Genomic DNA, 142,890 nt, shown 5'->3' on the forward strand with positions numbered 1-142,890 from the left:
TTTTGTTGTTGGTCAGAGAGAGTCTTGGTATGTCCTGTGTTTTGTTGTTGGTCAGAGAGAGTCTTGGTATGTCCTGTGTTTTGTTGTTGGTCAGAGAGAGTCTTGGTATGTCCTGTGTTTTGTTGTTGGTCAGAGAGAGTCTTGGTATGTCCTGTGTTTTGTTGTTGGTCAGAGAGAGTCTTGGTATGTCCTGTGTTTTGTTGTTGGTCAGAGAGAGTCTTGGTATGTCCTGTGTTTTGTTGTTGGTCAGAGAGAGTCTTGGTATGTCCTGTGTTTTGTTGTTGGTCAGAGAGAGTCTTGGTATGTCCTGTGTTTTGTTGTTGGTCAGAGAGAGTCTTGGTATGTCCTGTGTTTTGTTGTTGGTCAGAGAGAGTCTTGGTATGTCCTGTGTTTTGTTGTTGGTCAGAGAGAGTCTTGGTATGTCCTGTGTTTTGTTGTTGCTCAGAGAGAGTCTTGGTATGTCCTGTGTTTTGTTGTTGGTCAGAGAGAGTCTTGGTATGTCCTGTGTTTTGTTGTTGTCAGAGAGAGTCTTGGTATGTCCTGTGTTTTGTTGTTGGTCAGAGAGAGTCTTGGTATGTCCTGTGTTTTGTTGTTGCTCAGAGAGAGTCTTGGTATGTCCTGTGTTTTGTTGTTGGTCAGAGAGAGTCTTGGTATGTCCTGTGTTTTGTTGTTGGTCAGAGAGAGTCTTGGTATGTCCTGTGTTTTGTTGTTGGTCAGAGAGAGAGTCTTGGTATGTCCTGTGTTTTGTTGTTTCAGAGAGAGTCTTGGTATGTCCTGTGTTTTGTTGTTGGTCAGAGAGAGAGTCTTGGTATGTCCTGTGTTTTGTTGTTGGTCAGAGAGAGTCTTGGTATGTCCTGTGTTTTGTTGTTGTCAGAGAGAGTCTTGGTATGTCCTGTGTTTTGTTGTTGGTCAGAGAGAGTCTTGGTATGTCCTGTGTTTTGTTGTTGGTCAGAGAGAGAGTCTTGGTATGTCCTGTGTTTTGTTGTTGCTCAGAGAGAGTCTTGGTATGTCCTGTGTTTTGTTGTTGGTCAGAGAGAGTCTTGGTATGTCCTGTGTTTTGTTGTTGGTCAGAGAGAGAGTCTTGGTATGTCCTGTGTTTTGTTGTTGCTCAGAGAGAGAGTCTTGGTATGTCCTGTGTTTTGTTGTTGGTCAGAGAGAGAGTCTTGGTATGTCCTGTGTTTTGTTGTTGCTCAGAGAGAGAGTCTTGGTATGTCCTGTGTTTGTTGTTGGTCAGAGAGAGTCTTGGTATGTCCTGTGTTTTGTTGTTGGTCAGAGAGAGTCTTGGTATGTCCTGTGTTTTGTTGTTGGTCAGAGAGAGTCTTGGTATGTCCTGTGTTTTGTTGTTGGTCAGAGAGAGTCTTGGTATGTCCTGTGTTTTGTTGTTGGTCAGAGAGAGTCTTGGTATGTCCTGTGTTTTGTTGTTGGTCAGAGAGAGTCTTGGTATGTCCTGTGTTTTGTTGTTGGTCAGAGAGAGTCTTGGTATGTCCTGTGTTTTGTTGTTGGTCAGAGAGAGAGTCTTGGTATGTCCTGTGTTTTGTTGTTGGTCAGAGAGTCTTGGTATGTCCTGTGTTTTGTTGTTGGTCAGAGAGAGTCTTGGTATGTCCTGTGTTTTGTTGTTGCTCAGAGAGAGTCTTGGTATGTCCTGTGTTTTGTTGTTGGTCAGAGAGAGAGTCTTGGTATGTCCTGTGTTTTGTTGTTGGTCAGAGAGAGTCTTGGTATGTCCTGTGTTTTGTTGTTGGTCAGAGAGAGTCTTGGTATGTCCTGTGTTTTGTTGTTGCTCAGAGAGAGTCTTGGTATGTCCTGTGTTTTGTTGTTGCTCAGAGAGAGTCTTGGTATGTCCTGTGTTTTGTTGTTGGTCAGAGAGAGTCTTGGTATGTCCTGTGTTTTGTTGTTGGTCAGAGAGAGTCTTGGTATGTCCTGTGTTTTGTTGTTGCTCAGAGAGAGTCTTGGTATGTCCTGTGTTTTGTTGTTGCTCAGAGAGAGTCTTGGTATGTCCTGTGTTTTGTTGTTGCTCAGAGAGAGTCTTGGTATGTCCTGTGTTTTGTTGTTGGTCAGAGAGAGTCTTGGTATGTCCTGTGTTTTGTTGTTGGTCAGAGAGAGTCTTGGTATGTCCTGTGTTTTGTTGTTGGTCAGAGAGTCTTGGTATGTCCTGTGTTTTGTTGTTGCTCAGAGAGAGTCTTGGTATGTCCTGTGTTTTGTTGTTGCTCAGAGAGAGTCTTGGTATGTCCTGTGTTTTGTTGTTGCTCAGAGAGAGAGTCTTGGTATGTCCTGTGTTTTGTTGTTGGTCAGAGAGAGTCTTGGTATGTCCTGTGTTTTGTTGTTGGTCAGAGAGAGTCTTGGTATGTCCTGTGTTTTGTTGTTGGTCAGAGAGAGTCTTGGTATGTCCTGTGTTTCGTTGTTGGTCAGAGAGAGAGTCTTGGTATGTCCTGTGTTTTGTTGTTGGTCAGAGAGAGTCTTGGTATGTCCTGTGTTTTGTTGTTGGTCAGAGAGAGTCTTGGTATGTCCTGTGTTTTGTTGTTGGTCAGAGAGAGTCTTGGTATGTCCTGTGTTTTGTTGTTGGTCAGAGAGAGTCTTGGTATGTCCTGTGTTTTGTTGTTGGTCAGAGAGAGAGTCTTGGTATGTCCTGTGTTTTGTTGTTGTTCAGAGAGAGAGTCTTGGTATGTCCTGTGTTTTGTTGTTGGTCAGAGAGAGAGTCTTGGTATGTCCTGTGTTTTGTTGTTGGTCAGAGAGAGTCTTGGTATGTCCTGTGTTTTGTTGTTGGTCAGAGAGTCTTGGATGTCTTGGTATGTCCTGTGTTTTGTTGTTGGTCAGAGAGAGTCTTGGTATGTCCTGTGTTTTGTTGTTGGTCAGAGAGAGTCTTGGTATGTCCTGTGTTTTGTTGTTGCTCAGAGAGAGTCTTGGTATGTCCTGTGTTTTGTTGTTGGTCAGAGAGAGTCTTGGTATGTCCTGTGTTTTGTTGTTGGTCAGAGAGAGTCTTGGTATGTCCTGTGTTTTGTTGTTGGTCAGAGAGAGTCTTGGTATGTCCTGTGTTTTGTTGTTGGTCAGAGAGAGTCTTGGTATGTCCTGTGTTTTGTTGTTGGTCAGAGAGAGTCTTGGTATGTCCTGTGTTTTGTTGTTGCTCAGAGAGAGTCTTGGTATGTCCTGTGTTTTGTTGTTGGTCAGAGAGAGAGTCTTGGTATGTCCTGTGTTTTGTTGTTGGTCAGAGAGAGAGTCTTGGTATGTCCTGTGTTTTGTTGTTGGTCAGAGAGAGTCTTGGTATGTCCTGTGTTTTGTTGTTGCTCAGAGAGAGAGTCTTGGTATGTCCTGTGTTTTGTTGTTGGTCAGAGAGAGAGTCTTGGTATGTCCTGTGTTTTGTTGTTGCTCAGAGAGAGAGTCTTGGTATGTCCTGTGTTTTGTTGTTGGTCAGAGAGAGTCTTGGTATGTCCTGTGTTTTGTTGTTGCTCAGAGAGAGTCTTGGTATGTCCTGTGTTTTGTTGTTGCTCAGAGAGAGTCTTGGTATGTCCTGTGTTTTGTTGTTGCTCAGAGAGAGTCTTGGTATGTCCTGTTTTGTTGTTTTTGTTGTTGGTCAGAGAGAGTCTTGGTATGTCCTGTGTTTTGTTGTTGGTCAGAGAGAGTATGTCTTGCTCAGAGAGAGTCTTGGTATGTCCTGTGTTTTGTTGTTGCTCAGAGAGAGTCTTGGTATGTCCTGTGTTTTGTTGTTGCTCAGAGAGAGTCTTGGTATGTCCTGTGTTTTGTTGTTGGTCAGAGAGAGAGTCTTGGTATGTCCTGTGTTTTGTTGTTGGTCAGAGAGAGTCTTGGTATGTCCTGTGTTTTGTTGTTGGTCAGAGAGAGTCTTGGTATGTCCTGTGTTTTGTTGTTGCTCAGAGAGAGAGTCTTGGTATGTCCTGTGTTTTGTTGTTGGTCAGAGAGAGTCTTGGTATGTCCTGTGTTTTGTTGTTGCTCAGAGAGAGTCTTGGTATGTCCTGTGTTGGTTGTTGGTCAGAGAGAGAGTCTTGGTATGTCCTGTGTTTTGTTGTTGCTCAGAGAGAGTCTTGGTATGTCCTGTGTTTTGTTGTTGGTCAGAGAGAGTCTTGGTATGTCCTGTGTTTTGTTGTTGGTCAGAGAGAGTCTTGGTATGTCCTGTGTTTTGTTGTTGGTCAGAGAGAGTCTTGGTATGTCCTGTGTTTTGTTGTTGGTCAGAGAGAGTCTTGGTATGTCCTGTGTTTTGTTGTTGCTCAGAGAGAGTCTTGGTATGTCCTGTGTTTTGTTGTTGGTCAGAGAGAGTCTTGGTATGTCCTGTGTTTTGTTGTTGCTCAGAGAGAGTCTTGGTATGTCCTGTGTTTTGTTGTTGGTCAGAGAGAGTCTTGGTATGTCCTGTGTTTTGTTGTTGGTCAGAGAGAGTCTTGGTATGTCCTGTGTTTTGTTGTTGGTCAGAGAGAGTCTTGGTATGTCCTGTGTTTTGTTGTTGGTCAGAGAGAGTCTTGGTATGTCCTGTGTTTTGTTGTTGGTCAGAGAGAGTCTTGGTATGTCCTGTGTTTTGTTGTTGCTCAGAGAGAGTCTTGGTATGTCCTGTGTTTTGTTGTTGGTCAGAGAGAGTCTTGGTATGTCCTGTGTTTTGTTGTTGGTCAGAGAGAGTCTTGGTATGTCCTGTGTTTTGTTGTTGGTCAGAGAGAGTCTTGGTATGTCCTGTGTTTTGTTGTTGGTCAGAGAGAGTCTTGGTATGTCCTGTGTTTTGTTGTTGGTCAGAGAGAGTCTTGGTATGTCCTGTGTTTTGTTGTTGGTCAGAGAGAGTCTTGGTATGTCCTGTGTTTTGTTGTTGCTCAGAGAGAGTCTTGGTATGTCCTGTGTTTTGTTGTTGCTCAGAGAGAGTCTTGGTATGTCCTGTGTTTTGTTGTTGCTCAGAGAGAGTCTTGGTATGTCCTGTGTTTTGTTGTTGCTCAGAGAGAGAGTCTTGGTATGTCCTGTGTTTTGTTGTTGCTCAGAGAGAGTCTTGGTATGTCCTGTGTTTTGTTGTTGCTCAGAGAGAGTCTTGGTATGTCCTGTGTTTTGTTGTTGCTCAGAGAGAGTCTTGGTATGTCCTGTGTTTGTTGTTGGTCAGAGAGAGTCTTGGTATGTCCTGTGTTTTGTTGTTGGTCAGAGAGAGTCTTGGTATGTCCTGTGTTTTGTTGTTGCTCAGAGAGAGTCTTGGTATGTCCTGTGTTTTGTTGTTGCTCAGAGAGAGTCTTGGTATGTCCTGTGTTTTGTTGTTGGTCAGAGAGAGTCTTGGTATGTCCTGTGTTTTGTTGTTGGTCAGAGAGAGAGTCTTGGTATGTCCTGTGTTTTGTTGTTGCTCAGAGAGAGTCTTGGTATGTCCTGTGTTTTGTTGTTGGTCAGAGAGAGTCTTGGTATGTCCTGTGTTTTGTTGTTGGTCAGAGAGAGTCTTGGTATGTCCTGTGTTTTGTTGTTGGTCAGAGAGAGTCTTGGTATGTCCTGTGTTTTGTTGTTTCAGAGAGAGTCTTGGTATGTCCTGTGTTTTGTTGTTGGTCAGAGAGAGTCTTGGTATGTCCTGTGTTTTGTTGTTGCTCAGAGAGAGTCTTGGTATGTCCTGTGTTTTGTTGTTGGTCAGAGAGAGTCTTGGTATGTCCTGTGTTTTGTTGTTGCTCAGAGAGAGTCTTGGTATGTCCTGTGTTTTGTTGTTGGTCAGAGAGAGTCTTGGTATGTCCTGTGTTTTGTTGTTGGTCAGAGAGAGTCTTGGTATGTCCTGTGTTTTGTTGTTGGTCAGAGAGAGTCTTGGTATGTCCTGTGTTTTGTTGTTGGTCAGAGAGAGTCTTGGTATGTCCTGTGTTTTGTTGTTGCTCAGAGAGAGAGTCTTGGTATGTCCTGTGTTTTGTTGTTGGTCAGAGAGAGTCTTGGTATGTCCTGTGTTTTGTTGTTGGTCAGAGAGAGTCTTGGTATGTCCTGTGTTTTGTTGTTGGTCAGAGAGAGTCTTGGTATGTCCTGTGTTTTGTTGTTGGTCAGAGAGAGAGTCTTGGTATGTCCTGTGTTTTGTTGTTGCTCAGAGAGAGTCTTGGTATGTCCTGTGTTTTGTTGTTGGTCAGAGAGAGTCTTGGTATGTCCTGTGTTTTGTTGTTGCTCAGAGAGAGAGTCTTGGTATGTCCTGTGTTTTGTTGTTGGTCAGAGAGAGTCTTGGTATGTCCCTCAGAGAGAGTCTTGGTATGTCCTGTGTTTTGTTGTTGGTCAGAGAGAGTCTTGGTATGTTGTTGTTGTCTTGTGTGTTTGTTTTGTTGGTCAGAGAGAGTCTTGGTATGTCCTGTGTTTTGTTGTTGGTCAGAGAGAGTCTTGGTATGTCCTGTGTTTTGTTGTTGGTCAGAGAGAGTCTTGGTATGTCCTGTGTTTTGTTGTTGGTCAGAGAGAGTCTTGGTATGTCCTGTGTTTTGTTGTTGGTCAGAGAGAGTCTTGGTATGTCCTGTGTTTTGTTGTTGGTCAGAGAGAGTCTTGGTATGTCCTGTGTTTTGTTGTTGGTCAGAGAGAGTCTTGGTATGTCCTGTGTTTTGTTGTTGGTCAGAGAGAGTCTTGGTATGTCCTGTGTTTTGTTGTTGGTCAGAGAGAGAGTCTTGGTATGTCCTGTGTTTTGTTGTTGGTCAGAGAGAGTCTTGGTATGTCCTGTGTTTGTTGTTGGTCAGAGAGAGAGTCTTGGTATGTCCTGTGTTTTGTTGTTGCTCAGAGAGAGTCTTGGTATGTCCTGTGTTGGTTGTTGGTCAGAGAGAGTCTTGGTATGTCCTGTGTTTTGTTGTTGGTCAGAGAGAGTCTTGGTATGTCCTGTGTTTTGTTGTTGGTCAGAGAGAGTCTTGGTATGTCCTGTGTTTTGTTGTTGGTCAGAGAGAGTCTTGGTATGTCCTGTGTTTTGTTGTTGGTCAGAGAGAGTCTTGGTATGTCCTGTGTTTTGTTTCAGAGAGAGTCTTGGTATGTCCTGTGTTTTGTTGTTGTCAGAGAGAGAGTCTTGGTATGTCCTGTGTTTTGTTGTTGGTCAGAGAGAGTCTTGGTATGTCCTGTGTTTTGTTGTTTCAGAGAGAGTCTTGGTATGTCCTGTGTTTTGTTGTTGGTCAGAGAGAGTCTTGGTATGTCCTGTGTTTTGTTGTTGCTCAGAGAGAGTCTTGGTATGTCCTGTGTTTTGTTGTTGGTCAGAGAGAGAGTCTTGGTATGTCCTGTGTTTTGTTGTTGCTCAGAGAGAGAGTCTTGGTATGTCCTGTGTTTTGTTGTTGGTCAGAGAGAGTCTTGGTATGTCCTGTGTTTTGTTGTTGCTCAGAGAGAGTCTTGGTATGTCCTGTGTTTTGTTGTTGCTCAGAGAGAGTCTTGGTATGTCCTGTGTTTTGTTGTTGCTCAGAGAGAGTCTTGGTATGTCCTGTGTTTTGTTGTTGCTCAGAGAGAGAGTCTTGGTATGTCCTGTGTTTTGTTGTTGCTCAGAGAGAGTCTTGGTATGTCCTGTGTTTTGTTGTTGCTCAGAGAGAGTCTTGGTATGTCCTGTGTTTTGTTGTTGCTCAGAGAGAGAGTCTTGGTATGTCCTGTGTTTTGTTGTTGGTCAGAGAGAGTCTTGGTATGTCCTGTGTTTTGTTGTTGGTCAGAGAGAGTCTTGGTATGTCCTGTGTTTTGTTGTTGCTCAGAGAGAGTCTTGGTATGTCCTGTGTTTTGTTGTTGCTCAGAGAGAGTCTTGGTATGTCCTGTGTTTTGTTGTTGGTCAGAGAGAGTCTTGGTATGTCCTGTGTTTTGTTGTTGGTCAGAGAGAGAGTCTTGGTATGTCCTGTGTTTTGTTGTTGCTCAGAGAGAGTCTTGGTATGTCCTGTGTTTTGTTGTTGGTCAGAGAGAGTCTTGGTATGTCCTGTGTTTTGTTGTTGGTCAGAGAGAGTCTTGGTATGTCCTGTGTTTTGTTGTTGGTCAGAGAGAGTCTTGGTATGTCCTGTGTTTTGTTGTTGCTCAGAGAGAGTCTTGGTATGTCCTGTGTTTTGTTGTTGGTCAGAGAGAGTCTTGGTATGTCCTGTGTTTTGTTGTTGGTCAGAGAGAGTCTTGGTATGTCCTGTGTTTTGTTGTTGGTCAGAGAGAGTCTTGGTATGTCCTGTGTTTTGTTGTTGGTCAGAGAGAGTCTTGGTATGTCCTGTGTTTTGTTGTTGGTCAGAGAGAGTCTTGGTATGTCCTGTGTTTTGTTGTTGGTCAGAGAGAGTCTTGGTATGTCCTGTGTTTTGTTGTTGGTCAGAGAGAGTCTTGGTATGTCCTGTGTTTTGTTGTTGCTCAGAGAGAGTCTTGGTATGTCCTGTGTTTTGTTGTTGGTCAGAGAGAGTCTTGGTATGTCCTGTGTTTTGTTGTTGCTCAGAGAGAGAGTCTTGGTATGTCCTGTGTTTTGTTGTTGGTCAGAGAGAGTCTTGGTATGTCCTGTGTTTTGTTGTTGCTCAGAGAGAGTCTTGGTATGTCCTGTGTTTTGTTGTTGGTCAGAGAGAGTCTTGGTATGTCCTGTGTTTTGTTGTTGCTCAGAGAGAGTCTTGGTATGTCCTGTGTTTTGTTGTTGGTCAGAGAGAGTCTTGGTATGTCCTGTGTTTGTTGTTGGTCAGAGAGAGTCTTGGTATGTCCTGTGTTTTGTTGTTGGTCAGAGAGAGTCTTGGTATGTCCTGTGTTTTGTTGTTGCTCAGAGAGAGTCTTGGTATGTCCTGTGTTTTGTTGTTGGTCAGAGAGAGTCTTGGTATGTCCTGTGTTTGTTGTTGGTCAGAGAGAGTCTTGGTATGTCCTGTGTTTTGTTGTTGCTCAGAGAGAGAGTCTTGGTATGTCCTGTGTTTTGTTGTTGGTCAGAGAGAGTCTTGGTATGTCCTGTGTTTTGTTGTTGGTCAGAGAGAGTCTTGGTATGTCCTGTGTTTTGTTGTTGGTCAGAGAGAGTCTTGGTATGTCCTGTGTTTTGTTGTTGGTCAGAGAGAGTCTTGGTATGTCCTGTGTTTTGTTGTTGCTCAGAGAGAGTCTTGGTATGTCCTGTGTTTTGTTGTTGCTCAGAGAGAGAGTCTTGGTATGTCCTGTGTTTTGTTGTTGGTCAGAGAGAGTCTTGGTATGTCCTGTGTTTTGTTGTTGGTCAGAGAGAGTCTTGGTATGTCCTGTGTTTTGTTGTTGGTCAGAGAGAGTCTTGGTATGTCCTGTGTTTTGTTGTTGGTCAGAGAGAGTCTTGGTATGTCCTGTGTTTTGTTGTTGGTCAGAGAGAGTCTTGGTATGTCCTGTGTTTTGTTGTTGGTCAGAGAGAGAGTCTTGGTATGTCCTGTGTTTTGTTGTTGCTCAGAGAGAGTCTTGGTATGTCCTGTGTTTTGTTGTTGGTCAGAGAGAGTCTTGGTATGTCCTGTGTTTTGTTGTTGCTCAGAGAGAGTCTTGGTATGTCCTGTGTTTTGTTGTTGGTCAGAGAGAGAGTCTTGGTATGTCCTGTGTTTTGTTGTTGCTCAGAGAGAGTCTTGGTATGTCCTGTGTTTTGTTGTTGGTCAGAGAGAGTCTTGGTATGTCCTGTGTTTTGTTGTTGCTCAGAGAGAGTCTTGGTATGTCCTGTGTTGGTTGTTGGTCAGAGAGAGTCTTGGTATGTCCTGTGTTTGTTGTTGGTCAGAGAGAGTCTTGGTATGTCCTGTGTTTTGTTGTTGGTCAGAGAGAGTCTTGGTATGTCCTGTGTTTTGTTGTTGCTCAGAGAGAGTCTTGGTATGTCCTGTGTTTTGTTGTTGGTCAGAGAGAGTCTTGGTATGTCCTGTGTTTGTTGTTGGTCAGAGAGAGAGTCTTGGTATGTCCTGTGTTTTGTTGTTGCTCAGAGAGAGTCTTGGTATGTCCTGTGTTTTGTTGTTGGTCAGAGAGAGAGTCTTGGTATGTCCTGTGTTTTGTTGTTGCTCAGAGAGAGTCTTGGTATGTCCTGTGTTTTGTTGTTGGTCAGAGAGAGTCTTGGTATGTCCTGTGTTTTGTTGTTGCTCAGAGAGAGTCTTGGTATGTCCTGTGTTTTGTTGTTGTCAGAGAGAGTCTTGGTATGTCCTGTGTTTTGTTGTTGCTCAGAGAGAGTCTTGGTATGTCCTGTGTTTTGTTGTTGCTCAGAGAGAGAGTCTTGGTATGTCCTGTGTTTTGTTGTTGCTCAGAGAGAGTCTTGGTATGTCCTGTGTTTTGTTGTTGCTCAGAGAGAGAGTCTTGGTATGTCCTGTGTTTTGTTGTTGCTCAGAGAGAGAGTCTTGCTATGTCCTGTGTTGGTTGTTGGTCAGAGAGAGAGTCTTGGTATGTCCTGTGTTTTGTTGTTGGTCAGAGAGAGTCTTGGTATGTCCTGTGTTTTGTTGTTGCTCAGAGAGAGTCTTGGTATGTCCTGTGTTTTGTTGTTGGTCAGAGAGAGTCTTGGTATGTCCTGTGTTTTGTTGTTGCTCAGAGAGAGTCTTGGTATGTCCTGTGTTTGTTGTTGGTCAGAGAGAGAGTCTTGGTATGTCCTGTGTTTTGTTGTTGGTCAGAGAGAGTCTTGGTATGTCCTGTGTTTTGTTGTTGGTCAGAGAGAGTCTTGGTATGTCCTGTGTTTTGTTGTTGGTCAGAGAGAGTCTTGGTATGTCCTGTGTTTTGTTGTTGGTCAGAGAGAGTCTTGGTATGTCCTGTGTTTTGTTGTTGCTCAGAGAGAGTCTTGGTATGTCCTGTGTTGGTTGTTGGTCAGAGAGAGAGTCTTGGTATGTCCTGTGTTTTGTTGTTGCTCAGAGAGTCTTGGTATGTCCTGTGTTTTGTTGTTGGTCAGAGAGAGTCTTGGTATGTCCTGTGTTTTGTTGTTTCAGAGAGAGTCTTGGTATGTCCTGTGTTTTGTTGTTGGTCAGAGAGAGTCTTGGTATGTCCTGTGTTTTGTTGTTGGTCAGAGAGAGTCTTGGTATGTCCTGTGTTTTGTTGTTGCTCAGAGAGAGAGTCTTGGTATGTCCTGTGTTTTGTTGTTGGTCAGAGAGAGTCTTGGTATGTCCTGTGTTTTGTTGTTGCTCAGAGAGAGTCTTGGTATGTCCTGTGTTTTGTTGTTGTCAGAGAGAGTCTTGGTATGTCCTGTGTTTTGTTGTTGGTCAGAGAGAGTCTTGGTATGTCCTTGTTTTGTTGTTGTCAGAGAGAGTCTTGTATGTCCTGTGTTTTGTTGTTGGTCAGAGAGAGTCTTGGTATGTCCTGTGTTTTGTTGTTGGTCAGAGAGAGTCTTGGTATGTCCTGTGTTTTGTTGTTGGTCAGAGAGAGTCTTGGTATGTCCTGTGTTTTGTTGTTGCTCAGAGAGAGAGTCTTGGTATGTCCTGTGTTTTGTTGTTGGTCAGAGAGAGTCTTGGTATGTCCTGTGTTTTGTTGTTGGTCAGAGAGAGTCTTGGTATGTCCTGTGTTTTGTTGTTGGTCAGAGAGAGTCTTGGTATGTCCTGTGTTTTGTTGTTGCTCAGAGAGAGTCTTGGTATGTCCTGTGTTTTGTTGTTGGTCAGAGAGAGTCTTGGTATGTCCTGTGTTTTGTTGTTGGTCAGAGAGAGTCTTGGTATGTCCTGTGTTTTGTTGTTGGTCAGAGAGAGTCTTGGTATGTCCTGTGTTTTGTTGTTGGTCAGAGAGAGTCTTGGTATGTCCTGTGTTTTGTTGTTGGTCAGAGAGAGTCTTGGTATGTCCTGTGTTTTGTTGTTGGTCAGAGAGAGTCTTGGTATGTCCTGTGTTTTGTTGTTGGTCAGAGAGAGTCTTGGTATGTCCTGTGTTTTGTTGTTGCTCAGAGAGAGTCTTGGTATGTCCTGTGTTTTGTTGTTGGTCAGAGAGAGTCTTGGTATGTCCTGTGTTTTGTTGTTGGTCAGAGAGAGTCTTGGTATGTCCTGTGTTTTGTTGTTGGTCAGAGAGAGTCTTGGTATGTCCTGTGTTTTGTTGTTGGTCAGAGAGAGTCTTGGTATGTCCTGTGTTTTGTTGTTGGTCAGAGAGAGAGTCTTGGTATGTCCTGTGTTTTGTTGTTGGTCAGAGAGAGTCTTGGTATGTCCTGTGTTTTGTTGTTGGTCAGAGAGAGTCTTGGTATGTCCTGTGTTTTGTTGTTGCTCAGAGAGAGTCTTGGTATGTCCTGTGTTTTGTTGTTGGTCAGAGAGAGAGTCTTGGTATGTCCTGTGTTTTGTTGTTGCTCAGAGAGAGAGTCTTGGTATGTCCTGTGTTTTGTTGTTGGTCAGAGAGAGAGTCTTGGTATGTCCTGTGTTTTGTTGTTGCTCAGAGAGAGAGTCTTGGTATGTCCTGTGTTTGTTGTTGGTCAGAGAGAGAGTCTTGGTATGTCCTGTGTTTTGTTGTTGCTCAGAGTCTTGGTATGTCCTGTGTTTTGTTGGTTGTTGGTCAGAGAGAGTCTTGGTATGTCCTGTGTTTGTTGTTGGTCAGAGAGAGTCTTGGTATGTCCTGTGTTTTGTTGTTGGTCAGAGAGAGAGTCTTGGTATGTCCTGTGTTTTGTTGTTGCTCAGAGAGAGTCTTGGTATGTCCTGTGTTTTGTTGTTGCTCAGAGAGAGTCTTGGTATGTCCTGTGTTTTGTTGTTGCTCAGAGAGAGAGTCTTGGTATGTCCTGTGTTTTGTTGTTGCTCAGAGAGAGAGTCTTGGTATGTCCTGTGTTTTGTTGTTGGTCAGAGAGAGTCTTGGTATGTCCTGTGTTTTGTTGTTGGTCAGAGAGAGTCTTGGTATGTCCTGTGTTTTGTTGTTGGTCAGAGAGAGTCTTGGTATGTCCTGTTTTGTTGTTGGTCAGAGAGAGTCTTGGTATGTCCTGTGTTTTGTTGTTGCTCAGAGAGAGAGTCTTGGTATGTCCTGTGTTTTGTTGTTGCTCAGAGAGAGAGTCTTGGTATGTCCTGTGTTTTGTTGTTGGTCAGAGAGAGTCTTGGTATGTCCTGTGTTTTGTTGTTGGTCAGAGAGAGTCTTGGTATGTCCTGTGTTTTGTTGTTGGTCAGAGAGAGTCTTGGTATGTCCTGTGTTTGTTGTTGGTCAGAGAGAGTCTTGGTATGTCCTGTGTTTTGTTGTTGGTCAGAGAGAGTCTTGGTATGTCCTGTGTTTTGTTGTTGGTCAGAGAGAGTCTTGGTATGTCCTGTGTTTTGTTGTTGCTCAGAGAGAGTCTTGGTATGTCCTGTGTTTTGTTGTTGGTCAGAGAGAGTCTTGGTATGTCCTGTGTTTTGTTGTTGCTCAGAGAGAGTCTTGGTATGTCCTGTGTTTTGTTGTTGGTCAGAGAGAGTTGGTAAGTTGGTATGTCCTGTGTTTTGTTGTTGCTCAGAGAGAGAGTCTTGGTATGTCCTGTGTTGGTTGTTGGTCAGAGAGAGAGTCTTGGTATGTCCTGTGTTTTGTTGTTGCTCAGAGAGAGAGTCTTGGTATGTCCTGTGTTGGTTGTTGGTCAGAGAGAGTCTTGGTATGTCCTGTGTTGGTTGTTGGTCAGAGAGAGTCTTGGTATGTCCTGTGTTTTGTTGTTGGTCAGAGAGAGAGTCTTGGTATGTCCTGTGTTTTGTTGTTGCTCAGAGAGAGTCTTGGTATGTCCTGTGTTTTGTTGTTGGTCAGAGAGAGTCTTGGTATGTCCTGTGTTGGTTGTTGGTCAGAGAGAGAGTCTTGGTATGTCCTGTGTTTTGTTGTTGCTCAGAGAGAGTCTTGGTATGTCCTGTGTTTTGGTTGTTGGTCAGAGAGAGTCTTGGTATGTCCTGTGTTTTGTTGTTGCTCAGAGAGAGTCTTGGTATGTCCTGTGTTGGTTGTTGGTCAGAGAGAGTCTTGGTATGTCCTGTGTTTTGTTGTTGCTCAGAGAGAGAGTCTTGGTATGTCCTGTGTTTTGTTGTTGCTCAGAGAGAGTCTTGGTATGTCCTGTGTTTTGTTGTTGCTCAGAGAGAGTCTTGGTATGTCCTGTGTTTTGTTGTTGCTCAGAGAGAGTCTTGGTATGTCCTGTGTTTTGTTGTTGCTCAGAGAGAGTCTTGGTATGTCCTGTGTTTTGTTGTTGCTCAGAGAGAGAGTCTTGGTATGTCCTGTGTTTTGTTGTTGCTCAGAGAGAGTCTTGGTATGTCCTGTGTTGGTTGTTGGTCAGAGAGAGTCTTGGTATGTCCTGTGTTTTGTTGTTGGTCAGAGAGAGTCTTGGTATGTCCTGTGTTTTGTTGTTGCTCAGAGAGAGTCTTGGTATGTCCTGTGTTTTGTTGTTGGTCAGAGAGAGTCTTGGTATGTCCTGTGTTTTGTTGTTGCTCAGAGAGAGTCTTGGTATGTCCTGTGTTTTGTTGTTGGTCAGAGAGAGTCTTGGTATGTCCTGTGTTTTGTTGTTGGTCAGAGAGAGTCTTGGTATGTCCTGTGTTTTGTTGTTGGTCAGAGAGAGTCTTGGTATGTCCTGTGTTTTGTTGTTGGTCAGAGAGAGTCTTGGTATGTCCTGTGTTTTGTTGTTGGTCAGAGAGAGTCTTGGTATGTCCTGTGTTTTGTTGTTGCTCAGAGAGAGTCTTGGTATGTCCTGTGTTTTGTTGTTGGTCAGAGAGAGTCTTGGTATGTCCTGTGTTTTGTTGTTGGTCAGAGAGAGTCTTGGTATGTCCTGTGTTTTGTTGTTGGTCAGAGAGAGTCTTGGTATGTCCTGTGTTTTGTTGTTGGTCAGAGAGAGTCTTGGTATGTCCTGTGTTTTGTTGTTGGTCAGAGAGAGTCTTGGTATGTCCTGTGTTTTGTTGTTGGTCAGAGAGAGTCTTGGTATGTCCTGTGTTTTGTTGTTGGTCAGAGAGAGTCTTGGTATGTCCTGTGTTTTGTTGTTGGTCAGAGAGAGTCTTGGTATGTCCTGTGTTTTGTTGTTGGTCAGAGAGAGTCTTGGTATGTCCTGTGTTTTGTTGTTGGTCAGAGAGAGTCTTGGTATGTCCTGTGTTTTGTTGTTGGTCAGAGAGAGTCTTGGTATGTCCTGTGTTTTGTTGTTGGTCAGAGAGAGTCTTGGTATGTCCTGTGTTTTGTTGTTGGTCAGAGAGAGTCTTGGTATGTCCTGTGTTTTGTTGTTGGTCAGAGAGAGTCTTGGTATGTCCTGTGTTTTGTTGTTGCTCAGAGAGAGAGTCTTGGTATGTCCTGTGTTTTGTTGTTGGTCAGAGAGAGAGTCTTGGTATGTCCTGTGTTTTGTTGTTGGTCAGAGAGTCTTGGTATGTCCTGTGTTTTGTTGTTGGTCAGAGAGAGTCTTGGTATGTCCTGTGTTTTGTTGTTGGTCAGAGAGAGTCTTGGTATGTCCTGTGTTTTGTTGTTGGTCAGAGAGAGTCTTGGTATGTCCTGTGTTTTGTTGTTGGTCAGAGAGAGTCTTGGTATGTCCTGTGTTTTGTTGTTGGTCAGAGAGAGTCTTGGTATGTCCTGTGTTTTGTTGTTGGTCAGAGAGAGTCTTGGTATGTCCTGTGTTTTGTTGTTGGTCAGAGAGAGTCTTGGTATGTCCTGTGTTTTGTTGTTGGTCAGAGAGAGTCTTGGTATGTCCTGTGTTTTGTTGTTGGTCAGAGAGAGTCTTGGTATGTCCTGTGTTTTGTTGTTGGTCAGAGAGAGAGTCTTGGTATGTCCTGTGTTTTGTTGTTGGTCAGAGAGAGTCTTGGTATGTCCTGTGTTTTGTTGTTGCTCAGAGAGAGTCTTGGTATGTCCTGTGTTTTGTTGTTGCTCAGAGAGAGTCTTGGTATGTCCTGTGTTTTGTTGTTGGTCAGAGAGAGAGTCTTGGTATGTCCTGTGTTTTGTTGTTGCTCAGAGAGAGTCTTGGTATGTCCTGTGTTTTGTTGTTGGTCAGAGAGAGAGTCTTGGTATGTCCTGTGTTTTGTTGTTGTCAGAGAGAGTCTTGGTATGTCCTGTGTTGGTTGTTGGTCAGAGAGAGAGTCTTGGTATGTCCTGTGTTTTGTTGTTGTCAGAGAGAGTCTTGGTATGTCCTGTGTTTTGTTGTTGGTCAGAGAGAGTCTTGGTATGTCCTGTGTTTTGTTGTTGGTCAGAGAGAGTCTTGGTATGTCCTGTGTTTTGTTGTTGGTCAGAGAGAGAGTCTTGGTATGTCCTGTGTTTTGTTGTTGCTCAGAGAGAGTCTTGGTATGTCCTGTGTTTTGTTGTTGGTCAGAGAGAGTCTTGGTATGTCCTGTGTTTGTTGTTGGTCAGAGAGAGTCTTGGTATGTCCTGTGTTTTGTTGTTGCTCAGAGAGAGTCTTGGTATGTCCTGTGTTGGTTGTTGGTCAGAGAGAGTCTTGGTATGTCCTGTGTTTTGTTGTTGCTCAGAGAGAGTCTTGGTATGTCCTGTGTCTTGGTTGTCCTGTGTCAGAGAGAGTCTTGGTATGTCCTGTGTTTTGTTGTTGGTCAGAGAGAGTCTTGGTATGTCCTGTGTTTTGTTGTTGCTCAGAGAGAGTCTTGGTATGTCCTGTGTTTTGTTGTTGCTCAGAGAGAGTCTTGGTATGTCCTGTGTTTTGTTGTTGCTCAGAGAGAGTCTTGGTATGTCCTGTGTTTTGTTGTTGCTCAGAGAGAGAGTCTTGGTATGTCCTGTGTTTTGTTGTTGCTCAGAGAGAGTCTTGGTATGTCCTGTGTTTGTTGTTGGTCAGAGAGAGAGTCTTGGTATGTCCTGTGTTTTGTTGTTGGTCAGAGAGAGTCTTGGTATGTCCTGTGTTTTGTTGTTGTCAGAGAGAGTCTTGGTATGTCCTGTGTTTTGTTGTTGGTCAGAGAGAGTCTTGGTATGTCCTGTGTTTTGTTGTTGGTCAGAGAGAGAGTCTTGGTATGTCCTGTGTTTTGTTGTTGCTCAGAGAGAGAGTCTTGGTATGTCCTGTGTTTTGTTGTTGGTCAGAGAGAGTCTTGGTATGTCCTGTGTTTTGTTGTTGGTCAGAGAGAGTCTTGGTATGTCCTGTGTTTTGTTGTTGGTCAGAGAGAGAGTCTTGGTATGTCCTGTGTTTTGTTGTTGGTCAGAGAGAGTCTTGGTATGTCCTGTGTTTTGTTGTTGCTCAGAGAGAGAGTCTTGGTATGTCCTGTGTTTTGTTGTTGCTCAGAGAGAGAGTCTTGGTATGTCCTGTGTTTTGTTGTTGGTCAGAGAGAGTCTTGGTATGTCCTGTGTTTTGTTGTTGGTCAGAGAGAGTCTTGGTATGTCCTGTGTTTTGTTGTTGGTCAGAGAGAGTCTTGGTATGTCCTGTGTTTTGTTGTTGGTCAGAGAGAGTCTTGGTATGTCCTGTGTTTTGTTGTTGGTCAGAGAGAGTCTTGGTATGTCCTGTGTTTTGTTGTTGCTCAGAGAGAGTCTTGGTATGTCCTGTGTTTTGTTGTTGGTCAGAGAGAGTCTTGGTATGTCCTGTGTTTTGTTGTTGGTCAGAGAGAGTCTTGGTATGTCCTGTGTTTTGTTGTTGGTCAGAGAGAGTCTTGGTATGTCCTGTGTTTTGTTGTTGCTCAGAGAGAGTCTTGGTATGTCCTGTGTTTTGTTGTTGGTCAGAGAGAGTCTTGGTATGTCCTGTGTTTTGTTGTTGCTCAGAGAGAGTCTTGGTATGTCCTGTGTTTTGTTGTTGGTCAGAGAGAGTCTTGGTATGTCCTGTGTTTTGTTGTTGGTCAGAGAGAGTCTTGGTATGTCCTGTGTTTTGTTGTTGGTCAGAGAGAGTCTTGGTATGTCCTGTGTTTTGTTGTTGCTCAGAGAGAGTCTTGGTATGTCCTGTGTTTTGTTGTTGGTCAGAGAGAGAGTCTTGGTATGTCCTGTGTTTTGTTGTTGGTCAGAGAGAGTCTTGGTATGTCCTGTGTTTTGTTGTTGGTCAGAGAGAGTCTTGGTATGTCCTGTGTTTTGTTGTTGCTCAGAGAGAGAGTCTTGGTATGTCCTGTGTTTTGTTGTTGGTCAGAGAGAGTCTTGGTATGTCCTGTGTTTTGTTGTTGCTCAGAGAGAGTCTTGGTATGTCCTGTGTTGGTTGTTGGTCAGAGAGAGTCTTGGTATGTCCTGTGTTTTGTTGTTGGTCAGAGAGAGTCTTGGTATGTCCTGTGTTTTGTTGTTGGTCAGAGAGAGTCTTGGTATGTCCTGTGTTTGTTGTTGGTCAGAGAGAGTCTTGGTATGTCCTGTGTTTTGTTGTTGGTCAGAGAGAGAGTCTTGGTATGTCCTGTGTTTTGTTGTTGCTCAGAGAGAGAGTCTTGGTATGTCCTGTGTTTTGTTGTTGGTCAGAGAGAGTCTTGGTATGTCCTGTGTTTTGTTGTTGGTCAGAGAGAGAGTCTTGGTATGTCCTGTGTTTTGTTGTTGGTCAGAGAGAGTCTTGGTATGTCCTGTGTTTTGTTGTTGGTCAGAGAGAGTCTTGGTATGTCCTGTGTTTTGTTGTTGGTCAGAGAGAGTCTTTGTATGTCCTGTGTTTTGTTGTTGGTCAGAGAGAGAGTCTTGGTATGTCCTGTGTTTTGTTGTTGCTCAGAGAGAGTCTTGGTATGTCCTGTGTTTTGTTGTTGGTCAGAGAGAGAGTCTTGGTATGTCCTGTGTTTTGTTGTTGGTCAGAGAGAGTCTTGGTATGTCCTGTGTTTTGTTGTTGGTCAGAGAGAGTCTTGGTATGTCCTGTGTTTTGTTGTTGCTCAGAGAGAGAGTCTTGGTATGTCCTGTGTTTTGTTGTTGGTCAGAGAGAGAGTCTTGGTATGTCCTGTGTTTTGTTGTTGCTCAGAGAGAGTCTTGGTATGTCCTGTGTTTTGTTGTTGGTCAGAGAGAGTCTTGGTATGTCCTGTGTTTTGTTGTTGGTCAGAGAGAGAGTCTTGGTATGTCCTGTGTTTTGTTGTTGGTCAGAGAGAGAGTCTTGGTATGTCCTGTGTTTTGTTGTTGCTCAGAGAGAGTCTTGGTATGTCCTGTGTTTTGTTGTTGGTCAGAGAGAGTCTTGGTATGTCCTGTTTTGTTGTTGGTCAGAGAGAGTCTTGGTATGTCCTGTGTTTTGTTGTTGCTCAGAGAGAGAGTCTTGGTATGTCCTGTGTTTTGTTGTTGGTCAGAGAGAGTCTTGGTATGTCCTGTGTTTTGTTGTTGGTCAGAGAGAGTCTTGGTATGTCCTGTGTTTTGTTGTTGGTCAGAGAGAGTCTTGGTATGTCCTGTGTTTTGTTGTTGGTCAGAGAGAGTCTTGGTATGTCCTGTGTTTTGTTGTTGCTCAGAGAGAGAGTCTTGGTATGTCCTGTGTTTTGTTGTTGCTCAGAGAGAGTCTTGGTATGTCCTGTGTTTTGTTGTTGGTCAGAGAGAGTCTTGGTATGTCCTGTGTTTTGTTGTTGGTCAGAGAGAGTCTTGGTATGTCCTGTGTTTTGTTGTTGGTCAGAGAGAGTCTTGGTATGTCCTGTGTTTTGTTGTTGGTCAGAGAGAGAGTCTTGGTATGTCCTGTGTTTTGTTGTTGGTCAGAGAGAGTCTTGGTATGTCCTGTGTTTTGTTGTTGGTCAGAGAGAGAGTCTTGGTATGTCCTGTGTTTTGTTGTTGCTCAGAGAGAGTCTTGGTATGTCCTGTGTTTTGTTGTTGGTCAGAGAGAGAGTCTTGGTATGTCCTGTGTTTTGTTGTTGCTCAGAGAGAGAGTCTTGGTATGTCCTGTGTTTTGTTGTTGGTCAGAGAGAGTCTTGGTATGTCCTGTGTTTTGTTGTTGCTCAGAGAGAGTCTTGGTATGTCCTGTGTTGGTTGTTGGTCAGAGAGAGTCTTGGTATGTCCTGTGTTTTGTTGTTGCTCAGAGAGAGTCTTGGTATGTCCTGTGTTGGTTGTTGGTCAGAGAGAGTCTTGGTAATGTCCTGTGTTTTGGTTGTTGGTCAGAGAGAGTCTTGGTATGTCCTGTGTTTTGTTGTTGGTCAGAGAGAGAGTCTTGGTATGTCCTGTGTTTTGTTGTTGCTCAGAGAGAGTCTTGGTATGTCCTGTGTTTTGTTGTTGGTCAGAGAGAGTCTTGGTATGTCCTGTGTTGGTTGTTGGTCAGAGAGAGTCTTGGTATGTCCTGTGTTTTGTTGTTGCTCAGAGAGAGTCTTGGTATGTCCTGTGTTTTGGTTGTTGGTCAGAGAGAGAGTCTTGGTATGTCCTGTGTTTTGTTGTTGCTCAGAGAGAGTCTTGGTATGTCCTGTGTTGGTTGTTGGTCAGAGAGAGTCTTGGTATGTCCTGTGTTTTGTTGTTGCTCAGAGAGAGTCTTGGTATGTCCTGTGTTTTGTTGTTGCTCAGAGAGAGTCTTGGTATGTCCTGTGTTTTGTTGTTGCTCAGAGAGAGTCTTGGTATGTCCTGTGTTTTGTTGTTGCTCAGAGAGAGAGTCTTGGTATGTCCTGTGTTTTGTTGTTGCTCAGAGAGAGTCTTGGTATGTCCTGTGTTTTGTTGTTGCTCAGAGAGAGTCTTGGTATGTCCTGTGTTTTGTTGTTGCTCAGAGAGAGTCTTGGTATGTCCTGTGTTTTGTTGTTGGTCAGAGAGAGAGTCTTGGTATGTCCTGTGTTTTGTTGTTGGTCAGAGAGAGTCTTGGTATGTCCTGTGTTTTGTTGTTGCTCAGAGAGAGTCTTGGTATGTCCTGTGTTTTGTTGTTGGTCAGAGAGAGTCTTGGTATGTCCTGTGTTTTGTTGTTGCTCAGAGAGAGTCTTGGTATGTCCTGTGTTGGTTGTTGGTCAGAGAGAGTCTTGGTATGTCCTGTGTTTTGTTGTTGGTCAGAGAGAGTCTTGGTATGTCCTGTGTTTTGTTGTTGGTCAGAGAGAGTCTTGGTATGTCCTGTGTTTTGTTGTTGGTCAGAGAGAGAGTCTTGGTATGTCCTGTGTTTTGTTGTTGGTCAGAGAGAGTCTTGGTATGTCCTGTGTTTTGTTGTTGCTCAGAGAGAGTCTTGGTATGTCCTGTGTTTGTTGTTGGTCAGAGAGAGAGTCTTGGTATGTCCTGTGTTTTGTTGTTGCTCAGAGAGAGTCTTGGTATGTCCTGTGTTTTGTTGTTGGTCAGAGAGAGTCTTGGTATGTCCTGTGTTTTGTTGTTGGTCAGAGAGAGTCTTGGTATGTCCTGTGTTTTGTTGTTGGTCAGAGAGAGTCTTGGTATGTCCTGTGTTTTGTTGTTGGTCAGAGAGAGTCTTGGTATGTCCTGTGTTTTGTTGTTGGTCAGAGAGAGTCTTGGTATGTCCTGTGTTTTGTTGTTGGTCAGAGAGAGTCTTGGTATGTCCTGTGTTTTGTTGTTGGTCAGAGAGAGTCTTGGTATGTCCTGTGTTTTGTTGTTGGTCAGAGAGAGTCTTGGTATGTCCTGTGTTTTGTTGTTGGTCAGAGAGAGAGTCTTGTCAGAGAGAGAGTCTTGGTGTATGTCCTGTGTTTTGTTGTTGGTCAGAGAGAGTCTTGGTATGTCCTGTGTTTTGTTGTTGGTCAGAGAGAGTCTTGGTATGTCCTGTGTTTTGTTGTTGGTCAGAGAGAGTCTTGGTATGTCCTGTGTTTTGTTGTTGCTCAGAGAGAGTCTTGGTATGTCCTGTGTTTTGTTGTTGGTCAGAGAGAGTCTTGGTATGTCCTGTGTTTTGTTGTTGGTCAGAGAGAGTCTTTGTATGTCCTGTGTTTTGTTGTTGGTCAGAGAGAGAGTCTTGGTATGTCCTGTGTTTTGTTGTTGCTCAGAGAGAGTCTTGGTATGTCCTGTGTTTTGTTGTTGGTCAGAGAGAGTCTTGGTATGTCCTGTGTTTTGTTGTTGGTCAGAGAGAGTCTTGGTATGTCCTGTGTTTTGTTGTTGGTCAGAGAGAGTCTTGGTATGTCCTGTGTTTTGTTGTTGCTCAGAGAGAGTCTTGGTATGTCCTGTGTTTTGTTGTTGCTCAGAGAGAGTCTTGGTATGTCCTGTGTTTTGTTGTTGGTCAGAGAGTCTTGGTATGTCCTGTGTTTTGTTGTTGCTCAGAGAGAGTCTTGGTATGTCCTGTGTTTTGTTGTTGGTCAGAGAGAGTCTTGGTATGTCCTGTGTTTTGTTGTTGGTCAGAGAGAGTCTTGGTATGTCCTGTGTTTTGTTGTTGGTCAGAGAGAGTCTTGGTATGTCCTGTGTTTTGTTGTTGCTCAGAGAGAGTCTTGGTATGTCCTGTGTTTTGTTGTTGGTCAGAGAGAGTCTTGGTATGTCCTGTGTTTTGTTGTTGGTCAGAGAGAGAGTCTTGGTATGTCCTGTGTTTTGTTGTTGGTCAGAGAGAGTCTTTGTATGTCCTGTGTTTTGTTGTTGCTCAGAGAGAGAGTCTTGGTATGTCCTGTGTTTTGTTGTTGGTCAGAGAGAGTCTTGGTATGTCCTGTGTTTTGTTGTTGCTCAGAGAGAGAGTCTTGGTATGTCCTGTGTTGGTTGTTGGTCAGAGAGAGAGTCTTGGTATGTCCTGTGTTTTGTTGTTGCTCAGAGAGAGAGTCTTGGTATGTCCTGTGTTGGTTGTTGGTCAGAGAGAGTCTTGGTATGTCCTGTGTTGGTTGTTGGTCAGAGAGAGTCTTGGTATGTCCTGTGTTTTGTTGTTGGTCAGAGAGAGTCTTGGTATGTCCTGTGTTTTGTTGTTGCTCAGAGAGAGTCTTGGTATGTCCTGTGTTTTGTTGTTGGTCAGAGAGAGTCTTGGTATGTCCTGTGTTGGTTGTTGGTCAGAGAGAGTCTTGGTATGTCCTGTGTTTTGTTGTTGCTCAGAGAGAGTCTTGGTATGTCCTGTGTTGGTTGTTGGTCAGAGAGAGAGTCTTGGTATGTCCTGTGTTTTGTTGTTGGTCAGAGAGAGTCTTGGTATGTCCTGTGTTTTGTTGTTGGTCAGAGAGAGTCTTGGTATGTCCTGTGTTTTGTTGTTGGTCAGAGAGAGTCTTGGTATGTCCTGTGTTTTGTTGTTGGTCAGAGAGAGTCTTGGTATGTCCTGTGTTTTGTTGTTGGTCAGAGAGAGTCTTGGTATGTCCTGTGTTTTGTTGTTGGTCAGAGAGAGTCTTGGTATGTCCTGTGTTTTGTTGTTGCTCAGAGAGAGTCTTGGTATGTCCTGTGTTTTGTTGTTGGTCAGAGAGAGTCTTGGTATGTCCTGTGTTTTGTTGTTGCTCAGAGAGAGAGTCTTGGTATGTCCTGTGTTTTGTTGTTGCTCAGAGAGAGTCTTGGTATGTCCTGTGTTTTGTTGTTGGTCAGAGAGAGTCTTGGTATGTCCTGTGTTTTGTTGTTGCTCAGAGAGAGTCTTGGTATGTCCTGTGTTTTGTTGTTGCTCAGAGAGAGTCTTGGTATGTCCTGTGTTTTGTTGTTGCTCAGAGAGAGTCTTGGTATGTCCTGTGTTTTGTTGTTGCTCAGAGAGAGTCTTGGTATGTCCTGTGTTTTGTTGTTGCTCAGAGAGAGTCTTGGTATGTCCTGTGTTTTGTTGTTGCTCAGAGAGAGTCTTGGTATGTCCTGTGTTTTGTTGTTGCTCAGAGAGAGTCTTGGTATGTCCTGTGTTTTGTTGTTGCTCAGAGAGAGAGTCTTGCTATGTCCTGTGTTTTGGTTGTTGGTCAGAGAGAGTCTTGGTATGTCCTGTGTTTTGTTGTTGGTCAGAGAGAGTCTTGGTATGTCCTGTGTTTTGTTGTTGCTCAGAGAGAGTCTTGGTATGTCCTGTGTTTTGTTGTTGGTCAGAGAGAGTCTTGGTATGTCCTGTGTTTTGTTGTTGCTCAGAGAGAGTCTTGGTATGTCCTGTGTTGGTTGTTGGTCAGAGAGAGTCTTGGTATGTCCTGTGTTTTGTTGTTGGTCAGAGAGAGTCTTGGTATGTCCTGTGTTTTGTTGTTGGTCAGAGAGAGTCTTGGTATGTCCTGTGTTGGTTGTTGGTCAGAGAGAGAGTCTTGGTATGTACTGTGTTTTGTTGTTGGTCAGAGAGAGTCTTGGTATGTCCTGTGTTTTGTTGTTGCTCAGAGAGAGAGTCTTGCTATGTCCTGTGTTGGTTGTTGGTCAGAGAGAGAGTCTTGGTATGTCCTGTGTTTTGTTGTTGCTCAGAGAGAGTCTTTGTATGTCCTGTGTTTTGTTGTTGGTCAGAGAGAGTCTTGGTATGTCCTGTGTTTTGTTGTTGGTCAGAGAGAGTCTTGGTATGTCCTGTGTTTTGTTGTTGGTCAGAGAGAGTCTTGGTATGTCCTGTGTTTTGTTGTTGGTCAGAGAGAGTCTTGGTATGTCCTGTGTTTTGTTGTTGCTCAGAGAGAGTCTTGGTATGTCCTGTGTTTTGTTGTTGGTCAGAGAGAGTCTTGGTATGTCCTGTGTTTTGTTGTTGGTCAGAGAGAGTCTTGGTATGTCCTGTGTTTTGTTGTTGGTCAGAGAGAGTCTTGGTATGTCCTGTGTTTTGTTGTTGGTCAGAGAGAGAGTCTTGGTATGTCCTGTGTTGGTTGTTGGTCAGAGAGAGAGTCTTGGTATGTCCTGTGTTTTGTTGTTGGTCAGAGAGAGTCTTGGTATGTCCTGTGTTTTGTTGTTGGTCAGAGAGAGTCTTGGTATGTCCTGTGTTTTGTTGTTGCTCAGAGAGAGTCTTGGTATGTCCTGTGTTTTGTTGTTGGTCAGAGAGAGTCTTGGTATGTCCTGTGTTTTGTTGTTGGTCAGAGAGAGTCTTTGTATGTCCTGTGTTTTGTTGTTGGTCAGAGAGAGAGTCTTGGTATGTCCTGTGTTTTGTTGTTGCTCAGAGAGAGTCTTGGTATGTCCTGTGTTTTGTTGTTGGTCAGAGAGAGTCTTGGTATGTCCTGTGTTTTGTTGTTGGTCAGAGAGAGTCTTGGTATGTCCTGTGTTTTGTTGTTGGTCAGAGAGAGTCTTGGTATGTCCTGTGTTTTGTTGTTGCTCAGAGAGAGTCTTGGTATGTCCTGTGTTTTGTTGTTGCTCAGAGAGAGTCTTGGTATGTCCTGTGTTTTGTTGTTGGTCAGAGAGAGTCTTGGTATGTCCTGTGTTTTGTTGTTGCTCAGAGAGAGTCTTGGTATGTCCTGTGTTTTGTTGTTGGTCAGAGAGAGAGTCTTGGTATGTCCTGTGTTTTGTTGTTGGTCAGAGAGAGTCTTGGTATGTCCTGTGTTTTGTTGTTGCTCAGAGAGAGAGTCTTTGTATGTCCTGTGTTTTGTTGTTGGTCAGAGAGAGAGTCTTGGTATGTCCTGTGTTTTGTTGTTGGTCAGAGAGAGAGTCTTGGTATGTCCTGTGTTTTGTTGTTGGTCAGAGAGAGAGTCTTGGTATGTCCTGTGTTTTGTTGTTGGTCAGAGAGAGTCTTGGTATGTCCTGTGTTTTGTTGTTGGTCAGAGAGAGAGTCTTGGTATGTCCTGTGTTTTGTTGTTGGTCAGAGAGAGAGTCTTGGTATGTCCTGTGTTTTGTTGTTGGTCAGAGAGAGTCTTGGTATGTCCTGTGTTTTGTTGTTGGTCAGAGAGAGTCTTGGTATGTCCTGTGTTTTGTTGTTGCTCAGAGAGAGTCTTTGTATGTCCTGTGTTTCGTTGTTGGTCAGAGAGAGAGTCTTGGTATGTCCTGTGTTTTGTTGTTGGTCAGAGAGAGAGTCTTGGTATGTCCTGTGTTTTGTTGTTGGTCAGAGAGAGTCTTGGTATGTCCTGTGTTTTGTTGTTGGTCAGAGAGAGTCTTGGTATGTCCTGTGTTTTGTTGTTGCTCAGAGAGAGTCTTGGTATGTCCTGTGTTTTGTTGTTGGTCAGAGAGAGTCTTGGTATGTCCTGTGTTTTGTTGTTGGTCAGAGAGAGAGTCTTGGTATGTCCTGTGTTTTGTTGTTGGTCAGAGAGAGTCTTGGTATGTCCTGTGTTTTGTTGTTGGTCAGAGAGAGTCTTGGTATGTCCTGTGTTTCGTTGTTGGTCAGAGAGAGAGTCTTGGTATGTCCTGTGTTTTGTTGTTGGTCAGAGAGAGAGTCTTGGTATGTCCTGTGTTTTGTTGTTGGTCAGAGAGAGTCTTGGTATGTCCTGTGTTTTGTTGTTGGTCAGAGAGAGTCTTGGTATGTCCTGTGTTTCGTTGTTGGTCAGAGAGAGAGTCTTGGTATGTCCTGTGTTTTGTTGTTGGTCAGAGAGAGAGTCTTGGTATGTCCTGTGTTTTGTTGTTGGTCAGAGAGAGTCTTGGTATGTCCTGTGTTTTGTTGTTGGTCAGAGAGAGAGTCTTTGGTATGTCCTGTGTTTTGTTGTTGGTCAGAGAGAGTCTTGGTATGTCCTGTGTTTTGTTGTTGGTCAGAGAGAGTCTTGGTATGTCCTGTGTTTTGTTGTTGGTCAGAGAGAGTCTTGGTATGTCCTGTGTTTTGTTGTTGCTCAGAGAGAGTCTTTGTATGTCCTGTGTTTTGTTGTTGCTCAGAGAGAGTCTTTGTATGTCCTGTGTTTTGTTGTTGGTCAGAGAGAGTCTTGGTATGTCCTGTGTTTTGTTGTTGGTCAGAGAGAGAGTCTTGGTATGTCCTGTGTTTTGTTGTTGGTCAGAGAGAGTCTTTGTATGTCCTGTGTTTTGTTGTTGGTCAGAGAGAGAGTCTTTGTATGTCCTGTGTTTTGTTGTTGCTCAGAGAGAGTCTTTGTATGTCCTGTGTTTTGTTGTTGGTCAGAGAGAGAGTCTTTGTATGTCCTGTGTTTTGTTGTTGGTCAGAGAGAGAGTCTTTGTATGTCCTGTGTTTTGTTGTTGGTCAGAGAGAGAGTCTTTGTATGTCCTGTGTTTTGTTGTTGGTCAGAGAGAGAGTCTTTGTATGTCCTGTGTTTTGTTGTTGGTCAGAGAGAGAGTCTTTGTATGTCCTGTGTTTTGTTGTTGGTCAGAGAGAGAGTCTTGGTATGTCCTGTGTTTTGTTGTTGGTCAGAGAGAGAGTCTTGGTATGTCCTGTGTTTTGTTGTTGGTCAGAGAGAGTCTTGGTATGTCCTGTGTTTTGTTGTTGGTCAGAGAGAGTCTTTGTATGTCCTGTGTTTTGTTGTTGGTCAGAGAGAGAGTCTTGGTATGTCCTGTGTTTTGTTGTTGGTCAGAGAGAGAGTCTTGGTATGTCCTGTGTTTTGTTGTTGGTCAGAGAGAGAGTCTTTGTATGTCCTGTGTTTCGTTGTTTGTCTGTATGAATTTTTGTGAAGTATTTTGTAGCTGTCCTGCTGATGTGTAGCTGTCCTGCTGATGTGTAGCTGTCCTGCTGATGTGTAGCTGTCCTGCTGATGTGTCTGCCGTAGGACTGTGTTTTTGATTAGTGAAATTGTTCACTTTAAGCCCATGATGGCACCCGTAGACCAGTTGATGAGTGGGTTGTGTCGCTGGAGCCAGGAGAATCCCAACACCATGGGAATCTGGGGGTACTTGATGAGCAGGAACTGAATGGTCTCGCTTTAATTCCCTGACACACGTAGGTTGATGGGAGTGGTGTTATGGGTAACCGGACCTATAGAGCGCCCGTCCAATGCTCTAACATACACGGGAATGGAGAGGGGCTGAGTGGGGATGTTCAGCCCAGAAGCCAGCATGGCGTCCAAAAGTTCTCATCAGAGTCAATGAGGCTCCAGAGAGATTTGGACTGGTTTCCCCTCAGCAGAATGACATGAAAAGGGGTGTGAGTCAGGGAAGCAGAAATGTTCTCCATATGGCCCACCAGATTACTCACTCCTACCGGTGAGCCTGGTCTTTTACCGGGCACAAGGACACAAAATGACCAAAAGTCCCACAATACAGACAGCTCCTTGTGCTGATCCTGTGTTGCCGTTCCGCTGGCGACAGCCCAGCTCTGCCTTGTTGCATGGGCTCGGGAAACCTCGGGTGCCCACGGCCATGGGACCATCGGGGACTTCTAGAATGGCTCGGAGGCGAGGTTGAATCCGTGGATGTGCGAGTGGCATCAAATTCCTTCTCCGTCCATCGCTCCCACAATCGCCCACCGATGCGGATGGTCAAAGCAATGAGGGAGTCAAGATCCGTGGAGCCGCAAGCTCGTCCTTAACCTCCTCCGAGATGCTGTGCAGGAACATGTAGAACAATGCTTCCAGGTTTCACATACTCTCCGCTGCCAACGTGCGGAAATCCACTGCACGGTCGGCAACCGCGCGGGCGTCCTGCCGAGCTGGATTAGCTTCCGGGAAGCTTCTCTGCCGGAAAGTGGGGCATCAAAATCCTTCCTCACCTGAACCCCTCCAGGCTCAGGCATATGGTTGGCTGCTGTTCCTCTACAGTCATTTATTTTCCCTTTTGTACTTTAATTATTTGCACATGATTACCACACTGTGTATTGACAAAATATGACATTTAAAATGTATTTTTTACTTTGTAACTTCTGTTAGTGTTTACTGTTTATTTTTTTATTGTTTATTTCACTTTTGTTTATTATCTACTTCACTTGAAGAGAGAGAGCTCCCACATGGTGGTGAGAATCCAGTCCCACAGACAAAGATTTCTCCTCTCCTCTCCTCTCCCAGCCAGAACAAGCAACATGATGCAGAATTAGGAGAGGAGGAGGAGGAGGTTCACTCTCTCACTATGAGTCACTCAGTGGGTAGGCGGCTTCCTTCGTTGACATTTCTAAAACACAGTGATCATTCAAACATACAAATGAAAGAGGACACCCACCCTACATAAATGTGGGCTGAGTGGAAGCCGAGCGGTTAAGAGGTTGGGCCAGTAACCAACAGCTTGTTGGTACAAATCCTGAGCTGACTAGGTGAAATCTGTCTTTGTGCATCTAACTGTGATTGCTCCTGTAAATTGCTTTGGATAAGAGGGTCTGATGAATGACAAAATGAACCAAGGAATTACATTTATTTATAAGTCTGAGGTAGGATAGTGTGTGTGTGTATAGCCTACTTGGTGTGTTTGTGTAGTCTACCTGGTGTGTGTGTGTGTAGCCTACTTGGTATGTTTGTGTAGTCTACCTGGTGTGTGTGTGTGTGTGTGTGTGTAGCCAACTTGGTGTGTGTGTGTGTGTGTGTGTGTGTGTGTGGTGTGTAGAGCAGTCGTCCCTCCACCAGGTCAATATCTTCATGGTGGAGCCTGTTATAACATGTAGAGAGGTATAGGAACAGCCTTAAGGTTTTTCTCACCTCAGGTCAATAGCTACATAAGCCTGCTCGTATTCTGTCAACAGTTGCAGCGCCCCATCTGGTGGTTGATGAGCGCTATTACAACAGAAGTCCGGTCTGTCTGCCACCCACTGCAGGCTTTCACTGAAACTCCTCAGAGTCAAATCATTGACAGTGATACAACACTCCAAAATCACAGTTATTCAGATGTGAGGCACACACCTGGATCTGACTGTAAACCTGATCATACTGTAAACATGGATCGAACTATAAACATTGGTCAGACTGTAAACCTGGATCGGACTGTAAACCTGGATCGGACTGTAAATGTCTCTGGATTAGAGTGTCTGCTAAATGACCAAACTGTAAATGTTCATCACAACAGCATTTGAAGTGGAATCACCTCGACATTAGACCACTTAGGTAAACCTGTAGGTAAACCTGTAGGTAAACCTGTAGGTGAACCTGTAGGTAAACCTGTAGGTAAACCTGTAGGTGAACCTGTAGGTAAACCTGTAGGTAAACCTGTAGGTAAACCTGTAGGTGAACCTGTGGGTAACCTGTAGGTAAACCTGTAGGTAAACCTGTAGGTGAACCTGTAGGTGAACCTGTAGGTGAACCTGTAGGTGAACCTGTAGGTAAACCTGTAGGTGAACCTGTAGGTAAACCTGTAGGTAAACCTGTAGGTGAACCTGTAGGTGAACCTGTAGGTAAACCTGTAGGTAAACCTGTAGGTGAACCTGTAGGTGAACCTGTAGGTGAACCTGTAGGTAAACCTGTAGGTAAACCTGTAGGTAAACCTGTAGGTGAACCTGTAGGTAAACCTGTAGGTGAACCTGTAGGTGAACCTGTAGGTAAACCTGTAGGTAAACCTGTAGGTGAACCTGTGGGTAAACCTGTAGGTAAACCTGTAGGTGAACGGTTCAACCTGCAACGTGACAGAGGAACAGCCATGGCCTTTCTGATTGTTCTAGTCCTTCTTACGCCTCTTGGAGGAGGGAACTCAACTCCCAGTGGAGTGAAAGAGGTATGTGACTGCAGGTGGAGGTAAGGATGACAGAGGCAGAAAATATTACTACTTACCGATTAAGCCTCGTCCTCCATGTTCCAGGGTAGTTCACTACCGATTAAGCCTCGTCCTCCATGTTCCAGGGTAGTTCACTACAGATTAAGCCTCGTCCTCCATGTTCCAGGGTAGTTCACTACAGATTAAGCCTCGTCCTCCATGTTCCAGGGTAGTTCACTACAGATTAAGCCTCGTCCTCCATGTTCCAGGGTAGTTCACTACAGATTAAGCCTCGTCCTCCATGTTCCAGGGTAGTTCACTACCGATTAAGCCTCGTCCTCCATGTTCCAGGGTAGTTCACTACCGATTAAGCCTCGTCCTCCATGTTCCAGGGTAGTTCACTACCGATTAAGCCTCGTCCTCCATGTTCCAGGGTAGTTCACTAAGCCAGATTCCAGGGTAGTTCACTCCATGTTCCAGGGTAGTTCACTACAGATTAAGCCTCGTCCTCCATGTTCCAGGGTAGTTCATTACAGATTAAGCCTCGTCCTCCATGTTCCAGGGTAGTTCACTACAGATTAAGCCTCGTCATCCATGTTCCAGGGTAGTTCACTACAGATTAAGCCTCGTCCTCCATGTTCCAGGGTAGTTCACTACAGATTAAGCCTCGTCCTCCATGTTCCAGGGTAGTTCACTACAGATTAAGCCTCGTCCTCCATGTTCCAGGGTAGTTCACTACAGATTAAGCCTCGTCCTCCATGTTCCAGGGTAGTTCACTACAGATTAAGCCTCGTCCTCCATGTTCCAGGGTAGTTCACTACAGATTAAGCCTCGTCCTCCATGTTCCAGGGTAGTTCACTACAGATTAAGCCTCGTCCTCCATGTTCCAGGGTAGTTCACTACAGATTAAGCCTCGTCCTCCATGTTCCAGGGTAGTTCACTACAGATTAAGCCTCGTCCTCCATGGGTAGTTCACTACAGATTAAGCCTCGTCCTCCATGTTCCAGGGTAGTTCACTACAGATTAAGCCTCGTCCTCCATGTTCCAGGGTAGTTCACTACAGATTAAGCCTCGTCCTCCATGTTCCAGGGTAGTTCACTACAGATTAAGCCTCGTCCTCCATGTTCCAGGGTAGTTCACTACAGATTAAGCCTCGTCCTCCATGTTCCAGGGTAGTTCACTACAGATTAAGCCTCGTCCTCCATGTTCCAGGGTAGTTCACTACAGATTAAGCCTCGTCCTCCATGTTCCAGGGTAGTTCACTGCAGATTAAGCCTTGTCCTCCATGTTCCAGGGTAGTTCACTACAGATTAATCCTTGCCCTCCATGTTCCAGGGTAGTTCACTACAGATTAAGCCTTGCCCTCCATGTTCCAGGGTAGTTCACTACAGATTAAGCCTTGTCCTCCATGTTCCAGGGTAGTTCACTACAGATTAAGCCTTGTCCTCCATGTTCCAGGGTAGTTCACTACAGATTAAGCCTTGTCCTCCATGTTCCAGGGTAGTTCACTACAGATTAAGCCTCGTCCTCCATGTTCCAGGGTAGTTCACTACAGATTAAGCCTCGTCCTCCATGTTCCAGGGTAGTTCACTACAGATTAAGCCTCGTCCTCCATGTTCCAGGGTAGTTCACTACAGATTAAAGCCTCGTCCTCCATGTTCCAGGGTAGTTCACTACAGATTAAGCCTCGTCCTCCATGTTCCAGGGTAGTTCACTACAGATTAAGCCTCGTCCTCCATGTTCCAGGGTAGTTCACTACAGATTAAGCCTCGTCCTCCATGTTCCAGGGTAGTTCACTACAGATTAAGCCTTGTCCTCCATGTTCCAGGGTAGTTCACTACAGATTAAGCCTCGTCCTCCATGTTCCAGGGTAGTTCACTGCAGATTAAGCCTTGTCCTCCATGTTCAGAGAATGAGTGGTAACACTCCTGACTGCTCTTGTCCCAGATCTTAATGGGTTTGTCATCACTGGCTGACACTGTCAACTGTCCGTCTGGTGAAAACCTGAAGAAAGGATTAACAATCAGATGCATTTTACACAAACTAATGAGACATGCTGAAAACAGAAATACTCCATTTGAAATACTATCCAGTAAAACTATGCTTTCAAAAAGTAACTGTATAAATCCCTGTAAAATGAAGGTTACATTTTTTTTTAAATACTTAACTTGTAATTTATACAGGCAGTATGATGTTTTTAGATTTACATTGCCTGTATTAATGGGGCGGCAGGTAGCCTAGTGGTTAGAGTGTATAGGCGGCAGGTAGCCTAGTGGTTAGAGTGTTGGGGCGGCAGGTAGCCTAGTGGTTAGAGTGTTGGGGCGGCAGGTAGCCTAGTGATTAGAGTGTTCGGGCGGCAGGTATCCTAGTGGTTAGAGTGTTGGGGCGGCAGGTAGCCTAGTGGTTAGAGTGTATAGGCGGCAGGTAGCCTAGTGGTTAGAGTGTTGGGGCGGCAGGTGGGGCGGCAGGTAGCCTAGTGGTTAGAGTGTTGGGGAGGCAGGTAGCCTAGTGGTTAGAGTGTTGGGGCGGCAGGTATCCTAGTGGTTAGAGTGTTGGGGCGGCAGGTAGCCTAGTGGTTAGAGTGTATAGGCGGCAGGTAGCCTAGTGGTTAGAGTGTTGGGGCGGCAGGTAGCCTAGTGGTTAGAGTGTTGGGGCGGCAGGTATCCTAGTGGTTAGAGTGCAGGGGCGGCAGGTAGCCTAGTGGTTAGAGTGTAGGGGCGGCAGGTAGCCTAGTGGTTAGAGTGTTGGGGAGGCAGGTAGCCTAGTGGTTAGAGTGTTGAGGTGGCAGGTAGCCTAGTGGTTAGAGTGTAGGGGCGGCAGGTAGCCTAGTGGTTAGAGTGTGCAGGGGGCGGCAGGTAGCCTAGTGGTTAGAGTGTAGAGGCAGGTAGCCTAGTGGTTAGAGTGTTGGGGCGGCAGGTAGCCTAGTGGTTAGAGTGTTGGGGCGGCAGGTAGGCTAGTGGTTAGAGTGTAGGGGCAGGTTGCCTAGTGGTTAGAGTGTAGGGGCGGCAGGTAGCCTAGTGGTTAGAGTGTTGGGGCTGCAGGTAGCCTAGTGGTTAGAGTTTTTGGGGCGGCAGGTATCCTAGTGGTTAGAGTGCAGGGGCGGCAGGTAGCCTAGTGGTTAGAGTGTAGGGGCGGCAGGTAGCCTAGTGGTTAGAGTGTTGGGGCGGCAGGTAGCCTAGTGGTTAGAGTGTTGAGGTGGCAGGTAGCCTAGTGGTTAGAGTGTAGGGGCGGCAGGTAGCCTAGTGGTTAGAGTGCAGGGGCGGCAGGTAGCCTAGTGGTTAGAGTGTAGAGGCAGGTAGCCTAGTGGTTAGAGTGTTGGGGCGGCAGGTAGCCTAGTGGTTAGAGTGTTGGGGCGGCAGGTAGCCTAGTGGTTAGAGTGTAGGGGCGGCAGGTAGCCTAGTGGTTAGAGTGCAGGGGCGGCAGGTAGCCTAGTGGTTAGAGTGTAGGGGCGGCAGGTAGCCTAGTGGTTAGAGTGTAGGGGCGGCAGGTAGCCTAGTGGTTAGAGTGTTGTGGCGGCAGGTAGCCTAGTGGTTAGAGTGTTGTGGCGGCAGGTAGCCTAGTGGTTAGAGTGTAGGGGCGGCAGGTAGCCTAGTGGTTAGAGTGTTGGGGCGGCAGGTAGCCTAGTGGTTAGAGTGTTGGGGCGGCAGGTAGCCTAGTGGTTAGAGTGTTGGGGCGGCAGTTAGTCTAGTGGTTAGAGTGTAGAGGCAGGTAGCCTAGTGGTTAGAGTGTTGGGGCGGCAGGTAGCCTAGTGGTTAGAGTGTTGGGGAGGCAGGTAGCCTAGTGGTTAGAGTGTAGAGGCAGGTAGCCTAGTGGTTAGAGTGTGTTGGGGCGGCAGGTAGCCTAGTGGTTAGAGTGTAGAGGCAGGTAGCCTAGTGGTTAGAGTGTAGGGGCGGCAGGTAGCCTAGTGGTTAGAGTGTAGGGGCGGCAGGTAGCCTAGTGGTTAGAGTGTAGGGGCGGCAGGTAGCCTAGTGGTTAGAGTGTTGGGGAGGCAGGTAGCCTAGTGGTTAGAGTGTAGGGGAGGCAGGTAGCCTAGTGGTTAGAGTGTAGAGGCGGCAGGTAGCCTAGTGGTTAGAGTGTAGAGGTGGCAGGTAGCCTAGTGGTTAGAGTGTAGAGGTGGTAGGTGGCCTAGTGGTTAGAGTGTAGGGGCGGCAGGTAGCCTAGTGGTTAGTGTGTAGAGGCAGGTAGCCTAGTGGTTAGAGTGTAGAGGCGGCAGGTAGCCTAGTGGTTAGAGTGTAGAGGGCGGTAGGTAGCCTAGTGGTTAGAGTGTAGGGGCGGCAGGTAGCCTAGTGGTTAGAGTGTAGGGGCAGGTAGCCTAGTGGTTAGAGTGTTGGGGAGGCAGGTAGCCTAGTGGTTAGAGTGTTGGGGAGGCAGGTAGCCTAGTGGTTAGAGTGCAGGGGCGGCAGGTAGCCTAGTGGTTAGAGTGTTAGCCTAGTGGTTAGAGTGTTGGGAGGCAGGTAGCCTAGTGGTTAGAGTGTAGGGGCGGCAGGTGGCCTAGTGGTTAGAGTGTAGGGGCGGCAGGTAGCCTAGTGGTTAGAGTGTTGAGGGGCGGCAGGTAGCCTAGTGGTTAGAGTGTTCGGGCAGCAGGTAGCCTAGTGGTTAGAGTGTTGGGGCGGCAGGTAGCCTAGTGGTTAGAGTGTTGGGGCCAGTGGTTAGAGTAGTGGTTAGAGTGGTTTGGGGAGGCAGGTAGCCTAGTGGTTAGAGTGTTGGGGCGGCAGGTTGCCTAGTGGTTAGAGTGTTGGGGCGGCAGGTAGCCTAGTGGTTAGAGTGTAGGGACGGCAGGTAGCCTAGTGGTTAGAGTGTTGGGGAGGCAGGTAGCCTAGTGGTTAGAGTGTTAGTGGGGGAGGCAGGTAGCCTAGTGGTTAGAGTGTAGGGACGGCAGGTAGCCTAGTGGTTAGAGTGTAGGGGCGGCAGGTAGCCTAGTGGTTAGAGTGTTGGTGAGGCAGGTAGCCTAGTGGTTAGAGTGTAGGGGCGGCAGGTAGCCTAGTGGTTAGAGTGTTGGGGAGGCAGGTAGCCTAGTGGTTAGAGTGTTGGGGAGGCAGGTAGCCTAGTGGTTAGAGTGTTGGGGCAGGAACCGAAACGTTGCTAGAGACATTCTGCCCCCTGAACAAGGAAGTTAACTCACTGTTCCTCGGTAGGCCGTCATTGTAAATAGGAATTTGTTATTTTAACTGACTTGCCTAGTTAAATAAAGGTTAACTAAAACATTAGTTAATTAATAATCACATCAACAGTATATGTTAGTAATCAGCATTTTCCCTTCTGTCAGATCAGTTTGTGTTGTCTCACCAACTCTTTTGGTCATTACGATAGACGGGACACGCTGATCTGGGACCAGATTAAGAAACATTTTGTTGATTCCATACAGCCATCACATTCATATCATTAGTTAATAACAGGTTGTTGATTTTATACTTATTTTATACTTATACTCTACACACCGGATCAAGTTCATGTGCTGGTTGAGGGTTAACAGAAACTTCTGTCTCTGAACAGTCCAGATTTTGAGGGTCTTATCATCTGAGGTGTTGACCAGCTTCTGTCCATCAGTGGAGAAACTGACGGGGCGGAGGGTCCCGGTGTGGGCTCGGGAACATCGTCGACTCACGCTTACTGAGAGGAATAGACACACAGGATATTCAACCAATCAAACTTTGTCTTCAGAAGGGAAATGTGGTTTGCAAGCAGGGTAACATGATCAAATACAGTCGTTACACAAGATCTAGTCAGGACCTAGGCCTTGATGGGCTGGGAGTTTCTCCTGACCTGACCAGGAACAACTCTGTGTCCTAGTTGTAGCCTGTTTTACTCGGTCAGGAAAACCTCCTGGTCTTACTCATAACCTAGGGCTCCTTTAACGGTACTATAGTATAGCTGAGACGATAAACCGAAAATTACCGACACCAACATCGCCCTCGTTTTACGAAGTATTTTGCTAATGTCAGTAAGCTTCATGATTTTGCTACTTCTTCTAGATTGTTCTAAAACTATTATCTGGTCAACAGTAATAGCCTATTCATTATGTTGATTCCTGCTATGAAAGTATCAGCCTGTCCTTGTTTCACTGTGGGCTGCTGTGGGAGAGAGCCACTCTCACTCCCTCTGTGAGGACGGAGAAGGGAGAGATTGCATTATGGGAAACACAAGCACTATGATCGTTACTCAAAATGCAGTTTGCTGTGAAAAGACCATTTTCAATGCAACTACAGCTGTTCTAGTTACAGAGAGGACAGCTTTCTGTGAGTGTATCATGTACTTCTCATCTCTATAGAGTTCTCTGCACTACTTTACAACCGGAGTAGACTGTTTGCTAGAATGGTTTTGATGCGCCAACAGAGTGGAGCCGAGCAAGGCTCCATTTGTAATGAATAGTATATTATATATATATATAATAGGCCCATAAAAGTTATTTTCCATATCGTGCAGCTCTTCCCCCCAAAACTGATGTTTCGGAATTTATTGCTGATTTATCGTTATCGCAACAACAACAACAACAAAACCTTGTTGCGATATGGATATTTGGTCCATGTCGCCTGGCTCTAGCCTACATCATCATCTGATTCCATACTCCCAGAAGTGTTTCGCTCCAACACTCTGCAACATGACCCAGATTCATCATTTCAATATTTCATGGTCTTGTGTTCTGTTCTCTGAGTAAATCTGATCCATCCAGGAAAACAGTGTTTCAGCAGCAGTCAGACGTTACAGGGGCTCATCCATGGGGTCTGGTTCTCTCAGGATAACAGTGTTTCAGCAGCAGTCAGACGTTACAGGGGCTCATCCATGGGGTCTGGTTCTCTCAGGATAACAGTGTTTCAGTAGCAGTCAGACGTTACAGGGGCTCATCCATGGGGTCTGGTTCTCTCAGGATAACAGTGTTTCAGTAGCAGTCTGACGTTACAGGGGCTCATCCATGGGGTCTGGTTCTCTCAGGATAACAGTGTTTCAGCAGCAGTCAGACGTTACAGGGGCTCATCCATGGGGTCTGGTTCTCTTCAGGATAACAGTGTTTCAGTAGCAGTCAGGACGTTACAGGGGCTCATCCATGGGGTCTGGTTCTCTCAGGATAACAGTGTTTCAGCAGCAGTCAGACGTTACAGGGGCTCATCCATGGGGTCTGGTTCTCTCAGGATAACAGTGTTTCAGTAGCAGTCAGACGTTACAGGGGCTCATCCATGGGGTCTGGTTCTTTCAGGATAACAGTGTTTCAGTAGCAGTCTGACGTTACAGGGGCTCATCCATGGGGTCTGGTTCTCTCAGGATAACAGTGTTTCAGTAGCAGTCTTATCGTTACAGGGGCTCATCCATGGGGTCTGGTTCTCTCAGGATAACAGTGTTTCAGTAGCAGTCATCATCGTTACAGGGGCTCATCCATGGGGTCTGGTTCTCTCAGGATAACAGTGTTTCAGTAGCAGTCAACGTTACAGGGGCTCATCCATGGGGTCTGGTTCTCCAGGATAACAGTGTTTCAGTAGCAGTCAGACGTTACAGGGGCTCATCCATGGGGTCTGGTTCTCTCAGGATAACAGTGTTTCAGCAGCAGTCAGACGTTACAGGGGCTCATCCATGGGGTCTGGTTCTCTCAGGATAACAGTGTTTCAGTAGCAGTCAGACGTTACAGGGGCTCATCCATGGGGTCTGGTTCTCTCAGGATAACAGTGTTTCAGCAGCAGTCAGACGTTACAGGGGCTCATCCATGGGGTCTGGTTCTCTCAGGATAACAGTGTTTCAGCAGCAGTCAGACGTTACAGGGGCTCATCCATGGGGTCTGGTTCTCTCAGGATAACAGTGTTTCAGCAGCAGTCAGACGTTACAGGGGCTCATCCATGGGGTCTGGTTCTCTCAGGATAACAGTGTTTCAGCAGCAGTCAGACGTTACAGGGGCTCATCCATGGGGTCTGGTTCTCTCAGGATAACAGTGTTTCAGTAGCAGTCAGACGTTACAGGGGCTCATCCATGGGGTCTGGTTCTCTCAGGATAACAGTGTTTCAGCAGCAGTCAGACGTTACAGGGGCTCATCCATGGGGTCTGGTTCTCTCAGGATAACAGTGTTTCAGCAGCAGTCAGACGTTACAGGGGCTCATCCATGGGGTCTGGTTCTCTCAGGATAACAGTGTTTCAGTAGCAGTCAGACGTTACAGGGGCTCATCCATGGGGTCTGGTTCTCTCAGGATAACAGTGTTTCAGTAGCAGTCTGACGTTACAGGGGCTCATCCATGGGGTCTGGTTCTCTCAGGATAACAGTGTTTCAGTAGCAGTCAGACGTTACAGGGGCTCATCCATGGGGTCTGGTTCTCTCAGGATAACAGTGTTTCAGTAGCAGTCAGACGTTACAGGGGCTCATCCATGGGGTCTGGTTCTCTCAGGATAACAGTGTTTCAGTAGCAGTCAGACGTTACAGGGGCTCATCCATGGGGTCTGGTTCTCTCAGGATACTCAAACAGATACTCAAACGGCTCGTTGAAAAACAACAACAAAAAATCTCACATTTATATTTTAAATTTCTTGTCTGCATACAAAGAAATGTGATAAACAGCATAATGTCAAAAAATGACTGGACTGAATGTGAAAATACATTATATCAGTGAGCTACTGACGACAATTATTCTCCAAGCTATCCAGGCTACAAACGTCCTAGTTCCATTCAGTCATGTCCATTATTCACACTCACCTATCTAGCCATTCAATCCACCAGAGATGATTCCATTACACATCATTTCATAGAAGGAGACAGCGCGCAGTGTCAGAGCAGAGCTTGTGTGTGTGACCCTTTTAAAATCTTACGCCACAAAAAAATAATGTGTCTTCACTGTCTGTTAGACATGTCCCATATCCCTGTTCCATGAAACACAACTGAGATACAGAACCGTAAAGCATCTAGTTATAGTGTCAGGGTCAGTCCTCTATGGTGGAGTGAGGGGGTTAAGACAGAGGACCGTCTAGGATCTAGTTATAGTGTCAGGGTCAGTCATCTATGGTGGAGTGAGGGGGTTAAGACAGAGGACCGTCTAGGATCTAGTTATAGTGTCAGGGTCAGTCCTCTATGGTGGAGTGAGGGGGTTAAGACAGAGGACCGTCTAGGATCTAGTTATAGTGTCAGGGTCAGTCCTCTATGGTGGAGTGAGGGGGTTAAGACAGAGGACCGTCTAGGATCTAGTTAGTGTCAGGGTCAGTCCTCTATGGTTGAGGGAGGGGTTAAGACAGAGGACCGTCTAGGATCTAGTTATAGTGTCAGGGTCAGTCCTCTATGGTGGAGTGAGGGGGTTAAGACAGAGGACCGTCTAGGATCTAGTTATAGTGTCAGGGTCAGTCCTCTATGGTGGAGTGAGGGGGTTAAGACAGAGGACCGTCTAGGATCTAGTTATAGTGTCAGGGTCAGTCCTCTATGGTGGAGTGAGGGGGTTAAGACAGAGGACCGTCTAGGATCTAGTTAGTGTCAGGGTCAGTCCTCTATGGTGGAGTGAGGGGGTTAAGACAGAGGACCGTCTAGGATCTAGTTATAGTGTCAGGGTCAGTCCTCTATGGTTGAGTGAGGGGGTTAAGACAGAGGACCGTCTAGGATCTAGTTAGTGTCAGGGTCAGTCCTCTATGGTGGAGTGAGGGGGTTAAGACAGAGGACCGTCTAGGATCTAGTTAGTGTCAGGGTCAGTCATCTATGGTGGAGTGAGGGGGTTAAGACAGAGGACCGTCTAGGATCTAGTTATAGTGTCAGGGTCAGTCATCTATGGTGGAGTGAGGGGGTTAAGACAGAGGACCGTCTAGGATCTAATTAGAGTGTCAGGGTCAGTCCTCTATGCTTGAGTGAGGGGGTTAAGACAGAGGACCGTCTAGGATCTAATTATAGTGTCAGGGTCAGTCCTCTATGGTGGAGTGAGGGGGTTAAGACAGAGGACCGTCTAGGATCTAGTTATAGTGTCAGGGTCAGTCATCTATGGTGGAGTGAGGGGGTTAAGACAGAGGACCGTCTAGGATCTAGTTATAGTGTCAGGGTCAGTCATCTATGGTGGAGTGAGGGGTTAAGACAGAGGACCGTCTAGGATCTAGTTATAGTGTCAGGGTCAGTCATCTATGGTGGAGTGAGGGGGTTAAGACAGAGGACCGTCTAGCATCTAGTTATAGTGTCAGGGTCAGTCATCTATGGTGGAGTGAGGGGGTTAAGACAGAGGACCGTCTAGGATCTAGTTATAGTGTCAGGGTCAGTCATCTATGGTGGAGTGAGGGGGTTAAGACAGAGGACCGTCTAGGATCTAGTTATAGTGTCAGGGTCAGTCATCTATGGTGGAGTGAGGGGGTTAAGACAGAGGACCGTCTAGGATCTAGTTATAGTGTCAGGGTCAGTCATCTATGGTGGAGTGAGGGGGTTAAGACAGAGGACCGTCTAGGATCTAGTTAGTGTCAGGGTCAGTCCTCTATGGTTGAGTGAGGGGGTTAAGAAAGAGGACCGTCTAAAACCTGGTTATAGTTTCAGAGTCAGGTGTCTGACCCCTCATTATGTGGTGTCTGACCCCTCATTATGTGGTGTCTAACCCCTCATGTGGTGTTTAACCCCTCATTATATGGTGTCTGACCCCTCATTATGTGTTGTCTAACCCCTCATTATGTGGTGTCTGACCCATCATTATGTGGTGTCTGACCCATCATTATGTGGTGTCTAACCCCTCATTATGTGGTGTCTGACCCATCATTATGTGGTGTCTAACCCCTCATTATGTGGTGTCTGACCCCTCATTATGTGGTGTCTGACCCCTCATTATGTGGTGTCTAACCCCTCATTATGTGGTGTCTGACCCCTCATTATGTGGTGTCTAACCCCTCATTATGTGGTGTCTGACCCATCATTATGTGTGGGTTGGTATTGATCTCTAACTCTTCAGCTGGTTGTTGACGATCCCTTTAAATCTGTTCTATTCCCTTCACACCAGATGGCAGGAGACACCAACAGTCACTATTCTGCAGAACATCTGACTCAGCTGAATAGTTGGAAGGTGAATTTTTATGAACTAAGAATAAACCGTGTGCATATCTATGATGACCTCTGACCTTTAGGTTGATATGTTGTTAAATTGTGCACAATAGTTTCTGATCTTGTAGAAAATATAAAGTATTTGGGGGATTTTGTCTCATTAAATCATTTTAAAACCCCCTCCAAGCCATAAGACTGCTAATCATTAGTTAAATAGTTAACCAGAGTATCTGTTTAACAATTTAATTTAATATTTAACTTTCTGCACCAACTCTTTTGACTCATGTTACTATTTATTACATATCCTGGTACCTAGTCACTTCATTCCTACTTATATGTCCATATCTATTTGAACTTGCAACCTTTCGGTTACTAGTCCAACACTCTAACCACTAGGCTATCCTGCCACCCCCTCATGTTAATATTTTTTTATTATTTCTTTCTTTCTCTCTGCATTGTTGGGAAGAGCCCGTCAGGAAGCATTTCACTGTGAGGTCTACTACACCTGTTGTATTCAGCATTTCACTGTGAGGTCTACTACACCTGTTGTATTCATCATTTCACTGTGAGGTCTACTACACCTGTTGTATTCAGCATTTCACTGTAAGGTCTACTACACCTGTTGTATTCAGCATTTCACTGTAAGGGCTACTACACCTGTTGTATTCAGCATTTCACTGTGAGGTCTACTACACCTGTTGTATTCAGCATCTCACTGTAAGGTCTACTACACCTGTTGTATTCAGCATTTCACTGTGAGGTCTACTACACCTGTTGTATTCAGCATTTCACTGTAAGGTCTACTACACCTGTTGTATTCAGCATTTCACTGTAAGGTCTACTACACCTGTTGTATTCAGCATTTCACTGTAAGGTCTACTACACCTGTTGTATTCAGCATTTCACTGTAAGGTCTACTACACCTGTTGTATTCAGCATTTCACTGTAAGGTCTACTACACCTGTTGTATTCAGCATTTCACTGTAAGGTCTACTACACCTGTTGTATTCAGCATTTCACTGTCAGGTCTACTACACCTGTTGTATTCAGCATTTCACTGTGAGGTCTACTACACCTGTTGTATTCAGCATTTCACTGTGAGGTCTACTACACCTGTTGTATTCAGCATTTCACTGTCAGGTCTACTACACCTGTTGTATTCAGCATTTCACTGTAAGGTCTACTACACCTGTTGTTAACTCTCTCTCTCTACATTGTTGGGAAGGGCCCGTCAGGAAGCACTGTTGTCAGAATGTTTTACTGACCAAAATACCACGAATACCAGAATTGATCTTCCTGGTTCCTCCTCTACGTGTAAGTGAAAAGCAGACCATATATGGCACTTCCGCGTTTAAATAGCTCATTCACATTTATTTTGGGGGTGGGGCCAAGTTCTCATAATCTTTCAGACTTTAATGGCAATCTCTATATCATGTGCGTCATGTGGTGTAATACTCATTCTGACCTGGAGTAAACTGGTGACATAATCCCTGTCTCCATCTATATAGTCCATCAACACCTCATCTAATCTCATTATGCGTCTAAGAGCTTTCAGGGTGAAACTGTCACTGCTTCCCCTGACCCTTCCTCAGTACTAAAGACCATCTGTTTTCTCGGAGTCAGGTAAGACCTCAGTCAGGGTTTCACTAGGTAGTCAGAGCCGAGTCAACTATCTGTGTCATTCTTTGTTGTTGTTATGCACTTGGTGCTTAGTGACGAAGTTGGTCACCGCCGTGCTTACTGTAAGGGAAACAACGGATGGACGAAAAGGATGAATAACAGGGAAGGAGTTTACCGTCTACAAAGAAAAAAAACAATTTCCTGCTTACACACACACACACACACACACACACACACACACACACACACACACACACACACACACAGCTGAGAAGTGTCACCATAGCTGATTGACACAATGGTTTCCAGGCAACATCACAATTTCAAAACAAGATTAACCTGTTCTGAGGGCCAGTCCTAAGATAATCATGTCTAAGTAGAAAAAAAATGAACCGTTATATAGGCAGGGAAGTCATTAAGGAGTTAGTAACGTCAATCAAAGAAACAGTAATGTCACTGATGACTAGTGAGATGAAGGAGACCAGTCTGGGTTGAGTTACCTGATGACTAGTGAGATGAATGAGACCAGGTTGAGTTACCTGATGACTAGTGAGATGAAGGAGACCTGTCTGACAAGTCCTGATGACTAGTGAGATGAAGGAGACCTGTCTGACAATCCTGATGACTAGTGAGATGAATGAAACCAGGTTGAGTTACCTGATGACTAGTGAGATGAAGGAGACCAGTCTGGGTTGAGTTACCTGATGACTAGTGAGATGAAGGAGACCAGTCTGGGTTGAGTTACCTGATGACTAGTGAGATGAAGGAGACCAGTCTGGGTTGAGTTACCTGATGACTAGTGAGATGAAGGAGACCAGTCTGGGTTGAGTTACCTGATGACTAGTGAGATGAAGGAGACCAGTCTGACAAGTCCTGATGACTAGTGAGATGAATGAGACCAGGTTCAGTTACCTGATGACTAGTGAGATGAAGGAGACCCGTCTAGGTTGAGTTACCTGATGACTAGTGAGATGAAGGAGACCCGTCTGACCAGTCCTGATGACAAGTGAGATGAAGGAGACCAGTCTAGGTTGAGTTACCTGATGACTAGTGAGATGAAGGTGACCCGTCTGGATTGAGTTACCTGATGACTAGTGAGATGAAGGAGACCAGTCTGACCAGTCCTGATGACTAGTGAAATGAATGAGACCAAAACCATAGAGCAGATGATGATAGAGACCCTTTATTCATTACTATGGACAGAACTCTATGTACACATCTCCCATTGCCTGCTGCTATAGAACCCTGACCTTTTCCACTGGCCACCCCTCAGAGCCTGGTTCCTCTCTACCCAGTACAGCCAGTAGAGGACTGGCGACCCCTCAGAGCCTGGTTCCTCTGGTCTACCCAGTACAGCCAGTGGAGGACTGGTCACCCCTCAGAGCCTGGTTCCTCTCTACCCAAGTACAGAGATGAAGGACTGGTCACCCCTCAGAGCCTGGTTCCTCTGGTGACCCAGTGAGAGTCAGTAGAGGACTGGTCACCACTCAGAGCCTGGTTCCTCTGGTGACCCAGTACAGATGAAGGAGAGGACTGGTGAGATCCCCCTCAGAGCCTGGTTCCTCTGGTGACCAGTACAGCCAGTAGAGGACTGGACACCTGATGACAAGTGAGAGAGCCTGGTTCCTCTGGTGACCCAGTACAGCCAGTGGAGGACTGGTCACCCCTCAGAGCCTGGTTCCTCTCTACCCAGTACAGCCAGTAGAGGACTGGTCACCCCTTGGAGCCTGGTTACTCTCTACCCAGTACAGCCTGTAGAGGACTGGCCACCCCTCAGAGCCTGGTTCCTCTGGTCTACCCATTACAGCCAGTGGAGGACTGGTCACCCCTCAGAGCCTGGTTCCTCTGGTCTACCCAGTAGAGTCAGTAGAGGACTGGTCACCACTCAGAGCCTGGTCCCTCTGGTCTACCCAGTACAGCCAGTAGAGGACTGGTCACCCCTCAGAGCCTGGTTCCTCTGGTCTACCCAGTAGAGTCAGTAGAGGACTTGTCACCCTTCAGAGCCTGGTTCCTCTGGTCTACCCAGTACAGCCAGTAGAGGACTGGTCACCCCTCAGAGCCTGGTTCCTCTGGTCTACCCAGTACAGCCAGTAGAGGACTGGTCACTCCTCAGAGCCTGGTTCCTCTGGTCTACCCAGTACAGCCAGTAGAGGACTGGTCACCCCTCAGAGCCTGGTTCCTCTCTACCCAGTACAGCCAGAAGAGGACTGGTCACCACTCAGAGCCTGGTTCCTCTGGTCTACCCAGTACAGCCAGTAGAGGACTGGTCACCCCTCAGAGCCTGGTTCCTGGTCTACCCAGTACAGCCAGTAGAGGACTGGTCACCCCTCAGAGCCTGGTTCCTCTCTACCCAGTACAGCCAGTAGAGGACTGGTCACCACCTCAGAGCCTGGTTCCTCTGGTCTACCCAGTACAGCCAGTAGAGGACTGGACACCCCTCAGAGCCTGGTTCCTCTGGTCTACCCAGTACAGCCAGTAGAGGACTGGTCACCCCTCAGAGCCTGGTTCCTCTGGTCTACCCAGTACAGCCAGAAGAGGACTGGTCACCACTCAGAGCCTGGTTCCTCTGGTCTACCCAGTACAGTCAGTAGAGGACTGGTCACCCTCAGAGCCTGGTTCCTCTGGTCTACCCAGTACAGCCAGTAGAGGACTGGTCACCCCTCAGAGCCTGGTTCCTCTGGTCTACCCAGTAGAGTCAGTAGAGGACTGGTCACCCCTCAGAGCCTGGTTCCTCTGGTCTACCCAGTACAGCCAGTGGAGGACTGGTCACCCCTCAGAGCCTGGTTCCTCTGGTCTACCCAGTACAGCCTGTAGAGGACTGGTCACCCTCAGAGCCTGGTTCCTCTGGTCTACCCAGTACAGCCAGTGGAGGACTGGTCACCACTCAGAGCCTGGTTCCTCTCTACCCAGTACAGCCAGTAGATGACTGGTCACCCTCAGAGCCTGGTTCCTCTGGTCTACCCAGTACATCCAGTAGAGGACTGGTCACCCCTCAGAGCCTGGTTCCTCTCTACCCAGTACAGCCAGAACAGGACTGGTCACCACTCAGAGCCTGGTTCCTCTGGTCTACCCAGTAGTGTCAGTAGAGGACTGGTCACCACTCAGAGCCTGGTTCCTCTGGTCTACCCAGTACAGCCAGTAGAGGACTGGTCACCCCTCAGAGCCTGGTTCCTCTGGTCTACCCAGTAGAGCCAGTAGAGGACTGGTCACCCCTCAGAGCCTGGTTCCTCTGGTCTACCCAGTACAGCCAGTGGAGGACTGGTCACCCCTCAGAGCCTGGTTCCTCTCTACCCAGTACAGCCAGTAGAGGACTGGTCACCCCTCAGAGCCTGGTTCCTCTGGTCTACCCAGTACAGCCAGTAGAGGACTGGTCACCCTCAGAGCCTGGTTCCTCTGGTCTACCAGTACAGCCAGTAGAGGACTGGTCACCACTCAGAGCCTGGTTCCTCTGGTCTACCCAGTACAGCCAGTAGAGGACTGGTCACCCCTCAGAGCCTGGTTCCTCTGGTCTACCCAGTACAGCCAGTAGAGGACTGGTCACCCCTCAGAGCCTGGTTCCTCTGGTCTACCCAGTACAGCCAGTAGAGGACTGGTCACCCCTCAGAGCCTGGTTCCTCTCTACCCAGTACAGCCAGTAGAGGACTGGTCACCCTCAGAGCCTGGTTCCTCTGGTCTACCCAGTACAGCCAGTGGAGGACTGGTCACCCCTCAGAGCCTGGTTCCTCTGGTCTACCCAGTAGAGTCAGTAGAGGACTGGTCACCCTCAGAGCCTGGTTCCTCTGGTCTACCCAGTACAGCCAGTAGAGGACTGGTCACCCCTCCAGAGCCTGGTTCCTCTCTACCCAGTACAGCCAGTAGAGGACTGGTCACCCCTCAGAGCCTGGTTCCTCTGGTCTACCCAGTACAGCCAGTAGAGGACTGGTCACCCCTCAGAGCCTGGTTCCTCTGGTCTACCCTAGTACAGCCAGTGGAGGACTGGTCACCCCTCAGAGCCTGGTTCCTCTCTACCCAGTACAGCCAGTAGAGGACTGGTCACCCCTCAGAGCCTGGTTCCTCTGGTCTACCCAGTACAGCCAGTAGAGGACTGGTCACCCCTCAGAGCCTGGTTCCTCTCTACCCAGTACAGCCAGTAGAGGACTGGTCACCCTCAGAGCCTGGTTCTCTGGTCTACCCAGTACAGCCAGTAGAGGACTGGTCACCCCTCAGAGCCTGGTTCCTCTGGTCTACCCAGTACAGCCAGTGGAGGACTGGTCACCCCTCAGAGCCTGGTTCCTCTGGTCTACCCAGTACAGCCAGTAGAGGACTGGTCACCCCTCCGAGCCTGGTTCCTCTCTACCCAGTACAGCCAGTAGAGGACTGGTCACCCCTCAGAGCCTGGTTCCTCTGGTCTACCCAGTACAGCCAGTGGAGGACTGGTCACCCCTCAGAGCCTGGTTCCTCTGGTCTACCCAGTAGAGTCAGTAGAGGACTGGTCACCCCTCAGAGCCTGGTTCCTCTGGTCTACCCAGTACAGCCAGTAGAGGACTGGTCACCCCTCAGAGCCTGGTTCCTCTGGTCTACCCAGTAGAGTCAGTAGAGGACTGGTCACCCCTCAGAGCCTGGTTCCTCTGGTCTACCCAGTACAGCCAGTAGAGGACTGGTCACCCCTCAGAGCCTGGTTCCTCTGGTCTACCCAGTACAGCCAGTAGAGGACTGGTCACCCCTCAGAGCCTGGTTCCTCTGGTCTACCCAGTACAGCCAGTAGAGGACTGGTCACCCCTCAGAGCCTGGTTCCTCTGGTCTACCCAGTACAGCCAGTAGAGGACTGGTCACCCCTCAGAGCCTGGTTCCTCTGGTCTACCCAGTACAGCCAGTAGAGGACTGGTCACCCCTCAGAGCCTGGTTCCTCTGGTCTACCCAGTACAGCCAGTAGAGGACTGGTCACCCCTCAGAGCCTGGTTCCTCTCTACCCAGTACAGACAGTAGAGGACTGGTCACACCTCAGAGCCTGGTTCCTCTGGTCTACCCAGTACAGCCAGTAGAGGACTGGTCACCCCTCAGAGCCTGGTTCCTCTGGTCTACCCAGTACAGCCAGTGGAGGACTGGTCACCCCTCAGAGCCTGGTTCCTCTGGTCTACCCAGTACAGCCAGTAGAGGACTGGTCACCCCTTAGAGCCTGGTTCCTCTCTACCCAGTACAGCCAGAAGAGGACTGGTCACCCTCAGAGCCTGGTTCCTCCTGGTCTACCCAGTAGAGACAGTAGAGGACTGGTCACCCTCAGAGCCTGGTTCCTCTGGTCTACCCAGTACAGCCAGTAGAGGACTGGTCACCCCTCAGAGCCTGGTTCCTCTCTACCCAGTACAGCCAGTAGAGGACTGGTCACCTCTCAGAGCCTGGTTCCTCTGGTCTACCCAGTACAGCCAGTAGAGGACTGGTCACCCCTCAGAGCCTGGTTCCTCTGGTCTACCCAGTACAGCCAGTGGAGGACTGGTCACCCCTCAGAGCCTGGTTCCTCTGGTCTACCCAGTACAGCCAGTAGAGGACTGGTCACCCCTCAGAGCCTGGTTCCTCTGGTCTACCCAGTACAGCCAGTAGAGGACTGGTCACCCCTCAGAGCCTGGTTCCTCTCTACCCAGTACAGCCAGAGAGGACTGGTCACCCCTCAGAGCCTGGTTCCTCTGGTCTACCCAGTACAGCCAGTAGAGGACTGGACACAACTCAGAGCCTGGTTCCTCTGGTCTACCCAGTACAGCCAGTGGAGGACTGGTCACCCCTCAGAGCCTGGTTCCTCTCTACCCAGTACAGCCAGTAGAGGACTGGTCACCCCTTGGAGCCTGGTTACTCTCTACCCAGTACAGCCAGAAGAGGACTGGTCACCACTCAGAGCCTGGTTCCTCCTGGTCTACCCAGTAGAGCCAGTAGAGGACTGGTCACCCTCAGAGCCTGGTTCCTCTGGTCTACCCAGTACAGCCAGTAGAGGACTGGTCACCCCTCCGAGCCTTGTTCCTCTCTACCCAGTACAGCCAGTAGAGGACTGGTCACCTCTCAGAGCCTGGTTCCTCTGGTCTACCCAGTACAGCCAGTAGAGGACTGGTCACCCCTCAGAGCCTGGTTCCTCTGGTCTACCTAGTACAGCCAGTGGAGGACTGGTCACCCCTCAGAGCCTGGTTCCTCTCTACCCAGTACAGCCAGTAGAGGACTGGTCACCCCTCAGAGCCTGGTTCCTCTGGTCTACCCAGTACAGCCAGTAGAGGACTGGTCACCCCTCAGAGCCTGGTTCCTCTCTACCCAGTACAGCCAGACGAGGACTGGTCACCCCTCAGAGCCTGGTTCCTCTGGTCTACCCAGTACAGCCAGTAGAGGACTGGACACCCCTCAGAGCCTGGTTCCTCTCGTCTACCCAGTACAGCCAGTGGAGGACTGGTCACCCCTCAGAGCCTGGTTCCTCTCTACCCAGTACAGCCAGTAGAGGACTGGTCACCCCTCAGAGCCTGGTTCCTCTGGTCTACCCAGTACAGCCTGTAGAGGACTGGCCACCCCTCAGAGCCTGGTTCCTCTGGTCTACCCAGTACAGCCAGTGGAGGACTGGTCACCCATCAGAGCCTGGTTCCTCTGGTCTACCCAGTAGAGTCAGTAGAGGACTGGTCTCCACTCAGAGCCTGGTCCCTCTGGTCTACCCAGTACAGCCAGTAGAGGACTGGTCACCCCTCAGAGCCTGGTTCCTCTGGTCTACCCAGTAGAGTCAGTAGAGGACTTGTCACCCCTCAGAGCCTGGTTCCTCTGGTCTACCCAGTACAGCCAGTAGAGGACTGGTCACCCCTCAGAGCCTGGTTCCTCTGGTCTACCCAGTACAGCCAGTAGAGGACTGGTCACCACTCAGAGCCTGGTCCCTCTGGTCTACCCAGTACAGCCGGTAGAGGACTAGTCACCCCTCAGAGCCTGGTTCCTCTGGTCTACCCAGTACAGCCAGTAGAGGACTGGTCACCCCTCAGAGCCTGGTTCCTCTGGTCTACCCAGTACAGCCAGTAGAGGACTAGTCACCCCTCACAGCCTGGTTCCTCTGGTCTACCCAGTACAGCCAGTAGAGGACTAGTCACCCCTCAGAGCCTGGTTCCTCTGGTCTACCCAGTACAGCCAGTAGAGGACTTGTCACACCTCAGAGCCTGGTTCCTCTGGTCTACCCAGTACAGCCAGTAGAGGACTGGACACCCCTCAGAGCCTGGTTCCTCTGGTCTACCCAGTACAGCCAGTGGAGGACTGGTCACCCCTCAGAGCCTGGTTCCTCTGGTCTACCCAGTACAGCCAGTAGAGGACTGGTCACCCCTCAGAGCCTGGTTCCTCTCTACCCAGTACAGCCAGAAGAGGACTGGTCACCACTCAGAGCCTGGTTCCTCTGGTCTACCCAGTACAGCCAGTAGAGGACTGGTCACCACTCAGAGCCTGGTTCCTCTGGTCTACCCAGTACAGCCAGTAGAGGACTGGTCACCCTCAGAGCCTGGTTCCTCTGGTCTACCCAGTACAGCCAGTAGAGGACTGGTCACCCCTCAGAGCCTGGTTCCTCTGGTCTACCCAGTACAGCCAGTAGAGGACTGGTCACCCCTCAGAGCCTGGTTCCTCTGGTCTACCCAGTACAGCCAGTAGAGGACTGGTCACCCTCAGAGCCTGGTTCCTCTCTACCCAGTACAGCCAGTAGAGGACTGGTCACCCTCAGAGCCTGGTTCCTCTGGTCTACCCAGTACAGCCAGTAGAGGACTGGTCACCCCTCAGAGCCTGGTTCCTCTGGTCTACCCAGTACAGCCAGTAGAGGACTGGTCACCCTCAGAGCCTGGTTCCTCTGGTCTACCCAGTACAGCCAGTAGAGGACTGGTCACCACTCAGAGCCTGGTTCCTCTGGTCTACCCAGTACAGCCAGTAGAGGACTGGTCACCCCTCAGAGCCTGGTTCCTCTGGTCTACAGCCAGTAGAGGACTGGTCACCCCTCAGAGCCTGGTTCCTCTGGTCTACCCAGTACAGCCAGTAGAGGACTGGTCACCCCTCAGAGCCTGGTTCCTCTGGTCTACCCAGTACAGCCAGTAGAGGACTGGTCACCCCTCAGAGCCTGGTTCCTCTGGTCTACCCAGTACAGCCAGTAGAGGACTGGTCACCCCTCAGAGCCTGGTTCCTCTGGTCTACCCAGTACAGCCAGTAGAGGACTGTCACACCTCAGAGCCTGGTTCCTCTGGTCTACCCAGTACAGCCAGTAGAGGACTGGACACCCCTCAGAGCCTGGTTCCTCTGGTCTACCCAGTACAGCCAGTAGAGGACTGGACACCCCTCAGAGCCTGGTTCCTCTCTACCCAGTACAGCCAGTAGAGGACTGGTCATCCCAGAGCCTGGTTCCTCTCTACCCAGTACAGCCAGAAGAGGACTGGTCACCCCTCAGAGCCTGGTTCTTCTGGTCTACCCAGTACAGCCTGTAGAGGACTGGCCACCCCTCAGAGCCTGGTTCCTCTGGTCTACCCAGTACAGCCAGTGGAGGACTGGTCACCCTCAGAGCCTGGTTCCTCTGGTCTACCCAGTACAGCCAGTAGAGGACTGGTCACCCCTCAGAGCCTGGTTCCTCTGGTCTACCCAGTACAGCCAGTAGAGGACTGGTCACCCCTCAGAGCCTGGTTCCTCTGGTCTACCCAGTACAGCCAGAAGAGGACTGGTCACCCTCAGAGCCTGGTTCCTCTGGTCTACCCAGTACAGCCAGTAGAGGACTGGTCACCCCTCAGAGCCTGGTTCCTCTGGTCTACCCAGTACAGCCAGTAGAGGACTGGTCACCCCTCAGAGCCTAGTTCCTCTGGTCTACCCAGTACAGCCAGTAGAGGACTGGTCACCCCTCAGAGCCTGGTTCCTCTGGTCTACCCAGTACAGCCAGTAGAGGACTGGTCACCCCTCTGGTCACCCCTCAGAGCCTGGTTCCTCTGGTCTACCCAGTACAGCCAGTAGAGGACTGGTCACCCCTCAGAGCCTGGTTCCTCTGGTCTACCCAGTACAGCCAGTAGAGGACTGGACACCCCTCAGAACCTAGTTCCTCTACCCAGTACGGCCAGTAGAGGACTCGTCCCCCTCAGAGCCTGGTTCCTCTGGTTTACCCAGTACAGCCAGTAGAGGACTGGTCACCCCTCAGAGCCTGGTTCCTCTGGTCTACCCAGTACAGCCAGTAGAGGACTGGTCACCCCTCAGAGCCTGGTTCCTCTGGTCTACCCAGTATAGCCAGTAGAGGACTGGACACCCCTCAGAACCTAGTTCCTCTACCCAGTACGGCCAGTAGAGGACTGGTCCCCTCAGAGCCTGGTTCCTCTGGTTTACCCAGTACAGCCAGTAGAGGACTGGCCCCCCTCAGAGCCTGGTTCCTCTGGTTTACCCCCAGTACCCCTCCCCCTCCCCCTCAGAGCCTGGTTTCTCTCTAGGTTTTGTCCTAGAAGAAAGCTCAAAAATGCACTTCATCAGTAGAGGACTGAATATGAATGGACTTCAATCATTTACAACAGCAAAATAATATCTGTGGTCACAGCATCAAATCATTTGGCGATCACTGCAAAGCAAACACTGGGAATTACATAACAACTGTGTGTTCAGAGAAATCAGATTTACATAACATCATGCCAGCTGGGTTTAAATACTATGAAATGATTTTGCATGTTGCAAAGTGCATCCCAAATGGCACCCTATTCCCTATATGGTGCAATACTTTTGACAATAGCCCTATGGGTCCCTGGAAAGAAGTACACTATATAGGGAATAGGGTGCCATTTGGGACACACTACAGTCATTCTGTTATAGCTCCTACTGAGGTCTATGTAATGGCTAGACACTCCCACAGTCATTCTGTTATAGCTCCTACTGAGGTCTATGTAATGGCTGGACACACCCACAGTCATTCTGTTATAGCTCCTACTGAGGTCTATGTAATGGCTGGACACACCCACAGTCATTCTGTTATAGCTCCTACTGAGGTCTATGTAATGGCTGGACACACCCACAGTCATTCTGTTATAGCTCCTACTGAGGTCTATGTAATGGCTGGACACTCCCACAGTCATTCTGTTATAGCTCCTACTGAGGTCTATGTAATGGCTGGACACACCCACAGTCATTCTGTTATAGCTCCTACTGAGGTCTATGTAATGGCTGGACACTCCCACAGTCATTCTGTTATAGCTCCTACTGAGGTCTATGTAATGGCTGGACATTCCCACAGTCATTCTGTTATAGCTCCTACTGAGCTCTATGTAATGGCTGGGTTGTGTGAGCATGACGCGGAACGCCATTCGAAAACAAACAAATAGTTTCCTTCTTGTGAAAGTTTTTAACAAGTGTCCCACCTACATCCTACATCTAACCCTACACCCCGTAAAAATATATATAAATAAGCCATTTACTGCATGGGCCTGTCATCATTCACTATTAACTGGACAGTCTGTCATCATTCACTATGAACTGGACTGTATGTTTACAGGCAGTAGGGCCTGCCATCATTCACAGTCATTCTGTTTACAGGCTAGGGCCTGTCATCATTCTATGTAACTGGCTGTGACACACCCACAGTCATTCTGTCATCATTCCTACTGAACTGGTCTGTGTTTACATGGCTAGGGCCTGTCATCATTCATTCTGGATGTGTTTACTGAGGTCTATGTAGGGCTGTCATCATTCACAGTCATGAACTGACTGTGTGTTTACCAGGTCAGTAGGGCCTGTCATCATTCACTATGAACTCATTCTGTTTACAGGCAGTAGGGCCTACATCAGGTCTATGTAACTGGACTGTGTTTACAGGAAGTCATTCTGTCATCATTCACTATGAAGGTCTATGTGTTTACAGGCAGTAGGGCCTGTCATTCATTCATAGCTGAACTGAGGTCTATGTTTGGACACTCCATTCAGGCAGTAGGGCCTGTCATCATTCTGTGTGTTTACCAGGCAGTAGGGCCTGTCATCATTATAGAACTACTGAGGTTACCAGGCAGTATGGCTGGACACATTCACAGTCATTCTGTTATAGGGCCTGTCATCAGCTCTATGTAATGGCTGTGTTGTTTACAGGCAGTAGGGCCTGTCATCATTCGAAAACAAACAACTAGACTGTGAAAGTGTTTACAGGTGTAGGGCCTGTCATCTTTCACTAAAACTACTATAAATGTTTACAGGCATGGGCCTGTCATCATTCACTATTAACTGGACAGTCTGTCATCATTCACTATGAACTGGACTGTATGTTTACAGGCAGTAGGGCCTGCCATCATTCACTATGAACTGGACTGTATGTTTACAGGCAGTAGGGCCTGTCATCATTCACTATGAACTGGACTGTGTGTTTACAGGCAGTAGGGCCTGCCATCATTCACTATGAACTGGACTGTGTGTTTACAGGCAGTAGGGCCTGCCATCATTCACTTTGAACTGGACTGTGTGTTTACAGGCAGTAGGGCCTGTCATCATTCACTATGAACTGGACTGTGTGTTTACAGGCAGTAGGGCCTGTCATCATTCACTATGAACTGGACTGTGTGTTTACAGGAAGTAGGGCCTGCCATCATTCACTATGAACTGGACTGTGTGTTTACAGACAGTAGGGCCTGTCATCATTCACTATGAACTGGACTGTGTGTTTACAGGAAGTAGGGCCTGTCATCATTCACTTGAACTGGACTGTGTGTTTACAGGAAGTAGGGCCTGTCATCATTCACTATGAACTGGACTGTGTGTTTACAGGAAGTAGGGCCTGTCATCATTCACTATGAACTGGACTGTGTGTTTACAGGCAGTAGGGCCTGTCATCATTCACTATGAACTGGACTGTGTGTTTACAGGCAGTAGGGCCTGCCATCATTCACTTTGAACTGGACTGTGTGTTTACAGGCAGTAGGGCCTGCCATCATTCACTATGAACTGGACTGTGTGTTTACAGGCAGTAGGGCCTGTCATCATTCACTATGAACTGGACTGTGTGTTTACAGGCAGTAGGGCCTGATATCATTCACTATGAACTGGACTGTGTGTTTACAGGCAGTAGGGCCTGTCATCATTCAATTAGAGAATTAGAGAGCGTGCTTTGCTAGAGCTCAATGTTGAAACAAATTCATATTTATCTTAACCTCTCACAACCTATAACTTCAATCATTGTAATATGACAAAGGGGAAAGGAACCAAAAAAGGGGAGAGCTAAACAAGATAATTTGAATGAGATTTTTTTTGAATGAACCCATTTTTTGAATTTGAATGAACCCATTTCAACATCGCCGACCCACGAGGAGTTAGCTGAAGAGGCTAGCTCCCAGGAGGTCCCCACAGAACCTACTCAAAGTGACTTACTATATATGACTGCTATAAACTCACTAAGCAAGAAGGTGGACACAAGGTTGGCTGATATCTCAAAGAGTATTGGGACTTTGACGGAAACTGTAAAGGCAACTAAGGGCAGGGTGCATGAGGTTGAGCAGACGATAGTCAATCACGAGGCCAGGCTACAGGACATAGAGAAACAGTGCACAACGTTCAAAAATTACAACAAAACCCTGAAAGCCGGATTGGAAATGCTTAAGTCTCTTTCAAGATGCCAGAAAATGTAGATATTTGGAATCCAGGAGGAAAGGAAACCATCTGAATTAGTCTCGGAGCTGATACCGGCATTGCGTCGGTTACCTATCACCCTATTCTAATTACGGACCACTCTCCTCTGTCCATGGTGCTGAATCTCGACAAGATGTCTACAGGTCGGCGACCGTGGCGCTTTAGATGCATACTTGTTGAAAGATGAGACTTTTTGTCAGTATTTGAGGGAGCAGATTGCCTTTTTCCTCTGAGCTAACGACACGGGGGAATGTTGACGACTCCACCCTTTGGGAATCTCTAAAGGCTGTGATTAGAGGTTACATTAATTCTTATACATCAGAGAGGAAGAAACGTGCCAATACTAGGCTGAGAGAAACTGAAAGAGAGTTAGGGGAACAGGAGAACGTTTTTAGGATGAATTCCTCGAATACAGTCCTTGAGAAGATCACAAAGTTGAAATATGAATACAATACCACCCTATCGAAACGGATCTTTACTTGCTAGAACACAACAAAGTTATTTTGAACTGGGTGACAAACAACATAAATGATTAGTAAGACAGCTAAGGCATGTACAGGCATCTAGAGCTATTCACAAAATAAAAGACAAGAAGGGTAAAACAGTAACAGATCCGCAGGATATTAATAAATGCTTTGTGCAGTTTAACTATCAATCAAAACGCGATGCTACTGATCCACAAACTATGGACCGCTTTCTCGCTGAATGTGAACTTCCTAAACTAGACGGGGGCAGCTGCTGCACTCGATGCAGGGATAACTTTAGAGAAAATTAACACAGAGATAGCACAATTTCCAAACAGCAAGGCCCCTGGGCCCAATGGGCATGTAATAATAAAATGCCAAACTCCATCAAACACTGTATGAGGATACAAAAGCACAGATCTTGAAAAAAGATAGAGATTCCGTGGAGATGTCGCCTTATCGTACCGTGTCGTTACTCCCCATAGAAAATAAGGTGTTGACAAAGATATTGGCAAACAGATTGAACAAATATTTCTCTGACATCATACACCAGACAGGTTTTAACCCGGGCTGACATAGAGTTGAAGTCGGAAGTTTACATACACTTAGGTTGGAGTCATTAAACTGGTTTTTCAACCACTCCCCAAATTTCTTGTTAACAAACTATAGTTTTGGCAAGTCGGTTAAGTCATCTACTTTGTGCATGGGCTTACCTCCGCTGTACCCGCACCCCACCATACCCCTATCTGCGCATTATGCCCTGAATATATTCTACCATGCCCAGAAATCTGCTCCTTTTATTCTTTGTCCCCAACGCTCTAGGCGACCAGTTTTGATAGCCTTTAGCCGCACCCTCATACTACTCCTCCTCTGCTCCGCGGGTGATGTGGAGGTAAACCCAGGCCCTGCATGTCCCCAGGCACCCTCATTTGTTGACTTCTGTGATCGAAAAACCCTTGGTTTCATGCATGTCAACATCAGAAGCCTCCTCCCTAAGTTTGTTTTACTCACTTTTTGTTTTTTGTTTTACAACACATTTTTTCAGATACCTCCAAATCAGGAACTTCTTAAGGACACATATCCCACAGTGTGGCATTAAGCCAAATAATCCTACATTAGATAGCTTGATCCTTGTCAAACCCCATTCAAAAGGGTCGGTCTCTAGACTGTATGATGTGCTACAGGCCCACATAGAGGTATCCACAGACACTATTAAAAGGGTCGGTCTCTAGATTGTATGATGTGCTACAGGCCCCCATAGAAGTATCCACAGACACTATTAAAAGGGTCGGTCTCTAGATTGTATGATGTGCTACAGGCCCCACAAGAGGTATCCACAGACACTATTAAAAGGGTCGGTCTCTAGACTATATGATGTGCTATAGGCCCCCATAGAGGTATCCACAGACACTATTGAAAGGGCTTGGGAACAAGAACTTGGTTCAGAAATCCCAGATGAAGACTGGGTAGAAGCTCTAAGATGAGGACTGGGTAGAAGCTCTCAGATGAGGACTGGGTAGAAGCTCTCAGATGAGGACTGAGTAGAAGCTCTCAGATGAGGACTGGGTAGAAGCTCTCAGATGAGGACTGGGTAGAAGCTCTCAGATGAGGACTGGGTAGAAGCTCTAAGATGAGGACTGGGTAGAAGCTCTCAGATGAGGACTGGGTAGAAGCTCTAAGATGAGGACTGGGTAGAAGCTCTCAGATGAGGGCTGGGTAGAAGCTCTAAGATGAGGACTGGGTAGAAGCTCTCAGATGAGGGCTGGGTAGAAGCTCTCAGATGAGGACTGGGTAGAAGCTCTAAGATGAGGACTGGGTAGAAGCTCTCAGATGAGGACTGGGTAGAAGCTCTCAGATGAGGACTGGGTAGAAGCTCTCAGATGAGGACTGGGTAGAAGCTCTCAGATGAGGACTGGGTAGAAGCTTGTCATGGAAATTTCCTCTATTTACCTAATCATGAGCGCAAACCACACACAAGTCAGTTAGTTATCAAAGTCCATCTTTAATTATATGAGCTCTATCACAACCCTGTGACTCTCAGGCAATTCAGTGTCTATCAATGAATTCTCTGAGAGCCCCTCACACATTGCAACTGAGATCCTTTAATAGCAAAGAACACACCTAGTCAGACAGCATAGACATAATAAATCGTTCAGCTTTGTCTCCTTACTCAAACCCCAGAACCATAAACCAATCCTCCATATCAACAGGCATATATCAAATTGTCATTTAGATACAACCAACTCTAAATACAACCAATCCTGGACAAACTCACGGAGAGGATAGAATGATTCCAGACACTGCCATCCTCCTCTCCCCGATGGGAAAAGTAGGGAGTGACTGGCACACAGACACAGTGGAGCAAAAGATATGTTTACACATGATGACACTTTGACCTCTCCCCTCTCTGCGGCCCATGCAACTTAGTCCTGACAGAGAACAGATAACTGCAACCCCGCCACAGTATTATACAAAAATAACATTCTGATGAGAAGTAACTTACAAACATATGATGAATATAAAACATCTTACCTATGTTACCAACCAATTCTGATTATTCCCCAACAAGCTCTAAGATGAGGGCTGGGTAGATGCTCTCAGATGAGGACTGGGTGGAAGCTCTAAGATGAGGACTGGGTAGAAGCTCTCAGATGAGGACAAGCAGGATGAGGGGATGTTGACCCACTTGGACATGTCATAAGTTACATGCTCACTGGGCTCTCATTTTTTATGACTTATCTAAAGCCTTTGATAGAGTTCTAGCCCCAGACCCATTGACCGCTCTGTTTGGTACAGTTGATGGGAATAACCAGGAAGGGAAGGCTGTCTCTCTTTGTACTCTATTAGCCAAGAGGCTCATATTGCAATTTTGGAAATTGGAGACTGTACCTACCTTTGAAATGTGGTTACGTGATTTAGGGATTGTAATAAATATGGAGAAGATTCAATAACTCCAATAGAAGTCCAGTGTTTTACAAAATATGGCAGCCGATACTGGATAAATGGTCCAGTCCCGCTTCATAACTGGGTTGACGATCTGCTGCTACTCTGTGCTGTACTCCACTCAATATTTATTTTGGGTTTAACTACACTGCTTGTAATGACTATATGCTGTCTTCTTATACATGTACCACCTAATAGGATTTAGTTTTATTTTGTGTATGTGTGAGGTAAGTTTCGTTTTGTCCTCTAAATTGCCCATCCCATTCAACAGTACAATGAATGTCAATGTTTGTATCACTGTCTTTAAAAAAATAACATCTATTGGAAAATAATGAGTTTTTTTTTTTTTTAATCATAGGACCCACTGAAGAGATTAGTTTTCAGTAAAGACTTAAAGGTTGAGACCGAGTCTGCGTCTCTCACATGGGTAGGCAGACCATTCTATAAAAATGGAGCTCTATAGGAGAAAGCCCTGCCTCCAGCTGTTTGCTTAGAAATTCTAGGGACAATTAGGAGGCCTGCGTCTTGTAACCGTAGCGTACGTGTAGGTATGTACGGAAGAACCAAATCAGAGAGATAGGTAGGAGGAAGCCCATGTGATGCTTTGTCGGTTAGCAGTAAAACCTTGAAAATCAGCCCTTGCCTTAACAGGAAGCCAGTGTAGGGAGGCTAGCACTGGAGTAATATGATCAAATGTTTTGGTTCTAGTCAGGATTCTAGCAGCCGTATTTAGCACTAACTGAAGTTTATTTAGTGCTTTATCCGGGTAGCCGGAAAGTAGAGCATTGCAGTAGTCTAATTTAGAAGTAACAAAAGCATGGATTAGCTTTTCTGCATCAACATTTTAAGAAGATGGAAGGTTTAGATGCCATGACTATTTTTGTGAATGTGTCAAGAGAAACAGGATTTCTTTTCAACTTGATTCTTCATTGATCCTAGATCCTTGCAGTTCTGTGGACAAATGAGTTTTGGAGAAATAAGCAGCGTTCCTCGAGTTCCGAGGTCCCTGAATTCCTGTCAGACTGTTACTTGATCCACACAAGCTTGGTCCTGTTTGTGGGTGAGTCCCAGAAAGAGGGCCAATTATCTATCTACAAATCTTTTGGGAAGGACAGAAAACAGTTTTCAACCAGCGATTGAGTTGTGAGACTCTGCTGTAGAGCTCATCACTCTCCCTAACTGGGAGGGGACCAGAGACAATTACTGCTGTAGAGCTCATCACTCCCCCTAACTGGGAGGGGGCCAGAAACAATTACTCAATGCCAACACATCTTTCTAGCTGATTTACACGCTGAAGTTATATTGCGCTTGGTGACAAGACTGTTTCATCCTAACATCGTTGGTGCCAACGTGGATAACAATATCATTATACCATCTAGCCTTAGCCAGCACCATCTTCAGATTAGCCTTCACGTCGGTAGCCCTGCCCCCTGGGTAACAGTGTAAGATCGCTGGATGATTCGTTTTAAGTCTAATACTGTGGGTAATGGAGTCACCAATGACTAGGGTTTTCAATTTGTCAGAGCTAATGGTGGGTCAGACTCTGTAACGGGAAGAGTAGAGATCTGAGAAGGCTCGGCCTCGGACTCTTTGCTTGTGAAATGTGAATCACTTGGCTAGCTAGCTATACTGAACTTAAACTACTGGTCTGATACAGCGTCTGTGCCACTGTAACAGTATAACTTTAGACCGTCCCCTCGCCCATACCCGGGCGCGAACCAGGGACCCTCTACACACATCAACAACAGTCACCCTCAAAGCATTGTTACCCATCGCTCCACAACAGCCACAGTCTGCAGGGCAAGGGGAACCACTACTTCAAGGTCTCAGAGCAAGTGACGTCACCGATTGAAACGCTATTTAGCGCGTACCACCGCTAACTAGCTAGCCGTTTCACATTCGTTACAGAAGTGCATCAGGCTGTAATTTAATAAAGTAGATGACTCAACTGTAGACTCATTTACAGCAAGCGGTAGCGGAGCACCAAGTCTAGGTCCAAAAGGCTTCGAAACAGCTTCTACCCCCAAGCAATAAGACTCCTGAACAGCTAATAAAACGGCTACCCAGACCCCTCTTTTACACTGCTGCTACTCTCTGTTCATAATCTATGCATAGTCACTTTAACTCTACCTACATGTACATACTACCTCAACTAACCACATTAGCTCTGTACCGGTACCCCCTGTATATAGCCTCCAAATTGACTCTGTACTCGTACCCCCTGTATATAGCCTCCACATTGACTCTGTACTGGTACCCCCTGTATATAGCCTCCACATTGACTCTGTACTGGTACCCCCTGTATATAGCCTCCACATTGACTCTGTACTGGTACCCCTGTATATAGCCTCCACATTGACTCTGTACCCCCTGTATATAGCCTCCACATTGACTCTGTACTGGTACCCCTGTATATAGCCTCCACATTGACTCTGTACCCCCTGTATATAGCCTCCACATTGACTCTGTACCGGTACCCCCTGTATATAGCCTCCACATTGACTCTGTACCCGCCTGTATATAGCCTCCACATTGACTCTGTACCGGTACCCCCTGTATATAGCCTCCACATTGACTCTGTACCCCCTGTATATAGCCTCCACATTGACTCTGTACCCCCTGTATATAGCCTCCACATTGACTCTGTACCGGTACCCCTGTATATAGCCTCCACATTGACTCTGTACCGGTACCCCTGTATATAGCCTACACATTGCCTCTGTACCGGTAACCCCTGTATATAGCCTCCACATTGACTCTGTACCGGTACCCCCTGTATATAGCCTCCACATTGACTCTGTACCTGTACCCCCTGTATATAGCCTCCACATTGATTCTGTACCGGTACCCCTGTATATAGCCTCCACATTGACTCTGTACCCGCCTGTATATAGCCTCCACATTGACTCTGTACCGGTACCCCCTGTATATAGCCTCCACATTGACTCTGTACCCCCTGTATATAGCCTCCACATTGACTCTGTACCCCCTGTATATAGCATCCACATTGACTCTGTACCAGTACCCCCTCTATATAGCCTCCACATTGACTCTGTACCCGCCTGTATATAGCCTCCACATTGACTCTGTACCGGTACCCCCTGTATATAGCCTCCACATTGACTCTGTACCCCCTGTATATAGCATCCACATTGACTCTGTACCAGTACCCCCTCTATATAGCCTCCACATTGACTCTGTACCCGCCTGTATATAGCCTCCACATTGACTCTGTACCGGTACCCCCTGTATATAGCCTCCACATTGACTCTGTACCCCCTGTATATAGCCTCCACATTGACTCTGTACCCCCTGTATATAGCCTCCACATTGACTCTGTACCGGTACCCCCTGTATATAGCCTCCACATTGACTCTGTACCGGTACCCCCTGTATATAGCCTACACATTGCCTCTGTACCGGTAACCCCTGTATATAGCCTCCACATTGACTCTGTACCGGTACCCCTGTATATAGCCTCCACATTGACTCTGTACCTGTACCCCCTGTATATAGCCTCCACATTGATTCTGTACCGGTACCCCCTGTATATAGCCTCCACATTGACTCTGTACCCGCCTGTATATAGCCTCCACATTGACTCTGTACCGGTACCCCCTGTATATAGCCTCCACATTGACTCTGTACCCCCTGTATATAGCCTCCACATTGACTCTGTACCCCCTGTATATAGCATCCACATTGACTCTGTACCAGTACCCCCTCTATATAGCCTCCACATTGACTCTGTACCGGTACCCCCTGTATATAGCATCCACATTGACTCTGTACCGGTACCCCTGTATATAGCCTCCACATTGACTCTGTACCGGTACCCCCTGTATATAGCCTACACATTGCCTCTGTACCGGTAACCCCTGTATATAGCCTCCACATTGACTCTGTACCGGTACCCCCTGTATATAGCCTCCACATTGACTCTGTACCGGTACCCCCTGTATATAGCCTCCACATTGACTCTGTACCCGCCTGTATATAGCCTCCACATTGACTCTGTACCGGTACCCCCTGTATATAGCCTCCACATTGACTCTGTACCCCCTGTATATAGCCTCCACATTGACTCTGTACCCCCTGTATATAGCCTCCACATTGACTCTGTACCGGTACCCCCTGTATATAGCCTCCACATTGACTCTGTACCGGTACCCCTGTATATAGCCTACACATTGCCTCTGTACCGGTAACCCCTGTATATAGCCTCCACATTGACTCTGTACCCCCTGTATATAGCATCCACATTGACTCTGTACCAGTACCCCCTCTATATAGCCTCCACATTGACTCTGTACCCGCCTGTATATAGCCTCCACATTGACTCTGTACCGGTACCCCTGTATATAGCCTCCACATTGACTCTGTACCCCCTGTATATAGCATCCACATTGACTCTGTACCAGTACCCCCTCTATATAGCCTCCACATTGACTCTGTACCCGCCTGTATATAGCCTCCACATTGACTCTGTACCGGTACCCCCTGTATATAGCCTCCACATTGACTCTGTACCCCCTGTATATAGCATCCACATTGACTCTGTACCAGTACCCCCTCTATATAGCCTCCACATTGACTCTGTACCCGCCTGTATATAGCCTCCACATTGACTCTGTACCGGTACCCCCTGTATATAGCCTCCACATTGACTCTGTACCCCCTGTATATAGCCTCCACATTGACTCTGTACCCCCTGTATATAGCCTCCACATTGACTCTGTACCTGTACCCCCTGTATATAGCCTCCACATTGATTCTGTACCGGTACCCCCTGTATATAGCCTCCACATTGACTCTGTACCCGCCTGTATATAGCCTCCACATTGACTCTGTACCGGTACCCCCTGTATATAGCCTCCACATTGACTCTGTACCCCCTGTATATAGCCTCCACATTGACTCTGTACCCCCCTGAATATAGCATCCACATTGACTCTGTACCAGTACCCCCTCTATATAGCCTCCACATTGACTCTGTACCGGTACCCCCTGTATATAGCATCCACATTGACTCTGTACCGGTACCCCCTGTATATAGCCTCCACATTGACTCTGTACCGGTACCCCCTGTATATAGCCTACACATTGCCTCTGTACCGGTAACCCCTGTATATAGCCTCCACATTGACTCTGTACCGGTACCCCCTGTATATAGCCTCCACATTGACTCTGTACCGGTACCCCCTGTATATAGCCTCCACATTGACTCTGTACCCGCCTGTATATAGCCTCCACATTGACTCTGTACCGGTACCCCCTGTATATAGCCTCCACATTGACTCTGTACCCCCTGTATATAGCCTCCACATTGACTCTGTACCCCCTGTATATAGCCTCCACATTGACTCTGTACCGGTACCCCCTGTATATAGCCTCCACATTGACTCTGTACCGGTACCCCCTGTATATAGCCTACACATTGCCTCTGTACCGGTAACCCCTGTATATAGCCTCCACATTGACTCTGTACCGGTACCCCCTGTATATAGCCTCCACATTGACTCTGTACCTGTACCCCTGTATATAGCCTCCACATTGATTCTGTACCGGTACCCCTGTATATAGCCTCCACATTGACTCTGTACCCGCCTGTATATAGCCTCCACATTGACTCTGTACCGGTACCCCTGTATATAGCCTCCACATTGACTCTGTACCCCCCCTGTATATAGCCTCCACATTGACTCTGTACCCCCTGTATATAGCATCCACATTGACTCTGTACCAGTACCCCCTCTATATAGCCTCCACATTGACTCTGTACCGGTACCCCTGTATATAGCATCCACATTGACTCTGTACCGGTACCCCTGTATATAGCCACCACATTGACTCTGTACCGGTACCCCTGTATATAGCCTACACATTGCCTCTGTACCGGTAACCCCTGTATATAGCCTCCACATTGACTCTGTACCGGTACCCCCTGTATATTGCCTCCACATTGACTCTGTACCGGTACCCCCTGTATATAGCCTCCACATTGACTCTGTACCGGTACCCCTGTATATAGCCTCCACATTGACTCTGTACCGGTACCCCTGTATATAGCCTCCACATTGACTCTGTACCGGTACCCCTGTATATAGCCTCCACATTGAAACTGTACTGGTACCCCCTGTATGTAGCCTCCACATTGACTCTGTACCGGTACCCCCTGTATATAGCCTCCACATTGACTCTGTACCGGTACCCCCTGTATATAGCCTCCACATTGACTCTGTACCGGTACCCCCTGTATATAGCCTCCACATTGACTCTGTACCGTAATACCCTGTATATAGCCTCCACATTGACTCTGTACCCCCTGTATATAGCCTCCACATTGACTCTGTACCGGTACCTCCTGTATATAGCCTCCACATTGACTCTGTACCGGTACCTCCTGTATATAGCCTCCACATTGACTCTGTACCCCCTGTATATAGCCTCCACATTGACTCTGTACCGGTACCCCCTGTATATAGCCTCCACATTGACTCTGTAACGGTGCCCCTGTATATAGCCTCCACATTGACTCTGTACCGGTACCCCTGTATATAGCCTCCACATTGACTCTGTACTGGTACCCCCTGTATATAGCCTCCACATTGACTCTGTACCGGTACCCCTGTATATAGCCTCCACATTGACTCTGTACCGTAATACCCTGTATATAGCCTCCACATTTACTCTGTACCGGTGCCCCTGTATATAGCCTCCACATTGACTCTGTACTGGTACCCCTGTATGTAGCCTCCACATTGACTCTGTACCGGTACCTCCTGTATATAGCCTCCACATTGACTCTGTACCGGTACCTCCTGTATATAGACTCCACATTGACTCTGTACCGGTACCTCCTGTATATAGCCTCCACATTGACTCTGTACCGGTACCCCCTGTATATAGCCTCCACATTGACTCTGTACCGGTACCCCCTGTATATAGCCTCCACATTGACTCTGTACCCCCTGTATATAGCCTCCACATTGACTCTGTACCGGTACCTCCTGTATATAGCCTCCACATTGACTCTGTACCGGTACCTCCTGTATATAGCCTCCACATTGACTCTGTACCCCCTGTATATAGCCTCCACATTGACTCTGTACCGGTACCCCCTGTATATAGCCTCCACATTGACTCTGTAACGGTGCCCCCTGTATATAGCCTCCACATTGACTCTGTACCGGTACCCCCTGTATATAGCCTCCACATTGACTCTGTACCCCCTGTATATAGCCTCCACATTGACTCTGTACCCCCTGTATATAGCCTCCACATTGACTCTGTACCGTAATACCCTGTATATAGCCTCCACATTTACTCTGTACCGGTGCCCCTGTATATAGCCTCCACATTGACTCTGTACTGGTACCCCCTGTATGTAGCCTCCACATTGACTCTGTACCGGTACCTCCTGTATATAGCCTCCACATTGACTCTGTACCGGTACCTCCTGTATATAGACTCCACATTGACTCTGTACCGGTACCTCCTGTATATAGCCTCCACATTGACTCTGTACCGGTACCCCCTGTATATAGCCTCCACATTGACTCTGTACCGGTACCCCCTGTATATAGCCTCCACATTGACTCTGTACTGGTACCCCTGTATGTAGCCTCCACATTGACTCTGTACCGGTACCCCCTGTATATAGCCTCCACATTGACTCTGTACCGGTAACCCCTGTATATAGCCTCCACATTGACTCTGTACCGGTACCCCCTGTATGTAGCCTCCACATTGACTCTGTACCGGAACCCCTGTATATAGCCTCCACATTGACTCTTGACCGGTACCCCCTGTATATAGCCTCCACATTGACTCTGTACCCCTGTATATAGCCTCCACATTGACTCTGTACCCCCTGTATATAGCCTCCACATTGACTCTGTACCCCCCTGTATATAGCCTCCACATTGACTCTGAACCGGTACCCCCTGTATATAGCCTCCACATTGACTCTGTACCAGTACCCCTGTATATAGCCTCCACATTGACTCTGTACCGGTACCCCTGTATATAGCCTCCACATTGACTCTGTACCGGTACCCCCTGTATATAGCCTCCACATTGACTCTGTACCGTAATACCCTGTATATAGCCTCCACATTGACTCTGTACCCCCTGTATATAGCCTCCACATTGACTCTGTACCGGTACCTCCTGTATATAGCCTCCACATTGACTCTGTACCAGTACCTCCTGTATATAGCCTCCACATTGACTCTGTACCCCCTGTATATAGCCTCCATTGATTGACTCTGTACCGGTACCCCTGTATATAGCCTCCACATTGACTCTGTAACGGTGCCCCCTGTATATAGCCTCCACATTGACTCTGTACCGGTACCCCTGTATATAGCCTCCACATTGACTCTGTACTGGTACCCCCTGTATATAGCCTCCACATTGACTCTGTACCGGTACCCCCTGTATATAGCCTCCACATTGACTCTGTACCGTAATACCCTGTATATAGCCTCCACATTGACTCTGTAACGGTGCCCCCTGTATATAGCCTCCACATTGACTCTGTACCGGTACCCCCTGTATATAGCCTCCACATTGTCTCTGTACTGGTACCCCTGTATATAGCCTCCACATTGACTCTGTACCGGTACCCCCTGTATGTAGCCTCCACATTGACTCTGTACCGGTACCCCCTGTATATAGCCTCCACATTGACTCTGTACCGGTACCTCCTGTATATAGCCTCCACATTGACTCTGTACCGGTACCTCCTGTATATAGTCTCCACATTGTTATTTCACTGCTGATGTTTAATTATTTGTTACTTTTATTTTCTATTTTTTACTTAACACTTTTTTAAAAATGTATTAACTTAAAGCATTGTTGGTTAAGGGTTGTAAATGAGCCTTTCATGGTAAGGTCTACATTTGTTGTATTAGGCACACGTGACAAATACAATTTGATTTGATTTGATCATATACTCGCTCAGCCTGCGGGCCTGTTTTGACACATGGGCGCTAGCCTATTAGCAATGTTATGACTGTGCCCTTGCTAGTTTGATTGGATTTACTTTCCCATCCTTAGTTGCAGTCATATGTTTTGTTCAATATATTGAGTCATTGAAACTGAAACAGTTCATCCCGAATGGGTGGAGTTAGCACAGAATGTACCAGGCCAGCTGTGGTTTAACACCTGACAGCAATATTTTTGGGACTACCAAGAAATGTATTGGTGAATTATATTAGTCATGCATTGAACTGCAGCCACATATTCTGACGTCTTATTATACGTCATGGATTTTGTTTGTCAAATATAACCTGTTTTTAAACCTCGTATGAAGTTGGTTTTGAAACATAAACTGAGAATTTAATATTTTTGACTGATATTATGATTGTCTGTTTCTGTCACACCTACCCTCGCCCCCCCCTCTCGCTCCCCCTCTCGCTCCCCCCTCTCGCTCCCCCTCTCGCTCCCCCTCTCACCCCCCCTCTCGCTCTCCCCTCTCGCCCCCCCTCTCGCTCTCCCCTCTCGCCCCCTCGCTCTCCCCTCTCTCGCTCCCCCTCTCGCCCCCCCCTCTCGCTCCCCCTCTCATTACGCACACCTGGTCCCCAATCATTATGCACACCTGATCCCCAATCATTACGTTTGTTTGTTTGGTTAGTTAGTTCCCATCATTACACACACCTGATTACATTGTAATAGAACGATAGGTTACATTGTAATGGATTATATTTCTATGGTCACTTCCTCATTTAAGAGATTCACAGAATATATATAGTTGGCTGGTCGGTTGGTTGGTTGGTTGGTTGGTTGGTTAGTTGGTTAGTTAGTTAGTTGGTTAGTTGGTTGGTTGGTTGGTTGGTTGGCTGGTTTGTTCGTCGGTTAGTTGGCTGGTCGGTTGGTTGGTTGGTTGGTTGGTTGGTTGGTTACTTGGTTGGTTGGTTAGTTGGTTGGTTGGTTAGTTGGTTGGCTGGTTTGTTTGTTGGTTAGTTGGCTGGTTGGTTGGTTGGTTGGTTGGTTAGTTGGTAGGTTAGTTGGTTGGTTGGTTGTTTGGTTGGTTGGTTGGTTGGTTGGCTTGTTGTTTGGTTAGTTAGTTAGTTAGTTGGTTGGTTGGTTGTTGGTTGGTTGGTTAGCTGGTTAGTTAGTTAGTTAGTTGGTTGGTTAGTTACACTGGTATTAAGAGAGAGCGTTATACCATAAAATGTCAATTATATAATTATTTCTGTGGTTTGCCTCTTAGCATAAGAAACCCCACATAATGTTGATCTACTCATTGTTCCTCAGAGTTGAATTGAGCTACTTAGATCTGCCTGATGCTCCAGAATGGAGGTAAACTCAACATGGCTGCAGGCCAGTTCTACACTGTTCAACGTCCAGCTGTATTGTGAAGAAGTGTAACATTTTAAGGGTAGTGGTCAGTGACCAGTCTTTGTTCGGTGAGAAGTGAAGTGGCTGTAGATTAGTTATGACTAGACAGCATTGTCTAGTCATAACTACTGTATTTTCTGGCCTAGTGGTTAGAGCGGTGGACTAGTAACCGGAAGGTTGCAAGTTCAAACCCCCGAGCTGACAAGGTACGAATCTGTCGTTCTGCCCCTGAACAAGGCAGTTAACCCACTGTTCCTAGGCCGTCATTGAAAATAAGAATTTGTTCTTAACTGACTTGCCTAGTTAAATAAAGGTTAAAAAAAAATCGTAGCAGGTTAGGATAATGAACATTTCAGGTGAGAATAATTAGGTTAAACTTTGGAAAATAGTTAGGGATAGGTGAAATGTAAAAGCGTTTGACAGACCATGACCCTGTAGATCAAGGTGACAATAGAGCAGCTCTTAACCACAGCCACCTCTGGTGACCTTTCACCTCGAATCTCTGGAATCCCCCCTGGTCAGTTGAAAACTGTGAATCCAAACTGTGATGTTTGGAGGCTGATCTAAGTAGAAATGTCTAGGGCATGGATTGCCTTTTTTTTTTGCCGATATAGACATACAGTAAACATAGCAGACAGAGACACACAGCATGTTGCCCTTGTTCCTGGCAATAAATCAACTAAACAGCCGAAATAGTGATGCCTTTACTCTTCCTAGTTGTTCTGATCACTAGCTGACCACGTGGAGGCTGTGTCCCATACTGGACCCTATTTCCTATGGGCAAATGGTCAAAACTAGTGCACTACACAGGGAATAGGGTGCCATCTGAGACACAACCCAGCCTTGTCTGAGGGGGCCTGAGAGGGCGGCCAAGGGAATGTCCAGCTGGTTGTACTGGCCTGAATCCCATCTATGTCAGCCAGGTCAGGGTCTCGGGGGGCCTGGAGGGCCCAGCCTGTGGCAGAAGAGAGATGGTGTGTGTGTGTGTGTGTGTGTGTGTGTGTGTGTGTGTGTGTGTGTGTGTGTGTGTGTGTGTGTGTGTGTGTGCATGTTTCTGTGCACCTGACAGTAGAAACCCATCCAGCACCCCTCAAGTAAGACAGTAGAAACCCATCCTACACCCCTCAAGTAAGACTGTAGAAACCCATCCAGCACCCCTCAAGTAAGACAGTAGAAACCCATACAGCACACCATCCAGCACACAGCAATTCAACAAGCCTCTTCTGGACATTATAGTTCAGCAGGCCTCATCTCCATTACTGTTTAGCAGTCCTGTCACGACTTCCGCCGATGTCGGTCCCTCTCCTTGTTCGGGCGGCAGTCGACGTCACCGGTCTTCTAGTCATTGCCGCTACACCTTTCATTTTCCATTTGTTTTGTCTTGTTTTCCCGCACACCTGGTTCACATTCCCTCATCAGACTAAATGTATATTACCCTCTGTTTTCCCCATGTCTGTGTGTGGAATTGTTCTTTGTGTAGGGTGTTGCACTACAGGCTGGCTTGCACTAGGTTTGATTCAAACCTAGGTTTGTTTGTTTAGTTTAATCCGGTTCATGTTACCGTGGCTGTGCTTTGTGCTGCCTCGCCTGTGCCTTTGGGCCAGGGTGTATATTAAGAAAGTTCTCCTGATCTCACCCATTTCTAATCGCCTGTGACTTTGGGCCAGGGTGGATATTAAAGTTCTCCTGTTCTCACCTCAGTGTCATTATGGTTCAGCAGGCCTCAGTGTCATTATGGTTCAGCAGGACTCATTCTCATGATGGTTCATCAGGCCTCAGTCTCATTATGGTTCAGCAGGCTTCAGTTTCATTATGGTTCAGCAGGCCTCATTCTCATTATGGTTCAATCCGCCTCAGTCTCATTATGGTTCAGCAGGCTTCAGTCTCATTATGGTTCAGCAGGCCTCATTCTCATTATGGTTCAGCAGGCCTCAGTCTCATTATGGTTCAGCAGGCCTCATTCTCATTATGGTTCAGCAGGCCTCAGTCTCACTATGGTTCAGCAGGACTCATTCTCATTATGGTTCAGCAGGCCTCATTCTCATTATGGTTCAGCAGGCCTCATTCTCATTATAGTTCAGCAGGCCTCATTCTCATTATGGTTCAGCAGGCCTCAGTCTCATTATGATTCAACAGGCCTCATTCTCATTATGGTTCAGCAGGCCTCAGTCTCATTATGGTTCAGCAGGACTCATTCTCATGATGGTTCATCAGGCCTCAGTCTCATTATGGTTCAGCAGGCTTCAGTCTCATTATGGTTCAGCAGGCCTCATTCTCACTATGGTTCAGCAGGCCTCAGTCTCACTATGGTTCAGCAGGCCTCATTCTCACTATGGTTCAGCAGGCCTCATTCTCACTATGGTTCAACAGGCCTCATTCTCATTATGGTTCAGCAGGCTTCAGTCTCACTATGGTTCAGCAGGCCTCTTTCTCACTATGGTTCAGCAGGCCTCAGTCTCACTATGGTTCAGCAGGCCTCATTCTCACTATGGTTCAGCAGGCCTCATTCTCACTATGGTTCAGCAGGACTCATTCTCACTATGGTTCAGCAGGCCTCCATCTCACTATGGTTCAGCAGGCCTCATTCTCACTATGGTTCAGCAGGACTCATTCTCACTATGGTTCAGCAGGCCTCATTCTCACTATGGTTCAGCAGGCCTCATTCTCACTATGGTTCAGCAGGACTCATTCTCACTATGGTTCAGCAGGCCTCATTCTCACTATGGTTCAGCAGGCCTCATTATTAACCCTTTACTGTCTGTGGGCAGAGAAGTCCAATCTTTCCACTGTGTCCCCTACATCAGGTAGGCACACTCCTTCATATGTGGGAGTGCCCTGCAATTAAATGTTTCTGGGACAAAGTTACAAAAGATTCGTATTCAATGCTTTGCAATTACTATGTTACTTAACAATGATAGCTCCTTGAATCTCTCAATCAATCAGAGAATACGTCCAGGCAAAAAAAAAAAAGATGTGGGCTCTTAGGTTCAGCAGGACTCATTCTCACTATGGTTCAGCAGGCCTCCATCTCACTATGGTTCAGCAGGCCTCATTCTCACTATGGTTCAGCAGGACTCATTCTCACTATGGTTCAGCAGGCCTCATTCTCACTATGGTTCAGCAGGCCTCATTCTCACTATGGTTCAGCAGGACTCATTCTCACTATGGTTCAGCAGGCCTCATTCTCATTATGGTTCAGCAGGCCTCATTCTCACTATGGTTCAGCAGGCCTCATTCTCACAGGCCCAAACATCAAGCTGCTGTATGAGGATTATTAACCCTTTACTGTCTGTGGGCAGAGAAGTCCAATCTTTCCACTGTGTCCCCTACATCAGGTAGGCACACTCCTTCATATGTGGGAGTGCCCTGCAATTAAATGTTTCTGGGACAAAGTTACAAAAGATTCGTATTCAATGCTTTGCAATTACTATGTTACTTAACAATGATAGCTCCTTGAATCTCTCAATCAATCAGAGAATACGTCCAGGCAAAAAAAAAAAAGATGTGGGCTCTTAGGTGGCAATCACCTCACTCTCTCCCAATTCACCAGTGGATACAGTTACTATTAGAAGTAATAAGAGAATTATGGACAGAGAGAATGACTGGTGCAGGATGGAGGAAGAAGATGGAGGAGGAAGATGGGGTAGGAAGAAGATGGAGGAGGAAGATGGAGGAGGAAGATGGGGGAGGAAGATGGAGGAGGAAGATGGGGGAGGAAGAAGATGGAGGAAGAAGATGGGGAAGGAAGAAGATGGAGATAGAAGATGGAGGAGGAAGATGGAGGAGGAAGATGGGGGAGGAAGATGGGGAGGAGGAAGATGGAGGAGGAAGATGGGGGAGGAAGAAGATGGGGAGGAAGATGGAGGAAGAAGATGGAGAGATGTCGGGAAGATCACTTTTTCTTTTTTTCCCCAATACATACTAAATCTTTTATTACTTATTAACTCTGAAATATGATCAGAATTATCATATTTATGATCCTTTTTGAGTGGCAGCCAACAGTTCAATACGATAGGAACTGAATATGAATTTATGTGATTTAGGATTTTGTACCTGTAGTCGCCCTAAACAAAAACTACTTTAAATGACAGATATCATGTAATTTCCCTCTTAGCATAACTTCATGTTGCGTAAAGTTGACAAATGACTTCTGACTTTTTTTTGTGTTTACAGTCCAACATGCTACGATAAATACCTGTGTGAACAAAAGAAGACAGTTCCAGGAAGTTTAGACCGACAATGTCAAAGAATGAAGGAAGTCAAATGTGGAAAAAATGGAAAAATACCTCACATCCCATAGATACGCCTTTTACTCTGCACTTAAACACATGAAATGTGGTGCTGAAATGTGAGGACCAATTTGAAGTGTTTCCTGGTTGAACACATGCCCTTCTTGTAAATAGGGAAACAGGTACTTGTTATATGTCTGTGTGTCTTACTTTTGTCTTGTAAGAATGGAATAATTTCCTAGATCTTACAATCACAAAAAAAATGTGTTTGGCAAGTCTTGGTCAAAGTTTACCGAAATACTGTAGTCGTGGTCAGTTGAGTTCTACAAGGTTTCCTTTTATCTGACTATTGTGACACTGTTTTCTTTATTTTCTGTGAGAGAAAAAAACACGAGGATGTACTTTTTCCAATCCCACCACACTAGAGGTACATTCCTTCTCTTTCCTGGTGTTTCTGGGTCTAATCCCACCACACTAGAGGTACATTCCTTCTCTTTCCTGGTGTTTCTGGGTCTAATCCCACCACACTAGAGGTACATTCCTTCTCTTTCCTGGTGTTTCTGGGTCTAATCCCACCACACTAGAGGTACATTCCTTCTCTTTCCTGGTGTTTCTGGGTCTAATCCCACCACACTAGAGGTACATTCCTTCTCTTTCCTGGTGTTTCTGGGTCTAATCCCAACACACTAGAGGTACATTCCTCCTCTTTCCTGGTGTTTCTGGGTCTAATCCCACCACACTAGAGGTACATTCCTTCTCTTTCCTGGTGTTTCTGGGTCTAATCCCAACACACTAGAGGTACATTCCTTCTCTTTCCTGGTGTTTCTGGGTCTAATCCCACCACACTAGAGGTACATTCCTTCTCTTTCCTGGTGTTTCTGGGTCTAATCCCACCACACTAGAGGTACATTCCTTCTCTTTCCTGGTGTTTCTGGGTCTAATCCCACCACACTAGAGGTACATTCCTTCTCTTTCCTGGTGTTTCTGGGTCTAATCCCACCACACTAGAGGTACATTCCTTCTCTTTCCTGGTGTTTCTGGGTCTAATCCCACCACACTAGAGGTACATTCCTTCTCTTTCCTGGTGTTTCTGGGTCTAATCCCACCACACTAGAGGTACATTCCTTCTCTTTCCTGGTGTTTCTGGGTCTAATCCCACCACACTAGAGGTACATTCCTTCTCTTTCCTGGTGTTTCTGGGTCTAATCCCACCACACTAGAGGTACATTCCTTCTCTTTCCTGGTGTTTCTGGGTCTAATCCCACCACACTAGAGGTACATTCCTTCTCTTTCCTGGTGTTTCTGGGTCTAATCCCACCACACTAGAGGTACATTCCTTCTCTTTCCTGGTGTTTCTGGGTCTAATCCCAACACACTAGAGGTACATTCCTTCTCTTTCCTGGTGTTTCTGGGTCTAATCCCACCACACTAGAGGTACATTCCTTCTCTTTCCTGGTGTTTCTGGGTCTAATCCCACCACACTAGAGGTACATTCCTCCTCTTTCCTGGTGTTTCTGGGTCTAATCCCACCACACTAGAGGTACATTCCTTCTCTTTCCTGGTGTTTCTGGGTCTAATCCCACCACACTAGAGGTACATTCCTTCTCTTTCCTGGTGTTTCTGGGTCTAATCCCACCACACTAGAGGTACATTCCTTCTCTTTCCTGGTGTTTCTGGGTCTAATCCCACCACACTAGAGGTACATTCCTTCTCTTTCCTGGTGTTTCTGGGTCTAATCCCACCACACTAGAGGTACATTCCTTCTCTTTCCTGGTGTTTCTGGGTCTAATCCCACCACACTAGAGGTACATTCCTTCTCTTTCCTGGTGTTTCTGGGTCTAATCCCACCACACTAGAGGTACATTCCTTCTCTTTCCTGGTGTTTCTGGGTCTAATCCCACCACACTAGAGGTACATTCCTTCTCTTTCCTGGTGTTTCTGGGTCTAATCCCACCACACTAGAGGTACATTCCTTCTCTTTCCTGGTGTTTCTGGGTCTAATCCCAACACACTAGAGGTACATTCCTTCTCTTTCCTGGTGTTTCTGGGTCTAATCCCACCACACTAGAGGTACATTCCTTCTCTTTCCTGGTGTTTCTGGGTCTAATCCCAACACACTAGAGGTACATTCCTTCTCTTTCCTGGTGTTTCTGGGTCTAATCCCACCACACTAGAGGTACATTCCTTCTCTTTCCTGGTGTTTCTGGGTCTAATCCCACCACACTAGAGGTACATTCCTTCTCTTTCCTGGTGTTTCTGGGTCTAATCCCACCACACTAGAGGTACATTCCTTCTCTTTCCTGGTGTTTCTGGGTCTAATCCCACCACACTAGAGGTACATTCCTTCTCTTTCCTGGTGTTTCTGGGTCTAATCCCACCACACTAGAGGTACATTCCTTCTCTTTCCTGGTGTTTCTGGGTCTAATCCCACCACACTAGAGGTACATTCCTTCTCTTTCCTGGTGTTTCTGGGTCTAATCCCACCACACTAGAGGTACATTCCTTCTCTTTCCTGGTGTTTCTGGGTCTAATCCCACCACACTAGAGGTACATTCCTTCTCTTTCCTGGTGTTTCTGGGTCTAATCCCACCACACTAGAGGTACATCCCTTCTCTTTCCTGGTGTTTCTGGGTCTAATCCCACCACACTAGAGGTACATTCCTTCTCTTTCCTGGTGTTTCTGGGTCTAATCCCACCACACTAGAGGTACATTCCTTCTCTTTCCTGGTGTTTCTGGGTCTAATCCCACCACACTAGAGGTACATTCCTTCTCTTTCCTGGTGTTTCTGGGTCTAATCCCACCACACTAGAGGTACATTCCTCCTCTTTCCTGGTGTTTCTGGGTCTAATCCCACCACACTAGAGGTACATTCCTTCTCTTTCCTGGTGTTTCTGGGTCTAATCCCACCACACTAGAGGTACATTCCTTCTCTTTCCTGGTGTTTCTGGGTCTAATCCCACCACACTAGAGGTACATTCCTTCTCTTTCCTGGTGTTTCTGGGTCTAATCCCACCACACTAGAGGTACATTCCTTCTCTTTCCTGGTGTTTCTGGGTCTAATCCCACCACACTAGAGGTACATTCCTTCTCTTTCCTGGTGTTTCTGGGTCTAATCCCACCACACTAGAGGTACATTCCTCCTCTTTCCTGGTGTTTCTGGGTCTAATCCCACCACACTAGAGGTACATTCCTTCTCTTTCCTGGTGTTTCTGGGTCTAATCCCACCACACTAGAGGTACATTCCTTCTCTTTCCTGGTGTTTCTGGGTCTAATCCCACCACACTAGAGGTACATTCCTTCTCTTTCCTGGTGTTTCTGGGTCTAATCCCACCACACTAGAGGTACATTCCTTCTCTTTCCTGGTGTTTCTGGGTCTAATCCCACCACACTAGAGGTACATTCCTTCTCTTTCCTGGTGTTTCTGGGTCTAATCCCACCACACTAGAGGTACATTCCTTCTCTTTCCTGGTGTTTCTGGGTCTAATCCCACCACACTAGAGGTACATCCTTCTCTTTCCTGGTGTTTCTGGGTCTAATCCCACCACACTAGAGGTACATTCCTTCTCTTTCCTGGTGTTTCTGGGTCTAATCCCACCACACTAGAGGTACATTCCTTCTCTTTCCTGGTGTTTCTGGGTCTAATCCCACCACACTAGAGGTACATTCCTTCTCTTTCCTGGTGTTTCTGGGTCTAATCCCACCACACTAGAGGTACATTCCTTCTCTTTCCTGGTGTTTCTGGGTCTAATCCCACCACACTAGAGGTACATTCCTTCTCTTTCCTGGTGTTTCTGGGTCTAATCCCACCACACTAGAGGTACATTCCTCCTCTTTCCTGGTGTTTCTGGGTCTAATCCCACCACACTAGAGGTACATTCCTTCTCTTTCCTGGTGTTTCTGGGTCTAATCCCACCACACTAGAGGTACATTCCTTCTCTTTCCTGGTGTTTCTGGGTCTAATCCCACCACACTAGAGGTACATTCCTTCTCTTTCCTGGTGTTTCTGGGTCTAATCCCAACACACTAGAGGTACATTCCTTCTCTTTCCTGGTGTTTCTGGGTCTAATCCCAACACACTAGAGGTACATTCCTTCTCTTTCCTGGTGTTTCTGGGTCTAATCCCAACACACTAGAGGTACATTCCTTCTCTTTCCTGGTGTTTCTGGGTCTAATCCCACCACACTAGAGGTACATTCCTCCTCTTTCCTGGTGTTTCTGGGTCTAATCCCACCACACTAGAGGTACATTCCTTCTCTTTCCTGGTGTTTCTGGGTCTAATCCCACCACACTAGAGGTACATTCCTTCTCTTTCCTGGTGTTTCTGGGTCTAATCCCACCACACTAGAGGTACATTCCTTCTCTTTCCTGGTGTTTCTGGGTCTAATCCCAACACACTAGAGGTACATTCCTTCTCTTTCCTGGTGTTTCTGGGTCTAATCCCAACACACTAGAGGTACATTCCTTCTCTTTCCTGGTGTTTCTGGGTCTAATCCCAACACACTAGAGGTACATTCCTTCTCTTTCCTGGTGTTTCTGGGTCTAATCCCACCACACTAGAGGTACATTCCTTCTCTTTCCTGGTGTTTCTGGGTCTAATCCCAACACACTAGAGGTACATTACTTCTCTTTCCTGGTGTTTCTGGGTCTAATCCCACCACACTAGAGGTACATTCCTTCTCTTTCCTGGTGTTTCTGGGTCTAATCCCACCACACTAGAGGTACATTCCTTCTCTTTCCTGGTGTTTCTGGGTCTAATCCCACCACACTAGAGGTACATTCCTTCTCTTTCCTGGTGTTTCTGGGTCTAATCCCACCACACTAGAGGTACATTCCTTCTCTTTCCTGGAGTTTCTGGGTCTAATCCCACCACACTAGAGGTACATTCCTTCTCTTTCCTGGTGTTTCTGGGTCTAATCCCAACACACTAGAGGTACATTCCTTCTCTTTCCTGGTGTTTCTGGGTCTAATCCCACCACACAAGAGGTACATTCCTTCTCTTTCCTGGTGTTTCTGGGTCTAATCCCACCACACTAGAGGTACATTCCTTCTCTTTCCTGGTGTTTCTGGGTCTAATCCCACCATACTAGAGGCACATTCCTTCTCTTTCCTGGTGTTTCTGGGTCTAATCCCACCACACTAGAGGTACATTCCTTCTCTTTCCTGGTGTTTCTGGGTCTAATCCCACCACACTAGAGGTACATTCCTTCTCTTTCCTGGTGTTTCTGGGTCTAATCCCACCACACTAGAGGTACATTCCTTCTCTTTCCTGGTGTTTCTGGGTCTAATCCCACCACACTAGAGGTACATTCCTTCTCTTTCCTGGTGTTTCTGGGTCTAATCCCACCACACTAGAGGTACATTCCTTCTCTTTCCTGGTGTTTCTGGGTCTAATCCCACCACACTAGAGGTACATTCCTTCTCTTTCCTGGTGTTTCTGGGTCTAATCCCACCACACTAGAGGTACATTCCTTCTCTTTCCTGGTGTTTCTGGGTCTAATCCCACCACACTAGAGGTACATTCCTTCTCTTTCCTGGTGTTTCTGGGTCTAATCCCAACACACTAGAGGTACATTCCTTCTCTTTCCTGGTGTTTCTGGGTCTAATCCCACCACACTAGAGGTACATTCCTTCTCTTTCCTGGTGTTTCTGGGTCTAATCCCACCACACTAGAGGTACATTCCTTCTCTTTCCTGGTGTTTCTGGGTCTAATCCCACCACACTAGAGGTACATTCCTTCTCTTTCCTGGTGTTTCTGGGTCTAATCCCACCACACTAGAGGTACATTCCTTCTCTTTCCTGGTGTTTCTGGGTCTAATCCCACCACACTAGAGGTACATTCCTTCTCTTTCCTGGTGTTTCTGGGTCTAATCCCACCACACTAGAGGTACATTCCTTCTCTTTCCTGGTGTTTCTGGGTCTAATCCCACCACACTAGAGGTACATTCCTTCTCTTTCCTGGTGTTTCTGGGTCTAATCCCACCACACTAGAGGTACATTCCTTCTCTTTCCTGGTGTTTCTGGGTCTAATCCCACCACACTAGAGGTACATTCCTTCTCTTTCCTGGTGTTTCTGGGTCTAATCCCACCACACTAGAGGTACATTCCTTCTCTTTCCTGGTGTTTCTGGGTCTAATCCCACCACACTAGAGGTACATTCCTTCTCTTTCCTGGTGTTTCTGGGTCTAATCCCACCACACTAGAGGTACATTCCTTCTCTTTCCTGGTGTTTCTGGGTCTAATCCCACCACACTAGAGGTACATTCCTTCTCTTTCCTGGTGTTTCTGGGTCTAATCCCACCACACTAGAGGTACATTCCTTCTCTTTCCTGGTGTTTCTGGGTCTAATCCCACCACACTAGAGGTACATTCCTTCTCTTTCCTGGTGTTTCTGGGTCTAATCCCACCACACTAGAGGTACATTCCTTCTCTTTCCTGGTGTTTCTGGGTCTAATCCCACCACACTAGAGGTACATTCCTTCTCTTTCCTGGTGTTTCTGGGTCTAATCCCACCACACTAGAGGTACATTCCTTCTCTTTCCTGGTGTTTCTGGGTCTAATCCCACCACACTAGAGGTACATTCCTTCTCTTTCCTGGTGTTTCTGGGTCTAATCCCACCACACTAGAGGTACATTCCTTCTCTTTCCTGGTGTTTCTGGGTCTAATCCCACCACACTAGAGGTACATTCCTTCTCTTTCCTGGTGTTTCTGGGTCTAATCCCACCACACTAGAGGTACATTCCTTCTCTTTCCTGGTGTTTCTGGGTCTAATCCCACCACACTAGAGGTACATTCCTTCTCTTTCCTGGTGTTTCTGGGTCTAATCCCACCACACTAGAGGTACATTCCTTCTCTTTCCTGGTGTTTCTGGGTCTAATCCCACCACACTAGAGGTACATTCCTTCTCTTTCCTGGTGTTTCTGGGTCTAATCCCACCACACTAGAGGTACATTCCTTCTCTTTCCTGGTGTTTCTGGGTCTAATCCCACCACACTAGAGGTACATTCCTTCTCTTTCCTGGTGTTTCTGGGTCTAATCCCACCACACTAGAGGTACATTCCTTCTCTTTCCTGGTGTTTCTGGGTCTAATCCCACCACACTAGAGGTACATTCCTTCTCTTTCCTGGTGTTTCTGGGTCTAATCCCACCACACTAGAGGTACATTCCTTCTCTCTTTCCTGGTGTTTCTGGGTCTAATCCCACCACACTAGAGGTACATTCCTTCTCTTTCCTGGTGTTTCTGGGTCTAATCCCACCACACTAGAGGTACATTCCTTCTCTTTCCTGGTGTTTCTGGGTCTAATCCCACCACACTAGAGGTACATTCCTTCTCTTTCCTGGTGTTTCTGGGTCTAATCCCACCACACTAGAGGTACATTCCTTCTCTTTCCTGGTGTTTCTGGGTCTAATCCCAACACACTAGAGGTACATTCCTTCTCTTTCCTGGTGTTTCTGGGTCTAATCCCAACACACTAGAGGTACATTCCTTCTCTTTCCTGGTGTTTCTGGGTCTAATCCCAACACACTAGAGGTACATTCCTTCTCTTTCCTGGTGTTTCTGGGTCTAATCCCACCACACTAGAGGTACATTCCTTCTCTTTCCTGGTGTTTCTGGGTCTAATCCCACCACACTAGAGGTACATTCCTTCTCTTTCCTGGTGTTTCTGGGTCTAATCCCACCACACTAGAGGTACATTCCTTCTCTTTCCTGGTGTTTCTGGGTCTAATCCCACCACACTAGAGGTACATTCCTTCTCTTTCCTGGTGTTTCTGGGTCTAATCCCAACACACTAGAGGTACATTCCTTCTCTTTCCTGGTGTTTCTGGGTCTAATCCCAACACACTAGAGGTACATTCCTTCTCTTTCCTGGTGTTTCTGGGTCTAATCCCAACACACTAGAGGTACATTCCTTCTCTTTCCTGGTGTTTCTGGGTCTAATCCCACCACACTAGAGGTACATTCCTTCTCTTTCCTGGTGTTTCTGGGTCTAATCCCACCACACTAGAGGTACATTCCTTCTCTTTCCTGGTGTTTCTGGGTCTAATCCCACCACACTAGAGGTACATTCCTTCTCTTTCCTGGTGTTTCTGGGTCTAATCCCACCACACTAGAGGTACATTCCTTCTCTTTCCTGGTGTTTCTGGGTCTAATCCCACCACACTAGAGGTACATTCCTTCTCTTTCCTGGTGTTTCTGGGTCTAATCCCACCACACTAGAGGTACATTCCTTCTCTTTCCTGGTGTTTCTGGGTCTAATCCCACCACACTAGAGGTACATTCCTTCTCTTTCCTGGTGTTTCTGGGTCTAATCCCACCACACTAGAGGTACATTCCTTCTCTTTCCTGGTGTTTCTGGGTCTAATCCCACCACACTAGAGGTACATTCCTTCTCTTTCCTGGTGTTTCTGGGTCTAATCCCACCACACTAGAGGTACATTCCTTCTCTTTCCTGGTGTTTCTGGGTCTAATCCCACCACACTAGAGGTACATTCCTTCTCTTTCCTGGTGTTTCTGGGTCTAATCCCACCACACTAGAGGTACATTCCTTCTCTTTCCTGGTGTTTCTGGGTCTAATCCCACCACACTAGAGGTCCCACCACACATTCCTTCTCTTTCCTGGTGTTTCTGGGTCTAATCCCACCACACTAGAGGTACATTCCTTCTCTTTCCTGGTGTTTCTGGGTCTAATCCCACCACACTAGAGGTACATTCCTTCTCTTTCCTGGTGTTTCTGGGTCTAATCCCACCACACTAGAGGTACATTCCTTCTCTTTCCTGGTGTTTCTGGGTCTAATCCCACCACACTAGAGGTACATTCCTTCTCTTTCCTGGTGTTTCTGGGTCTAATCCCACCACACTAGAGGTACATTCCTTCTCTTTCCTGGTGTTTCTGGGTCTAATCCCACCACACTAGAGGTACATTCCTTCTCTTTCCTGGTGTTTCTGGGTCTAATCCCACACACTAGAGGTACATTCCTTCTCTTTCCTGGTGTTTCTGGGTCTAATCCCACCACACTAGAGGTACATTCCTTCTCTTTCCTGGTGTTTCTGGGTCTAATCCCACCACACTAGAGGTACATTCCTTCTCTTTCCTGGTGTTTCTGGGTCTAATCCCACCACACTAGAGGTACATTCCTTCTCTTTCCTGGTGTTTCTGGGTCTAATCCCACCACACTAGAGGTACATTCCTTCTCTTTCCTGGTGTTTCTGGGTCTAATCCCACCACACTAGAGGTACATTCCTTCTCTTTCCTGGTGTTTCTGGGTCTAATCCCACCACACTAGAGGTACATTCCTTCTCTTTCCTGGTGTTTCTGGGTCTAATCCCACCACACTAGAGGTACATTCCTTCTCTTTCCTGGTGTTTCTGGGTCTAATCCCACCACACTAGAGGTACATTCCTTCTCTTTCCTGGTGTTTCTGGGTCTAATCCCAACACACTAGAGGTACATTCCTTCTCTTTCCTGGTGTTTCTGGGTCTAATCCCACCACACTAGAGGTACATTCCTTCTCTTTCCTGGTGTTTCTGGGTCTAATCCCACCACACTAGAGGTACATTCCTTCTCTTTCCTGGTGTTTCTGGGTCTAATCCCACCACACTAGAGGTACATTCCTTCTCTTTCCTGGTGTTTCTGGGTCTAATCCCACCACACTAGAGGTACATTCCTTCTCTTTCCTGGTGTTTCTGGGTCTAATCCCACCACACTAGAGGTACATTCCTTCTCTTTCCTGGTGTTTCTGGGTCTAATCCCACCACACTAGAGGTACATTCCTTCTCTTTCCTGGTGTTTCTGGGTCTAATCCCACCACACTAGAGGTACATTCCTTCTCTTTCCTGGTGTTTCTGGGTCTAATCCCACCACACTAGAGGTACATTCCTTCTCTTTCCTGGTGTTTCTGGGTCTAATCCCACCACACTAGAGGTACATTCCTTCTCTTTCCTGGTGTTTCTGGGTCTAATCCCACCACACTAGAGGTACATTCCTTCTCTTTCCTGGTGTTTCTGGGTCTAATCCCACCACACTAGAGGTACATTCCTTCTCTTTCCTGGTGTTTCTGGGTCTAATCCCACCACACTAGAGGTACATTCCTTCTCTTTCCTGGTGTTTCTGGGTCTAATCCCACCACACTAGAGGTACATTCCTTCTCTTTCCTGGTGTTTCTGGGTCTAATCCCACCACACTAGAGGTACATTCCTTCTCTTTCCTGGTGTTTCTGGGTCTAATCCCACCACACTAGAGGTACATTCCTTCTCTTTCCTGGTGTTTCTGGGTCTAATCCCACCACACTAGAGGTACATTCCTTCTCTTTCCTGGTGTTTCTGGGTCTAATCCCACCACACTAGAGGTACATTCCTTCTCTTTCCTGGTGTTTCTGGGTCTAATCCCACCACACTAGAGGTACATTCCTTCTCTTTCCTGGTGTTTCTGGGTCTAATCCCACCACACTAGAGGTACATTCCTTCTCTTTCCTGGTGTTTCTGGGTCTAATCCCACCACACTAGAGGTACATTCCTTCTCTTTCCTGGTGTTTCTGGGTCTAATCCCAACACACTAGAGGTACATTCCTTCTCTTTCCTGGTGTTTCTGGGTCTAATCCCACCACACTAGAGGTACATTCCTTCTCTTTCCTGGTGTTTCTGGGTCTAATCCCACCACACTAGAGGTACATTCCTTCTCTTTCCTGGTGTTTCTGGGTCTAATCCCACCACACTAGAGGTACATTCCTTCTCTTTCCTGGTGTTTCTGGGTCTAATCCCACCACACTAGAGGTACATTCCTTCTCTTTCCTGGTGTTTCTGGGTCTAATCCCACCACACTAGAGGTACATTCCTTCTCTTTCCTGGTGTTTCTGGGTCTAATCCCACCACACTAGAGGTACATTCCTTCTCTTTCCTGGTGTTTCTGGGTCTAATCCCACCACACTAGAGGTACATTCCTTCTCTTTCCTGGTGTTTCTGGGTCTAATCCCACCACACTAGAGGTACATTCCTTCTCTTTCCTGGTGTTTCTGGGTCTAATCCCACCACACTAGAGGTACATTCCTTCTCTTTCCTGGTGTTTCTGGGTCTAATCCCAACACACTAGAGGTACATTCCTTCTCTTTCCTGGTGTTTCTGGGTCTAATCCCACCACACTAGAGGTACATTCCTTCTCTTTCCTGGTGTTTCTGGGTCTAATCCCACCACACTAGAGGTACATTCCTTCTCTTTCCTGGTGTTTCTGGGTCTAATCCCACCACACTAGAGGTACATTCCTTCTCTTTCCTGGTGTTTCTGGGTCTAATCCCACCACACTAGAGGTACATTCCTTCTCTTTCCTGGTGTTTCTGGGTCTAATCCCACCACACTAGAGGTACATTCCTTCTCTTTCCTGGTGTTTCTGGGTCTAATCCCACCACACTAGAGGTACATTCCTTCTCTTTCCTGGTGTTTCTGGGTCTAATCCCAACACACTAGAGGTACATTCCTCCTCTTTCCTGGTGTTTCTGGGTCTAATCCCACCACACTAGAGGTACATTCCTTCTCTTTCCTGGTGTTTCTGGGTCTAATCCCACCACACTAGAGGTACATTCCTTCTCTTTCCTGGTGTTTCTGGGTCTAATCCCACCACACTAGAGGTACATTCCTTCTCTTTCCTGGTGTTTCAGGGTCTAATCCCAACACACTAGAGGTACATTCCTTCTCTTTCCTGGTGTTTCTGGGTCTAATCCCACCACACTAGAGGTACATTCCTTCTCTTTCCTGGTGTTTCTGGGTCTAATCCCAACACACTAGAGGTAGATTCCGTCTCTTTCCTGGTTTTTCTGGGTCCAATCCCAACACACTAGAGGTAGATTCCTTCTCTTTCCTGGTGTTTCTGGGTCCAATCCCAACACAATTTAACTCCACATACAGCCAAACCCACTATATGACATCAGCAGCACGCCAAAGTCAGAGTTTAGTGAAAACATACTCCACTACCTCCGGCTGGTTGGTCTACCAGCTGGATGGCCCTGGGGCAGAGAGGAGAGAGGATGACATTCCTACACGTGATCACATTCCTACTGAAGTCTCACAGATTTATTGATAACATGACCTTGATGAGACCAGAACAACTGAGAATGAATCCACTGTTACAGTCAGCTAGTACGTACACACACACACACACACACACACACACACACACACACACACACACACACACACACACACACACACACACACACACACACACACACACACACACACACACACACACACACACACACACACACACACACACACAGAGTAACTATGATAGATCTTTTCATTGTGACAGATGGTTTCATTGTGACAGATGGTTTCATTGTGACAGATGGTTTCATTGTGACAGATGGTTTCATTGTGACAGATGGTTTCATTGTGACAGATGATTTCATTGTGACAGATGGTTTCATTGTGACAGATCATTTCATTGTGACAGATCGTTTCATTGTGACAGATGGTTTCATTGTGACAGATGGTTTCATTGTGACAGATAATTTCATTGTGACAGATGGTTTCATTGTGACAGATGGTTTCATTGTGACAGATGTTTTCATTGTGACAGATAATTTCATTGTGACAGATCGTTTCATTGTGACAGATCATTTCATTGTGACAGATCATTAGAGCTGTAATATCTTAGTGTCAGTGACTGAGCATTCTTCTGGAGGGTAAAGAGGATCATTGTGACAGATCGTTTCATTGTGACAGATCATTTCATTAGAGCTGTAATATCTTAGCGTCAGTGACTGAGCATTCTTCTGGAGGGTAAAGAGGATCATTGTTCCCTAGACGGAGACGTGGGGCTGGAACTTTATCATCACTTTGTAATAATAAAGATGAAACAGACTGTCTACACTACAGAGTTATCTCTCTCTCTCTCTCTCTCTGTCAATTCAATTCAATTCAATTCAAGGGCTTTATTGGCATGGGAAACATGTGTTAACATTGCCAAAGCAAGTGAGGTAGACAACATACAAAGTGAATATATAAAGTGAAAAACAACAAAAATTAACAGTAAACATTACACATACAGAAGTTTCAAAACAGTAAATACATTACAAATGTCATGTTATATATATATACAGTGTTTTAACAATGTACAAATGGTTAAAGGACACAAGATAAAATAAATAAGCATAAATATGGGTTGTATTTACAATGGTGTTTGTTCTTCACTGGTTGCCCTTTTCTCATGGCAACAGGTCACAAATCTTGCAGCTGTGATGGCACACTGTGGAATTTCACCCAGTAGATATGGGAGTTTTTCAAAATTGGATTTGTTTTCGAATTCTTTGTGGATCTGTGTAATCTGAGGGAAATATGTCTCTCTAATATGGTCATACATTGGGCAGGAGGTTAGGAAGTGCAGCTCAGTTTCCACCTCATTTTGTGGGCAGTGAGCACATAGCCTGTCTTCTCTTGAGAGCCATGTCTGCCTACGGCGGCCTTTCTCAATAGCAAGGCTATGCTCACTGAGTCTGTACATAGTCAAAGCTTTCCTTAATTTTGGGTCAGTCACAGTGGTCAGGTATTCTGCCGCTGTGTACTCTCTGTGTAGGGCCAAATAGCATTCTAGTTTGCTCTGTTTTTTTGTTAATTCTTTCCAATGTGTTAAGTAATTATCTTTTAGTTTTCTCATGATTTGGTTGGGTCTAATTGTGCTGTTGTCCTGGAGCTCTGTAGGGTGTGTTTGTGTTTGTGAAAAGAGCCCCAGGACCAGCTTGCTTAGGGGACTCTTCTCCAGGTTCATCTCTCTGTAGGTGATGGCTTTGTTATGGAAGGTTTGTGAATCGCTTCCTTTTAGGTGGTTGTAGAATTTAACGGCTCTTTTCTGGATTTTGATAATTAGTGGGTATCAGCCTAATTCTGCTCTGCATGCATTATTTGGTGTTCTACGTTGTACACGGAGGATATTTTTGCAGAATTCTGCGTGCAGAGTCTCAATTTGGTGTTTGTCCCATTTTGTGAAGTCTTGGTTGGTGAGCGGACCCCAGACCTCACAACCATAAAGGGCAATGGTTCTCTCTCTCTCTCACTCACTCTCTGTGATTGCTCCACATGTCCTAACCCAGGGTTGTCTGACTGCCCTGTTGGAACCACCTGTCTCTCTGTCTCTGTCTCTCTCTCCCTCTCTCTGTCTCTCTCACTCCCTCTCTGTGATTGCTCCACATGTCCTAACCCAGGGTTGTCTGACTGCCCTGTTGGAACCACCTGTCTCTCTGTGTCTCTGTCTCTCTCTCTGTCTCTCTCTCTCCCTGTCTCTGTCTCTCTCACTCCCTCTCTGTGATTGCTCCACATGTCCTAACCCAGGGTTGTCTGACTACCCTGTTGGAACCACCTGTCTCTCTCTGTCTCTCTGTCTCTCTCTCTCTGCCTCTGTCTCTGTCTCTCTCTCTGTCTCTGTCTCTCTCTCTGTCTCTCTCTCTCCCTCTCTCTCTCCCTCTCTCTGTCTCTGTCTCTCTCACTCCCTCTCTGTGATTGCTCCACATGTCCTAACCCAGGGTTGTCTGACTGCCCTGTTGGAACCACCTGTCTCTCTGTGTCCCTGTCTCTCTGTGTCTCTGTCTGTCTCTCTCTCTGTCTCTCTCTCTGTCTCAATTCAATTCAATTCAATTCAAGGGCTTTATTGGCATGGGAAACATGTGTTAACATTGCCAAAGCAAGTGAGGTAGACAACATACAAAGTGAATATATAAAGTGAAAAACAACAAAAATTAACAGTAAACATTACACATACAGAAGTTTCAAAACAGTAAAGACATTACAAATGTCATATTATATATATATACAGTGTTCTAACAATGTACAAATGGCTAAAGGACACAAGATAAAATAAATAAGCATAAATATGGGTTGTATTTACAATGGTGTTTGTTCTTCACTGGTTGCCCTTTTCTCGTGGCAACAGGTCACAAATCTTGCTGCTGTGATGGCACACTGTGGAATTTCACCCAGTAGATATGGGAGTTTTTCAAAATTGGATTTGTTTTCAAATTCTTTGTGGATCTGTGTAATCTGAGGGAAATATGTCTCTCTAATATGGTCATACATTGGGCAGGAGGTTAGGAAGTGCAGCTCAGTTTCCACCTCATTTTGTGGGCAGTGAGCACATAGCCTGTCTTCTCTTGAGAGCCATGTCTGCCTACGGCGGCCTTTCTCAATAGCAAGGCTATGCTCACTGAGTCTGTACATAGTCAAGGCTTTCCTTAATTTTGGGTCAGTCACAGTGGTCAGGTATTCTGCCGCTGTGTACTCTCTGTGTAGGGCCAAATAGCATTCTAGTTTGCTCTGTTTTTTTGTTAATTCTTTCCAATGTGTTAAGTAGTTATCTTTTTGTTTTCTCATGATTTGGTTGGGTCTAATTGTGCTGCTGTCCTGGGGCTCTGTAGTGTGTGTTTGTGTTTGTGAACAGAGCCCCAGGACCAGCTTGCTTAGGGACTCTTCTCCAGGTTCATCTCTCTGTAGGTGATGGCTTTGTTATGGAAGGTTTGTGAATCGCTTCCTTTTAGGTGGTTGTAGAATTTAACAGCTCTTTTCTGGATTTTGATAATTAGTGGGTATCGGCCTAATTCTGCTCTGCATGCATTATTTGGTGTTCTACGTTGTACACGGAGGATATTTTTGCAGAATTCTGCGTGCAGAGTCTCAATTTGGTGTTTGTCCCATTTTGTGAAGTCTTGGTTGGTGAGCGGACCCCAGACCTCACAACCATAAAGGGCAATGGGCTCTATGACTGATTCAAGTATTTTTAGCCAGATCCTAATTGGTATGTTGAAATTTATGTTTCTTTTGATGGCATAGAATGCCCTTCTTGCCTTGTCTCTCAGATCGTTCACAGCTTTGTGGAAGTTACCTGTGGTGCTGATGTTTAGGCCAAGGTATGTATAGTTTTTGTGTGCTCTAGGGCAACAGTGTCTAGATGGAATTTGTATTTGTGGTCCTGGTGACTGGACCTTTTTGGAACACCATTATTTTGGTCTTACTGAGATTTACTGTCAGGGCCCAGGTCTGACAGAATCTGTGCATAAGATCTAGGTGCTGCTGTAGGCCCTCCTTGGTTGGTGACAGAAGCACCAGATCATCAGCAAACAGCAGACATTTGACTTCGGATTCTAGCAGGGGGAGGCCGGGTGCTGCAGACTTTTCTAGTGCCCTCGCCAATTCGTTGATATATATGTTGAAGAGGGTGGGGCTTAAGCTGCATCCCTGTCTAACCCCACGACCCTGTGTGAAGAAATGTGTGTGTTTTTGCCAATTTTAACCGCACACTTGTTGTTTGTGTACATGGATTTTATAATGTCGTATGTTTTACCCCCAACACCACTTTCCATCAGTTTGTATAGCAGACCCTCATGCCAGATTGAGTCGAAGGCTTTTTTTGAAATCAACAAAGCATGAGAAGACTTTGCCTTTGTTTTGGTTTGTTTGATTGTCAATTAGGGTGTGCAGGGTGAATACATGGTCTGTTGTACGGTAATTTGGTAAAAAGCCAATTTGACATTTGCTCAGTACATTGTTTTCATTGAGGAAATGTACGAGTCTGCTGTTAATAATAATGCAGAGGATTTTCCCAAGGTTACTGTTGACACATATTCCACGGTAGTTATTGGGGTCAAATTTGTCTCCACTTTTGTGGATTGGGGTGATCAGTCCTTGGTTCCAAATATTGGGGAAGATGCCAGAGCTAAGTATGATGTTAAAGAGTTTTAGTATAGCCAATTGGAATTTGTTGTCTGTATATTTGATCATTTCATTTAGGATACCATCAACACCACAGGCCTTTTTGGGTTGGAGGGTTTTTATTTTGTCCTGTAACTCGTTCAAGGTAATTGGAGAATCCAGTGGGTTCTGGTAGTCTTTAATAGTTGATTCTAAGATCTGTATTTGATCATGTATATGTTTTTGCTCTTTATTCTTTGTTATAGAGCCAAAGAGATTGGAGAAGTGGTTTACCCATACATCTCCATTTTGGATAGATAATTCTTCGTGTTGTTGTTTGTTTAGTGTTTTCCAATTTTCCCAGAAGTGGTTAGAGTCTATGGATTCTTCAATTGCATTGAGCTGATTTCTGACATGCTGTTCCTTCTTTTTCCGTAGTGTATTTCTGTATTGTTTTAGTGATTCACCATAGTGAAGGCGTAGGCTCAGGTTTTCCGGGTCTCTATGTTTTTGGTTGGACAGGTTTCTCAATTTCTTTCTTAGATTTTTGCATTCTTCATCAAACCATTTGTCATTATTGTTAATTTTCTTCGGTTTTTGTCTCTCTCTCTGTCTCTCTCTCTGTCTCTCTCTCTGTCTCTCTCTGTCTCTGTCTCACTCTGTCTCTCTCACTCCCTCTCTGTGATTGCTCCACATGTCCTAACCCAGGGTTGTCTGACTGCCCTGTTGGAACCACCTGTAAATAGAGAGAAATGACCTTTAGAATAAGATAAGCACAGAGCAACATTTGCATGTTGGCTATGGTTCATTGACCTTACTGACTTGATAGTGCTTTAAAAAAAACTCTTGGTGGAGAGAGGTGAAGAGAAAGACAGAGAGAGAGAGAGAACCAGAAAGAGAGAAAGTGAAGAACAAACGCCATTATAAATACAACTAATTTTTATGTTTATTTATTTTCCCTTTCGTACTTTAACCATTTGCACATCATTACAAAACTGTACAGTTGAAGTCGGGAGTTTACATACACCTTAGCCAAGTATATTTAAACTCAGTTTTTCACAATTCCTAACAATAAATCCTAGTAACAAGCTGGTGTAACTGAGTCAGGTTTGTAGGCCTCCTTGCTCGCCCACGCTTTTTCAGTTCTGCCCACAAATGTTCTATGGGACTGAGGTCAGGGCTTTGTGATGGCCAATCCAATACCTAGACTTTATTGTCCTTAAGCCATTTTGCCACAACTTTGGGAGTATGCTTGGGGTCATTGTCCATTTGGAAGACCCATTTCCAGCCAAGCTTTAACTTCCTGACTGATGTCTTGAGATGTTGCTTCAATATATCCACATCATTTTCTTTCCTCATGATGGCATCTATTTTGTGAAGTGCACCAGACCCTCCTGCAGCAAAGCACCACCACAACATGATGCTACCACCCCCGTGCTTCACGTTGGGATGGTGTTCTTCGGCTTGCAAGCCTCCCCCTTTTTCCTCCAAACATAACGATGATCATTATGGTCAAACAGCTCTATTTTTGTTTCATCAGACCAGAGGACATTTCTCCAAAAAGTATCATCTTTGTCCCCATGTGCAGTTGCAAACTAGTCTGGCTTTTTTACGACGGTTTTGGAGCAGTGACTTCTACCTTGCTGAGTGGCCTTTCAGGTTATGTCAATATAGGACTTGTTTTACTGTGGATATTGATAATTTTGATCCTGTTTCCTCCAGCATCTTCACAGGGTCCTTTGCTGTTGTTCTGGGATTGATTTGCACTTTTTGCACCAAAGTACGTTCATCTCTAGGAGACAGAAAGAGTCTCCTTCCTGAGCGGTATGATGGCTGCGTAGTCCCATGGTGTTTATACTTGCTTACTATTGTTTGTACAGATAAACGTGGTACCTTCAGGCATTTGGAAATTTCTCCCAAGGATGAACCAGACTTGTGGAGATCTACAATTACTTTTTTGAGGTCTTGGCTGTTTTCTTTTGATTTTCCCATGATATCAAGCAAAGAGGCACTGAGTTTGAAGGTAGGCCTTGAAATACATGCACAGGTACACCTCCAATTGACTCAAATGATGTCCATTAGCCTATCAGAAGCTTCTAAAGCCATGACATCATTTTCTGGAATTTTCCAAGCTGTTTAAAGGCACAGTCAACTTAGTGTATGTAAACTTCTGACCCACTGGATATGTGATACAGTGAATTGTAAGTGAAATAATCTGTCTGTAAACAATTGTTGGAAAAATTACTTGTGTCGTGCAGAAGGTAGATGTCCTAACTATAGTAGATGGTAGATGTCCTAACTATTGCCAAAACTATAGTTTGTTAACAAGAAATTTGTGGACTGGTTGAAAAACGAGTTTTAATGACTCCAACCTAAGTGTTAGTAAACTTCCGACTTCAACTGTATATATACATAATATGACATTTGAAATGTCTTTATTATTTTGGAACTTCTGTGAGCGTAATGTTTACTGTTCATTTTTATTGTATTATCTACTTCATTTGCTTTGGCAATGTTAACATATGTTTCCCATCCCAATAAAGCGCCTTGAATTAGAGAGCGAGAGAGAGCGAGAGCGAGAGCGAGAGCGAGAGCGAGAGCGAGAGCGAGAGAGAGAGAGAGAGAGAGAGAGAGAGAGAGAGAGAGAGAGAGAGAGACCTTGGGAAAATCCTCTGCATTAACAGCAGACTTGTACATTTCCTCAGTGAAAACAATGTACTGGGCAAATGTCAAATTGGCATTTTAACAAATTACCGCACAACAGACCCTAACTGATAAACAAACAAAACAAAAGTCAAAATCTTCGACTCAATTTGGTAAACAAACAACAAGTATGTGGTTAAAATTGGCAAAAAACACAAATTTCTTCCCACAGAACCGTGGGGTGAGACAGGGATGCAGCTTAAGCCCCACCTTCTTCAACATATATATCAACGAATTGACGAGGGCACTTGAAGAGTCTGCAGCACCCGGCCTCACGTACTAGAATCTGAAGTCAAATGTCTACTGTTTGCTGATGATCTGGTGCTTCTGTCACCAACCACGGAGGACCTACAGCAGCACCTAGATCTTCTGCACAGATTCTGCCAGACCTGGGCCCTGACAGTAAATCTCAGTGAGACCAAAACAATGGTGTCCAAAAAAAGATCCAATCGACAAATACAAATTCCATCTAGACACCGTTGCCCTAGAGCACACAAAAAACTATACATACCTTGGCCTAAACAACAGCACCACAGGTAACTTACACAAAACTGTGAATGATATGAGAGACAAGGCAAGAAGGGCATTCTATAGGTAGGTATCCCCCTTTACAACTGACTAGGTATCCCCCTTTACAACTGACTAGGTATCCCCCTTTACAACTGACTAGGTATCCCCCTTTACAACTGACTAGGTATCCCCCTTTACAACGGACTAGGTATCCCCCTTTACAACGGACTAGGTATCCCCCTTTACAACGGACTAGGTATCCCCCTTTACAACGGACTAGGTATCCCCCTTTACAACGGACTAGGTATCCCCCTTTACAACGGACTAGGTATCCCCCTTTACAACGGACTAGGTATCCGCCTTTACAACGGACTAGGTATCCGCCTTTACAACGGACTAGGTATCCCCCTTTACAACGGACTAGGTATCCCCCTTTACAACGGACTAGGTATCCCCCTTTACAACAGACTAGGTATCCCCCTTCCCCCTTCTTCCACTGTATAATCTCTGTTTAGGTCCAAATTGCATTCTAGTCTGCTCTGTTTTTGGATTTCATTCCAATGTGTCAAGTAATTCTATTTTTTCTGTGTCTCTCTTTCTCTCTTGTTCTCTTTCACTTTCTTTGTGTCTTTGTCTTTCCCCATCCCTCTCCTCTGGCTCCTAACTGAATTGCTTTGCAATTAGATACTTAGGTAACAGTTGCTAGCCAGGTTAAACTTGTCTAGATATTGTTACATGTCATGGGAGGACACATCAGAGGCCAAATGAGGAAGAAGAGGAATAATGTTTACAGGTAGCAGTGTCCGTTTTCAGGTCATTAGGCCCAGTAATAATATGACTAATAAACATTTATTTAAACCATACACATCACACTCACATTACATCAAACCAAAATCACCTCTATTTCACATCGGGTATTTCTACAAAGACAGTTCCTTTTTTTAAAGAGATGTTGAAGCAACCTTGAAACTGTAACCTTACACAATGTTAACCATCAGAGATGAGGGAAGTTAAGCCATCTCCTGGTTTGACACTGTGGTGCCCTAATCCAGCACGTTTCAGATATCCACTATTTGAATTGAGCCTGGTGAGTTTCCCTGCATTTCAACACGGTGTTCTCTCAACATTTAAACATGCCAATTCAGCTTCTTATCTACTTAAATGGTTGTATTGTTAATAGCCTTGTTAATTCAGTCCAGTGCTTGTGTTATGTTTGTGAGCCAGGTCATGGAGGCCAGACAGACAGGTCGTGGAGGACAGACAGACAGGTAGTGGAGGACAGACAGACAGGTCGTGGAGGACAGACAGACAGGTAGTGGAGGACAGACAGACAGACAGACAGGTCATGGAGGCCAGACAGACAGGTAGCGGAGGAGAGACAGACAGGTAGCGGAGGAGAGACAGACAGGTAGCGGAGGAGAGACAGACAGGTAGCGGAGGAGAGACAGACAGGTAGCGGAGGAGAGACAGACAGGTAGCGGAGGAGAGACAGACAGGTAGCGGAGGAGAGACAGACAGGTAGTGGAGGACAGACAGACAGGTAGCGGAGGACAGACAGACAGGTAGTGGAGGACAGACAGACGGGTAGAGGAGGACAGACAGACGGGTAGTGGAGGACAGACAGACGGGTAGCGGAGGACAGACAGACGGGTAGCGGAGGACAGACAGACGGGTAGAGGAGGACAGACAGACGGGTAGAGGAGGACAGACAGACAGGTAGAGGAGGACAGACAGACAGGTAGCGGAGGACAGACAGACAGGTAGCGGAGGACAGACAGACAGGTAGTGGAGGACAGACAGGTAGCGGAGGACAGACAGACAGACAGACAGACAGACAGACAGACAGACAGGTAGTGGAGGACAGACAGACAGACAGGTAGTGGAGGACAGACAGACAGACAGGTAGTGGAGGACAGACAGACAGGAGGACAGACAGACAGACAGACAGGTGGTGGAGGACAGACAGACAGGTCATGGAGGACAGACAGACAGGTCGTGGAGGACAGACAGACAGGTCATGGAGGACAGACAGACAGGTCGTGGAGGACGACAGACAAACAGGTCGTGGAGGACGACAGACAGACAGGTCGTGGAGGACAGACAGACAGGTAGCGGAGGACAGACAGACAGGTAGTGGAGGACAGACAGACGGGTAGTGGAGGACAGACAGACGGGTAGTGGAGGACAGACAGACAGGTAGTGGAGGACATACAGACAGACGGGTAGTGGAGGACAGACAGACGGGTAGTGGAGGACATACAGACAGACAGGTAGTGGAGGACAGACAGACAGACAGGTAGTGGAGGACAGACAGACAGGAGGACAGACAGACAGACAGACAGGTGGTGGAGGACAGACAGGTAGCGGAGGACATACAGACAGGTCGTGGATCCCTTTCAGAGACAGTAGAGCTGCCAAGCCAGGCAGCATTTCTGGTACGATGAACACACTCCACCAATGGCTGTGTTTTGATACACAGTTCATTAAGAAGCTGCCCTACATTTCATACTGAGAACTGTTATTTTATGGTGTGATATTGCTGTTGTGTAAAGGTAGTGTTGTGTTGATTCTAGCCCACTATGTTTTCACTTTGAATCTGGGTCATTTTATATATCAGGGGTTGGCAGGATGGCCTAGTGGTTAGAGCGTTGGACTAGTAACCGGAAGGTTGCTGGATCAAATCCCTGAGCTGACAAGGTAGAAATCTGTTGTTCTGCCCCTGAACAATGCAGTTAACCCACTGTTCCCCGGTCGTCTGTCATTGTAAATAAGAATTTGTGCTTAACTGACATGCCTAGTTAAATGAAGGTCTGTGTCAATTACATATATGCTGTGCTTCATTAGCATTGAGTAAACTCTCTCCCTAGAAACAGGCTTCTTGGTCAGTATCACCAATATAGAACATGGTGGAAAACCTGTGTCTCCTGTTCTTCAGCTATATACTGTCAGAATAAGGCCTTGGTAATTGTCTACGCCCCAGAGACAGAGCTGTGTCTCTCCTTGTTCAGTGTATAGGCCTGCATGCGGTAAGGTTCTGGATGGACTCATGGGCGTTAAGCTGGTGTTTCCTCCGGAGGGCGCGGCCCTCCTCCCCTTTAAGGGTTTGGATGGACTCGTGGGCGCCCGCCAGCAGCATGGGAGGCAGAGACGTGGTGAATATGAAGCCTGCAGCGTAACTACGCACCGTGTCCACCAGGGCGGCGGTACTGGCGATGTAGCCTCCAACACAGTCATACGCCTTGCCTGGAAGGGGGGGTGGGGCTTTATTGGATGTTAAAGGAGACTTTCTGTCACGCCCTGACCATAGAGAGCCCTCTGGGTTCTCTATGGTGTTTTAGGTCAGGACGTGGCTGGGGGGGTTTCTAGGTATTATATTTCTATGTTGGTGTGTGTATGGTTCCCAATTGGAGGCAGCTGATAATCATTACCTCTAATTGGGGATCATACTTAGTGTGTCCTTTTTCCCTTTTTCCCACCTGCAATGTGGGATATTGTTTTGCGACGGTCTACAGCCCGGAGCCTGCAGCGACGGTCTACAGCCCGGAGCCTCCAGCGACGGTCTACAGCCCGGAGCCTCCAGCGACGGTCTACAGCCCGGAGCCTCCAGCGACGGTCTACAGTCCGGAACCTCCAGCGACGGTCTACAGTCCGGAACCTCCAGCGACGGTCTACAGTCCGGAGCCTCCAGCGACGGTCTACAGCCCGGAGCCTCCAGCGACGGTCTACAGCCCGGAGCCTCCAGCGACGGCCTACAGTCCGGAGCCTCCAGCGACGGTCTACAGTCCGGAGCCTCCAGCGACGGTCCAAGGCCCGGAGCTTCCAGTAATGGTCCACGGCCCGGAACTTCCTGCACCGGTGCCATGGCCAGAGCCCAGTCCAGGCACGGTGTCCAGTCCCGCTCCATGGCTCCATGGCCTTCCTCTGCGACGGTGCCCAGTCCGGGCACGGCGCCCGGTCCGGGCATGGCCGGATCCGCGGTCTGAGCGGGTCCTGCGTCCTGCACCGGAGCTAGTTTCCCACCCTAACCCTCCCCATCTAGTTTCAGGTTTTGTGGTCGGAGTCAGCACCTTTTCGGGGGGGTACTGTCACGCCCTGACCATAGAGAGTTGGAGAGAGTAGAGAATACCTCAGGGTATTGTTTTGTATGAGTGCCTATGTGCGTTATTTCACGATCGTTATATCTTTGTTGTTTTGGAAGTTTTTTCCACATTACAATGTGGAACTCTACTCACGCTGTGCCTTGGTCCAATTATTTATATGACGGTCGTGACACTTTCTAGTCCTTTAGAAAGCCCCCAGCGTGGTGTTCAGCTGTTCTGTCTGGTCATCTTGACTTTCTTCTATTCTAACAGACAAAGCACCTCTCCAGATTGTCCCAGTGTGTGTGATGATTGGTCTCTCAGCAGTCCCCAGGCTTAGAGGAAATTTAAGAAGCACCGTGGTCTCCTAGCAACAGGTCGTGAACAGATCCTAGTTCCTGTTTCTCCAGTGCCCCAAGGAGCGTTAAGCAACAACCTCAACCACCTGTATTCGAGCCCAGACATCTGCTTCGTCTCAGGGTTTCAGATAAACAAAGACTGGTTCAGCGATGTGAATGGAACATAGACAAATCTGGAAGTTGTCTAGGAGACGGGGCAGTTTTCAACTAGAACTGAATGGAGGATGAAGCAGGAATTCCTAATTTTTCAGGACAAACCACATCCCTGATATGTAAAGCCAAGTCACAGGACTTGAAGGTTTAAACATAATTCTCTGGGGCCATTTTGCTTGTTATTTGAGTACTGACCCAGTGTTCCAGAGATGATGTCCATCTTGTGCATGATGCCGTCTCGGTCCCCGATACCTCCTCCCCTAGCGCCGTACAGCCCCACCGCATGCACCTCGTCAACAAACGTGATGGCTCCAAACTCATGGGCCACATCACACAACTCATCCAGAGGACACACCGCTCCTTTAAGACAAGATACACAGTATTATATTTCAACAGGAGGCATTTTAAACAAGATTACAGTAGGACACACCGCTCCTTTAAGAAACAAAGGACTAATATCATAATCTGTTTCATAGAGGTTGGAAAGTATAGAACATTATCTAAACAGGGCAGTGTTCATTTGGGAACCTATTTGAGGGGATGTTTTAGTCTTAAAATATATAAACTCAGCAAAAAAAGAAACGTCCCTTTTTCAGGACCCTGTCTTTCAGAGATAATTAGTAAAAACCCAAACAACTTCACAGATCTTCATTGTAAAGGGTTTAAACACTGTTTCCCAAGCTTGTTCAATGAACCATAAACAATTAATGAACATGCACCAGTGGAACATTAAGACACTAACAACTAACAGACAGTAGGCAATTAAGGTCACAGTTATGAAAACTTAGGACACTAAAGAGCCCTTTCTACCGACTCTGAAAAACACCAAAAGAAAATTTAATTTACCTTTATTTTAGGCAAGTCTAGGCTCTAACCACCTCTAACCACTAGGCTACCCTGCCGCCCAGGGTCCCTGCTCATCTGCGTGAATGTGCATTAGGCATGCTGCAAGGAGGCATGAGGACTGCAGATGTGGCCAGGGCAATAAATTGCAATGTCCGTACTGTGAGACGCCTCGCAGTGGAAGACCACATGTAACAACACCTGCACTGGATCGGTACATCCGAACATCACACCTGCGGGACAGGTACAGGATGGCAACAACAACTGCCCGAGTTACACCAGGAACACACAATCCCTCCATCAGTGCTCAGACTGTCCACAATAGGCTGAGAGAGGCTGGACTGAGGGCTTGTAGGCCTGTTGTAAGGCAGGTCCTCACCAGACATCACCGGCAAGAACATCACCTATGGGCACAAACCCACCGTCGCTGGACCAGACAGGACTGGCAAAAAGTGCTCTTCACTGATGAATCGCGGTTTTGTCTCACCAGGGGTGATGGTCAGATTCGCGTTTATCGTCAAAGGAATGAGTATTACACCAAAGCCTGTACTCTGGAGCGGGATCAATTTGGAGGTGGAGGGTCCATCATGGTTTGGTGCGGTGTGTCACAGCATCATCGGATTGAGCTTGTTGTCATTGCAGGCAATCTCAACGCTGTGCGTTACAGGGAAGACATCCTCCTCCCTCATGTGGTACACTTCCTGCAGGCTCATCCTGACATGACCCTCCAGCATGACAATGCCATCAGCCATACTGCTCGTTCTGTGGATTTCCTGCAAGACCGGAATGTCAGTGTTCTGCCATGGCCAGTGAAGAGCCCGGATCTCAATCCCATTGAGCACGTCTGGGATCTGTTGGATCGGAGGGTGAGGGCTAGGGCCATTCAGAAATGTCCGGGAACTTGCAGGTGCCTTGGTGGAAGAGTGGGGTAACATCTCATAGCAAGATCTGGCAAATCTGGTGCAGTCCATAAGATGCAGCTGGTGGCCACACCAGATACTGACTGTTACTTTCGATGTTGACCCCCCTTTGCTCAGTCTGTGGAACTTGTTCAGTTTATGTCTGTTGAATCTTATGTTCATACAAATATTTACACATGTTAAGTTTGCGGAGTTTATATATAGATTGCTCAAAAAATTTAAGGGAACACTTAAACACAATGACACAGCAAACCTTGCCACAGCTCGCATTGATGTGACATCCTGGATGAGCTGCACTACCTGAGCCACTTGTGTGGGTTGTAGACTCCGTCTCATGCTACCACTAGAGTGAAAGCACCACCAGCATTCAAAAGTGACCAAAACATCAGCCAGGAAGCACAGGAACTAAGAAGTGGTCTGTGGTCACCACCTGCAGAACCACTCCTTTATTGCTAATTGCCTATAATTTCCACCTGTTGTCTATTCCATTTGCACAACAGCATGTGAAATGTATTGTCAGTGTTGCTTCCTAAGTGGACAGTTTGTTTTCACAGAAGTGTGATTGACTTGGAGTTACATTGTGTTTAAGTGTTCCCTTTATTTTTTTGAGCAGTGTATTATGACAGACCAGCTAGATCTACTGCCTCTATTATGTGTTGTTTAAGTGTTCCCTTTATTTTTTTGAGCAGTGTATTTATTTCATGTCAGATTATATTGTATGTAACAAAATCTGTTATATTGACACCAAGAGAACAATGTAGACAGAGCACACAGTCTTACCGGGACTATCTGCATTGACCCTTTTATTTAACCTTAAACCAGGCAAGTCAGTTAAGAACAAATTCTTATTTACAATGACAGCCTAGGAACAGTGAGTTAACTGCTCTAGAAACAGTGGGTTAACTGCTCTAGAAACAGTGGGTTAACTGCTCTAGAAACAGTGGGTTAACTGCTCTAGAAACAGTGGGTTAACTGGTCTAGGAACAGTGGGTTAACTGGTCTAGGAACAGTGGGTTAACTGGTCTAGGAACAGTGGGTTAACTGGTCTAGGAACAGTGGGTTAACTGGTCTAGGAACAGTGGGTTAACTGGTCTAGGAACAGTGGGTTAACTGGTCTAGGAACAGTGGGTTAACTGGTCTAGGAACAGTGGGTTAACTGGTCTAGGAACAGTGGGTTAACTGGTCTAGGAACAGTGGGTTAACTGGTCTAGGAACAGTGGGTTAACTGGTCTAGGAACAGTGGGTTAACTGGTCTAGGAACAGTGGGTTAACTGGTCTAGGAACAGTGGGTTAACTGGTCTAGGAACAGTGGGTTAACTGCCCTAGGAACAGTGGGTTAACTGCCCTAGGAACAGTGGGTTAACTGCCTTGTTCAGGGGCAGAATGACAGATTGTTTATCAGCTCGGGGATTCGATCTAGCAAACCAACTCAGTACTCCCTTTCATATAGCTGAGTTATTACACAATGTGTATGTATTATGACGTGGTTTAATTGATTATTTCTCTGGTTTCTCTGCATTGCTGGGACGGTATCGTAAGTAAGCATTTCACTGTTACTCTACACCAGTTTAAAGCATGTGACTAACAATTTGTTTTTCATTCACTGGATGCATTTAGACAGGCAGTCCAATTCATATTTTTTCTTCACTAAATTAGTCTTTTGACCAATGCATTGGACAGACAAATTTAGTGACAGAGTTGGCACTAAAGTACCAAGACTGGTACTCTGGTTAACCATCATGAATAATAAGTATATAGGACACTATTGGTTATAGCCTCCTCATTGGGGTGGACTTCATGTTCAAACCAAACAGCCTTAAAAAAAATGTGCCCAAGTGAACGCGACAATAACACAACAGGAAAACATTAAAGTTATATTTATTTCGACAATCTAGTGCCCATTGAATACTCAATAATAAGTTATGACACTTATAAAATACAAATATACAGTCTATGACATCACAAACGGTACCCTCTTCCCTTGCTAGTGTGCTACTTTTGACAAGAGCCCTACGGCCCCGTGGTGGATAAAGTAGCGCACTAGCAAGGTAATAAAAAGGTGCCAATGACCGTGACGGAGGAATGGGGTTTCGTGTATTCCCAGGTGTCATCATGCGTGAGCTGAGATGGGGTGGCTCAGGCCTCTGAAGTAAGACTGTTCTCCCTCAGTCATTAGCTCAAAGTGCAGTGGCTGCCGACAGAAGTTACACCCTGCCGAAGATTGGGACTTCAGAGGTAGACCGGACTCCTTCCACGTCTGAACCAACTTCTCTGAAAGAGGGGGAGGGGACAATATTGTTTTTAAAGGAGGATGTACTTGGCCATTTCAGTAAGTTTCATGCTTACTGAAAACCACCAAGGGTTTTACAAAATATCAAGTTTATCTTTTACTACTGGGGTCTTCGAGGTCAAACAAATATTATGTCCAGCCACAGAAGTATACTTTAGTTGTATATCTGGATAAACATGGCGTTAAAGTGAGAGTTGATCCATTCACCCCCCAAAACATTCCCTTCAGTTTTATGCCTAGTACTGAACACGGCTAGAGGTTCACAACAAAAACAACGTTTGAGAAACCATTGACCGCAGTCACTTCCTGTTTACTTGCCAGCTAGACCGAACATGTCTCTTACCGACAAAGTACATCATCATCTGAGGGGTGTGGTGTGGCGTGGGGGCGATGCGTAGAAGCTCCTCCCCCCTGGCGACCGTGGGATAATTGATGGCCTGGACGTAGATGTTGTAACGACTCATCATGACGTCAGAGACCTCAGTGTTCTTCTCCGCGTCGGACACCTGCAATAAATCAATCCATCCATGTGAGACCACGTTGAGTACGTCCTTAGTGACTATGTTGAGGTCTAACAATAATAATAATAATAATAATAATAGTGTTTTAGGTCAAAGTGTTGTAACGCTGAGGTTGTCAATAAACAGTGACAAGGCTGATGGAGAACACCATGCTCTCTAGGTGTGAGAATATGCAGGGCCTGGTCTGGTCAGTGATAACTCTGGGCTCTAGTAAAGCCATGATTCCCCCCCCCTTCAGAACAGCCTCAATTCTTCGGGGCACGGACTCTACAAGGTGTCGAAAGCATCCTACAGGGATGTTGGGCCATGTTGACTCAAACGCTTCCCACAGTTCATTTGTATCCAGTTGGCTGGTGGACCATTCTAGACACCAGGAGCTGTTGAGCTTGAAAAACCCAGAAAAGGTGCAGTTCTCTACTACCATACCCGGTTCAAAGGCACCTCAATATATTGTCTTGCCCTTTCACTCTGAATGGTACACATACACAACCCCATGTCTAAATTGTCTCAAGGCTTTTAAATCCTTCTTTAACCCGTCTCCTCCCCTTAATCTACACTGATTGACATGGATTTAACAAGTGACATCAATAAGGGATCATATCTTTCACCTGGATTCACCTGGTCAGTCTCATTTGGGAAGATTAAGGGCTTGATTGTATTAATTCAGCGCACCTTACATTTAAAGGTAATTTCTGATTGAGCTGACATAAGCAGCGTTTACCGTGAGTCTCAATGAAAGCGGAAACATTGCCTTTAAAATTTCATTCACGCTATAGTGCTGAACCCTAAGATGTAGTGATTCTCACCCTGACAGGGATGATGTGAGAGGGACAGTGGACGACGGGCAGTCCAGAGTCCATGAGCATCTGTCTCAGCAGCTTGACGTTGCGCTGGTGTTTCCTCCGGAGGGCGCGGCCCTCCTCCCCTTTAAGGGTTTGGATGGACTCGCGGGCGCCCGCCAGCAGCATGGGAGGCAGAGACGTGGTGAATATGAAGCCTGCAGCGTAACTACGCACCGTGTCCACCAGGGCGGCGGTACTGGCGATGTAGCCTCCAACACAGCCATACGCTTTGCCTGGAAGAACATATCAATAACACTAATTAGGACAAAATAACAAATTAAACACTCTTTTGGGGGGCGTTAAAGGAGACGTTCTAGTCCTTCAGAAAGCCCCCAGCGTGGTGTTCAGCTGTTCTGTCTGGTCATCTTGACTTTCTTCTATTCTAACAGACAAAGCACCTCTCCAGATTGTCCCAGTGTGTGTGATGATTGGTCTCTCAGCAGTCCCCAGGCTTAGAGGAAATTTAAGAAGCACCGTGGTCTCCTAGCAACAGGTCGTGAACAGATCCTAGTTCCTGTTTCTCCAGTGCCCCAAGGAGCGTTAAGCAACAACCTCAACCACCTGTATTCGAGCCCAGACATCTGCTTCGTCTCAGGGTTTCAGATAAACAAAGACTGGTTCAGCGATGTGAATGGAACATAGACAAATCTGGAAGTTGTCTAGGAGACGGGGCAGTTTTCAACTAGAACTGAATGGAGGATGAAGCAGGAATTCCTCATTTTTCAGGACAAACCACATCCCTGATATGTAAAGCCAAGTCACAGGACTTGAAGGTTTAAACATAATTCTCTGGGGCCATTTTGCTTGTTATTTGAGTACTGACCCAGTGTTCCAGAGATGATGTCCATCTTGTGCATGATGCCGTCTCGGTCCCCGATACCTCCTCCCCTAGCGCCGTACAGCCCCACCGCATGCACCTCGTCAACAAACGTGATGGCTCCAAACTCATGGGCCACATCACACAACTCATCCAGAGGACACACCGCTCCTTTAAGACAAGATACACAGTATTATATTTCAACAGGAGGCATTTTAAACAAGATTACAGTAGGACACACCGCTCCTTTAAGAAACAAAGGACTAATATCATAATCTGTTTCATAGAGGTTGGAAAGTATAGAACATTATCTAAACAGGGCAGTGTTCATTTGGGAACCTATGAGGGGATGTTTTAGTCTTAAAATATATATACACACACACAGTCAGCAAAAAATGTATACAAAAATATTGTATTTTCAGCTGGTGAACAATACATACATAAATTTAAAAAACTGTTTCCCGGAAGCATAGAATGGTGCACCAAAAAACAGGTCTACCACTTCTTAGACTTGCTTTCAATTAGAAAGAGATCTACATAACCCATTCCTATGTTTGGTCAGGTCAGGTCGCCCCCCCCAAAAAAAAGTTACATGTGTTCCAAATGTCAACCTATATAATGCACTACTTTTGACCAGAGACCTATGGGGCAGAAGTAGGGCACTATATAGGGAATAGGGTACCCTTTGGGACACATTACAAGAACTACACTCACCATCCATGGAGTGGACCGTCTCGAAGGCCACTATCTTTGGAGAGGAGGGGTCTGATTTCAGCAGCAGCTCTCTCAAGTGGTCAGGGTCATTGTGACGGAAGATGAACTTCTTGGCTCCACTGTTCCGGATGCCCTGGATCATGGAGGCATGATTCCCTGCATCAGAGTAGATCTCACAGCCTGGAGACAGGAGAATAAACAGGCTGTTCAGTACCATGACCCAGATTAACTCTCAAATGTACAGACTCTGCACACCTGGGCGACACAAAAAAAACAACTAGCCCATTGTTATTTGGAAGTACAGTTTATGGTACAAGAGCAGGTGAGTAATGGGGTTACCTGGCATCATCTTGGCCAGGGTGAACAAGGTGGAGTCATTGGCTACGAAGCAGGAAGTGAAGAGTAGCGCAGCATCCTTCCTGTGGAGATCTGCTAGTTCCTGTTCCAGCTCCACATGGAACTTACTGGTCCCAGAGATGTTCCTAGTTCCTCCAGCCCCACTGCCGTGCTTATGCAATGTCTCCCTGGAAACAGCGGGTAAAGTCAACAGCTGCCCCGGAACCATGATTACCCCAACGTCTGACAACACCACCACCAGGTAAACAAGCCAATTAACAAGCTCACACCTTCACGGAGTCATTAACAGACCACCCTTTGTGGGTATCTACATATAACCCAAGAGATATTTGATTGGTCCTCAGGGGGAACAGTGAAACAGTCTGTTCTGTCATCTCCCCTCAGGGATCAATTAAGCTTCTGGTTGTGTTCAGTAGGTAGCATGAGAAAAAAAATTCTGAAATTGAATGAAATGAGGGAGGTTGCCAATTACTAATCTGGGGGAAAGAAAACCCATTTGAAACACACAAATTGCATTTTTCCTACTGTGTGTTCTACTAAACTGCTGTGTGTTGCAAATGGGTTTTCCTACTGTGTTCTACTAAACACAACCCATCAAACCACCGGTCTGTTCACCTCATTTATCTAACTATCCACTCGTCGCCAGTTGTCTGGCTACTTACGTGATGGAGTTGACGACCCGCGGGTGTCTGCTCATGCCCAGGTAGTCATTGGAGCACCACACAGACACGTCTCTCCTGTTGCTTAGGGAATCGGTGTAGTCGTCACCCATGGGGAAGTCCGTGGCTCGCCGGTTAACCGTCTTAAAGACACGGTACGTGTGGTCACTCTTCTTCTCCTCAATCTTCCTCTCAAAGAACTCATCGTAGCGGAAGTTCGAGACTGCAGGGAGAGGAAGGAACCATGATTACAAGGTGAAAGAGTTTCCTGTTTCAGTAAAAATGGAACATTTCGAAACTCAAGTAACCCGTCAACTTTATATCTGCGAGGCCGACGACAAAAGGCTCTGGTTTTATTTCCTCCAACCAACCTGGCCATGATTGGGGTCATTTAAAAGTCCTGCCAACCCCTCAGTATAATGCCTCACCTTTTAACTTCCCAGCTTTGGCTCTAATTAAATGATGAACATAGTCATTATGAAAAAGTACGAACAGAAAAACAGCAGTCCGTATTAACATGTCATCAGCCTGGTCCAAAATCAAAACATTACATGCACGATTTTTTTTTTTTTACACCAAAAAGGCAATCTTTAAAATGTATTTAGGATTTGTCAATCTAGCAAGCCAGGCAACTTTTCAGAGACAAAGATGTGGTTTGTTAGCTAACAGGCTCATAATAACTAGAACAAATCTAAACATTTTGTTCAACCATTGCACACTTTTTTAAAAAAAATTACCATAAAGGGAAAACACTTTTTTTTAAAAGGTAATGATTACATCTATGGTGAGCTGCTGACTTTGTGAACGTGAAGAAATTAATGCAATGTCACGTCGCCATGACATCGATCGCAACACGGTCAAAGTGTAACGCCACTTGGGACGAGTGAGGCGATATAAAAAAGACTAATGCTGACAAGAATGGTTAACAGTCGTTTGAAAAGGAACCATAAACAGTAACCAATTATTTTCTTCAGGACACACAATACAAATCCTATGAAAAACAGACTTCTATGCTTCAGGCTGCACAATTAACTTCTCTACGGGGACAATAAAAGTTTGAACGGTCTGATCTTGGTGACTCACAGCTGGGCATGTTCTCCTGCAGCAGTTGGGACATCCTGGTTGGACGTTGCTTCAGCAGCTTCTTCATCAGATTGGAGGTGTTGACCGCACCAGAAGAGCTGGCCAGGACCTGGGCTGGGGTCACATCTGGAGAAACACAGCGATTAGCGATGACTGAATAAAGAGAGTTTATTTTAATATTTCTATGGGCTGGATCTGACACATCTGGATCCCCCCCCCCCTCGGTGCTTCAACAGCCTCCAGTCTTCTAAGAAGGCTTTAATATGGAGTTGGTCCCCCCTCCCTTGGTGCTTCAACAGCCTCCAGTCTTCTGGGAAGGCTTTAATATGGAGTTGGTCCCCCTCCCTTGGTGCTACAACAGCCTCCAGGGAAGGCTTTAATATAGAGTTGGTCCCCCCCTTTACTGCCATAATAGCCTCCAGGGAAGGCTTTAATATAGAGTTGGTCCCCCCTTTACTGCCATAATAGCCTCCAGGGAAGGCTTTAATATAGAGTTGCCCCCCTTTACTGCCATAATAGCCTCCAGGGAAGGCTTTAATATAGAGTTGGTCCCCCTTTACTGCCATAATAGCCTCCAGGGAAGGCTTTAATATAGAGTTGGTCCCCCTTTACTGCCATAATAGCCTCCAGCTTTCTTCTAGGATGTTGGAACATTGCTTCCATTCAGGTACAAAGTACCTGTAGACTATTAGTGAGTTCAGGCACTGATGTTGGCCAAGTCAGCCTGGCTCACAGATGAGGAAGGACATTCAAAAAAATACACGGAAAAACATAGTATTTATTTTGTATGGCTTTAAATGACCTACATCTGTATTGGTCAAATAATATCAGCCTCCAGGTTATTAGGACTGTCCTGTACCTCTGAATAATAAAGTAGAAGTTTAATTCAGAGCCTTAACCTGTATTAAAGCCTATGATCCAATATGAATTTAACTCCTTGTTTACCTTTCTGAATGGTGCGGACCTCCTGCACGTCCTCCTGCAGCTGGAGGCTGGCCTGGCGCACCACACCGCTGTTCTGGCCCATCTCAGCCGCCAGGAAGGGGCACTTGGAGGCCCCCGAGGCCTGACCAGAGGGGGGCATGGGGTGGCTCTGAGGCAACTTGGTGGTAGTGCCCCCATTGGCACCTAAAAAAGAACAAAAGACACTAGGGTAAGGAGATGAAGAGCAACACAGTGGATTTAAATAATTATAGCTTTTGACGAGTTGTTTATTGGAATCGAGAGTTTCTTGCCATGAGATATAACTGTACTCCTATAGACTGTTGTAAATGCCGCAGAAGACAAAAATTAATGTCCCTCCTGGGCAAGAGTTTTCCCTGATCGTGTGATCTGACCACCATGAAATCTCCTGCCTCCAGCAAGGTTCAGTGTTAGATTGATATCCACGCCCCTCACCTGGTGTCTGGGCTGAAGTCACGGTGTCCTCAGCCTTCTGGAACCTAGCTGAGGAGGAGCAGAGAGAGCGGGCCAGAGGCTTGGAGGCCAGGTTCATCATCACAGGACATTTCTGGGCATAGACCACCAGGGATTTCCGGGCCTGCTGGAGGAAGGTCTGGGGCACGCGGGACAGGAACGGGCAGCGGCGAATTAAAGTCTCCATCCTTACAGCGATTGTCAAAGCCTTGATGGGAAACAGAAAGGTGACGATTAGGATTGACAACATCTCTTTTAGAGCCATTCACCCGTGTATCAGCAGATATTGGCCTTAACGCTATGCATTGTATCGGCGATAAGGGACACTCAATAAATAGGATGAAAAGGGGAATGTCATAGTGATCTGAACACTAGTGGCCAGTCTCATAATGTCCTTGTCACAAGGTATGAAATCAACAATTGAAGCTTATTGGACAGTTACTCTTCTGGATTGCAATTTCTGAGAATTCAGGGTGGAAACATGACTCATTTCCCCGCTGTAAACCAGTCTATCAGCAGATATATCGGTGTCAGAACCAAATTAACATACCGTTGGAGCTTTAAATCTCCTTTGAAGCAGACTTTACAAGTAAAAAAATGTAAATAAATTAGAAATTGCGCTACTAATGCACATGGCACAAACATGTCAACTCTCATAGAAAGTCATGTTTTTGTTTGGTTAGCTTTTGGCAAATTTGAAATAAAACATTTTCCTTCTTCAGAAGTTCCAGCTAGGCAGGCTAACATTAGCTACTTTATTTTCTAGCTATCATACAGTAGGTGTATTTTAATAATTATATATTTAATTTAAAGTAGACATGCAATCACAAGTGACCTTGGCGCAAATAAACCCACAAACTACCGGTGGCTGAAAACACAATCATTGCGGGACAAACGAGTGACGAATTTCCAGACAAGGGCGGTCCATTTAATTCCTGAACCGTTTAGGTGGGGGGGATATTGGTCAATGTGCCCTTGAGCAAGGCTCTCATCCAGAGACACATACAGGAGCAATTAGGGTTATGAGTCTGCTAAATGACTCACTACTGAGTTGATAAATGGCTACTACAGGTTCTCATGAAGTATACCCAAGTTTGTTGTGGTTAGACTTTTAGTAGAGCGCAAAGGGCTCATGTAGCTGAATTGTCCCAGTTTCAGTGATTTCCATACACTATCCATGTGATTAATTGAACACAAATTTGTTAACATCCTAAATGACTTATTTCAAGTGACCGATTTCCTTATAAGAACTAAAACTCTAAAATCGTTGCACACACACCATGACCTAAAACATGTGGACACTTGCTTGTCAAACATCTCATTCCAAAACTATACACATTAATATGGAGTTGGTCTACCCTTTGCTACTATAACAGCCTCCACTCTTCTGGGAAGGCTTTCCACTAGATGTGGGAACATTGCTGCTATAACAGCCTCCACTCTTCTGGGAAGGCTTTCCACTAGATGTTGGAACATTGCTGCTATAACAGCCTCCACTCTTCTGGGAAGGCTTTCCACTAGATGTTGGAACATTTGTAGCTGAATGGAACTAGAGCATTAGTGAGGTCAGGCACAGATGTTGGGCAATTAGGCCTGGCTTGCAGTCATTCAAATAAGTGTTGCAACCAAGGACCGACTTTTTTTACACGCTTCAGCACTCGGCACTCCCATTGTGTGAGCTTGCGTGGCCTTCATGATTGTGCCATTATTGATGCCACAACGCCACTTCACAATAACACTTACAGTTGACCTGGGGCAGCTCTAGCAGGGCAGAAATTTGACAAACTGATTAGTTGGACAGGTATATCATTTGTTTGAATCTAGTTGATAAAACCCTTGTTTTTAAAGTACTAATTTAGCAAAATAAAAGTCATATGAACAAGTGTGACACATGTAATTGAAAATAATCCCTTTACACCCAAAAAATGTTGTATTTTCAAAACCTAATGTAAGAGACCAACGAAACGGAAAGAATAGAAATAGCACACAGAACACTTCTACCGCTTCTTAGACTCAATGAGAATGATCTATGGGAATTTCGTCTGGTCGACCAAGAAGTTACATATTGCAGATTTTATTTATTTTTTAAGTCTAAACTATCGACTGAGCCAAAAAACGTGCTGATTTATTTTGATTTTAACGAGTGAAAATGAGTTTGTCCTGCCTTCCAGTCCATATGATTTTTTAAATCATGGCAACAAAAAAAAAACATTTGACATTTAAAAAGGATTTAGATTACAGTTAAATTACATTGAAGTGTAATCTGACATGCCAAATTAAATCAAGTGAGCCTAAAATACCAGCAGTTAGTTGTGAATCAAGTCAAGAGAAACATTTCATATCTACCGGGTTACATTTTAGATGTCATAACTCGCATGCTGACCACACCGTTTTATTTTGCCTTACAAAATACATGTTATTTAATCACTGCACCCACACTTCAAAGAGCGTCTGCGTAGCTAACTAAATGACCACACTTGTTAATAGTTTTCGACCTGTCCCCCCAAATGAAGAGTTGGTTTTGATACACCTGCGTGTCCTGATCGTCTGGTGTGGAGACCAAATACAACATGAGCGCGATGGACGCACACGGCCGGTCCAGTCAGCATGTTACCCAATGAGTCACATCAGCAAAAATATTGGTTTTTCTATTTTAAAAATAAAAAGGATTCATACAAATATATGTTCACATTAGCTAAATGAACTAGCATGGTCCGGAAGGGTTATGGTCGTCCGAAGAATCCCAGATAACACGGACAACCTAATCATCGGCCCGGTTAGCCCTTACATGACCGCTGGAACTGAACTCTTCCGCTGCTCTATACATTCATTCGCTACATACTTCCTTGCGGATAAGAAACGTACATCCGTGAGCGTGATGTAACGTTACCATTTGACCGGAGCAAAGATTCCGGGTAGCCATGCAAGGTTAACCCCACTAACTAGCATACCGGGCACGCTAACTAACGAAACCGGATAAATTAAAGACGAATGACTTGTTTTCGTTTGCTTACCTCGCTCGGTGTGTTTCAGGTCACCCTCTCACGAATGAATAAAGATATTAAAATATAACTTGGCAAGATCTTAACGCTGTTTCAGTGTAAATATATTACGATAATGCTTCGTTATCCTACACTGAGGACGAACGACAGGACCCGGATACGCAACCGGCTTATAAGATCTACTGCGACTATTAAGTATCGCGAGAAGATGAGTGTGTACGTCATAGCACCCATCCCAGATAGTCCTGGCTAGCGTCACTAGTTACCACAGCCACAAAGGTTTTCAAATGTAACCTTCATTTAACTAGGCAAGTCAGTTAAGAACAAATTCTTATTTACAATGACGGCCAACCGGGGAACAGTAGGTTAACTAACTGCCTTTTACAAATTTTTACCTTGTCAGCAAAGGGATTTGATCCGACAACCTTTCGGTTACTGGCCCAACGCTCTAACCTGCCATCCCACATGTGATTGTAAACCTACCCTTAAACCACATTGCTAACCTTAAATTATGACCAAAAAGCTCATTTTAGTTTTCATGATTTTTTAAAACAATATAGCCCATGAAGATTTTGTGGCTGTGGTGACTTGTGGAAACCGCAGTCCCCCTTGCCCTCAGATAATGTTCCATTATTTCAAAATCAACATGTATGACTCACTCATATCCTCTTGTCATCTTTTTCTATAAACAATTAGCCTACATGTAGCTAAACATTAATTTATGAAGTCTGCATTTAGAGTTTGTAATTTTGTTTTTTGTAATTGTTGTCTTGGGAAATACAATAACTTTATTGAAAGAGAATGGTCCTATGCTGTATTTGATAATACAGTTTAAATAGAATTGAATACACACCATTTTGACCTTCCATTGTTGGTAAGATTCAGAGACCGTCAACTGTGTTACTGAAGATGTGGAAGTGTTGAAACAAAAAGCTTGACTATGATTTGTTGTGTGAGTGCTCCCTTTAGTGTCAGAGCTGCAACATAGCAACACTGCGTCGTGTCCTTATTTCAACTTGATCAAATCAATTAGTGAAGCGTCTTTCCATTCAACCATTTTCTGTAAATGATGTCTGTAATTTGAAGCGTGCAGAGACCGTGTGTATTGAATGTTAAGAATGTTTAAATGCCCCCTGGGACAACCCCTGCAGTCAGCACAACTGTTTTTTGTTTATATTTGTGTTTACAGGCATTATATTTGTGTGAAATATTCAAAAGTAATACGCTCAGATCAAAAACTTACAGATGGAATTAATGACAAGACCACCACTTACAGCTGCCACTTCTTCTGTGGATTTTTTAATGGCACTTTAAGGTGCATTACCACCACCAACTGGCCTGGAGTGTGGACCAGAGACAGGGACGGTATAAATCCTACCCAATGATCTCGTAACATCCACTGAAGATTTCCCCAGCAGTTCGCTTAATCTTGGCTCTTCAACTCCATTACACCTCAAATCTAATAACAATCGTTCCCTTTTCTCTCACATATTTCTGGCACTGAAATAGAACATGTTCCACTGTCTTCATCTTGTCCTGACAATGATCACACCTCTCAGTCGGATGTTTCACCACCAATTTCAATGTACTGTTGAGCCTTGTGTGTCTCGGTCTCCTTGTGATTACACTTTCCTCCCTTCTCTCTCAGCCTGAGGACCTTCCTGCCCCCACCTTTTCCTGGATCTTATACAGGTCTCTTCCCTTCCTGCCCCCACCTTTTCCTGGATCTTATACAGGTCTCTTCCTTTTGCCTTCCTGTTCCCACCTTTTCCTGGATCTTATACAGGTATCTTCCTTTTCCCTTCCTGTTCCCACCTCTTCCTGGATCTTATACAGGTCTCTTCCTGTTCCCACCTTTTCCTGGATCTTATACAGGTCTCTTCATTTTCCCTTCCTGTTCCACAACCTTTTCCTGGATCTTATACAGGTCTCTTCCTTTTGCCTTCCTGTTCCCACCTTTTCCTGGATCTTATACAGGTATCTTCCTCTTCCCTTCCTGTTCCCACCTTTTCCTGGATCTTATACAGGTCTCTTCCCCTCCTGTTCCCACCTTTTCCTGGATCTTATACAGGTCTCTTCCCCTCCTGTTCCCACCTTTTCCTGGATCTTATACAGGTCTCTTCCTCTTCCTGTTCCCACCTTTTCCTGGATCTTATACAGGTCTCTTCCTCTTCCTGTTCCACAACCTTTTCCTGGATCTTATACAGGTCTCTTCCTCTTCCTGTTCCACAACCTTTTCCTGGATCTTATACAGGTCTCTTCCTCTTCCTGTTCCCACCTTTTCCTGGATCTTATACAGGTCTCTTCCTTTTCCCTTCCTGTTCCCACCTCTTCCTGGATCTTATACAGGTCTCTTCCTCTTCCCTTCCTGTTCCCACCTTTTCCTGGATCTTATACAGGTCTCTTCCTCTTCCCTTCCTGTTCCCACCTTTTCCTGGATCTTATACAGGTCTCTTCCTCTTCCTGTTCCACAACCTTTTCCTGGATCTTATACAGGTCTCTTCCTCTTCCTCTTCCCTTCCTGTTCCACAACTGTTTCCATTTATTTTTAACCAGTTTTTTTAATCAACTCCTTGGCTTCTGCTTAACTGATTGACAATTCATTCTGAACATTAGGATCAAGATTGAATGGCGGAAACCCATTTACTGAGATTTACCGCCCAAACAACTCCCCTTTCCCAGGATAAATAACTGAGAGAAACCAGTAAATTATAATAAAGTATTTATATGAACAGCAGGGCGTGAAATGGAATTGTTACATTACATGTGATGTCTAAATCTGGCTTCTCTACGGCCTCTGAATGATGAATCATTAATGCTCAGGGTGGGGACTGACAACCCATCTCTACGGCCTCTGAATGATGAATCATTAATGCTCAGGGTGGGGACTGACGACCCATCTCAGGAAAGCGGGCCAGACGACCCATCTCAGGATGGTGGGACAGACAGCCCACCTCAGGATGGAGGGACAGACAGCCCATCTCAGAATGGAGGGACAGTCGGCCCATCTCAGGATGGAGGACAGACAGCCCATCTCAGGATGGAGGACAGACAGCCCATCTCAGGATGGAGGGACAGACAGCCCATCTCAGGATGGAGGACAGACAGCCCATCTCAGGATGGAGGACAGACAGCCCATCTCAGGTTGGAGGGACAGACAGCCCATCTCAGGTTGGAGGGACAGACAGCCCATCTCAGGATGGAGGGACAGACAGCCCATCTCAGAATGGAGGGACAGTCGGCCCATCTCAGGATGGAGGACAGACAGCCCATCTCAGGATGGAGGGACAGACAGCCCATCTCAGGATGGAGGACAGACAGCCCATCTCAGGTTGGAGGGACAGACAGCCCATCTCAGGTTGGAGGGACAGTACAAGCCACGGTTTGAAAATCTATGTGATCAAACAATGCATCGGACATCATTGATAACGTGATAATGTTACTTTGAAACAGAGGCTGCGTTTCAAACTCATAAACTTACTCTCGCCTTACGCCCTTGGGGGAATCCCCGCGGCCATATGTGTTGGTGGTCCAAATGATAATCCAAGGGAAGTTTTCAACGTAAGCCCTTCAGCCCTTGTTGTTAATGGAGTTTGTGAGTGTACAATTATGTTCACTACGCCCCATAATTCAATTTGTGATGATCGTACATCTGCTAAGAAAAGTCAGCCAAAACGTCAATACGGAGTCAACATACAAGTGTAAGTAAAAACGAATGTAAATAAGTAATAAATTGTTCTATTAATGCACAAACACGTCTCGTAAAAGTAAATATGTTTTTGTTTGGTTAGCTTTTGGAAACTGTAGAAATAAAAATGTTTCCTTCTTCAGAAGTTTCGCTAGGCAGGCTAACGTTAGTTAGCTAATTCATTTACTAGCTATCATACAGTAGGCGTATATAAATAATTATGTAGTTAATATAAGTAGACATGCAATCATAATTGACTTGTAAGGCGGTCAATGCGTGCCGAATTTGGTCAACAACGAAAATGTATGTGTAACGGTTTTCTAGTGGTGATGAAGGAGAGTCGGACCAAACTGCAGCGTGTCGATTGAGATTCATGTTTAATAAAATAAAGAAACACGAACACTACACAAAACAATAAACGTAATCGAAACAGCCTATCTAGTGCAAACTAACGGAGAGTACACATAGGACACTAAGGACAATCACCCACGACAAACTCAAAGAATATGGCTGCCTAAATATGGTTCCCAATCAGAGACAACGATAAGCATCTGCCTCTGATTGAGAACCACTCCAGACAGCCATAGACTTTGCTAGACAACCCACTAAGCTACAATCCCAATACCACCACCAAAACCCCAAGACAAACACACCACAATTACAAAAACCCCATGCCACACCCTGGCCTGACCAAATACATAAAGATAAACACAAAATACTTTGACCAGGGCGTGACAGTATGGCTTATTTGCTGGGCGAGGTTTATTTGATGGAATAGAAGTTGTGTAATGCTTAGGTTGTTATGAGTGTACTGTTATAAATATAAATAGGACATGTGACATCACCGACATCAACTTTTAGAATGAAAAAAAAACATTATATCTGAGTTGTCTCGAGATTGCTATTCATGGTATCATGCTTGAATACAGGCGGTTGACGTCAACAACCCTCATCGAATTTTCATTTTTTATTTTTGGGGATCTACCAATCCAAAGAAAGGATAGGTTGGGGTCTCTGTCTCAAACTGGCCCTTTCCTGCTGTTTGATGGCTGTAGGAAGAGTTTGAGATACTGGTGTGAAGAAGAAGTGAGTAGGGGAATGTGAACGAAGGCATGCGCACGTAAATACATGAATGATATCTTACAGCGAACGGGTGGTGGTTTCGTGTGCAAAAGTATATGATTACTGTGAGAGTAGATCCTAAAATGTATCAACGATAAGTGTCTTTTTCTCACGCCCTCCATGTCATTGTGTAACAAGCCACCATATTGTGCCAGTCCGCTAGGGACCTTTTTCTTTTGTATTAAGTGTGTATGTTAATTCTGTGTTATTATTTAGTTAGCTGTTAAATAAATAATTAAACCAATTTGTGTAGTACTGAATCATAAGTAAGGCTGGGGTTTCTGCAGATCCAAGAAGGTTACAACCGTTCAGAATGATAATATGATAAGAGGTTATGATTGAATACGTTGACTGTTTTATGGATGTGATAGGTAAAGACCTTTAGAGTTTAATTCAGGAGATGGTAACTCTTTAAAACAACCACTCTCCAAATTCCTAATGAGTTAATTGTTACATGATACATTTTTTAAAAATCAAGTAACAATTAAACATAGGTAGTTATATAAATATATAAATAAGTCACCAGATTAATGAAAGTAAAGTCACGACAGATGTTTGACGAAGAGTATCTCCTTTCACATGTAAAGGTGGCATATTTTAGATATGTAGTGAGAGCGTTTGTGTCCATGCAGGTGTTTTGCCGGAATTGCAAAAGATATGGACTTGTATCAAGTGTGTGCCGAAGGAACGTTGTTGAGGGATTTGAGGGTGTACAATGTTTTAATTGTAAGGCCAACCACGTTCCCAATTCCCCAGAGTGCCCGGTTAGCGTAAAGAAGTATGAAGTGACAAAGGTCAGGGCTATACGACAGATCTCCTACACGGAGGGTCAGGGCTATATGGCAGGTCTCCTACACGTAGGGTCAGGGCTATACAGCAGGTCTCCTACACGGAGTGTCAGGGCTATACAACAGGTCTCCTACACGGAGGCACGTGAAAGAGTTAAAGGAGCGAGGGGAGCAGAATATATGGTTGTGGAGGCTCTGCAGACTGTTGAGATTCAGTGTTGTTCAACAGTTGAGGAAAACTGATATGTTGATGAATGAAGGAAATAAATGTTATTTTCGTGTCAAATCGCCAATTGGCAACCCATCCTTTATGGGATTAATTGACACATAAACAAACATTACAATAATTCAATGATAATTCTTCTTCTGGTGTTTTCTGTATTGCGTATCACGTTAAGAGTGAAACAAATTTAAGGTAAAAATCAATACATAACAGTAAATAAGGTTATCCAAACAATAATTATATCCCTAGAGCAGTAAAATAATATACATGCACATATACACACTGTATATATACACATACATATAAACATACAGTTGAAGTCGGAAGTTTACATACACTCAGGTTGGAGTCACTAAAACTTGTTTTTCAACCAGTCCACACATTTCTTGTTAACAAACTATAGTTTTGGCAAGTCGGTTAGGACATCTACTTTGTGCATGACACAAGTAATTTTTCCAACAATTGTTTACAGACAGATTATTTCACTTATAATTCAATGTATCACAATTCCAGTGGGTCAGAGGTTTACATACACTAAGTTGACTGTGCCTTTAAACAGCTTGGAAAATTCCAGAAAATGATGTCATGATTTTAGAAGCTTCTGATAGAATAATGGACATCATTTGAGTCAATTGGAGGTGTACCTGTGGATGTATTTCAAGGCCTACCTTCAAACTCAGTGCCTCCTTTGCTTGACATCATGGGGAAATCAAAAGAAATCAGCCAAGCCCTCCACAAGTCTGGTTTATCATTGGGAGCAATTTCCAAATACCTGAAGGTACCACGTTCATCTGTACAAACAATAGTACGCAAGTATAAACACCATGGGACCACGCAGCCGTCATACCGCTCAGGAAGGAGATGCGTTCTGTCTCCTAGAGATGAAAGTACTTTGGTTGTAAACCATAACCTGAAAGGACGCTCAGCAAGGAAAAAGCCACTGCTCCAAAACCACCATAAAATCCAGACTACGGTTTGCAACTGCACATGAGGACAAAGATGGTACTTATTGGAAAAATGTCGTCTGGTCTGATGAAACAAAAATATAACTGTTTGGCCATAATGACCATCGTTATGTTTGGAGGAAAAAAGGGGGAGACTTGCAAGCCGAAGAACACCATCCCAACCGTGAAGCACGGGGGTGGCAGCATCATGTTGTGGGGGTGCTGTGCTGCAGGAGGGACTGGTGCACTTCACAAAATAGATGGCATCATGAGGTAAGAAAATTATATGGATATATTGAAGCAACATCTCAAGACATCAGTCAGGAATTTAGAGCTTGGTCACAAATGGGTGTTCCAAATAGACAATGACCCCAAGCATACTTCCAAAGTTGTGGCAAAATGGCTTAAGGACAACAAAGTCAAGGTATTGGAGTGGCCATCACAAAGCCCTGACCTCAATCCTACAGAACATTTGTGGGCAGAACTGAAAAAGCGTGTGCGAGCAAGGAGGCCTACAAACCTGACTCAGTTACACCAGCTCTGTCAGGAGGAATGGGCCAAAATTCACCTAACTTATTGTGGGATGCTTGTGGAAGGCTACCCGAAACATTTGACCCAAGTTAACCAATTTAAAGGCAATGCTACCAAATACTAATTGAGTGTATGTAAACTTCTGACCCACTGGGAATGTGATGAAAGAAATAAAAGCTGAAATAAACAATTCTCTCGACTATTATTCTGACATTTCACATTCTTAAAATAAAGTGGTGATCCTAACTGACCTAAAACAGGGATTTTTTCCTTTAATTAAATGTCAGGAATTGTGAAAAACTGAGTTTAAATGTGTTTGGCTAAGGTGTATGTAAACTTCCAAATTCAACTATACACACGTACCATTTAGCACATAGAATATAAATATTTTTACTATTTAAATATAGTTTGCCCTTTTTTTCTTTGATTTCTTTTTTGTACATTTTTAGAAATACCCATATGGACAAAAAAACATTTCAGTTTCTCCTCATCGCTGAACCACATAATACCAGGGTATATCTGGTGGTCTGTGTCCTCATCACTCAGCCACATAATACCAGGGTATATCTGGTGGTCTGTGTCCTCATTGCTGAACCACATAATACCAGGGTATATCTGGTGGTCTGTGTCCTCATCACTCAGCCACATAATACCAGGGTATACCTGATGGTCTGTGTCCTCATCACTCAGCCACATAATACCAGGGTATATCTGATGGTCTGTGTCCTCATCACTCAGCCACATAATACCAGGGTATATCTGGTGGTCTGTGTCCTCATCACTCAGCCACATAATACCAGGGTATATCTGGTGGTCTGTGTCCTCATCACTCAGCCACATAATACCAGGGTATATCTGGTGGTCTGTGTCCTCATCACTCAGCCACATAATACCAGGGTATATCTGATGGTCTGTGTCCTCATCACTACATAATACCAGGGTATATCTGGTGGTCTGTGTCCTCATCACTCAGCAACATAATACCAGGGTATATCTGATGGTCTGTGTCCTCATCACTCAGCCACATAATACCAGGGTATATCTGATGGTCTGTGTCCTCATCACTCAGCCACATAATACCAGGGTATATCTGATGGTCTGTGTCCTCATCACTCAGCCACATAATACCAGGGTATATCTGATGGTCTGTGTCCTCATCACTACATAATACCAGGGTATATCTGGTGGTCTGTGTCCTCATCACTCAGCAACATAATACCAGGGTATATCTGGTGGTCTGTGTCCTCATCACTCAGCCACATAATACCAGGGTATATCTGGTGGTCTGTGTCCTCATCACTACATAATACCAGGGTATATCTGATGGTCTGTGTCCTCATCACTACATAATACCAGGGTATATCTGGTGGTCTGTGTCCTCATCACTACATAATACCAGGGTATATCTGGTGGTCTGTGTCCTCATCACTACATAATACCAGGGTATATCTGGTGGTCTGTGTCCTCATCACTACATAATACCAGGGTATATCTGGTGGTCTGTGTCCTCATCACTACATAATACCAGGGTATATCTGATGGTCTGTGTCCTCATCACTACATAATACCAGGGTATATCTGGTGGTCTGTGTCCTCATCACTACATAATACCAGGGTATATCTGGTGGTCTGTGTCCTCATCACTACATAATACCAGGGTATATCTGGTGGTCTGTGTCCTCATCACTACATAATACCAGGGTATATCTGATGGTCTGTGTCCTCATCACTACATAATACCAGGGTATATCTGGTGGTCTGTGTCCTCAGCCACATAATACCAGGGTATATCTGGTGGTCTGTGTCCTCATCACTACATAATACCAGGGTATATCTGATGGTCTGTGTCCTCATCACTACATAATACCAGGGTATATCTGGTGGTCTGTGTCCTCATCACTACATAATACCAGGGTATATCTGGTGGTCTGTGTCCTCATCACTACATAATACCAGGGTATATCTGGTGGTCTGTGTCCTCATCACTACATAATACCAGGGTATATCTGGTGGTCTGTGTCCTCATCACTACATAATACCAGGGTATATCTGATGGTCTGTGTCCTCATCACTACATAATACCAGGGTATATCTGATGGTCTGTGTCCTCATCACTACATAATACCAGGGTATATCTGGTGGTCTGTGTCCTCAGCCACATAATACCAGGGTATATCTGGTGGTCTGTGTCCTCATCACTACATAATACCAGGGTATATCTGGTGGTCTGGAATAAGGGCTAATGTATATTGAGGTAGAAAAGGCAGTAGAGGATACAATTAGTTCCATTCTCTATTTATTCGAGTTCACAATAGTTACATAGACTTTATCCCTGATCTGACCTGTTTCAATACACAGAGACAATATCTCTGATCTGACCTGTTTCAATACGCAGAGACAATATCCCTGATCTGACCTGTTTCAATACGCAGAGACAATATCTCTGATCTGACCTGCTTCAATACGCAGAGACAATATCTCTGATCTGACCTGTTTCAATACGCAGAGACAATATCCCTGATCTGACCTGTTTCAATACGCAGAGACAATATCCCTGATCTGACCTGTTTCAATACGCAGAGACAATATCCCTGATCTGACCTGTTTCAATACGCAGAGACAATATCCCTGATCTGACCTGTTTCAATACGCAGAGACAATATCCCTGATCTTACCTGTTTCAATACGCAGAGACAATATCTCTGATCTGACCTGTTTCAATACGCAGAGACAATATCCCTGATCTGACCTGTTTCAATACGCAGAGACAATATCTCTGATCTGACCTGCTTCAATACGCAGAGACAATATCTCTGATCTAACCTGTTTCAATACACAGAGGCAATATCCCTGATCTGACCTGTTTCAATACGCAGAGGCAATATCCCTGATCTGACCTGTTTCAATACGCAGAGGCAATATCCCTGATCTGACCTGTTTCAATACGCAGAGACAATATCCCTGATCTGACCTGTTTCAATACACAGAGACAATATCCCTGATCTGACCTGTTTCAATACGCAGAGACAATATCCCTGATCTGACCTGTTTCAATACGCAGAGACAATATCCCTGATCTGACCTGTTTCAATACGCAGAGACAATATCCCTGATCTGACCTGTTTCAATACGCAGAGACAATATCCCTGATCTGACCTGTTTCAATACGCAGAGACAATATCTCTGATCTGACCTGTTTCAATACGCAGAGACAATATCTCTGATCTTACCTGTTTCAATACGCAGAGCAAATATCTCTGATCTGACCTGTTTCAATACGCAGAGACAATATCCCTGATCTGACCTGTTTCAATACACAGAGACAATATCCCTGATCTGACCTGTTTCAATACGCAGAGACAATATCCCTGATCTGACCTGTTTCAATACGCAGAGACAATATCCCTGATCTGACCTGTTTCAATACGCAGAGACAATATCCCTGCCCGCTTTGAGGACAATACAGTGCCACTGACACGGCCTGCAACGAAAACATGCGGTCTCTCCTTCACTGCAGCCGAAGTGAGTAAGACATTTAAACGTGTTAACCCTCGCAAGGCTGCAGGCCCAGACGGCATCCCCAGCCGCGCCCTCAGAGCATGCGCAGACCAGCTGGCCGGTGTGTTTACGGACATATTCAACCAATCCCTATACCAGTCTGCTGTTCCCACATGCTTCAAGAGGGCCACCATTGTTCCTGTTCCCAAGAAAGCTAAGGTAACTGAGCTAAACGACTACCGCCCGTAGCACTCACATCCGTCATCATGAAGTGCTTTGAGAGACTAGTCAAGGACCATATCACCTCCACCCTACCTGACACCCTTGACCCACTCCAATTTGCTTACCGCCCAAATAGGTCCACAGACGATGCAATCTCAACCACACTGCACACTGCCCTAACCCATCTGGACAAGAGGAATACCTATGTGAGAATGCTGTTCATCGACTACAGCTCGGCATTCAACACCATAGTACCCTCCAAGCTCGTCATCAAGCTCGAGACCCTGGGTCTCGACCCCGCCCTGTGCAACTGGGTACTGGACTTCCTGACGGGCCGCCCCCAGGTGGTGAGGGTAGGCAACAACATCTCCTCCCCGCTGATCCTCAACACTGGGGCCCCCAAGGGTGCGTTCTGAGCCCTCTCCTGTACTCCCTGTTCACCCACGACTGCGTGGCCACGCACGCCTCCAACTCAATCATCAAGTTTGCGGACGACACAACAGTGGTAGGCTTGATTACCAACAACGACAAGACGGCCTACAGGGAGGAGGTGAGGGCCCTCGGAGTGTGGTGTCAGGAAAATAACCTCACACTCAACGTCTACAAAACTAAGGAGATGATTGTGGACTTCAGGAAACAGCAGAGGGAACACCCCCATCCACATCGATGGGACAGTAGTGGAGAGGGTAGCAAGTTTTAAGTTCCTCGGCATACACATCACAGACAAACTGAATTGGTCCACTCACACAGACAGCATCGTGAGGAAGGCGCAGCAGCGCCTCTTCAACCTCAGGAGGCTGAAGAAATTCGGCTTGTCACCAAAAGCACTCACAAACTTCTACAGATGCACAATCGAGAGCATCCTGGCGGGCTGTATCACCGCCTGGTATGGCAACTGCACCGCCCTCAACCGTAAGGCTCTCCAGAGGGTAGTGAGGTCTGCATAACGCATCACCGGGGGCAAACTACCTGCCCTCCAGGACACCTACACCACCCGATGCTACAGGAAGGCCATAAAGATCATCAAGGACATCAACCACCCGAGCCACTGCCTGTTCACCCCGCTGTCATCCAGAAGGCGAGGTCAGTACAGGTGCATCAAAGCTGGGACCGAGAGACTGAAAAACAGCTTCTATCTCAAGGCCATCAGACTGTTAAACAGCCACCACTAACATTGAGTGGCTACTGCCAACACACTGTCAATGACACTGACTCTACTCCAGCCACTTTAATCATGGGAATTGATGGGAAATGATGTAAATATATCACTAGCCACTTTAAACAATGCTACCTTATATAATGTTACTTACCCTACATTATTCATCTCATATGCATACGTAGATACTGTACTCTATATCATCGACTGCATCCTTATGTAATACATGTATCACTAGCCACTTTAACTATGCCACTTGGTTTACATACTCATCTCATATGTATATACTGTACTCGATATCATCTACTGTATCTTGCCTATGCTGCTCTGTACCATCACTCATTCATATATCCTTATGTACATATTCTTTATCCCCTTACACTGTGTATAAGACAGTAGTTTTTTTGGAATTGTTAGTTAGATTACTTGTTGGTTATTACTGCATTGTCGGAACTAGAAGCACAAGCATTTCGCTACACTCGCATTAACATCTGCTAACCATGTGTATGTGACAAATAAAATTTGATTTGATTTGATTTGATCTTACCTGTTTCAATACGCAGAAGCAATATCCCTGATCTGACCTGTTTCAATACACAGAGGCAATATCCCTGATCTGACCTGTTTCAATACACAGAGGCAATATCCCTGATCTTACCTGTTTCAATACGCAGAAGCAATATCCCTGATCTGACCTGTTTCAATACACAGAGGCAATATCCCTGATCTGACCCGTGCACATAACGATCTGTTGCTTTTAGTTAGGTTATACATAATATATCTCTCACACACCAATTCACCCTGAATCAAACAAAAGGTTCTCCATTTGGGTTTATGATTAATCCCCTCCACCCATTTGGGTTTATGATTAATCCCCTCCACCCATTTGGGTTTATGATTAATCCCCTCCACCCATTTGGGTTTATGATTAATCCCCTCCACCCATTTGGGTTTATGATTAATCCCCTCCACCCATTTGGGTTTATGATTAATCCCCTCCACCCATTTGGGTTTATGATTAATCCCCTCCACCCATTTGGGTTTATGATTAATCCCCTCCACCCATTTGGGTTTATGATTAATCCCCTCCATATTGCATCAACAGTTGTTTTAAATCATATTTATGTCTCCCTTCATTTGGTTTTCGTACAGATGTTCACAGTCAGACTGTTGAAAAAGGTCAGGCATTTCAGTTGCCCAGGCTCCCCCTATGGACAGATCCCATTGAAAAACTGTACTAGCTATTCTGGCTGTTGGCATATCCAACAGTCTGAGTGTGAAGAAGGTGGATTTTATGGTATTTATCACACATGTGATTAATTGTACTGCACAAACAAACAACAAGTCCAAGAAACTGGACATGATAGTGTCTGTTGCTGAAAGGTTTTTGGGTTTCCAGGAATTCACTACCAAAACATTGCAAAGAATACTGTCCAAAGATGCTCTTCATTCTCAGGCCCCAGAGCCTGTAGGGATGGGCGTTGGCAGTTGAATCTGAATAATGAATACATTGAATTTGGTTTTTGTTTATTTTTATTGTGTTAAATATTTGGGCTGATATACAGCCAAAACAGTAAATGGAGGCATGGACATATACCATTTGTTTGCTGAGCACCATAATAATCAAAGTAGACCCTGTACACTAGGTGGCGGTAGAACACCAATAGGTGTAGTCTGACATAAAACTTTAAGGAAGAAGAAGGATAGAAGGAGGGGGGGAGCTAGACAGCCTACGGTGCCGCTTTGTGGACACCAACTCCCATTGTTGGGCGGAGAGAGACAAGTAATCTTGTTGGTATATCCATTATCTTCGTTTGAAAAGCGCATCTGTACATTGTATCGGATTAGTATGCGTTGAATACTGCATCAATCTCCCATCACTACTTGGTTTGTCATTTTGTTAGGGACTTAGGAAGTAGCTATTCTACCGGGGTTCGTGTTAAGCATCGGAATTAACGGAGCCATGGCGAAAAGTCTGTCCCTTCTTACTGTCATTTTGTGTGGGACTCTGATCCCCTTCGTGACAGGTGAGTTTGGCAATCTTTTACAACAACTTTCTATCAGTCTGATATTTGTTTCCAGGAGCTAGTCTAGCTAACTAAGTGAAATGACATCATCTTCCGTTTGCATTGCTCAATGTCTGAGGTGGGGCCGAGTGTGTCTGTCTTAATAACTAACACGCCGACTACATAAATTATGACTAGTTATGGCATGACTTTGCCTTTGGAAATGTTTGAAGTAAAGTGCTTTTCAGACGTCCAGTGAAATATCGCCTAGTACCCCGCCAAGTGCAGCACGGCTGGTGTCCCAAAAGGCGCTCCGTGGTAAATCTGAGGTCTGCATTGTCCGTGCAGTATTTACGGTGATACGGCCTCTGCAGAAGTCAGGACATGCACACTTCCTGTGCTTCCCTGGGCATGGCGGAGTTGTTGTTTTTATACAGGACCTCCAGTTGTCACCTAATATCACCTCCTAGATACTGAGCTGGTTGGAAACACCCCCCTGACCCCTGTTAAAAATCCGGTATGTGGTTCTCTATAACGGCCGGGTGGCTCATGACGAGAGGTGGGGGAGTGTGCTGTGTACCAACAAATTAAGTTGATTTAGTGAAATTTCATCTATTTGTGTCATGTTGGCTTAGATATGATGGTAGGGAGATTTGAATTTAACATTTGAGCTTCAACCAATCCTTGCTGTAGTGACACCGACCGGCACGACTATAATATAGTTGATTCACAGTTGATATTTTAACCTGCGTTTCATGATCGCGTCTTGTGTGTGGGTACAATCAACATGCAAGTGATGGCACACACACGTGCCCGGTTTAAAAAATACAAAAATACAAAAAAAAAAAATGAAATGAAAAAACTTCCAATGTAGTCTGTAGATAATAAATCGCACAAGAATTCTACATTTATAATTCCCTTAACCTGCCCGCCCCCGTTATATAACCACAGGGGACTGTGGGTTATGAGTCATCCTGCACATCACAATCATTTTTAAAATTGAACCTTTCAAGAAGAAAATCTTATTTATAATGACAGCCGACCGGGGAACAGTGGGTTAACTGGTCTGGGAACAGTGGGTTAACTGGTCTGGGAACAGTGGGTTAACTGGTCTGGGAACAGTGGGTCAACTGGTCTAGGAACAGTGGGTCAACTGGTCTGGGAACAGTGGGTCAACTGGTCTAGGAACAGTGGGTCAACTGGTCTAGGAACAGTGGGTCAACTGGTCTAGGAACAGTGGGTTAACTGGTCTAGGAACAGTGGGTTAACTGGTCTAGGAACAGTGGGTTAACTGGTCTGGGAACAGTGGGTTAACTGGTCTAGGAACAGTGGGTTAACTGGTCTAGGAACAGTGGGTTAACTGGTCTAGGAACAGTGGGTTAACTGGTTTAGGAACAGTGGGTTAACTGGTCTAGGAACAGTGGGTTAACTGGTCTAGGAACAGTGGGTTAACTGGTCTAGGAACAGTGGGTTAACTGGTCTAGGAACAGTGGGTCAACTGGTCTGGGAACAGTGGGTCAACTGGTCTGGGAACAGTGGGTCAACTGGTCTGGGAACAGTGGGTCAACTGGTCTGGGAACAGTGGGTCAACTGGTCTGGGAACAGTGGGTCAACTGGTCTGGGAACAGTGGGTCAACTGGTCTGGGAACAGTGGGTCAACTGGTCTGGGAACAGTGGGTCAACTGGTCTGGGAACAGTGGGTCAACTGGTCTGGGAACAGTGGTCAACTGGTCTGGGAACAGTGGGTTAACTGGTCTGGGAACAGTGGGTTAACTGGTCTAGGAACAGTGGGTTAACTGGTCTAGGAACAGTGGGTTAACTGGTCTAGGAACAGTGGGTTAACTGGTCTAGGAACAGTGGGTTAACTGGTCTAGGAACAGTGGGTTAACTGGTCTAGGAACAGTGGGTTAACTGGTCTAGGAACAGTGGGTTAACTGGTCTAGGAACAGTGGGTTAACTGGTCTAGGAACAGTGGGTTAACTGGTCTAGGAACAGTGGGTTAACTGGTCTAGGAACAGTGGGTTAACTGGTCTAGGAACAGTGGGTTAACTGGTCTAGGAACAGTGGGTTAACTGGTCTAGGAACAGTGGGTTAACTGGTCTAGGAACAGTGGGTTAACTGGTCTAGGAACAGTGGGTTAACTGGTCTAGGAACAGTGGGTTAACTGGTCTAGGAACAGTGGGTTAACTGGTCTAGGAACAGTGGGTTAACTGGTCTAGGAACAGTGGGTTAACTGGTCTAGGAACAGTGGGTTAACTGGTCTGGGAACAGTGGGTTAACTGGTCTGGGAACAGTGGGTAACTGGTCTGGGAACAGTGGGTTAACTGGTCTGGGAACAGTGGGTTAACTGGTCTGGGAACAGTGGGTCAACTGGTCTGGGAACAGTGGGTCAACTGGTCAGGGGGAACAGTTTTTACTGGTCTGGGAACAGTGGGTCAACTGGTCTGGGAACAGTGGGCAACTGGTCTGGGAACAGTGGGTCAACTGGTCTGGGAACCAGTGGGTCAACTGGTCTGGGAACAGTGGGTCACTGGTCTGGGAACCAGTGGGCTAACTGGTCTGGGAACAGTGGGTCAACTGGTCTAGGGAACAGTGGGTCCTGGTCTGGGAACAGTAACCACTGGTCTGGGAACAGTGGGTCAACTGGTCTGGGAACAGTGGGTCAACTGGTCTGGGAACAGTGGGTCACTGGTCTGGGAACAGTGGGTTAACTGGTCTGGGAACAGTGGGTTAACTGGTCTGGGAACAGTGGGTTAACTGGTCTAGGAACAGTGGGTTAACTGGTCTAGGAACAGTGGGTTAACTGGTCTAGGAACAGTGGGTTAACTGGTCTAGGAACAGTGGGTTAACTGGTCTAGGAACACTAACCTAGGAACAGTGGGTTACTGGTCTAGGAACAGTGGGTTAACTGGTCTAGGAACAGTGGGTTAACTGGTAACCAGTGGGTTACCTAGGCAGTGGGTCTAGGAACACACTAACCACTGGCTCTGGGAACCACTAGGCTACCTGCCTTCTACACACTAACCAGGGGCAGAATGACAGACCTGCCTCCTTACACACTAACCACTAGGCTACCTGCGGCTCCTCTCGATCCACTAACCACCAGGCTACCTGGCCTCTACACTCTAACCACTAGGCTACCTGCCCTACCTAACCACTAGGCTACCTGCCTCCTCTAACCACTCTAACCACTAGGCTACCTGCCTCCTCTACACTCTAACCACTAGGCTACCTGCCGCCTCTACCTCTAACCACTAGTCTACCTGCCTCCTCTACACACTAACCACTAGTCTACCTGCCTCCTCTACACTCTAACCACTAGGCTACCTGCCTCCCCTACCCTCTAACCACTAGGCTACCTGCCACCTAACCACTCTACCTGCCTCCTCTAACCACACTAGGCTACCTGCCACCTCTACCCTCTAACCACTAGGCTACCTGCCTCCTCTACCCTCTAACCACTAGGCTACCTGCCTCCCTACCCTCTAACCACTAGTCTACCTGCCACCTAACCACTACACCTACCTCTAACCACCAGTCTACCTGCCTCCCTACACTCTAACCACTAGACTACCTGCCTCCTCTACCCTCTAACCACTAGACTACCTGCCTCCTCTACCCTCTAACCACTAGACTACCTGCCTAACCACCCTACACACTCTAACCACTAGTCTACCTGCCACCTCTACACTCTAACCACCAGTCTACCTGCCACCTCTACACTCTAACCACCAGTCTACCTGCCTGCCCCCTACACTCTAACCACCAGGCTACCTGCCTCCCTACCCTCTAACCACCAGTCTACCTGCCACCTCTACACTCTAACCACCAGTCTACCTGCCACCCCTACACTCTAACCACTAGACTACCTGCCTCCTCTACACTCTAACCACTAGGCTACCTGCCTAACCTCTACACTCTAACCACTAGGCTACCTGCCACCTACCTACACTACACTCTAACCACTAGACTACCTGCCACCCCTACACTCTAACCACTAGTCTACCTGCCACCTCTACACTCTAACCACTAGGCTACCTGCCTAACCCTCTACACTCTAACCACCAGGCTACCTGCCACCTCTACACTCTAACCACTAGGCTACCTGCCCTACCTCTAACCACCAGGCTACCTGCCACCTCTCTAACCACTAGGCTACCTGCACCCCTACACTCTAACCACTCTACACTCTAACCACCAGTCTACCTACCTGCCACCCCTACACTCTAACCACTAGTCTACCTGCCACCTCTACACTCTAACCACTAGTCTACCTACCTAACCTCTACACTCTAACCACTAGTCTACCTGTCTACCTAACCACCAGTCCTACACTCTACACTCTAACCACTAGCCACCTCTACCTCTAACCACTCTACCTGCCTCCTCTACACTCTAACCACTAGTCTACCTGCCACCCCTACACTCTAACCACTAGGCTACCTGCCTCCTCTACACTCTAACCACTAGTCTACCTAACCACTACCTGCCCCTACACTCTAACCACTAGGCTAACCCTAGTCTACCTGCCGCCTCTACACTCTAACCACTAGGCTACCTACCGCCTCTACACTCTAACCACTAGGCTACCTACCGCCTCTACACTCTAACCACTAGTCTACCTGCCACCCTAGCTACATAATGTAACTCCTAGGGTGTGTTGGCAATTTGTTTTACTTGATCACATGTTTTACTTTTCTTTTTTTAAAACATTTTGTTGAGGTGATTCGTGTAGTAGTTTCCAGGCTATTTCTGCACCTGTAGGCAGGTTACTTAGTAAATATATCGGCATATTAAGATCTGTATTATAAATGAAAACAATTCAACAGTAATATCATCTTTCCAAAATGTGATTTCATTATTGGTGGCCATATTGGATTATGTACAACAAAAAAATTATAATACGGGTGCCATGCCCCAATTTTTGGGGACACCCTTTCTAATATCAATTAAAGCATCCCAAAGAGCATCTCTACCAAATCTGATGCTTTATTCTGTAGCGGTTTCAGCACTTTTTGATGGTAAAGGGCCCTGGACTATATGTTCTGTCACTGTCAGACACGATTGAATGTAGAATTAGCTGAAGTATGATCTAGCTCGCTAGCGAACTTGCTAATTATTATTCTTATTTTGCTATATCCACTGCCTGTCACCTGTTATTGGGTGACGAACAATATCTCCACTCACGTGTAGTTACGCTGGTTGGAATGCATGCTACGTTAGCTTGTCACTAACTAGCTAAAAATAAGGAAAACAATTGTGCTTCTGTAACAGTGTAACTTTAGACCGTCCCCTCGCCCATACCCGGGCGCGAACCAGGGACCCTCTGCACACATCAACAACTGACACCCACGAAGCATCGTTACCCAGCCCTCCACAAAAGCCGCGGCCCTTGCAGAGCAAGGGGAACTACTACTTCAAGGTCTCAGAGCAAGTGACGTTGCACCACCGCTAACTAAGCTAGCCGTTTCACATCCGTTACACTTCCATGTCCTATATATATATATATATATATTCATTCATTCATTCATTCATTCATTCATTGCTTTCCCCCCATTCCTGGGTTGTGTAATGTTTAAATGATTACATGATTAAATGTGCGTATTGTGAGGACATTTAGTCACGAGAGTTACCCTTTTTTATAGCTGTCTTTGCGCCCCGATTTCAGCTATTCTTCTGCCCGCCACCTCATGACGTCACCGTGTCCTCTGGTGGCTGTATGAGCATCAACCTCCATTTTAAGGCTTCAGATCATCTCCAAGCAGATCTTCTCCAACTTTCTAAAAGTCAACTAATATCGAACTTGTCGATCCATCAGCCTGGGTTCCAGTCTATTTTGTGCCACTTTGCTACTCTTTGGCATGGCAAGGAGTGGAATGATAGCACATGTACCTGGCATCAGGCTACATTCACCCACACCAATAACTCTGTTATTCTATATGTGTCAATATTGTTGTTGCTGTGTGTCTTTTGAACACAACTCCCAACCTATGATGTATTTTCTACTCAGCTGTGTCCAACTCCTACCTATGATGTATTTTCTACTCAGCTGTGTCCAACTCCTACCTATAATGTATTTTCTACCCAGCTGTGTCCAACTCCTACCTATAATGTATTTTCTACTCAGCTGTGCCCAACTCCTACCTATAATGTATTTTCTACCCAGCTGTGTCCAACTCCTACCTATAATGTATTTTCTACTCAGCTGTGCCCAACTCCTACCTATAATGTATTTTCTACCCAGCTGTGTCCAACTCCTACCTATAATGTATTTTCTACTCAGCTGTGTCCAACTCCTACCTATAATGTATTTTCTACCCAGCTGTGTCCAACTCCTACCTATAATGTATTTTCTACCCAGCTGTGTCCAACTCCTACCTATAATGTATTTTCTACTCAGCTGTGCCCAACTCCTACCTATAATGTATTTTCTACCCAGCTGTGTCCAACTCCTACCTATAATGTATTTTCTACCCAGCTGTGTCCAACTCCTACCTATAATGTATTTTCTACCCAGCTGTGTCCAACTCCAACCTATAATGTATTTCTCTTTTCTACCCAGCTGGAGAGGACTGTGAAGCCTACCTAAATGCCTTCAGCCATTACAAAGCCAAACTGGACTGCAGTACATTTCAGTGGTGCTGTGGAACGTGTGAGAATAAATACTGCTGCAGCAGCCCATCTCTCAGGCTGACTGAGTCTGAACAGGAAAACTGCATATACAGGTAGGAGGACAAAAACGATGTCCCAAATCAAATGGCACCCTAGGGATGCCCCATAGGGCTCTGGTTAAAAGTAGTGTACTATATAGGGAATAGGGCCCTGGTCTAAAGTAGTGTACTATATAGGGAATAGGGCCCTGGTCTAAAGTAGTGTACTATATAGGGACTAGGGCCCTGGTCTAAAGTAGTGTACTATATAGGGACTAGGGCCCTGGTCTAAAGTAGTGCACTATATAGGGAATAGGGCTCTGGTCTAAAGTAGTGCACTATGTAGGAATTGGGTGCCATTTGGGACTTACTCAAGATAAAAACCACTGGGGTAGTTCAGTGTACTCGGTTTATGTGATTACTAACCTTGTCTGAGACCTGAAGAACATTGACAGTCTCTGTATTGCACTAAAGCTGAAACCCCCGAGCCACCAACACATTAGCATGGTTGTGTTTTGACATTCTGTTATGGTGTCAACCTCGACATCCTGGATGGCAGAGAGTTCGGGCCCCAGTGGTGTACTGGGCTGTAGACTGTTCTCTCTGCTTCCACACGGTAGGCGGTACCAGAGCATCAAGTCAGACACCAACAGGCTCCTGAACTGCTTCTATCCCCAAGCTGTAAGACTGTTAAATACAGTATATCACACAAGTGAGTACACCCCTCACATTTTTGTAAATATTTGAGTATATCTTTTCATGTGACAACACTGAAGAAATTACACTTTGCTACAATGTAAAGTAGTGAGTGTTCAGCTTGTAAAACAGTGTACATTTGCTGTCCCCTCAAAATAACTCAACACACAGCCATTCATGTCTAAACCGCTGGCAACAAAAGTGAGTACACCCCTAAGTGAAAATATCCAAATTGGGCCCAAAGTGTCAATTTAAAGGACTTTTTACCAACTCGTCTCCATCCTTCACTGAGGCAGATGGGCTCGTTCATAACAAACCCTTTGATGTTTGCCAACTTAGGCATGCCATGCAAACAACAAATCCCGAGCCTTCATAATCATGCATGTTCCTAGGCCGTCATTGTAAATATGAATTTGTTCTTAAGAGTTGAATAGTTAAATGAAGGTAAAATACATTTTAAAAAAGCATAATTGACTAAATTATGATAGAAGAGCACTGTAGATATGAATTCTGAAAAGTTAGTGTAGAAATAAATATCTATAAATAACAAACCACCTGGAAGCGACAACCTGGATTGCAAAATACTGAATACATTGAAGATGTGGCAAATAGGAGTCACAATAATAGTAAATGTGATATTTCAGTTGATATTTCAGTCAGTACTTTTTTATTGTTGGTTTTTACCTGTTTTTCTCCCCAATTTTGTGGTATCCAATTGTTTTTTAGTAGCTACTATCTCATCGCTACAACTCCCATACGGGCTCGGAGATGTTAGGTCGGGCTCTGGCCGTATTCCTGGTCAGTGCTGGTGAGTTACCGCCACTCTGATATCCAATAGTTCTACCCGGCTGTATGTATTAACACTTAAGATCATCTGGGCTAACAATGTAAGAAATAATAAAAAATAAAAAAATACTATAAAAGTTTCCTAAGGGCTAGAAGCGAGGCAGCCCTCTGTCGGCGCCATTTTTCACTTCCCTTACCAAGGCCCTTCTTCCCCGATTGCTCACTTTGGCCAGGCAGTCAGCTCTGGGAAGAGTCTTGGTGGTACCGAACTTCTTCCATTTAAGAATGATGGAGGCCACTGTGTTCTTGGGGACCTTCAATGCTGCAGAAATGTTTTGGTACCCTTCCCCAGATCTGTGTCTCTTCGGACAATTCCTTCGACCTCATGGCTTGTTTTTTTTCTCTGACATGCACTGTCAACCGTGGGACCTTGTATAGCCAGGTGTGTGCCTTTACAAACATGTCCAATCAATTGAATTAACGACACGTGGACTCCAATCAAGTTCTAGAAACATCTCTAGGATGATCAATGGAAACAGGATGCACCTGAGCTCAATTTCGAGTCTCATAGTAAAAGGTCTGAAAATACTTGTGTAAATAATAGGTTAACATTTCCAAAAACCTGTTTTTGTTTTGTCATTATGGGGTATTGTGTGTAGATTGAGGCTTTAAAAAAAAATGTAAATAGATTTTAGAATAAGGCTGTAACGTAACAAAATGTGGTAAAGGGGAAGCGGTTTCCGAATGCTCTGTATTTTTCACTGCCTGATGTTATGTCTCGCTCTGTTCCAGTGGCAATATGAGCACTTTGACCATCTCGTCATTCGTAGTGACAGCTGTCATCTTCACCATCAGTTTAATCTGTTGCTGTGTGTGTCCCTGCTGTTGCCTGTACAAAATGTGCCGGAAGCCCAGACGTAAGTCTCTTTGCACCGTCACAACATGAATACTGACATGTTAATAACTCCAAGACTGATTGACATGTAAAAAAAAAAGTATATGCTTTAATTGTTTTTCTCCATTGTGTGTGTCCTCTCCATGCCTCCTGTAGTAGTCTGGTGGTCAGTTCTGACTGTAGTATCTGTGTGTAGTCTGGGGGTCAGTTCAGACTGTAGTATCTCTGACCCTGTGTTATAAGCACTTTGTGACTATATAAGCACATCTGCTGCTGTGAAAAGGGCTTCAATTAGATGTGATGATATAGGAAGTGGTTTGACCACTCCCACTTTGATCCCTGCCAGTAGGCTGTGCGTCCCAAATGTCAACCTATTCCTTTTGTAGTGCACTACCCTGATCAAAACTAGGGCACTACCCTGATCAAAACTAGGGCACTATATAGGGAATAGTGACATTTGGGACGGACAGGCCCAGCTTAGCTCTCCATGGAGTGGGTTGGGACATAAGGGTTGATTTTCAAACAACACCCAATTGTGTAAACCACTTCCTCCTTCCAATAGAACAGAAATCCACTGTCAGTAACCAAACCTGGAACAAAACAGCTCTTCCTCATTTTTGAGTTCTGGAAAAAACTCAATGATGTTGTTTTTTTTCCATTCCTAACTCTGTTTGCTCAACGATGCAAAAACACAGATTTATACACTTCCTAAACATTTCTGATTCATCCAACCGAATGATTCAACAAGACATCACCAGAATGTATTCATTTAACCTTTTATTTTGAAATGAAACATAAAGATTGGCGTAGGTACATTTGGAAACTGGCAGCATTGAGTAAGAGGGTAATGAGGGTAAAGAGGGTAATGAGGGTAATGAGGGTAATGAGGGTAATGAGGGTAAAGAGGGTAAAGAGGGTAATGAGGGTAATGTTACCAGGTTGTTTGGCAACATTTTTTTAAAGAAATGAAACCCGCTCTATAAATGTGTGTAAGCCTGTGGCATTATGGCACAGATATCCTTCTGAAAACAGATGCTGTTCTGACGAGTTTCTCACCTCTCTTTGTGATCGCCAGGCTGTGTTGCTGCTGCCTACGTATTGCCCCTGTACACACACACACACACACTCTCTCTCTCTACTGCTAGCTCCTGTCTCTTGAGTATGACATGTATCTGTCAGACATCCCCTCTGCTTCCACCTCCACTCTACGGTTAACACGTAGGTGTTCCAAACACACTGCGACTCTTCTCGTCCGCCTCCACCAGTGAACCATAAACAAAGGAGACGTGTCTTGAGGGCGAAGGTCTACGTAGTGGATTTAAACTAACGTCTCTAATAGCCTGCTTGGCTGAAACGTATTCCTAAAAGTTTTTTGTTCTAATATTTTCCCTTTTGTTCTCAACTACCCTGAGAGCAACCCAGGTGTTCCTTTTACAGGTACCCTATACAAGCCCAGCCCTACAGGGTACCCTATACAAGCCCAGCCCTACAGGGTACCCTATACAAGCCCAGCCCTACAGGGTACCCTATACAAGCCCAGCCCTACAGGGTACCCTATACAAGCCCAGCCCTACAGGGTACCCTATACAAGCCCAGCCCTACAGGGTACCCTATACAAGCCCAGCCCCACAGGGTACCCTATACAAGCCCAGCCCCACAGGGTACCCTATACAAGCCCAGCCCCACAGGGTACCCTATACAAGCCCAGCCCCACAGGGTACCCTATACAAGCCCAGCCCTACAGGGTACCCTATACAAGCCCAGCCACACAGGGTTGCCCAGCCCTACATGCATGCATGTATGTGATGTGTATGTGCTGTGGTGTATGATTGTAATGTCTGTCAGAATAGGGAACCGTGTGAGGTTTACTCATTGATAGGAATGTCTGTCGGAATAGGGAACCGTGTGAGGTTTACTCATTGCATTTCTATTTACCCCCCGGTGTATCTCTCCTCCCCAGCGGTGATAGCCACGACCGCCCACACAACGGTGGTGAATACTCACTACCCCCAGCAGCCCGTCCAGCCCTACCAGGGGGCCCCCCAGTACCCTGCCTACCAGACCGTGCCGGTCCAGCCTGGGTATGGGGTTCAGCCTCAACCCGGGTATGGAGGTGGCCAGCCCATACCCACAGCACCAGGCTACCAGGGACAGCCGTTCCAGCCAGGACCACCCCCTCCTTACCAAGAGACTGGTAAGTGTCAGGAGAGTCTGTCGTCAGGATCGTGTTTAGTGGGGCACACTGAAGCAAAACGTTTTACAACAGAAAATGGCATGTTATGACCATGATAGTATTAGATATATTACTTAGTTGTGTAGTAATGTATTACTTAGTTGTGTGGTATTACTTAGTTGTGTGGTATTACTTAGTTGTGTGGTATTACTTAGTTGTGTGGTAATGTATTACTTAGTTGTGTGGTAATGTATTACTTAGTTGTGTGGTAATGTATTACTTAGTTGTGTGGTAATGTATTACTTAGTTGTGTATTAATGTATTAATTGTAGTTGAAAACAAACAGAGGAGGTGGAAAGTGAAGCTTATTTGTAAGTGAAAAGAGGAGGAGCCGACGGCAGGAACCGTCTGGTCTGGTCTGGTGTGGTGTGTTGTGTTCTCGGTGTCTCTGGTCTGGTGTGTTTAATGTCCTCCCTCTCTCTCTCTCTACCAGGTCCAGCCTATCCTCCTGCTATCCCAGTGTCTTATAGTCAGGCTGGGTTCAGTCCAGGACAGCTATCTTACCCCCTCCAGGCTCCAGCCCAGCCTCAGCCAGCCTATCCCTGTGCACCTCCCGCCCAGCCCGACTTCCTTTCTGCCCAGCCTGCTTACAACCCTGCCTTCATGGAGCCCCAGCCTCCCAAGACTGGCAACTGAAGCAGCTCCTCCCCTCCCATTCTCCATCCACCCGCTCTCATGGGAGACAGACAGACGGACGGACGGGTGGGATAGAGACAGACTGACGGGTGGGATAGAGACTGACGGACTGACTGACTGACTGACGGACTGACTGACTGACTGACTGGTGGGATAGAAACTGACTGACTGACTGGTGGGATAGAAACTGACTGACTGGTGGGATAGAAACTGACGGACTGACTGACTGGTGGGATAGAAACTGACGGACTGACTGACTGGTGGGATAGAAACTGACGGACTGACTGACTGGTGGGATAGAAACTGACGGACTGACTGACTGGTGGGATAGAAACTGACGGACTGACTGACTGGTGGGATAGAAACTGACGGACTGACTGACTGGTGGGATAGAAACTGACGGACTGACTGACTGGTGGGATAGAAACTGACGGACTGACTGACTGACTGGTGGGATAGAAACTGACGGACTGACTGACTGACTGACTGGTGGGATAGAAACTGACGGACTGACTGACTGACTGGTGGGATAGAAACTGACGGACTGACTGACTGACTGGTGGGATAGAAACTGACGGACTGACTGACTGACTGGTGGGATAGAAACTGACGGACTGACTGACTGGTGGGATAGAAACTGACGGACTGACTGACTGGTGGGATAGAAACTGACTGACTGACTGGTGGGATAGAAACTGACTGACTGACTGACTGACTGGTGGGATAGAAACTGACTGACTGCTGGGATAGAAACTGACTGACTGACTGGTGGGATAGAAACTGACTGACTGACTGACTGGTGGGATAGAAACTGACTGACTGACTGACTGACTGGTGGGATAGAAACTGACTGACTGACTGACTGGTGGGATAGAAACTGACGGACTGACTGACTGGTGGGATAGAAACTGACGGACTGACTGACTGGTGGGATAGAAACTGACGGACTGACTGACTGGTGGGATAGAAACTGACGGACTGACTGACTGGTGGGATAGAAACTGACTGACTGACTGACTGGTGGGATAGAAACAGACTGACTGACTGACTGGTGGGATAGAAACAGACGGACTGACTGACTGGTGGGATAGAAACAGACGGACTGACTGACTGGTGGGATAGAAACTGACTGACTGGTGGGATAGAAACAGACAGACAGACTGACTGGTGCCATACATAGTCATGATCCGGTCAATCCCCTGCTGTTCTCACCTTATCAATATGACTCCAACCTGTTCTCACAGTGGGATTGAACTGAACATTGTGTATCCAAAATGGCACCCTATACGGTGGCCTACCCTGGTCAAAAGTTGTGCACTATATAGGAATAAGGTGCCATTTGGGACTTATCCTGTGTGTTCACTTTGTTTTAGGGCCAGGAGTTTTTCTGGTTGCCTAGTAACCTGGCCAGGAGTCTTTGGTCCAGGGTATATTTAGGACCTGGTCAAGCCTTGGGTTTCACCTCAAATGGTAGTTTATTCCCTATATAGGGCACTACTTTTAACCAGGGCCAATGTTTGAGGTCTAAAGTAGTGCACTATATAGGGAATATGGTGCCATTTGGGAATAACTCTGGACCCCTATGTTAAAGGTAATGTCTCATGTTGTTGGTGTTCTTGTTAGAGTGTTCATTACAAACCACACGGAAGAAAACTACCTTGGTTTCTGTTGCAAAGCGTTTTTTTCTGATGAACACAACCCAGGATCAAATTAAACCTCAGTCATTTCCATTAAGTTACTTTTCTTTTTACCATGTGCTTTATTTACCAGAGTAATCATGTTAAAAACTGTTTCACAGACCGTTGTTGCTTATGTTTGTAACCTGATGGTGAAAGCACAGCGGTCCCCATCTGCTACCAGTTTTTAGTGGGCAAAACACTGGTGTTGTCAAACGAACAGAAAGTCCTATTCTGATTTATGTTTTTTAAACAACAGATTTTGTACTTGTCGCTGACAGCCAGAAATGACATGTCTGAATACGACGTAAATGTGGTTTCGTGGAAAAACGTTCTATTAAAACGGTTCCTACCAAGTTCACAAAGCGGCTAAAGAAACTGAATGCAAGAAACCGTTGCCTTTTTTTACCACAGATTCTTCACCAAATATGAGAATTGTTTTTATTTTATTTTAATTAAACGATCAGTCTTCTCTCTTATCTCTCGTTTCCATGTCGGTTGTATTTGGACGTTAAATCAGTGTTGACCGTTATGGCTGTGTCCCCAAAGGGCACCGTAATCCCTACAGAGGGCACCGTAATCCCTACAGAGGGCACCGTAATCCCTACAGAGGGCACCGTAATCCCTACAGAGGGCACCGTAATCCCTACAGAGGGCACCGTAATCCCTACAGAGGGCACCGTAATCCCTACAGAGGGCACCGTAATCCCTACAGAGGGCACTGTGAGGGCACCGTAATCCCTACAGAGGGCACCGTAATCCCTACAGAGGGCACCGTAATCCCTACAGAGGGCACCGTAATCCCTACCGAGGGCACCGTAATCCCTACCGAGGGCACCGTAATCCCTACCGAGGGCACCGTAATCCCTACCGAGGGCACCGTAATCCCTACCGAGGGCACCGTAATCCCTACCGAGGGCACCGTAATCCCTACAGAGGGCACCGTAATCCCTACAGAGGGCACCGTAATCCCTACAGAGGGCACCGTAATCCCTACAGAGGGCACCGTAATCCCTACAGAGGGCACCGTAATCCCTACAGAGGGCACCGTAATCCCTACAGAGGGCACTGTGAGGGCACCGTAATCCCTACAGAGGGCACTGTGAGGGCACCGTAATCCCTACCAAGGGCACCGTGTCTGGAATGGCATTCTTTACTTAACCAGGAAAGTCCCATTTCAGGCAGTCTCCCCCTCCCACCCCCAAGAAGGCAGCAGTAGTCAGGATGAAGGCATCAACGAACTTTGTTAAATCTTCACAATAAACAACCAATATGTTCACTGAAATGTTTCAGTGTAGGGTGTAGTATCAGGGTAACGAATGTTAAACGTCCACTATGATCTGCCTTGTGGCTAACACTTCACACCCAGCGTCATAACAGCTGACATGACTTGTCATAACCATGTCATATCAGCTGACATGACTTGTAATAACCATGTCATAACAGCTGACATGACTTGTCATAACCATGTCATATCAGCTGACATGACTTGTCATAACAGCTGACATGACTTGTCATAACAGCTGACATGACATATTTAGACCTGTTGTGACATATGTTTATTTTATGGCTGGTTATAACACCTACATAAGAGTCAACCTACAACACAAGGCAAAGCATTCCATTACGCCTACTGGTCAACATTGTTTGTTACGTACACATTGATGTCAGACATGCACCTACCCCCCCCAAATGCTCTGTTTCTGATGACTAGGATGAATGCAGGAGCAGGACAAGACCCCCTCTATTTGACTGATGACTGGGATGAATGCAGGAGCAGGACAAGACCCCCTCTATGTGACTGATGACTGGGATGAATGCAGGAGCAGGACAAGACCCCCTCTATGTGACTGATGACTGGGATGAATGCAGGAGCAGGACAAGACCCCCTCTATGTGACTGATAACTGGGATGAATGCAGGAGCAGGACAAGACCCCCTCTATGTGACTGATGACTGGGATGAATGCAGGAGCAGGACAAGACCCCCTCTATGTGACTGATAACTGACATAAGGTCATGTAGCTGATAGGCCCATCTGGCTTATATGATTATGATGGTCGTAATGCTTCATACCAGTGTCATAAAGTCTATTTTCTACAAGTTATTTAAAATATTAAAAAACATGACATTGAAGGAATTCATTACTACAACAACAACAAAAGATTTAAGAAACAAACTTTCAAATGAAATAACTAAAAAACGAAGTTTGAATAAATGTGTGTTTTGACACTACTATGTAGGTGTTGTAGCCAGCCATAAAATAACACAATATATGTCATAACGGGTCTAAATATGTCATGGCAGCTGTTATGAACATGTCATGACAGTGTTATGAACATGTCATGACAGCTGTTATGAACATGTCATGACAGCTGTTAGGACATATGACGTATTATGACATTGGGTGTCAAGTGAAGAGCCAGCGCCTTGTGTTTCCACTGATGCTGTGAGATCGTTTGACAGCTTTCTGCTCCAAACCTTTACAGCTGAACTGAGCTGAATGACATGCCTTCAAATCTATTTCTATAAGGGACCTCTTCTGCTTCTTTCTGCTCCAAACCTTTACAGCTGAACTGAGCTGAATGACATGCCTTCAAATCTATTTCTATAACGGACCTCTTCTGCTTCTTTCTGCTCCAAACCTTTACAGCTGAACTGAGCTGAATGACATGCCTTTAAATCTATTTCTATAACGGACCTCTTCTGCTTCTTTCTGCTCCAAACCTTTACAGCTGAACTGAGCTGAATGACATGCCTTTAAATCTATTTCTATAACGGACCTCTTCTGCTTCTGCTTCTTTGTCTGTGTAGCCGCAGTCAATTTTCATGTCCCGAATGGAAACCTATTCCCTACATAGTGCACTACTTTTGATCAGGGTCCTAGTAGTGCTCTAAATGGGGAATAGGGTGCCAGTGACAAGTTGGGGGTTCTGTCCAGGAAGGAACAGTCAGATAGTGACAAGTCGGGGGTTCTGTCCAGGAAGGAACAGTCAGATAGTGACAAGTCGGGGGTTCTGTCCAGGAAGGAACAGTCAGATAGTGACAAGTCAGGGGTTCTGTCCAGGAAGGAACAGTCAGATAGTGACAAGTCAGGGGTTCTGTCCAGGAAGGAACAGTCAGATAGGGACAAGTCAGGGGTTCTGTCCAGGAAGGAACAGTCAGATAGTGACAATACTGGGGTTCTGTCCAGGAAGGAAAGTTTAATAGACATATGGTGTATACAACAGACATGTTGCGGAAATAATCATGTAATCTCCAATTGATTGCATTTCTATCTGCGTTCAATATGTTGCACTTTTTTGAACACAACCCTCTTGTTGTTGGAACTTGTTGCCCAGGATTGTTTTTGGCTGCATGTTAAATGGACCCTATTCCTATGGAGTGGTAATAGTCCACTACTGTCCTCTGGTTAAATGTAGTAGCATTATGCAGGGAAGGGTTTACCTATCTCGGGCCTTGTTTTGGTTTTTGCCCTGACACCACACAGCTGATTTCAAAGCTTGATGATTTAGTTGATTCTTTGAATCAGCTGTGTAGGTGTCAGGGCAGAAAACGAAAAGGTGTACCTCTTAGGGTCTCCAGGACCAAGTTTGGCAAAAAAACCCTGCTGTTGGGAATAAGGTGCCGTTTGGTTTGTAGCCTTTGTCTGTTCACGTGACTTCAGGGTGTGAGCACCTTGTCAGCCATATTACATTTGTGTCTGCTTGTTTGACTATGAAATGAGTGCATGATGTACTGTATGTAGTTTAAAAGTTATTTTTATCAGGAATAAATACCAGTCTGTTCTAATGGCAAATACATACTCTTCCCCCCCAAGTCTGTCATGATGGTACTTTATGTAGCCTGGTCCTAGATCTGTTGGTGCTCTTGTCAACTCGATCTCATTGTCAAGCCAATGGCAAGACAAGGAGTTGGCATGATGGCACGAACAGACTCAGGCTAGTATAATGGGAATTGTTGTTTGCTCCAAGAGGTTGTTGTTTGTTTTTTTAGAATATATTGATGTTAATGTGAGAATGTCATTTAATGGGTTAGACACATTCAAGTAAAAACTCACTGAGAGAAATGTAATCATAGGAAAACAACTGTTGAAAAATAACTTTTTTTTTACAGAATATTCCAACATCAAGAAAGGTTTTCCTTTGTCAACATTCACAGAAAGTATAAAAAGAGTTGATTCCCAAATGGGACCCTATTCGTCATTTAGGACGTCTTTGACCAGGGCTCTTTAGTGCCCTAAATATATGAATGTTGAAATTTGGAACACAAACATTAGCTGTACATATAGTATAACCCCTGACCCCAACTCTCCTACCATACGACCCTTGACCCCAACTCTCCTACCATACGACCCTTGACCCCAACTCTCCTACCATACG

The 142,890-nt window shown here is 45.9% G+C and overlaps 3 protein-coding genes and 1 long non-coding RNA gene across 5 annotated transcripts; 1 reads left to right on the top strand and 3 right to left on the bottom strand.

Moving 5' to 3' along the window:
• Positions 1 to 31,529: 31,529 nt before the first annotated feature.
• Positions 31,530 to 97,669, bottom strand: LOC112263286 (5-aminolevulinate synthase-like; the record flags this gene model as incomplete). The annotated part of the gene is made up of 4 exons (XM_042304853.1): positions 31,530 to 31,689; positions 35,124 to 35,295; positions 95,727 to 95,948; positions 97,492 to 97,669. Coding segments are annotated over 4 exons (732 nt in total), but the record flags the coding sequence as incomplete, so codon positions are not given.
• A 3,252-nt stretch (positions 97,670 to 100,921) lies between these two features.
• LOC112222112 (5-aminolevulinate synthase, nonspecific, mitochondrial) lies at positions 100,922 to 110,929 on the bottom strand. 2 transcript variants are annotated; one of them, XM_024384732.2, is made up of 11 exons: positions 110,773 to 110,929; positions 107,741 to 107,966; positions 107,288 to 107,470; positions 106,343 to 106,468; positions 105,263 to 105,482; positions 104,583 to 104,767; positions 104,244 to 104,423; positions 103,536 to 103,700; positions 102,677 to 102,945; positions 101,693 to 101,855; positions 100,922 to 101,330 (listed from the first exon to the last, which is right to left on the bottom strand). In XM_024384732.2, exons 2-11 carry the CDS (start codon positions 107,943 to 107,945, stop codon positions 101,170 to 101,172), a joined length of 1,857 nt encoding a protein of 618 aa, XP_024240500.1. In that variant the 5' UTR covers positions 107,946 to 107,966; positions 110,773 to 110,929; the 3' UTR covers positions 100,922 to 101,169. The 2 variants fall into 2 exon arrangements, with proteins under 2 accessions (XP_024240500.1, XP_042185407.1); XM_042329473.1 differs by lacking the exon at positions 110,773 to 110,929 and adding an exon at positions 110,435 to 110,458.
• Positions 110,930 to 124,633: 13,704 nt separating this feature from the next.
• On the top strand, positions 124,634 to 136,966 carry LOC112222104 (protein shisa-5). The gene is made up of 5 exons (XM_042329484.1): positions 124,634 to 124,959; positions 131,501 to 131,663; positions 133,863 to 133,987; positions 135,926 to 136,159; positions 136,632 to 136,966. Exons 1-5 carry the CDS (start codon positions 124,896 to 124,898, stop codon positions 136,832 to 136,834), a joined length of 789 nt encoding a protein of 262 aa, XP_042185418.1. The 5' UTR covers positions 124,634 to 124,895; the 3' UTR covers positions 136,835 to 136,966.
• Positions 136,967 to 140,974: 4,008 nt separating this feature from the next.
• On the bottom strand, positions 140,975 to 141,363 carry LOC121847605. Its single transcript, XR_006084451.1, has 2 exons — positions 141,292 to 141,363; positions 140,975 to 141,209 (listed from the first exon to the last, which is right to left on the bottom strand). It is a non-coding gene; the product is annotated as an uncharacterized LOC121847605 (long non-coding RNA).
• Between the last annotated feature and the right edge of the window lie 1,527 nt (positions 141,364 to 142,890).

The sequence above is a fragment of the Oncorhynchus tshawytscha genome, linkage group LG02, assembly GCF_018296145.1.
Source record: "Oncorhynchus tshawytscha isolate Ot180627B linkage group LG02, Otsh_v2.0, whole genome shotgun sequence".
NCBI classification, from domain to species: domain Eukaryota; kingdom Metazoa; phylum Chordata; class Actinopteri; order Salmoniformes; family Salmonidae; genus Oncorhynchus; species Oncorhynchus tshawytscha.

Bases quoted from the DNA above. Each gene is read 5' to 3' on its own strand.
- LOC112222112 (XM_024384732.2), bottom strand. From the start codon at position 107,945: ATGGAGACTTTAATTCGCCGCTGCCCGTTCCTGTCCCGCGTGCCCCAG. The intron at 107,471-107,740 runs GTGAGGGGCGTG...GTTCTTTTTTAG, and splicing joins GACTTCAGCCCAGACACCAG to GTGCCAATGGGGGCACTACC. The intron at 106,469-107,287 runs GTAAACAAGGAG...GTGTTTCTCCAG, and splicing joins GGTCCGCACCATTCAGAAAG to ATGTGACCCCAGCCCAGGTC.
- LOC112222104 (XM_042329484.1), top strand. From the start codon at position 124,896: ATGGCGAAAAGTCTGTCCCTTCTTACTGTCATTTTGTGTGGGACTCTG. The intron at 131,664-133,862 runs GTAGGAGGACAA...GCTCTGTTCCAG, and splicing joins CAGGAAAACTGCATATACAG to TGGCAATATGAGCACTTTGA. The intron at 133,988-135,925 runs GTAAGTCTCTTT...TCTCCTCCCCAG, and splicing joins AATGTGCCGGAAGCCCAGAC to CGGTGATAGCCACGACCGCC.